This window comes from Equus przewalskii, chromosome 1, assembly GCF_037783145.1.
Source record: "Equus przewalskii isolate Varuska chromosome 1, EquPr2, whole genome shotgun sequence".
In the NCBI taxonomy this organism is placed as follows: Eukaryota; Metazoa; Chordata; class Mammalia; order Perissodactyla; family Equidae; genus Equus; species Equus przewalskii.
This window is the reverse complement of record NC_091831.1, coordinates 81,697,568-81,841,746: the sequence shown is the minus strand read 5'-3', so window position 1 is coordinate 81,841,746 and position 144,179 is coordinate 81,697,568. Positions and strand designations below refer to the sequence as shown.

The 144,179-nt window shown below is 47.6% G+C and overlaps 2 protein-coding genes and 1 long non-coding RNA gene across 10 annotated transcripts; 1 reads left to right on the top strand and 2 right to left on the bottom strand.

Moving 5' to 3' along the window:
• Positions 1-3,077: 3,077 nt before the first annotated feature.
• Positions 3,078-10,945, bottom strand: FAM170B (family with sequence similarity 170 member B). Its single transcript, XM_008521971.2, has 2 exons — positions 5,609-10,945; positions 3,078-4,276 (listed from the first exon to the last, which is right to left on the bottom strand). The coding sequence occupies exons 1-2, from the start codon at positions 5,949-5,951 to the stop codon at positions 3,522-3,524; spliced, it is 1,098 nt and encodes a 365-aa protein (XP_008520193.2). The 5' UTR covers positions 5,952-10,945; the 3' UTR covers positions 3,078-3,521.
• Positions 10,946-24,753: 13,808 nt separating this feature from the next.
• TMEM273 (transmembrane protein 273) lies at positions 24,754-107,261 on the bottom strand. 8 transcript variants are annotated; one of them, XM_008521972.2, is made up of 7 exons: positions 106,923-107,261; positions 67,858-68,050; positions 37,331-37,384; positions 36,293-36,433; positions 35,020-35,050; positions 31,360-31,383; positions 24,754-25,953 (listed from the first exon to the last, which is right to left on the bottom strand). In XM_008521972.2, the coding sequence occupies exons 2-7, from the start codon at positions 67,976-67,978 to the stop codon at positions 25,929-25,931; spliced, it is 396 nt and encodes a 131-aa protein (XP_008520194.1). In that variant the 5' UTR covers positions 67,979-68,050; positions 106,923-107,261; the 3' UTR covers positions 24,754-25,928. The 8 variants fall into 8 exon arrangements, with proteins under 8 accessions (XP_008520194.1, XP_008520195.1, XP_070471447.1 ...); XM_008521973.2 differs by lacking the exon at positions 31,360-31,383 and having other exon boundaries at positions 106,923-107,251; XM_070615346.1 differs by lacking the exon at positions 35,020-35,050 and having other exon boundaries at positions 106,923-107,218.
• Positions 51,840-57,760, top strand: LOC139082740 (uncharacterized). The gene is made up of 2 exons (XR_011538929.1): positions 51,840-51,963; positions 55,162-57,760. It is a non-coding gene; the product is annotated as an uncharacterized lncRNA (long non-coding RNA).
• Positions 107,262-144,179: the final 36,918 nt, after the last annotated feature.

The window sequence follows — 144,179 nt, the reverse complement described above, 5'->3', positions numbered from 1 at the left end:
CATGGGCCAAAGTTATCCGCTACATTAAGTTTGTTTACCCAAGGTCCTTCTCATCTTTCATCTGTCCCGAACGCCCAGCATCTTTCCCCTGATCTCCAGCTGCTTGTACTTAATCTAAAGAAAACACAGCCTGCAGACTTGACATGGTCGCTTTTCTGAATACCTCGCATCTGTCCTTATGTTCAAATTTGGCCTCTCGGCGTGATGGTGAGGGCGCAGGCTCTGGAGCCAGGCTGCCTGGGTGTGAGGGCCAACTCCACTGCACACCAGCTGTAGGACCTCGGCTCACTCAGTCAGCAAGATCTTAGCTTCCTCGCTTACAAAACAGGGCTAACTGGGGGAGCCACCTCCCTGGACTGTGCAGACTTAATATTCATTAATATTAATATTCATTAATATTAATATTAATATTAAACACTTAATATTCATTAAGTGTTTAGAACAATGCTTGGCCCTTAGACTGTCAGAGTTTCACATTTAAACACGCTGCCTGAGAGGGAAGGAGGTGGGGACCCTGTTCTCCTCCTCCTTCAGGGCCCCATGCCCAGGCAGTGCCCACCTGCTGGCTGCTGCTCCTCTTTTCTAGAACCCCACACAGACATCTCCGACAGACACACACACAACATACTGACCACAGCTGTTCAGGATCCAGCCCTCTCTCGCCTGCTTGACCCCCTCCTCAGACCTCCCTGCTTTCTCTTGCATTCTTCGTCTCCCCCTCCCTAAGGGATCATTGCCATTAGCACATAAACTTGCTCTCTCCCCCATCTTTGTGGGTTTTTTTAGTTTCCTTTTGTCTAGCTACAACCATGGTTGCTCTGCTCTTTAACCAAACCCACCAGCAGAGTTGTCTCTGCTTGTCTTATGTGCATGATCTTGTGCCCACTACTGATCCATGCCCGTCGGCTCCTTCAGCCCGAGACTGCTCTCCCCAGAGCCATCAGCAACCTCCATGCCTCAAATGAAACGAAAAACGTTTCGTCCTCACTCCCTCCCGCTCTCTCCCACATTTGACACTGCTCACCCCTCCTCGAAACACTCTTAGTTTTGTTGACTTTGAAGAAAACTCCTAAGAAATGCGTTCCACCTAGTTTCTCCTTCCTTCACTGCCACACTCTTTCGTCTAACTCAACTCCAGGGCCCTGGTGAGGCTTGTCCACCCACTATTGTGGTTTTGAATAGGGCACCATCCATGTGCTGTTAGCTTCCTCATTTCCGTCTCCAGTCCAGACTTGTCCTCTGAGTTCTAAATCCTAAACCACTTCTTATGCAACATCTCTATCTGGGAGTCCACCATTGGCATTTAGAGTCAGACATGTCCTGACTGACTTCTGTCACCCCCACTCCCAGCCCTTAGGCCTGTACGTCCAAACACAGACCCATGCACACATATACATGTGTGCGCACGCACTCACACATGCATGTTCACACACACAAACAACACATGTGCACACACACACATGACTGATCTTCCTCCAAAGTTCCCCATATTGGTTCCTGTGCAACTACCCACCATTGGCTCCTGCTAGGATCCTGAGGGTCCACCTTGTTGAGCCCCTTTCCCCAACCCCACATTCACTCATCCCCAAACCCTCCAGGGTGTTCCCCAAGTTTGTCCTGAATTCACCCAGGAAATACTCTCTTGGCTTGTGATCAGCCTTATCCAGGCCACAGCATCCCTTGCCTGGACTTCTGCAACAGCTTCTTAAGTGATCTCCATTTCTTCTTTTGCTACTGTGCAAGGCCATATTCCACACACGACCAGAGTGAGCTTTTTAAAACCTGAATCTGATCACGTCTCTTCTCTTCTTAAAACCATCTGCAGTTAGAAGGAGGCATACGCTAAGGTAGTGTGATGGGGGAAAGCCCCTTCGAAAAAGTGACAAAGCCAAACCCTCAAAGATGAGCAAAGGGTCAGTCACAAGAGCGACAGAGAAGGGTTGTGTTCCACTTACAGGGGAGAGCAAGTGCAAGGGCTCTGAGGTATGAAAGCTTGGAGTCTTTAAGGAAAGAAGGAAGGCCAACAGGACAGGAGCATAGTGACTGAAGCAGTGAATACTAAGAAATGGTGATGGAGAAGCTAGCAAAGGCTGGGCCACAGAGGGCCCTGTAGGTTATGAAATGGGTACTCTCATAATTATTTCTAATTTTACATACATACATATATATAGGCCCACTGGCCATAAGCTCTACAGAGCAGCATCCATGCCTGTTTTGTTCATGGTTTATTTCCCGTGCCCAGTACAGAGCCTGGCACATAGGCACTTAAATCCTCTGGATGATATGAAAGGATAAACGTCTCCAGCATTCCATCCAGGCCAAGTGGCTGGCAATTTCCCAAACATACTGTGTCATTCACCCTTCTAAGATCCTCATTTTTGTCTGATTCAGTGATTCTCAACTGAAGGGCGATTTTCTCCCAGGGGACATTTGCTAATGTCTGGAGACATTTTTGATGGTCACAATTGTGGCCGAGTGGATGCTCCGGGCATCTGGTGGATGAAGGCCAGAGATGCTGCTAGACACCCTACAGTGGACAGGACAACCCCCAAGACAAACAACCATTCAGCCTAAAATGTCAACAGTGCCCAAGTAAACCTGGCCGAGTTAATGCCACCTGTCTTCCGAGTTTCTGTGAGCATCGCCTCTTTTGGAAAGTTTTCCTTCCCCATCAACCGGCATGAGTTTGGGGCCCTCCTCTGGGCTCCCCAAACTTCCTTCGTGTGATTCGTCCCCTTGCTTTGCAATTGCCTGCTCTAACTGCCTCTCCCTGGCAGGTTAGGGTATGTTTCATCAGCGTACCTAACACACAGTGACCCATCCATGGATTTTCCTGCGTGAATGCAGCCCCCTGAGCTGGGAATGGATAGAAGGGTGAAGATGAATTTTGTAGCGACATTTTTAAAGGTTTAGTGGACGTGTGAACTCATAGGTCAGCAAGACTCACCCAGCACCCATCTCTGCCTCTGCCGGTCCCCAGGTGTCTGTGCTAGTATGCAACCTGCAGAGATGGGAATTTCCTGTGTGTCCAACTGTGGACCCGCGGCATGGTTCACGCAATGAGTCGTTGTCTTAAATTTTGAGTTTTTCAAGTTTAATCCCACTAAAATAAGACATAGAAGTAGGGCATAGGATGGGTTCCTGACAATGAAAAAAATAGGGCTGAAGCTTCGTTTGCAGTTGGCTCTCCTGCCAGTCATGACCTGCTCGATCCACCAGCAAAAATAGAAATCAATGTGGCCACACGCTTGGGGCCTTCCGATCTCGCGGCCGCTGCCAGAAACGCTCGAAGATCTCCTCCTCGGATTCAGGTTTGAAATGGACTCTGGTTGAAGTGCTGTGCCCTTTGGAAGGGTTCCTTCCCCTTCACTTCTCACGGCCCTCCCAGCTCTACGTTCCTCTGCTTCCTTCCCCCGGCCCTCGTCCTCGCTCCCTGCCCTGGTGACTTTGGTCCTGCTGGCTGGGGAAGGAGCAACAGAGATGACAGAAGTGAGGGCAGGGCTGGGCTCATCACCTGCAGCTCACTGCTTCTGCTGCTGCGACGGAAGGGACTCGACCTCGACGTGGTACCTCGGATATTCACTGCTGTCCGAAGGGCTCTGTTCCTCCTCCTCCAGCTGTTGCTCCTGCGCTTGGTCCCGGGCCCGCCTTCTCTCCAGCATCTCCTCAAAAAAGATCTGGCAGCTGAAACCCTCTTGGATGCCGTACTGGGCGTGCTGCAGCAGCGCCTCCAGCGTGGGGAACACCCGGCAGCAGGCCACACAGCGCAGCCCGTAGTTGGTGGTGACCAGCCAGTCGGGAGTGTCCCGCAGCTCCTGCACGCAGCACTCCAGGGGCACCAGCAGCTCTGCCTCCTCCGGCTCCGGGCAGCAGCCGTTCTTGCTGGCTTCCAGGTCCCAGTGCAGGTCGGTGTTGGAAGCCATCTCAAAGGAGGAGCCTTTCCTTCTCTGCCTCTTGGTGAACTCGGCTTCGTGGATGCGGGGCTTCCTGCTGACCGGCTCGAAGCCGGTGTCGGTCTCCCAGGCCACAGCCACGCCCTGCACCGTCTGCACATGGGTGTAGAAGGCACACACGCTCTGCTGGGCAGCATCCTCCTGGTACGCGCAGGAACAGCAGGACTGGTACTGAGAGTAGGACTGGTACTCGGAGGAGGACTGAGACGACGGGGAGCTGCTCCAGCTCAGCATCCTCCGTGCCCTGGAGACGAAGCAGATGTCCTCCTCATGGAGACAGGGTGACCTGGGCCTCGGAGATGCCTCCTCCCTCTTTACGGTCCCTGAGAGGAGGAGAGACATTTTCATCAGTGCCCCACAAGGGGACAGTGCCACAACTCACCTTCAGGGCTCTGAAAGGGGGCAGGCTCCTGGGGCCCTTGGGCAGGTGCCATCACCTCCCTGTATCTGTTTCCCCATAAAAGGGGGATGACAATAACGGCTACCTCATGCGGCAGTGACAAAGATCAAATAATGTGTAGATAGGCAGATGCATCTATGAGTTATGGATATGAAAACAAGGATCAAATAGCTTATGAATGTACTATCTGAAAACTTGACTAAACCCAAAAGGCCATCAGCTAGTGAATAAACAGATTGTGGTACATCCATACAATGCCACCCTATCCATTGATAAAAAGGAATGAACTGCTGATCCACACAAAATATCAGTGAATCCTTAATGCATTCTACTCAATGAAAGCAACCAGAGACAAAAGGCCACATCGTATGTAATTCCATTTAGATGACGTTCTAGAAAAGGCAAAACTATAGGGCGGGAGGACAGATCAGGGGTTACCAGGAGCTGGGGCAGTGGGCAAGGTTCAAAGGGTCACAAGGGAACTTTTGGAGGATGAAAATGTTTTGCATCAGGATGACGGTGGTGGACACAAAGCACATGTGTCAAAATTCTTCAAATTGTACACTTAAAATTGGTGACATTTGTGTATGTAAATCACAGCTCAAGAGAGACAATTTAAAAAGCAACGCAAGGAGAGTGCTGTGGCCAGGCCCTCCAGCCCCACCTTCCCCTTCAGCGTTTGTCTTGTGCCTCTGTCTTACCCCACTCATTGTATCCGCATCACCCTACAAGCACTCCACGTGCTTTAACTCCTTGAATATTCAAACAAATAAAACCCTAAGAAATTGCATTGCTATGATTCCCATTTGACAGATTAGGAAACAGAGGCACAGAGCATTTAAATGACTGATGGATCCAGAGATGATGCCAGGCACTCGGCCCCAAGAGCCAGCGTCACCATAGGTGCTGCCCACAGTGACTTCATAGTGGTCTTCAAATTGGCGTTCTAGATGAACTTTAATCAATTTACTATAAAGGAATTTTTTATGTCATTCTGAAATCACAGGGTTGACATATCAATGCTGTTTTTTCCAATGCATATTAAAATATATTATGATATACATTTTACACTTTCATCCTCATGCCTCCCGAGAGCACCTCATGTACTCACAAGGGCCTTCGTCACACCCACCATCCATTTTTGTGGCCAGCACAACACTTTGGTAAAAGCACCAAGGGGTGACCCGATGCTCCCCCACCTCCCGTGCCTTCCTCCCAGGAAACACACCTGGCCGCACTCTTTCTCCTGACCTACCTGGCCAGCACACTTCCGTGCTCTCCTCCGTGGACCCTGGGCTGGTCAAGCTGAGGGTGGTCCCATCCGTCGCTGACTGTTCTCCCCTGTAGTCTGTGAAGTGGCGTTTCATGTTTCGACACCAGCGCCCAGGGGCCTCGGTGCTCCAGCTCTTTGGTGAGAGTTGGCTCGGGCTGTGCTGAAGCCCTCCACTGGCCTGGCCCGAGCGGCCGCTGGCTGCCCGGGGGTCACTAGGAGCTTGGCATTCTGTGACCTCATCAGTGACAATGGTCTGTTCTATGACCCATGGCAAGGACAGAGACTCAGCCAGGACTCCAGGAGAGGCTTTCCACTGGGATCTCATCTCCTCTCAGGACCTTTTCTGCCTTGTGTACTGTCAGGGACACACACAAACACAAAACACGGACACACAAAGACACAAACACCTAAACACACCCACATAGACACTTACAAACGTATAAACACAGCTATACTCACACAGACATACACATACCTAATCACTCAGACACCCGTACACTCAAACATACATATGCACACACACTTACACAATATACACTCACACATACAACACACAAATTCACACCATATTCACTTAACCACACATACCACATTCACACTTTCACGGCTAGACAGCAAATGAGCCCACTTCGTACCGGGGAAATAGCGGGTGACCGAAAATCTTGCCTCCTTCCCACTGGTCCACAGTTCCCCTCTCCTGCCTCACTTAGGCCTCCAGCCCTCCACGGCCTGGAGCCCCAGGCCCTCTCTCACCTCTTGTCCCGCTAGCTGCCCCTTCCTCAGCTCAGACTCACATACCCCAGGATGCTCCACCCCAGGGATTTTGCACCTGCCCTTCCTTCTGCTGGGAGCGCCTTTCTTCATCCCATGTGCTCACTCATCACTCTCGCTTCAGTCTTTGCTGAAATAGCACCTTGTCAGGGCAGCTGCCCCGACTCCCTAACAGAAACAGCATGCTCCAGCCCTCCATCTCTCCGTCGCCTTGCCCTGCTTTATTTTCAGTGTAGAGTTTATCACGCTCAGACCCTATAAGGTGTGTGTACATAATGGGCTTCTCCATGTTCACCTCCTCCTTCAGTGTAAGCTCCGTGAGGAGAGTTTGTTCATTTTCCCTAGTACCTAGGATGATGTTTGACTCTTTAACAAGCACTCGAGAAATAATTGACAAATTAAGGAATAAATAAACGATGAAGACCTGGAGCTGCTGACAAGGGCGCGCCTTCCTTGCCTTCCTAGTGGAGCCGCCTTCTCTCTGCAGCTCGGCCTCTGTGGCCCCGACACGGGCTGGTTCTCACCCCACGACTCTGAATCCCCACCCACTTCTCCCCCAGCACAAACCTCCCTCTAGACGCGATTCCTCTGGCATGGCTTCCTACCTGCGTCTGTCTCTGCTCCGGGGTGTCCTGGCTTTTGAACACACTTCCTCCAACACACTTCTCACCTTTTCCCTCCAACACTTGCTCAGCCTCACCAACTCCTCCAGATCCTAAATTCTAGACAGTTCCAAAAGGTGATGGATTGAAAATAATCCCAATATTCCAGCAGTAACCTCACCACCACCCACCCAGCCAGCACCCGAGAACATATTCCTCTCCAGAAGGAGAGGCCCCTACGTGAAAGAAAACACCACAGAGCTGTACAGGGTGATGAAAAGTCACACTTGCATCAATGAAGAGGCAGCGTTCCCTGGGGGAAAGAGGAAATACTGTAAATGTGTCCTTTCTTACCAAATAAATCCAGAGACTTGCCTTATAAAAACAAGGGGGTACCAGCAAAAAGTAAGTAGAAAAATGGAAGATAAAAGCTAGCCCAGAAAAAGATCACATTATATATTCATATTTTTAAGGGATAAAGTAAATAACAAAAGGCTGAGAGGAAAAGACTCAGTTATTAAATGATGCTGGAAAATTTTATTCACTTTAAAAAAATCAACTTTGGTCTCCCCTCATATAAAACAACTAGGAATATTTTCCTGTGGTCCAGGGTTGTGTTTTAACAAAAAATCTTTAGAAAGAAAACAGAAGTTAATATTTGTAAATATAGAGTGGCTTTTCTAAACTTAAATAATATCAATCTTGGCAAGCATTGAGAAGCTTTGTCATCTTTTCTTTTACTCCATTGCTTAGAAAAATCTCACTGTTTCAATTTGCATGTCTCTACTCTTTAGTGAAACTGAAATGAACTGTTCAGTAAAGGAAATGAACAAGCGATTCCCGGGAGAATAAATGCAGATGGCTGATAAACATATAAGATGTTCAACTTAATGGAATAAGGAAACTACAAATTAAAAATACATGATATACAGTATATCATTCTCACTCATAAGGTAAGTGAGAGTTAGAAAGATTGACAGAACTAAGTGCTGATGAGGACACAAGGAAATGAGCCCTATTACCCTCTACGGGCAACAATGTGACTCGCATTCCTCAAAGGAAATTTGATGGAAACCACTAAAGTTCCAAGTGGGTGTATGGTCTTCCACTCAGCAGTTTACTTATCATTTCTTCCCTGGGAAACATTCATACTTTAGGCTGTGTGCACAAAATAGCACAGAGAGAAATATTTATTGCAGTATTGTTTACAATAGAAAAAAGAAGAGGAAACATTTCAAAGGTCCACGAAAACAAAGAAATGGTTAAATAAATCACAGCATAAGCAAACTGTGGAATACTGTACTGCAACACAGAGAAAGAGTTCTACATAACTAATAAATGAACTCGTGTTAAGCAAAAAAAGATGCAAGGGAATCCCACTGATATAAAAATTAAACATGCTGACCGCCCCCAACAAAAGCCCCACAAGTTCTGTGTGTCTATGTCCGTAAAGGCACAGAAGAGGTCTGAAGACAACAATCCCCGACTGGGAGTCCTGGTGATCTCGGGGAAGAGGAGGAGGACTGGGTGGGGCTCTGGGAGATGGTATTTTCCAAAGATGGCCACACCAGTATGTCCCTCATCCCACACACTCTTCTTACAACGTGAAGCTGACACTCCTCCGTCAAGAGACGTGGTTTCTCTCGGCAGATTTGGGAAGTGCCTCCTCCCACAGAATGCAGAGGAGTGATGCTCCGAGGCTTCTGATGCTAGACCATAAAAGACAATATGATTTCCTCCTGCCTCCCTCTCTCCACTCTCCTGTGAACTTGGCAGCCATGATGTGAGGAAGCCCAAGCCACATGGAGAGGCCACACGGAGGTGTTCCAGCTGACAGCCCCAGCAAGGGTCCCAGCCAACTGTCAAATGTGCAAGTGAACAAGCCTTCAGATGATCTGCCTTCTGACCTCTGAGTCTTGGAGCTGGGGCCACAGAGGTCTTCGAGCAGAGACTAGCCATCCCCTCTGAATTCAACCATCTGCCCTGCCTGAATTCCTGACCCCCAGAAACTACATAAGTAAAACATCCATCTTTTACTAGGTTTGGGGGCACTTTGTTACACAGCCATAGTAGTTCAACAGACTTGCTTTTCCCTTTACTGTTTAAAGATGTTCCATGAGACAGCTCACTGACCAGTGTCAGCACCATAGTGCTCCTTCCTGGTCCAGTTGAGCACTGTGGTTCCCCCAGGACAAGTTGGGAGGATGGCTCCCACCACCCACCATCCAGGTACTTATTTGTTCAGTCCCAGTATTCCTGTAGAGCTGTTTCAGAATTGTTAACCTGCACCCCCAGGGGAAACTAGTTTACCAACTATGTTACAAGGTTTATCTACACTTGTTTTGGCCCTTAGCCTTACAGTTTCTAGTCAAAACACCATTTTCCAAAAGTTACTTGGGTCAGCGCCTTTATTCTCCCAGAATCTACATATGTTCTTTCTAATCGTCTCGACAAGCCCGCCAGGTAGGCACAGTTAACCCTACTTTATGCAGGGAGGTGAGGCTCCCAGGGGTTGGGTGAGGCATGGGTGGGAGGGATGAGGGCCTGGAGTCAGGGGTGCTGTGCCAGGCTGCCCCAGGGCTGCCCTCATGGGCTGCTTCCCAGGGAGCGGCTTAGAGGAAAGCTCCAGCCAAGATGTGCAATTCTCCTTCACGCTCACGTGGCCTCTGGACTGCTTCTGTCCACGGGAAGGCCCTCTGACCCAGCCCCTCCTCTGGCTCTGTTCAGATACTTAGCTAAGGCCACCCAGACACGGTTGCTGCCCTCCCAGAGGAAGGGAGGGGAGGATGGATAGGGCCCAGGCCCGCCCAGGCCCCTGCGCCCCAGCCCCCGCAGTTTTCCAGCTGGTTCTCCAGCCTTGCCAAGAACTTCTGTGCTCCATCGCTGCAGCCAGCAGGGTCGGTGTGCAAAACCCCCAAAGGACCAGAGCAGCACTTTCCTGGATTTCTGACTGCTGGCCAACTCGTTTCACACGTTGCATGTGAGCCCTAAACCTCATCAAGAAGGCCTGGAGTCTTTTCCAGTCTTAATTTTTCCTCCAAACTCTGCTCTTCCCAGCCCCTGTTTTTCTCAGCCGGGAAGGGTTGACAGGAAGCAAACCAGCCAAAGGCCAGGCAGGAAGCAGAGACGCCACCTCTCGCTTCCCTTCCCTTCAAACGCCACAGCCTGGCTTGTGCCACCATCTAGGCAATCAGATCATTCATCCAGATCTGATGAGCATCCAGAAATAGCCCGTCCACTGGGCCCGGGAGCCTGACGCCACCTGGGGTGGTGCATTGGTCACGGCTTTTCTGTGGCTCGGCCACTGTGTGAAGAGTTTCAAGTGGGCAATACTCCTTTCTTCACAATAGAAAATAGGGCCCCTCCAGGGGCTGCCAATCACCCTGCCACTGCCCTCCAAAGAACCCCTATCATTAGACTTGGCATCCGAGGGAGGGGAAGAAGTGGGGACCTGCTCAGATGCTGCTGGCCTGGTGTCCAGTGGGCTCCAGGGTACAGAGTCTCCCCCAGTGCAGGTCAGCCCCCAGGAATCATCGATGGCCTCAGCCCTATGCTAACTCTGAAGGGAAAGTGCCAGAAGATGTCAGACAAGTTGAGGATCAGAGTAGGGAAGTATTGTCTTTTGGGCTCGTTTTCTGTTGCTTCATGTGACTATTTAAAAAGACGTGAGTCAGTGGACCACGGAAGGAAAAACTCAGCCACAGAGAAATGTAAGACGAAGAGAGCTTCCTCAGGCTCCCCAGACGAATGGAGAAGGGAGCTGTGCTTTTGTTTTCCTTCAGGCTAATAACAGGCTGCTGCTTCTCCGTGGTTTGCTTGGAGCTGTCTCGGGGTTTTGACCTCAACCTCAGGACGCCCACACAAATAGCCTAGGCCTTCTCTGTCATCGGGGAACCGCCTGGGCCCTCGGGCATGTCGGTGGCTGCGCCCCAGGCCTCAGAGCCCCAGCCTGGCCCAGCGCCTGCCTCCCTCCTGCCCAGCTCTGGCTCCATGGGACCACGAATGTTCAACCAGATTTGCAGGATGCAAAAGAATCTTTTTCCAACGTATGCTTCCTCCGAAGGGTGATCTCACTTGGGAGGAAGAACATCTCAGCTGGAGGCCACACAATGTGACCCAGGAGCTCCAAGATCCTAGCAGCTGGTCACTCCCCTCTCACTTTCTTAGAGACCCAGGCTCGCAGTCCTGGGGAAAAGGCTGGGTGTTCCCTTTTTCTGTGTCCAAAATGTGCTGGCCACAGGCCACCCCGGACACAGCTCTCAGGCCACTAGTTGCTAACTCATCCTGAGGGAACCTTCTGGAAGCATAGCTCCAATTTGGAGGTTGAGATCTCAGAACCCCAAAGATCAACAGTGAGTTCCCACGGTTTCTAAGTGTGCTGGCCGTACTCCCATGCAGCTTTCAGCTCACATCCAGGGCATTTGCAACAACCGCTGGAAAGCCGCACATGCGCTCACAGATAACCAGAGCAAGCAGAAACAAGATGACCTGCTTCCATCCCCACAACTAGAAGAGCTATTACAGGGCCTTGTCTTAAGATTAGCTCCTTCCCCTCCAAGTCCCTCAGAGAAAGTCTCTCTTTTGTGAGATGATGCTGTAGCTCAACGGATGGCAGAGGTGGCCCTGGGAAGGACAGCCACTGTCCGTCCTCCAGCACACCTCCCAAAGCCTTGTGGCTGATCCCAGAACCTCCGAGAATGAAGTAGGGGTAAGGTGCGGGACTTCTGGGCAGGCTGGATCAGGTTGTGCAAAATTCCCACAGGAAAGTTCCCAAGAAAGGAACCCAAGGCCAAGAATTAGGGGTTGGAACTTGAAAACGACCCAGGGAATTTATTATTACTTTATGGAATACAACACAGGATAGCTTATTTACATAGCACAAATTCACAGACTGTGGTACATGACAGTGAAATACCACTGAACAGGCCAAAAAATAATGCTTATATTATTTACCTGCCTAGTGAAAGAGGTATGAAGGCTCTTATTTGAACCGCAAGATAGACACAAATTCAAGTCGGCTTATTGGGAAATTACAGGCCACAGACATTAGTAATGCTATAAGGAGCGGTCACACTGTAGGATTTACCACACAACCCACAACAAATTAAACTGATCACAATAAAACCACACTAAGATAGTTAAAAGGCAGGAACAGCAGCCACTGAAAACTGATCTCTCAAGATCTCCCTGATGAGGTTCTGGAAACAAAGCCCACTTCCCCCAGATCACCGGGTTTCTTTCTGCACGAGACGCACAGGGGGAGCCTGGCCACACGCATGAGAGCCAGGCGTCTTAGCAGGACCCCAAATTTCAGTTCTGGCGAAGCCTAGTACTGGATTATTTTAATATACAAATGCCAAACATTTGGAACCAAAATAATTCGGATTGATGGTGTGCAGCCCTCAGCCAAATGTGAAAAATTAAGTCAGGCGCCAGCCCAGTGGCGCAGCGGTTAAGTTCGCACGCTCTGCTTTGGTGGCCCAGGGTTCGCCAGTTGGGATCCAAGGCGCAGACCTACACACCGCTTATCAAGCCATGCTGTGGGAGACATCCCACATGTAAAGTAGAGGAAGATGGGCATAGATGTTAGCTCAGAGTCAATCGTCCCCAGCAAAAAGAGGAGGACTGGCAGCTTGGGGCTAATCGGCCTCGGGAAAAAAAAAAAAATGAAGTCAATGTGGATAGAAAAGTAACTTGCATTTTCAATGAGTTCATGGCCCAGAGGGGCGTCCAGCGGTGTGCTGGGGCCAGCTAGTACTGGCTATGAGAGCCCGTTGTTAAATCTTTCAATAATTTTTTGCAAGTCAGTGGTTAAACACAGTCATTATCAAAATTAAAATCATGTACACTTACAATTAAATCAATTATATTAGACACAAAAGTAATAAATACTTAGAACTCATCAATTCCCAATTATTTTCCTACGTTTTATGACAACATTGGCAACTTCTAAGAGGGCATGGAGGGAGTATTTACACCATGGTGATGATCAAAGTCTAAAGTCACGCCTTTCCTACACCCCCCACCATGGCCCCCACGCCAGATCCATTGTTAAATATTTACCATCACACCACCGCAGGTTCCTATGGGCGATTACCAGAGCCCACAGTTCCGGCTGTGAAGACAATCCCTTTAGGCAAGTTCCCCCCCGTAACTCCAACTTCCCAGAAGTTTCCACAATGCAGGCTGTATTTTAATCCATCAGAGACGTGCTCAGGACCCTCCCACCTGCATGAGGGTCGCAATTTAGAAAGGGCACCCCCACCCCATCCATCAACTTATGATCCTCACAGCAATCTAGAACTGTGGCCAAAGGGATATTCTTTCCCCTTTAAAAGACAAGGACACTGAGCCTCAGCAGTGAGGGCGGTGTTCTGGGGTCACACAGCCTGTAGGATGGGAATCCAGCTTTCTGGACAAAATTAGCTAGGTCAGGTGGGCACGTTTTATTTAAAAAAAGAAGAAGAATTAAATAAACACAAGATCCACAACTGGTCTACTCTGGTGGGAAAATTAAATGGAAGCAAACTTTCTGGCAATATGTCACAACAACTTTAAACAGGTGACACTTTCTTGCAGTCCCACTTCTACAGATTTATCCTGAAAGAAATTCAGGGTGTGCCAAGATTTCGCTGGCCCATTTTCAAGACAGCATTATCTATACTCCTGAACTCAGAAGCAAGTTGTGTCCCAGGCAAGGGGTTGAGCTAAATTGACCTGGTTGCACCAGGCTCACCTGGGAATTTGTCAGAAATGCGAATTCTTGGGTCCCACCCCAGTGCAGACAGCAATCTGTGTTGAAATACGTCCTCCCGATGATAGATTGGATGCCTGCTAGACTTTGAGAAGCCCTGGGTTAAATAAATCATGGGACAACTAAAACAAAGGAATATAATGCAGTTCATGAAGAACGCGGAAAAACGTGTTCACAATATAGTAAGTAAAAACATATACCAAATGTACGATTCCAATTATGTAAACCTAGTGTATGTATATATACACACTCACACACGTCAGGTCTGGGAAGATACATACCAAAACGTGGACAACATTTATCTTCAGAACAGGGGTTCCCTCAACCTTACAATAAACATGGAAGAAAATAAGCACTAATTTACTTCTGGTTTTATTCGAATACTAATGAAACTAAAATAAAATACAGGCCCACAAGCAAGATTTTGCAAAGCCACATGCCTCCTGCCCACTCACCCCTAGGATGCTCCACAGCAGGTCCAGTGGGCACGTCCCTCAGCCCAGGGCGTCAGGACTGGTGTCAGCTTCTGGGTCAGCGGATGGCATGTGGCTCAGTGGGTACAGAAAACGGCGCTGGGGGGAAGAGCAGAAACCTGCTCCTGTCCACACGGGGTTAAAAGAAACTGACTAGAGAGAAGCCCTATGGGAAAGACATGACATTTGCTTGCAGGGAAACATAAACAAGGACAAACGGAGAGGGAGAACTGGCTCAATGAGGGTCTGATCAAAGCCAGCTGGGAAGGGAGACACAGGGAGGGAGGCGCCCAGCGCGGGATGGGGTGGGCCTGGGGGCAGGCAGGGCGGCCTCTCCAGCTCTGGGGGCTGCCCAGGGGAGTGTGGCCCAGAACACAAACACAGCCCTGGGAAGTTGGGGATGATTGGGCTTCGGGCACTTTGGGACCTGAATTAGCTGTTCCGGTCATCCCGATGGGAAGAAGACCCACTCTGATTCTGTCTTCTCAGCCCCAAGATTAGAACAGAAAAGAATCAGCATTTATCTAGTGCCAACCATGTGCCGGGCACAGAGTAGGGCATTCCATTACATCATTTAATCCTTAAGATGGTCCTAGAGGAGACCGTCCTCCCCCGACCCAGTTTTCTAGTCTAACTTCATCAAGGTCAGGTAGCTGCTGTGCTGTGCAGCAGGCGTCCGAACCAGGGCCCCTGTCCATCGACAGAGCACAGGCTTCCTCATCTCAGCAAGTGAGACTGTCGTCAGTGCCCACCAGAGTCCTCCCGGTGCCCTCCCCATGTCCCTTCCTGCCCCGACCCACAGCTCCTCCACCCACAGCCGTCCACCACTCCTTCTGAGCAACCAAGCGCCTGGAAGAGCTGGTGCGAGCCCCAGGCTTGGCACCATTTCCATCCTGTAAAGGCAGCTTTACAATGTTTATTTAAAATCGTGCCAGGCAAACGCTAAGCATGTACTGTAAATTCTCATTAACTTGAAGAGACGTTTCCCTTTGGGAGACAAAACGCCTCGCTGATTTCATGAGCAATAGCTGGAGCTTAAAAGTTACACCACCACTTAAGTTTTTTTCTTGGCCTTGGCCTAAGGACGACCTTCTGTTGCTTCCCCTCACTGCTTTTGGAGCCCAGACACAGGCTCCCCACTCAGAATGGGGGAGGCAGTGGGAGGGTTCCCTCTAGGACCCAGATGGCGCCTAAGAGAGTGACCACCCCCACAGGCAGGTTGCAGGTGTCCTCACCTCCTAGGATGTGCCCAGTTCCTCCTACCCCTTCCCACCTTCTCTTCCTTCATCTGGGTGAGTCATTAGCATCCTCATTTAGGAAGCCCATCAAAGGAGATGAAGTTAGCCTGACTGAGGCCAAGTCATGCCCATCCTGGCTGGCAGCCTTCCAGGGACGTCAAGGGTTTTACATGGCTAAACTTCCAAAAAATCCTCTTTAGATGTTATTTCCTTTCTAAAATGTTTCACTCACATGAAAAAAACTCTCTCTTTGAGGGCTAATTCCTGTCCTGCCATCTTGCTCTTCTGCCCCCCCCCCCCCACGACCCCAGAGAAGAGGAGTCGGCCCTCTCCACCTGGACCATCTTGGGAGGCGAGGCACCCCAGCAATTCAGGTGAGTACAAGCCTCCAGGTGGTCCCCTGCGCCTTCCATCCTTCTGTCGGGGTTGAGCTGGTAGTAGACGCACGGCCACCATGACGAGCTAAGTGTCTGGATTCCGTGCCGCCGTCACACCTAGAGCTTCCTATTCTGATTTAAGGCCAGTCTCATACCAGTTCACCAACTAACGGGAATAACGGCCACCTGTGAGCTCGCTACTCCCAGAGAAGAGAAACGAGCGTACTCCTTTTCCTCCTGCTCATCCCGCCTCTCCTGACACCCTCGTGTCCCCTGACTCAGCCTGTGCCTACAGCTCTCCTCACAGCATCCCCACCCTCTGCCTCACCCGGGCACTGGGCTGTCCTTGTCCCCTAATTTTGTTTCTACCATGTTGCTGCCCTTTCTGCCATAGTGGTATCATAATTCACTCTGTCTACTTCCCTACCTGGGGACTCTCTTGGCCAAGACGACCCGAGGCCACCCCCAGAAGCAGCTCTTTCCTCTCTCACTGTCTCCGAGGGCAGCCTGGCATTGGAGCCAAATCTGAGCTGCAAACTGGGATAAAGAAGCCAGAGAGGGATGGGCTTCCGTTCCAATATCAGGGGCCAGCGGCCTCGGAGACCAGGCTCGCCATAATACTAAGGGATAGTACTAATACCCACAATATTATTACTCAGACCATTCTCACGCTGGCCGTGCCACATGCACACTGTGGTTTTAGGAGAAAAACTCCTATCTTCTCTAGAGAAATTCTCATGTCTGTGTCAAAAGAACAGACACAAGAATTTTCATTAGGTGTGTTTTATAGTAACAAAAAATTAGAAATGGCACACATTAAAAAGTTGAGTAGAACACTGGAAACGATTTCAATCAATTAAAACAAAGGAAAATGTTTAAACAAACGAAAAGCATTGGTGAGCGTGTGGAGAAATGATACTGCCCATATCCTGTTAGTGGAGAGTGAATTGGTAGAGACGCGTTGAAGAAGATGTAACCTGTAACTACAACTTTAATTTTCAATTCTCCCTCCCCATGAAATTAGCTTGTTCAATTTTTCATTTTCTTCTTGAACAAGCATAGTCATTTAAATTTTTCTGGGAGAATTACCCTTTTCATCTAGATGTTCAAATTTACTTCCCTTAAAAAGTATTCTTTGCTATATACTCTTTTAATATTTTCAATGTCTGTAGGCCAATAACAATAAATGTTTATTATACTCTTACCTTCTGCCTGGCATTGTTCTAGGCCCTGGGGATACAGCAGTGGACGAGACAGACAAAATCCTTTTCCTCAAGAAGCTGGCACTTGGGGCCGGCCCTGTGGCCGAGTGGTTAAGTTCACGTGCTCCACTTCAGCAGCCCAGGGTTTCACTGGTTCGAATCCTGGGCGCGGACATAGCACTGCTCATCAGGCCATGCTGAGGCAGCATCCCACATGCCACAACTAGAAGGACCCACAACTGAAATATACAACTATGTACTGCGGGTCTTTGGGGAGAAGAGGAAGAAAAAAAGAAAAAGCATGGCAACAGATGGTAGCTCAGGTACCAATCTTTTTTCTTAAAAAAAAAAAAAAAGAAGAAGCTGGTATTCCCGTGGGGGAAAACTATAGATAAGAGGGTATCTTGGGTCCACTTCTATTGTCTCTTTGGTCCTAAGAGTCACATATTCCTGCTTCTTGGGTACCGGTGTTGTCCCACTGAATAATGGACACTGTGGATGCCACATTGTGGAGACTCTGGATTCCGTTACCTTCGGTTGAAGAGCATTGATTTTCAGTTGTTCTAACTGTGTTTCCTTAGGTTCTGTATTTGTCTATTTAGCATCCATTATTCACAGGGCCAAACAGCCGAAGTTGTTATGCCTCCCCATCATCCAGCTTTTGTGGGCAAGCGAAAATCACATTATAAACCCTCCAACCTATCCTGATCCCATAGCCCCAGCGCTTCCTTGATCAAACTCTCACACCAAGCCAAGGTTTCCCTAACACTAAGTTACCCGGACCCAGATAGGAGGCAACTGGAGACCACCCCTATGGTCTGGAGCCGCCAACGTTATTTAAACCAGCCAATCCCAAGCTGTTTGCCCTGTGCTGCCCTGCCGCTCCTGTGGGAAACTCTATAAGGCTCTGGGCCGTGCTTTTGACTCTCTCCTGTTTCCGGATCGAACTGATGCTCCTCGCTGTGGCTCTGTGCGGTGTGGGGTTTACATTCCCCCTTCTCTTGAGAAATGTAAATAATAAATTCATTTTAAATGGCACCGATCTCTCTGCGTCATCACTTAGTCACCTTTATAAATTAAGACCTGGGCACAAATCATTAGTCTGTCAAGTTAAATTGCTAGCCAGTCGCCTTGACTCTACAGAATCCTGGTCCTAGGGCTTACAGAGAGGGCCTCAGTTTGGCCTCTAGTCCTAGGGCGAAACCCCTAGTTCTGTTTTCTGTGGGAAGCTGGGCGTGTTTACCAAGTATGTTAGTCAAGCTTCTCCAGAGAACAGAACCAGTAGGAGGTGTATTTATAGAGAAACAGATTTACTGTACAGAATGGAGCTTGGCAAGTCCAGATGAGCAGAGCAGGCCAGCAGGCTGGAGACCAGGGAGGATCCAATGTCACAGCTGAAGTCCCAAGGCTGTGTGCCGGCAAAATCCCCTCTTGTTTAGAGGAGACGTGTCTTTCGTTCTATTCGGGCCTTCAACTGCTTGGACGAGGCCCACCCACATCGGCTTCATTCAAAGTCCACTGACTTCAGTGTTAATCACATCCAAAAACGCCCTCCCAGAAACATCCAGAATAACGTTTGCCCACATATCCAGACCCTGTGGCCCAGCCACCTTAACACATAAAATTAACCGTCACACCCCATGTCTCTAATCTAGCAGGATATGACCCACAAAGCGTCTCTCAGTTGCAGGGCAGCTGCTGAGGTCTCTGCTCAGCTCTCCTTTGCCTTCCAGCTGTTGTTTTCCATTGAGCCCCTTGGCAGTTTCACGCTGTGCACGCCTGCTTTAGAAGTCAGCCAAGCATTTAAGGGAAATTTCTAAGCAGCCTTTGGGTCTCCCCATCCACGGCTGCTTCCTGTCTGGAATTGCCCCCCTACATTTCTAGCCACCATGACACCTTCAAGTCCCAACCTTGGTTTTCTCGGCCCGGTAAGACGCCACTTTCCACTTAAACTCTGCTGCCCTGTGTGTGGTGTAAACTGGATGTGTCCCCGGGCACAGAGCCAGATAAACACGGAGCTCACCCACTTCTCTTCTTTCGAGGATCAATTTCCCTCTGGCCTTTGCCTGCTTTAGGTGGCTCTTCAGTGCCTTTAAACAGTTGTTATATTATATTTTGTACTGAATTTATAACTGTTACTGGGAGAAGGATGAAAAGGATACATTACTCTGTCACATCCAGCTTCAGAAAACCTCGAGTTTTTTTTTTTTAAGTATTTGAAGATGTCCAAACTAAGAAATAGTTTAGTACTAACATTTTTAAATTTTTCAGATTTTTATTTCACTGGGTCAGTAAAGGTCGACTGCATCATTTCAATCCTTTGCAATTTGTTGAGATCATTTTTGTTTCTTTGTGGCCTGATAGACATTCCAAACTTACTATGTGGATGTTTGGAGGGCTGCTTTAAAACCTTCTAATAATTCTCTTGTGAGTATATCAAGCTTCACTTGATTTCACAGCTATGTTGTCAGGTGTATAAAGCTTCATGATGCTTCTATTATCAATATCAAATATCCTTCTCTGGCTCTCGTCAAGCTTTTTACTTGAATTCATTTTTTTTTTCCTGATATTACTCTTTCTACATCTGTCATATTTTTTTGTTGGCATTTGCCTGGCATAATTTTTTCATCCCTTGATTTTCCATCTTACTTTAAGTTTTATTTTCGCTGTATCCCTTATAAATAGCATGTAGCTGAATTTTTTTAAATCAAAATAAATACTTGTTTTAAATGGGTGAATTAAATGAATTTAACCAATTCACATTTATTTTTTATGTATTTATACTTATTTTTGCCACACTAATTTATCTGTTTATGATGCTTTCTTATTTGTTCCTCCTCCTTCTTCTTCTCCTTCTCTTTCTCCTTTTTTTTTTTTTTTGAGGAAGATTAGCCCTGAGCTGACTGCTACAAATCCTCCTCTTTTTGCTGAGGAAGGCTGGCCCTGAGCTAACATCCGTGCCCATCTTCCTCTACTTTATATGTGAGACACCTACCACAGCATGGCATGCCAAGCAGTGCCATGTCCGTACCCAGGATCTGAACCGGTGAACCCCGGGCCTCTGAGAAGCGGAATGTGCAAACCTAACCGCTGTGCCACTGGGCTGGCCCCGTTCTCACTCTTGATATGTCTTATTTGTTCTGTCTGCTTTCTCCTTCTAGGACACTTATTAAATGAGTATTAGAACTTCTGGATCTTTCCTCTGTGTCTCTAAACTTCTTTTTCATATACAGTCACTTCAACGGGGACATGTTCTGAGAAATGCATCATTAGGCAATATCATCATTGTGTAAACATCACAGAGTGCACTTACACAAACCTACGTGGTACAGCCTGCTACACACCTAGGCTACACGGTACTCATCTTATGGGTTCAACCAAGTGGCTGAACCTGTTAACACCTTGCTTGCATCACAGAATTCCCGACCCTCCTCCTCGTGCTCCCTCATGCAGCCTGAGCCCCGGGCACAGAGATTCTCTTGCCATTCCTTAGCTTCACCGTGTTCTTTTATTCTCCTGGGTATTGGCCTATCAGGTTCCAGAGTGCCCTGCCCTCTTCTCGGACTCGTCCAGGCTGAGCCATCGCTCTCTACTAACAGCTGTGATTTTCCTTTCTTCTGGGCTCCAACAGCACTCTGTTCACATCCCTGATAGTACTTGCCTCCCCTGCTTGTCTGCAATTTCCTCTACTTAAGGACCACATCTCTGTCTCCTTGTGTTTTTCCCACAGAGTCTAGAGCCACATCTTATAACAGATAACATTTAGAGAAAATTTACAAGTTTTGGACACTGTTCAAAGTGTGTTACACGCAGTAACTCATTGGAAAATTGTAGCAACCCTCTGTGGTCATCATCCGCAGTTTCTGGAAAAGGAAACTAAGACAAAGTTATGGGACTTGTCAGATTCGCACACAGAGAGTGAGCGGCAGGCAGGCGGCATTTGAGGTCGGCCATCCGGGTTAGAGCCCATACGCTGAACCACACGGCTGAAGGATTCCATCAGTGAAGGAGCACGTCGGCTGTGATGGCCAGTGCACCCGTGCCTAAGGACGCTGGGCTTGAAGGCGCACACGCAGTTCCAACGATCGAAGTGTCCACAGGGTCTGGAGGAAGGTAGCAAATGCCCAAGAGAGTTTTCTCCTGTTCTGTTGAGTCTCATTTTCCCTCTGAGACCAGCCATTTCCTGATGGATGGCAGTCCCACTGATGCCCAACCTGAATGAACCCAGATCAAGGCCTGATGGGGAGGAGGAGGCATCAGCCCAACCTGATGGAGGTGAGAGGAGCATCACCTACAACAGTGGCAGGTAGACCTTCTGGACGATGTGGGCAGAGACCACAAACGTCTCTCCCTGCTGACAGAGCCCCTGCTGCTGTCTGCAAATGCCCCATCAGAACACATTTGGGGTAATTCTCGGACATGGTTTTCATGCCTTTTTGGCCCATCAGCAGTTGTGCTTGACTTACAGTTTGCTGCCCGCATGTAAGAACCGCCTCCTGATTTAAACTCAGGAAAGGATGAAAAATCAGGACCACATTGTAAGGCTTCCTTATGGGTCATTTTCTGCTAAGAAAAATAGTGCACAGCTCTGAGCCACCTGGAGAGCTCAGGCCACACTGCCAAGCACTTGTGCATGTCCAGTGACAGAGGCGGACTCATCTGACATTGGGTAGGGGAGGACGGCGGTGTCAAATCTACACTTGCCCTGAACAGGGGCCCGAGAGCTCTCTTGGTCTGGGCTGCTGATCTAACACACACAGTGGCTGCACGATGCTTACCTGAGGTGGGGGCGGTGGGGGGGGGGGCTCTCATTAATTAGAAACACCTGCTTTGGTTTATTTAAAAAAGAACACCTCCTTTTGACTGAGCCTTCCCGGTTCAAACTTAAGTGACATTTGTCAACTATCTGGCTCATTTTCTCTAGATGGACAATGGTAAAGGTCATTGACCACTTGGCTTATCGTGTGGTTATAATCAATTTTCTGTTAAACTTAGCTTAAAAGAAATTTATCTTCATGAGAAAAACATCAGACAAATCCCAGTTGAGGGACAGTCTGCAAAATGCCTGACTGGTGCTCCTTAAAGCTATCAAGGTCATGAAAAACAAGGAAAGTCTGAGAAGCCATCACAGCCAGAGCAACCTAGGGAGACCCAACAGCTAAATGCCATGTGGTGTCCTGGTCCTAGGACAGGAAAGGGACATTGGGTAAAAACTAGGGAAATCCAGATAAAGTGTGGACTTCAGTTGATAATAATGTGAGCATATTGGCTCATTAATTGTGACAAATGAACGACACAATGTCAGATGTTACATTAGTGTGGGGCATATGGGAACTCTCTGAACGCCTCTCACAACTTTTAGGAAAATCTAAAACTTCTGAAATAAAAGCTTTATTTAAAAAGTAACAGAGAAATTAATTACAGGAACGAAAACTTCCTGAATCTCACCTTCTCTGAATTTGGGTATGGGGTAAAAGTTGGCCAAAACTAAAGAAAAGTACCAGATCAGTTTGCTGAGTGCCGGCTACAGCCAGTGTTTGAAGAGCTTGACGTGCGTTACGTCACTTAAGGCTGACATAGATCCTCCAGGGTATGGACAATTATGAGCCCATTTTACAAATGAGGAAACTGAGGCACAGCAAGGTTGAGTAACTTGTCCAGCTCAGAAAGCAGTGTTCGGCTGTAGAGCCAACATACTCCATCACCGCCCTATTCTGCACAGAGAGGGCATTGTAAATGAAGAGAAAATTGCAAGTCAGTTGAAATTCCAGGACTTTGAACACTTGGACCCAAAATGTGCTGATAAGTGAGCTGGGATGTTTGAGGCCTGAGCGACTTCCCTGTCCTCTGCATACACAGCCTGGGAGACGTGCCACTCATTTGTCATCTGATGATAACGTACATGTGAAAAATCACATTCTTTGAAAGATGATTAATTCATCTGACAAGTCTGAGATGATGACAAATGACTCGGAAGGGAAAGAATAGTCAGCGGGATGGGCCCTGAGCACAGCCTGGACCTGCCCCTTTTAGACACATGTCACAGCCCCACTTGCTCTGCTTGAGTCTCAGGCTCTCCTCCGCTCGCCTCCCTCTGTCTAAGCAAGTCTCTGCGCGTTCCATCTTCCGGGAAAGGAGCCTTACAAATCCTCCAGGCTGACTCTCCCTGCTTTCTCTCGAGGATCCCGGACCGCATTCTGGAGCAACCTTTGACATGTGTGTTTTTCACCCCAGTTCCAGCTTGAACACCCGCAGAAACATGGGGTTCACTCTCTCTCCAAGTGCAGCCCATCCTTTGCCTCCCTAGCAGTCAATCGAGAGAGCAAGGCCGGCTGCAGACCCTTCCCCAGGCTGGTGCTCCCGGGTCTTCCGCACCCCAGTCAACGGCACCAAACCCCAGGGGCAATGATGCTGAGTGGCCCCTTCCCTCATCCCCAGAGCCATCTGTCAGCAAATCCTAGCATCTCCACCTCTAAACCCCGCCCTGAACCCATGCATCCTCTGCACCCTGGCTGCCAGCCCTCCAACCCAAGCTTGCCTCTGGCTTGGACTGGCGCCAGGATGCCGAGCAGGACGCTAGGGGCTGCAAAGGGCTATTGACATGTCGTGACTCATTTGAAAATCACAATAACTCTGATATTTTAGTCTCCAACTGCTTAACTTATTGTCTGCCTCTCAGCTATTGCCAAACTTGGGTGACGAAAGGGGTGTCATTTATTTACTTGCTCAAATCCCCATATAGTCTGTGATAGAATATGTAGAATCAATCAGAATTCTATGAGATGTATACTTTTAACACACATAGAAGAGTACACACAAGTATATTTATTTAATTGTATGTATTGATTGTAATTTATAGATTCAATGTAAATATATTTTTAATTTGTACATATAGAGATTGATATGTACTTTTTAATTTCTTGATCTTGCGAGATAGCCCTCTCCCCATCTTACCTTCTCCTTCTCCAGGTACTGAATCCTGGAGGCAGTAAGCCCCAGCTACACTGTCAGACCCTGGCTGGCTGCTGCTGTCTGCAGCCTGTCTGCCTGCCAAGGTGGGCTGTCTGGGATCTGCATGTATTCCGGTAACCCCAGGGCCTACTGGGCTGGGAGGGCAGGGTTTGTCCCAGGCCCTGGCCTCTGCTAACATACTCCAAACCACAGGGCAAGCCAGTCGCAATGGCCTTCACTCAAGACTTTGCACCCACAGACACAATGACTTCTTGTCACTGCCTCTAAACATGTCTTAGAGAGCCTGCCCCTTGGAGCTACTCCCAGGGGACAGGCTGTCAAAAGGGGCGTCAGAGAGCTTCCAGTAGGACTTCCACAGAGAGAAGTCACTGGGCTTGGATTTGGGGTGTAAGCCAAGGAGATCTGTAGCATAGCGCCCCCCCAGCCCGTTCCGCCTCACAGGGCATGTCAGTCTTTATAACCCACAGAGAGCACAAGGCTTCAGAGTACTTCTCTGGGTTCTTCACATAGGAGACCTTGTGTGGGGCTCATACGAAACCAGTGCCCAGGAGCGGAGCTGGGAGAAAGTGTCGTGACATGGGATGGGGGAGAGGACCCATGGTTCCGTTGAGTCTATAGGAAATAAAACGATGACTGAGATTCCGGAAGCATTCACCTTCAGTTCACAAGTGTCTCTGCCATTCACAACCCAGATGTCTTAATTAAAATGCTGCTAAAAGAAGCAAATCAATTAAAAGATACCTTACAAGATGGTTTATTCTATCTTACACACAGAAAATCGCTTATGAGTATTGTGTTACTGCTTTAGGTTATCAGTTAGCAAAGGCTGCTAATGAACTACGTTGTTATCAAGCCAGATAAAAGACGTCCTGGGAATCCAGGCAAATTATTATAACACAGCACTTTATTTTGAAATATAGCTCATCTTTCATCACACACAAGCAGAATAACCTAATCTGAGGAGAAGCAGTCCATACAACCACCCAGATTTCCGTTGAATGGAAACGCACAGAGCAGTCTGATGCAGCGCCAGAAATCCAGGGTTAATATTACAGGAGAGAGAGATGTTAATGGGCCTGATGCCACAGAACCTTAGGTTTATGGCAATAATAAAAAGACGTGGGTTTCCTAAGCTTCCACCAGTAGTGTCCTCCATGATAAGGCATGCACGTTGTAATAATAAACACAAAATCATTCTTTAATCACAACAAGAGTCGCTTACATTTGTATAGCTCTCTACAAGGCATGGCATCTGCTGTCTCATTTAATCCTTTGTGGGCTCCATCAATCGAAGAGCTGTAGGCTCATTCCATGGCTGTCAGACCTTTCCTCTCACTCCAGCCCAGCCTGCTATTCCTTCCTTTGGAAAGTCAGTCTTTCATTTATAGGAATGGAGACTGTCTCACGGCGTCCATGTTTCAGGGCCCTGAATGTTCACAGGGGGATTCTTCTGGCAGCTAAGAAAGCGAGGCCAACAGCTCTAGAAAATGCTGCTTACCATTGCTAAGATGGTGGTGCTAAAGAGGCTATGTCTTGAGTTGTTTCTCATTCCATGAGCCATTGGCTGTGTGTAGGTTCCATTGACATGGACACAATGCCATCGCGGAAGCATGAACAGCTCCAACATGGTGGACCGGGATAGGCAGTGAGGATTTACTGGCTTCCATCCTTTCTTACTGCTGGATCAAGTCCGCATGCCTTCCTCTATACACTCAGCTTCTTGAAGAGAGAAGCAATAGTTTCCTTCAGGACAGAGGTACCATAGCTTCTGTTCATTCTGTTACTTGCCCTGGACACTGAGTTCCGTATGAAGGTCTATCGCCAGCTTTGGACACTCAAATTCAAGACGTCCCCAAGGCCGCAAATGTGGACAGTTGTCCAGACTGCCAACCCCTCCTGAAGAAGCCGCTCACTTACAGCTCAATCACTTGTGCATCTCTGGAAAGGAAGAGAACCATCTGGAAGACTTATTGACAGAATGACTACGATCTAACTAATCACGTCATATGCTTGCAGGACACACACGATTAAACAGGTATGAAAGAGTTCATCGGCAAATCTTAGCAAGGCGGGGCATTTCCTCATGAAACACAGAGAGGCACCTGAAGACCAGTGGCTTCTAAGTAAAGGGGAGAGTTTTTCAGATAGAAGTCAACCTTGAGGTTGTTTTCTGCCTGCCAAACCGAGGCCACAAAACCCTATCCACTGTGGTGACAAAAAGGAAAGAAGTCATTCCCCAAAGTTAATAGGCTCATCTAGGGGAAAGTGCCACCTCCCATACTGGAGAAGTTTGCACAGATCTGGGCAGATGCTATGAGGAATGACAGAGCTATGGGAATGGAACTGGAAACTGACATCCTCGAGTCTGAACTACACACTGTTATGGAGGGTCACTTAGCGTATCAGTCTTGATGGGAGGGAGGGGCAGTATAGACATATATTAAAGACTAGGAACACAGCAGGAAGGACGAGATCACTGAACCAGACCCCGGTACAGTAGAGCTTGAGCTGAAGGTAGGACAGAGATGCTGCTGTGGCCATTCTCAGCTAAGGGCCTCACCAACACCTCCACCAACACTTCACCGTAGTTTCATATCAACATTATCTGTGGTTATAACAGAATGACATATTTATGCTTGCATTGCGTACTTGTTTATGTCATTCCTTCAGGCATGTTCAGTCCTAATATCTTGATCTCTAACTAACATCTCCACTCGGGAGAAGGGGCAGCAGAAAGACAGGACAGAGTGAAGCATCAATGGGATAAGCCAAGTTAACAACCATAAAAGGGAAAGCATGTACCTACCTATGCCATGTGTGGAGGACCAAGGGCATGGGTCAAGGTCAGGGGTACAGAGCTTGATGGCAGCAGAGCCAACATGGAAGACAAGTAAGCTGGAAACAAGCAAGGATGCCGAGAGAGAGAGAAGTGGAGGAAGGGATTCCAAGAGAGGGCCTCAAATGCTGTCAGGTGTTTGTGCTTCTCCTTTAAAGGATGGTGGGTCCAGCAGAACATAGAGTTTGAGCTGGTTGGTCTGGGAGTCCAGGAGCTCAACAGAAAGTGCATCCGTCCTGTTATCTCTAACAAGTCTTGAGTTAAAAGGCCCCCTTCAGGTCTTCTTAAGGAGAGGATCTAAAATGGCTGGACCTCTCCAGGATTTGCACTTGAGACACTGATGCCCAGAGAAGACAGGCAGACCAGGAGAGCAGCTGCTTCTCACCCCTGATGTCCCTGAGTTGCAAAGGGGCACCTGTGATTCCCCAAGGACAAAGCTGTTCTCTGACAGGGCAGCGATTCCTCTGTAGGTGGGTGTGTTATCAGCCCCTGGAAAGCCAGACACAAGCTTCAGGAAAAGATAAGCTGGGCAGAGACTGAGATAGCATCTGCTGGCTAGACTAGTAAGTGAATCAGGCTGCACACTTGGGCTGGGTATCAAGAGAAAGAGAAAGAGACTTTTGGAGACCCAAGGATTACAGTGGCTGCCTAAACCCAAATCTTCCACCACATCCTCCCCAAACCACACAGACCAACAAGGAGAGAAGGGAAAAGCAAACCTGAGCTAAAGTAATCACCAGGGTACCTATATGTCCTGGTTTGCCTAGGCCTATCCCAGCGTATATCTGCGGAGGATGAGTTAATGCCCACTAATGCTGAAAAGTCTTTTGACCAAGTCCAACACAGATTTCATATTTTAAAAACTCAATAAAATAGGAATGAATGGATACTTCCTTAACATGGTACGGTATGTACTTTAGCCCCAAAGTTGGCAACTCACTTATTGAAAACCACTGGTGGTTTCCCCACCAAGGTCAGGCACAAGACTAGCGTACTTACTGCTTCCACTATTATTTAACGTTGGTGGTTTTAGCCAATGCAATCAGAGAGGAGAAAATAATTAGAGGCTTAAGAACTGGGAAAGACAATCTACAATTTGGTAGATGACACAATATGATGACAACTCAAGGAGGCCAAAAAGAAAACAAACAGAAACAATAAATAATAACAATAAAATAATATACAGTAAAATTCAATAAGGCAGCTGCCATAATGTTAACTTCCCCCAAAAAAATCTTTAAGCGATCAATGGCCAAGTAAGAGACATAATAGGAAACTCCATTTACAGAAGCAACAAAAACATAAACTATTTAGGAATAAATTTAACAAAAAATCATGAAGGACTGCTTAACATCATAGAGAAGTCAATCGTCTTCAATTTAATACATGAACGTAACACAGCCCCAATAAAAATACCAAGATGTCTGTCTCCAGAGATAGGTTCTGAAGTTGTTCTAAAGTTTGTATGGAAAAACAAACATGCAAGAATTTCTAGAATAGAATAGCAAGAGTGTGCCCCTGCAAAGGAAGCCTGATGGGGAGTGCAGAGGGACCAGCCGTGCCAGATGAGAGTCCGTACCATGAAGCTTCCACAAGAAAGAATATGGACTAGCACACGACCAACCACAGATATCACTGGGGAATGATAGAAAGCGTAGAAACAGTCTGACTTCACATGGAAATTTAGGACATGACAAAGGTCACAGATACCATTGAAGAATAATATAAAATCTAGAAATAGTCCGAGTACATATGGAAATTTAGAACATCATAAAGATGGCAAATAAAACACTGGGGAAAATAGGGTGGTTTTTAAAAAGGATGTTGAAATAACTGGACTGTCATTTGGGAAAAAGATAAAACTGGATCTCTGTCTCATACCTCACACCACAATAAAAACCAAATGGATCAGAGATCCAAATAAAAAAATAAACCCATACAAGACTTCTTTAAAAATTTATATTTATGTACATGTATAAACATTTCTTTAATTTAATAAAAAAAGTATATATATAAAAATGTTTTAATTAAATATATTTTTGTAAAAGGAACACAGGAAGGATAAAGCAGGAGCTGTTAAAAAAGTCAGCTCAAGTCAGTGTAGGGGCGCAGGGCGGAGCAGACAGATGAGGGAACAAGACTTCTCTGAGTTTCCTTGCTTATGTATCTTCAGCTTTGAACCACATACATGTTTTATAAACTCAAAAAATAAAATTAAACTAAAAGGATTAAGAAAGGAAGGATTAACACAGCATATACACTGAAACAAATGTTTCTAACGCTATGTCAAATTGATAGCATAACCACACAGAGAAAATAACTAATTCAATCTGAACATATAGTCTGCACACATAGAGCGTAAATTTTAAGAACAAAAAAAAAACTGCAAAGAAATCTTCAAGTTGCTAAGCAAGTTTGCAGTTGTATAGTGTCGTAATTCTGGAAGTATTTTGTCTGTATTACAGAATAGAGCAAACGGGTAAAATATCCAGATGGTTGAGAAACAGTGTTTTCACTTTGGATGAGGAAGAGAGAAATACGGAATAAAGACAGCTTAAGAAGAACCTATGGTATTGAGTTTTTGATCCAAATATACATTTGCTGACTGTCCATTGAGAGGGGCTGGAAGCAATGAGGCCTCAATAGTCATGAGCATACAGTGTGCTCAGATCTTGGCTTCTGAAAACTATTCCACATCAAAGAAGGAGGAGGAGGAGGAGGAGGAGAAAAAGGAGAAGAAGAAGAAAAACAGGGATCCTAGGGAAAATGGGCAATTCCAGGTCTGAACAGGGACAGAAAAAGGTGAGCCTGGGATACTGTGTGGTGTCGGAAATCTAGGAAACATTCAATGATTAACAGGCTTTTGTCCAAAACCACCAAGAAGTGACTTGTACTGGACAAACTTGAGACAATCTGAGCGCCAAAAAGCTCCATGATGGTGATGGATTAGAATGCACTGAAGGCCATAGGAACAATGTCCAACAAGTAAGAGAAAGAGAAAAGGGGGAGGAAGGAAAAAGTCTTTTTTCTAGAAGAATGTCAGCTATTAAATGTAGAGGGAATGCTGGAATTAGAAACTCAGTATTTCGTAAACCCCAGTGCAATCACTGATTCAAAAATGGATCATGAATAAACGTCAAGTCACTAGGTGAAGAATTGTTGGGAGTGAGGATGCTCATGTGGTCTCAAAGTGCCACCCATCAGATGATTTACTAATTGCAAAGGGGAAATTTTATCTCTACAGGGCAGAGACCTAGACGTTGGTCTCTTAACCAAGGGTTCAAGAGCAGCATCACCAACAGAGAGAGAGCCTGGCGCCATGTGGCTCCCGAAGACACAATAACACATAGGCACTGTCACCTCTGTGGTCTTGTTGACAAAATTCTTAATCTGAATCTGCTAAGGAGGAAGCAATCAGACAAATCCAGAAATGAGACATCATACAAGACAACTGGCTTAGGTATTTCAAGATTGACAACGCTGTGGATGAACAGGCAAAGGGGTTGTCCAACTGTGAAAAAGACAAGAAAGAGACAAAATCAAGGACAATGGATCCAGGCTTGGAAAAATAGAGCTATAAAAGATGACTTTGAAGCAACAGCAGAAATTTGAATATGTGCTGTGTAATATTATTGAAATATGATTAATCTTCTTAGGGGTGGTCATTGTATTATGATTATGTGGGAGACAAATTGTCCTGTATTTAGGGATGAAATATGATGTCTCCAGTAATTTTTAAGTGGATCACAAAACATATATGTATACAGAGAGAAAGCAAATGGGATAAAATGTTGATTTGTGAATCTGGGTGAAAGGTGTATATGTTTTTATTGCACTGTTCTTTCAACTTCTCTATGGATTTGAAGACTTTTCTAAAGAAGGAAGGTAAGAGCCTGTGGGCAGTGCTTAAGGTGGGGCAAAGCGGGCCTCGGGAAGGTGAGGTGTGATAGAACGATTCGGATAAACCAGGGTGGGGGGGAGGCGCCTCCTTTCCTGGGAGCAGGGCTCCTTCAGCCGGGTGGCCCAGGTCCTGTCCCCGTCCTGCACACTCTGGCCTTGTCTGCTCTGAGACCCCAAAGCAGCCTGGAAAAGCAGACACTTCCACCAAACTGATAGCTTGATGACACAAAGAAAAGGGTTTTTTTTCATCAAATGAGCTAAATTGGCTGATGATTTGATTGGCCTCTGTCAAACTGAAGGTCTTGGTAAATGAAAAAATAAATGAACTATCTTGCTGTTAAAACCCAATTTTCTCAGCTCTAATTGGACAAATGCCCCACAGCTTCATTTTCAATCTTGCCAAAGTACTACCACATGAGGACTTCCTGCAGCTGTCCCAAAGAGATGCTGATTGCTGGTCTCACGGCCATCCTGGCACAGGGACTTCTGGCCCACGGCTAGCAGTCCCCCTGCGGTCCTGTGTGGGGCACGCAGAGGAGGCGCCAGCCAACGTGGGAGACCACCAGCCCTTCCTCCTTTCAGTAGCAGTGATGACTCTTCCAACTCACCTTTCAGAAAAATGGAGGTTCGACCTGCAAAACAGGAGAACCAGATGTTCTCGAAATCATTCCTAGATATCAGAAAGCACATGCAGACTTTTGCTCCAGGAGAGTGGCTTGCTCATCCTCAGCTTTTTCTTTCCGGTCTAACTTCTTCCTGACCCAGCCTGACTCCATCTAGTGTTAGTTTTGGAAACTTGAATTGTAACTCCCTTCTCTTGGAAAATCCCTCTATTTGTAGAGGAGCTCTGGCATGACGTGTGCCACAAGCAATTCCACGCACATGGTGTGGGAATGCACCCCTGCTGTGGCGGGGGACTCTCATTCAGCCAGTGACTCCCAGTCACCCATCTCTACCCCACCCTTCTTTTCCTCCTTCCCTTCCTCCACCCTCCTGTCTTCCTCCTGCACCCCTCACGTTCCTTTTCCTGTCCTTCACTTTCATAGTGCTCATTGCTGAATGACGATTGCAGCCACCTCGCCTGGATTATGGAAATTGCCTCCTATAGCCTCGATGTATCAAAATAATCCAGGACTTCCAAACACCCACAAAACTGAGCAACTCCTCTGAAACGAACATACACAGTGACCGTTCGTTCAGCAATGCTTTTAAATTGGCTTGTGTTGTACTATTTACAGCAGCATCTTCACACACACATACGTATGTCAGTCAGTCATCATGAATCGTCACAGCCTCTCACATCCCCTCATCCCCCAGCAGGTGCACATGCATGCGCACACACGCACACACTGGGATTAAGAATTGGGCTTTGTGAATTCCATAACTAAGATGTCCCTGACATCCTAGAGTCTGCAACAAGCTCTGGAGACGTCCAGGGGCGCTGCAGTTTCCAAGAAAAGTGCCTTCACTCAAAGCGCCCCTCCACACATCCGGGCGGTTTGGATGGCCGGGGTAGCATCCCTCACTTCGAGGTGGTGAGAAGATGACTATGCTAGAATCTCCGCCTGACCACTCCGTCGTCCTGACACAGGGCCAGAGCTGGCCGCAGGAGCTGCAGCCACAAGTCTGGGTGCCTCAGCCACCCAGCAGAGGGCCCCTGAGGCCATGCTGTGGGCAGAGTCTTCGCCATTGCAGACAGCCCATCCCTCCAAAACCCACTCGCATCCTGCACGCCCCACCACAGAAGCCCGCTGGACCCCCAAAGGCGATGTGGGTTCTGGGCCTGGGGGTTGTCTACTCATTTGCTGGTCCCCTCACCCCCACCATCAAGACCTAAGCCTTCTCACGCTTCCAGGCCCAATGCATGGCCTCCCGCGCCCCTGTCTGCCCAAAGCCCTCCTTGAACCCCTGATGAAGTTCAGCCTGCCCTAATTCTGCAGGGCCTCAGGAGGGCCTGAGTCAGCGCCCAGCCCAGCCCAGCCATTGTGCTGCCCCTCCCGGCCGGGGCCACAGCTGCACACTCAGGGAGCCCGGCATGGTGCCAATCCCCAGGGCTGGGAGAAGACAGCGCTGACCCAGGGGCATGGCCCCTTAGGGTGGGGGAAGGGAGGGGCCTTCAGAGCCTTGACTTGCAATTCTCCTTTCCTGCACGAGTGGCCTCAGGGACTTGGTGGCCCTTGAGAGCTGTTTATCCTGGGACAGTCCAGCTTTACGCCAACTGGCCTGACACAATTATTAGTGGTGCCTCATCTCCACTCTCCAGAAATCCTGATTTAGAAGAAAATGTAAATGGTCACCCTAATCACACCTGTCTCCCCCCAAAAAGCATGGTGTTTCTTGTAAGCTGGCCACAAAGGAGATGGAGGGGCAGCCAGGGGCCAGGACAGAGCAACAGTGAGTCAGAAACAGAGACAGGCAATGCCTAGAGATGGGGTTGATGACCTATGCTTTAGGGCCTAAATCAATCAGAACCCATTGCCGGAAACCAGACCAGCTGGCCCCCAGGGCATCACCCTGAGGACGGGGCGCCATACATCGCCTCTCCTTCATTCTCGAATCCACTCATTCCTTCCATAGGCACTACGTAGCACTTACCGGGCCCCAGGTCCCAGGGAAGAACTGGAGGGGGGACATTGTGCCACCGGCCCCGTCCAAAAGCCACCACCCAACTCAGCCCAGACCTCTGCCTGGATTACCAGCTGACTGGGCATCTTCTCTACTTGGAACTCTCCAGAAGCATCAGACTCACTGTGTCCAAAAAGTAGTCAGCATCTCACCCCACAGCCCACTGCCCAACCCTGTCCAACCATCTGCTTCTCAAAGGGCACCACGCAGCCAGGATCCTCCGACCCACCACCAACGCTACACTGTTCCGGAGTCCTCCGTGGCTGCACCTCCGCTCAGCCCCCAGGCCCTGGCCGGCTGCCTCCTTAGTGTCGCCCAGATCCTTGCTCCCCAACAGGTCTCCCATCTCCAGCTGGGCCCCCCCCCCCCGACGCTACTGTAACATAAAGATACTCCATCCTTCTCCTACTTCAGTCCTTCAGTGGTGACCAGAAGTTTCAGGCTGGGGTGCAGACTGTTCACACAGCATACCAGCCCCTCCAACCCTCCACAAGTAGAAACCCCTCTCTCTCTAGCCTCTTCTCTCCACAGCGTCACATGAACAGCGGCTCCTGCCACACTGGACGGTGCTCCCCGAATGTTCGCACGGTTATCCCATGAGCGCCTGCACGTGTCAGGGTGACCTCTGCCTGGGTGCACTTCTCTCCGCCCCCAGTGAACTCCTCCTTGTCCTTCCATACACAGACCCAGGCTTCCCTGCCCTCCTGGACACCCTGCCTCCCGGCTGGAATTTGCACCCCTCTGCACCACAAGGCACTAGGGGGGACACGCTTAGCCCTGTCACAGCAGCCCCCGACCGCAGCACCATGCACGAGCCCCTGTGATGTGCCTCTCTGCCCTGGGGACTCTAAAGGAGCTTGTCTTACTTGTCTTAATCCTCAGCATCTAGCCATGCCTAATGCCCATTCATTCATTCATTCATTCAACACATATATGAGTACCCACTCTGTCCCAGGCTCCGTGCTAAGTGTGGGGGCTACAGAGATGAAAAGGAACACCCCACCCTCAAGGACCCTACATTTTAAGGGGAAAACCATCAAGAAAAATTAACAAATCAAGATATCATATAAGATCAGTGAGTGGAAAGTACTATGAAGAGAAATAAGTCCAGCTAAGGGGAAGAGAATGATTGGCAGGGGGTCGGGGGGGGGGTTCTCTTTTAAACAGACCATCCAAAATGAAATGGTGGCACTGAAGCAGAAGTGTGAAGGAAATGAAGGGCAAAGCTTGCAGCTACCTGGGCAAAGAGTCCATATCAGAGAAAACAGCAAGTGCAAAGATCCTGAGGCAGGATTGTCCTTGGAGGACATGAGCTCTATAAAGAAGAGCAGTGTGGCTGGGTGCCAGCAGGGAAGCCAGGTACCTGGAGCAGGCCACGTGTGGCCTCCCAAGTGGGTCATGGCAGGGACTGGGGGCCTTATTCTGAATAGAGGGGTAAGGCAAAATCTAACCCAGGGAGCACAGAAGCAAACCCAAGCCCCCTTTGGCTACTGCACCCTGTGGGAGAGGGGGTGGTGGGGTGCATTCTAGTCCCCTAGGAAGCATTTTGGAGTGGAGAAAAGGACTGGGATAACAGGTCAAGGAGCAGGATGGATAAAACAGGAGGGAGGATGACACCCGTCCCTTCTTGGCTGCGACCATACCTTGGGGCTCTCTTCTTTCGCACGGTGGTGTCTAAACAGAGAAAGCAGGGTGTTAGGAAGGAGGCACAGTGACGGGTGTGAAGCTTGCTCAGTGCCAGGCGAGCGGGCAGGGGTCAGAGCCCACCTGCCTCGGTTGGGGCCACTGGGGGTGGTCTTGGGCTGAGTGCTCTGCCCCCCTCCCCTTTGGTGCTGTGGGAGCTTCTCTCTCCAGGTCCCACCCCTGAGCCCCCTAGCCCAGCACACAGACCAGACTGAGTCTTTCCTAGACACCCCCATCCCTCCTCCCCTCCCCCCTCCACTTGCAGACCCTGGGCCCTCGGTCCTCAGGAGATCCAGCATTTCTCCCGCTGTGTGATGAAGAGGCTGTTTACTCTCCCCCCTTATTCATAGGGATCCAAAATCAATGGTAAGCAAACTCCTGTGATGAATCCAGCCTCTCGCGTAATTGGACACACTGGCTTCAGGAAGCCCCCAGCGCTGAGGCCCCTCCTCTCCCTGGCCCAGACCCCCTTCTGCATGTCATCCCAGAGAATAACTGCGTTTTCCAGAGATATAGTGAGGCTCCCTCCTCCTCGTCCTCTGGAAAATCTCATGGAAAACAGCATTATCCCCTTGAGCATTCTTACATGACCGGGGAGCAGTTTTGTGAGTCCCGCCTTGAGAGAAAGGGGGTGCCAATCCATGTTGCATTTTGCTGTCAAAACTCACAAATGGACTGCTGGGCATCTGTGCGTGACGTGCAGGACACGGAGAACTCCCGGGGTTCGCGGAAGCCCAGCTCCGCTCGGATCATGAGGACACACCCAGCGCTGCTCCAAAGAGGACTTGCCCAATTTACCAAAAAAATGCAGCTTGGCCCACACAACCAGTGCCGGCAGCAGCACCTCCCACCACCGGCCCAGCCTCCACACCTCCTGGGATCCATCTTAGCTGATCCCATTATTTGGATAAGAGAATAGACACTTCTGTCTGATCTTAGCTCAGCTCCCTTCCACACGTTTCTCCAGGAAACTGATTCTTAGGAACATCAAGACAGAAAAACAGAGAGAGAGAGAAAGAGACAGAGAGAGACAGAGAGAGAAGGGGGGAGGGAGAGAGACAGACAGACACACACACAGAGCTCACTGCATCTTTTTCGGCCCACAGATTTGTATTCTTTCTCCATCCCGGGTTACAGAGTGGCCCTCAGCGCCTTGCACCGGGGGGGCCGCCCAGACCACATCCTTGTCCCAAGCAGAAGTAGAACTGAGAGTGAGGGTCGCCCTTCCCTTACCATTGGGGTCTGGGTTTGTGCTCCTCTGGTCTGTGGATTCATTATCCCACAAGTGCTTCTTGATCAGGCAGATCTTCAGCACCAGGAAGCCGGCCGATATGGCGACGCCCAGAGCCGTCCCGATGAGGGCGTATTTGATATCTGAAGGGTAGGGAGGAATTGAACAGCGGTCTTCACTGCATCACCACCCTGCAAAGGTCTTCCACAGCTCTCTTTACATGTGAGATGAAGTCTAAAGTCACACATGTGGACCTTAAAGTTCCACACTCCGACCCGCTGAAGCCAGCCAGTTCTCCGCTCTCCTGGGAGCACGTCGCTCCCTGCCCCTCCGCCCATATCCCATCCCCTCCTCCTGCAACTCCATCCCTGGTCCCTTCTGCTGTGGAGATCGCTTCAAAGTGGCTGATGGCTCATTCTCTGGCCTCCTGTAGCCCTCCTTCCTCATTTAGCCCTTCATTAATTCATTTACTGTGTCTGTGTCGACTGCCTGCACGTTGGTGAGCATTGAAGGCAGAGGAATGAGACCTGACTCCGTGCTGGGGAGCCCGCAGTTGGGGTGGAAGAGTAGAGCTCACTCTAATGCCAGGTCACAGGGGTGGGCTGGGCTGGCGTGGGAGGCGGGAGCCTTCCCAAGGAGGTGACATGCAAACTGCACCCTGCCCACGAGCCGAGCCCCTGAGGTGCAGAGGAGCTGGACCGCGCAGCAGAGGGAAGGCACCAGCGAAGGCGCAGGAGCACGGCAGACCCTGCTCTCCAGCCCTCATGCCTGCAGAACAGGGCACCATACATGCTGGAACTGCTCATCTCGCAGAGAGCGGACAGAGGCCGCCCTGATGGCTCACATCGCGCAGGACCCCCACCCCGCCCTGGGATGAAGCTGTGTCAGCCACTCAGGCAGGCCTGGAGGTGAGCGCTGCCTTGTTCTGAGATGAGTGGTGGGAGGCCAATGCCTGCACGCCCCGACCTGCCCACGTCTTTTGAGTGTCCCCTCCCCACCCGCTCCATCCCACACACAGAAAAAGTTGCCTAGTGACCTACCAGTTTCGGCCCCAGCGGACTTGCCCGTGGCCAGCACTTGAGCTCCTCCAGCATCTGCGGAGAAAGACCCAGAGCGTGGTTAGAACAGAACTGCTGGCTGCCATCTGGCCAGGGGTCCAGGGCCAAAGCCCTGTCCCCAGCCACCCGCTCCCACGCATCTGAGAAAGCCTGGCGCAGGCTCCACTCCTGCTTGGCCGCCACCTTCAGGAGCACAGAGGTGGGCTCCTGGTTGCCACGGAGTGACTCGGAGCCTTTCTGGGTGGGACTCAGAGCCTCATTGGCATCCAGACCAGGAGCCAGGTTCTGTCGAGTCAGGTACCCCAGCTCTTTAACCCGACTTCCAAGACTCAGGCTCTGACCGCTGCCTGCTTCTCTAGCCTCCTCCATCTCTCCCACAGACCCTCAATTTCAGCCAGACCGCACTGCTCCCAGTTCCCCACACAGGCCGGGGCTCTGCTGCCTCTGGGCCATTCCCTCTGCCTGGCCCATCTTCTACCCTCTCCTCCTTCCCCTAGTCTTGATTCCATGTGACTTCCTGCTGACTCCCTACTCCTGGCTTGGCTGCCCCCTCCTCACCCCGTGTGCTCCACAGCGGCTGGACTCACCCATCATAACTGACCTCTCCTGTTTATTTAACAGCACACAGTGCTGCCGTGTGCCCAGGCGCTCCCCTAAGAGCCTCTCGGCTATTATCCCATTGAATGTGTCTTCTTGCCGGTCTCCCCACTGGGCTGTTCCATTCCTTGTGGAGTGTTCTAACCCCAGCGTTTGACCTGGCACCTGGCACATAGGAGGCATTAATAGATGTTTGCTGAATGAATGAATGAGTGAAAGATGGTGATAGAGGACGCTTCAGGGGTGTCTCACTCTTCTAGCTAGGACTTGAAACCTCAAGACAGGAAATGTAGCTCACAAGCCGGGGCCGTGGGCCCAGCAGACAGGCCCTGCGAGAGCCAAGGCAGAGCCGTGGGCCTTGGAAAGGAAGGCACACATTAATTGACCACTTACTTCGAGGCAGATGTTGGGTGCAGCGTCTGTGTTAATACACTTAATACTCACTCCAACATCTTGGTGAGACAGGCGCTGCCATCACGACCACTCGATGAAGGAGGAATTGGAGGCAGGGAGGACCTGATAATGTGCCCAGGAACCAAGAGGAGTGGCAAGTGGCAGGGCCAGGGGCTTAGCCCCACTGTCTACACTGAGAGCCCCACAAAGTCCTGCGAACTTGGACCCCAGAGAGCTAACTAGCAGAATGATGCCAAAACCATTAAGGCTACAGGCTGGAGGGGCTCGGGCAGGAGGTGGGTGGGTGGTGAGGCCCAAGTCTGACTCTCAAGTTCAAGCTTTCAGGCAAAGGCAGAAGCAGGAAGTGCCACAACCCTTAAAAGGAGCAGGTGACTTTGTTGGGAGGGACCAGATCTTCCCCAGCTTTGTTCCAAGAGAAGTCCACCTTGGGAGTCCGGACCTCCTGGAGGCTGAATAGCGGCTGAGGGACTCACTCGCTGTCAAAGCAGCAAAGACGTTCTCCACGCAGCCATGTCTGCTGGCCATGCTCAGGGCCACCCGGGGACACGCTGGTTTGATGCTCTGCAGGGGACGTCATCGTCGTTTGGTGGGTAAGGCATCGTCGTAGCATGGTGGAAGATTTTCTGGAGCCTTCACTTGGTAGACGGATAAAGCCAGGACATTCTTAAGCAAAGTACACAGGCTTGGGCTAATCACAGGTCCTCTTGGACACTGGGTGACTTCTCTCATGCGTGTGCCCACGTGTGGCCCCCACTGAGCAACATTGCTTCTTTATATCAATTGTCTGCATTCCTCCTGCTGCTCCGGCTTTGTTGCAAACCGATCCAGGGATGGACAAAGCCTTGTATTGTGCATTTGGTGGGGCTGGGCTGTTAGGTCCGCCAAATGGAGTGGATGTGTCTGTGAGCTGTATGTGCTGCGTGCTCACCCGGGGTCCTTTCCTGACACCAGTCTGGCCTCTCTCTGCCTTTACTGAGCAGAAGGCAGGGGACAGGGCAGGCCATCAGTGAGTGGGCCAGGCCCACTGAGGGACAGCTTCCCCCCTGCCCCTTCGTACACTGACATCCTTCCCGGCTTCCACCTCGGGGGGCCTCCCCTGCTGACCATCCCTCTCCATGTGGAGCCTGTGGCATAGAAACTTTATAAGAGCCCTAGATGAGAGTTGAATGGAGAAAGAGGAGGATGGAAAGAGATACAGAGAGACACACACAGGAACACGAGGAGACGTGCACACAGGGACACCCCCGGGGGCTAGGCCACAGAATCAGACTGTTGGCAGGAGGGCCGAAAAGGAGAGGAGAAAGCACGCATGTCTAGGGTCAGAGCAGCCTGGCCCTGCGCTCCCCACAGAACCAGACCCCAGTGCTTACCAGTCTGCCCAACATCCTTCATCAACCTCGCACACCAAAGGCGCCATCCTGAGAGCTCAGCTCTTTCTGCACCTCCCCAGCAGGGAGCCCAGAGCTGGGGCTCAGCTCAGTCCCGACTCCTTACCTCCCCCTCCCCACAGTGTCTGGCCCTTAGACACCACTCTCCAAGCCCCATCCTGTGTCTGCCCCAAGCCCTGAGGCTGCCCCCGGTCCCTGGCCTCCAACAGGCTTTCTGGGCCTCAGGCTGTCCTGCCTCAGGTCCCAGGTCAGGGACTGGGTGAATGACCTCCGTGGGGCCGCTGCTGTTACAGCTACAGGCAGACGAGCCTGGGCGGTGGAGCATGCTGTGCACTCCAGCAGGCCACATCCGGTGCCGCTAATTCCTGCCAGCCAGCCCCAGGGCCACTTGGCGGCAGCCTTTCGCCTCCTCAGGGAGGGTAGTGGCTCTAAGGAGGCCCTGGGCAAGGATTGGTCATGAGCACACCAGACACTCTGACCCCATCCTGGCCTCCCGCGAGGGTCACAAGCTGGGGGCGGCCCTCCTGGGCCATAGAGCCCCCGCAAGCCCCCAGCCTGATTTCCCCTGGCTCTGCAAAGTAGCTGGAGGAGGGATGGCCCTGGCAGGGCCGGTCTGTGAGCACAGAGGCCTCCAGACAGCTCCTGCGTTCAGGTCTGTGAGAGACCCAGGAGGGAGCTGCTTTGCCCTTCTTCTGCTGGAATTCTCTGGGTTCGCTGGCAAACAGGAGGAGGGGGCTCAGCATCCAGAGGACAGGCTCTCAGACCCAGAGGAGAGGCCAAGGCGGCCAAGCAGGGCTGGCTGTCCCACGGCCGGTCTTTGGGGCAGTGGTAGGCACAAGGTTGGCCAAATCGGACTGGAAGGCTGGCACTCCTCAGACTGTCCGAACTGGGACGGGGGCACAGGGCAGGAGCAAAGATCTCAGAGCACAGCCCTGGAACCCAGAGCAGGCGGACTGCCTCCAGACGGGCCTGCCGAGGTTCCAGGGTGGCTTCCAACCGCACAGTCTCCGTGTGGCGTGCACCAGGAGCTGTCACCAAGCCACACACCGGAGCCTACACCTAGGAGACTGGAAGACGGTGCCTTTTTCTAAGGTGTGCAAAGGCACTTACGAGCTCTGAGTCTAGAGTCTCTGCTCCCTCCCCCGGCCCCATCTGGACCCGCTGCTGCCAGAGGACCAGATGCTCCACCCCTCCCTGCCAGCCCCTCTCTCTGCAGCCCCTCCCACCGCAGTCCTGCAGAGCACAGCCTGCTCTCTGCAAGTGGCCTCCCAACAGGAAGGAGCCTCCTGCAAGAGTAAATGGCTCTGAGGCCTCAAGGCTCCCTGGGTCCCCTCCCCCAGGACATGAGAGGGCAGCCTTCAGAGGAAGGCAGCAGCAGCCCGCTGTCTAAGACAGGGAGCTGAAGGCCTTGCCCCATCTCAGTTGGAATCTGGCCAGCCCAGAGCCGGTCCCTGACATTCAGACCCCCAGACCCCCGTGCCGTCCACGACACCTGTTGGGCCCACCCTCAACGGGGGCTGGCAGGCTTCAGCACCCTTATTTGGGCAGATTCAGGCTGTGTGGTTCCAGTTGTGGGGCAGTGGGCGTGCATGCATTCAGATGTCTTTCTATAAGTATCGGAACTAAAAATAGGGAGAGGCCGCCCTAAGTGTTTGTCAACTGATGCCCGGCCATTTCCATCTTGGAACTTAAATATTGCAGAATGGCTCCTAACTTTAGATCTCTTGAATTCCTCCATTCTCAGCTAGAGGAGGGGGTTTTGTATGTCTAGAACAGGTTTCCGTCATCTCCTAACAGAGCCCACACATCGGAATGAAGTACCTGCAGTGTGCTCCCACGGCCCTGGTACCCAGGAGCGTCCAAGAGCAATGAAAGACAGGAGACAAGGTTTATACTGAAGAAAAGATCAGGGTGTCATGGGTGATGTCCAGCACCTTCCTGCAAAGCTCAGTCTCCACGAGCTGGAGGAAGTCTGACCTGGGGGGTGTGGCCTGGACATCTACTGTGTGTCCTGTCCACCTCCCCAGACCCCTTGGCTGTTGGCAACACTTCGGTTTTCCTTTGGGGAGCCACCACCACTGGGTTCCCTCGGGCTGACTCTAGGATGGATGTGTGAACCATACCTGATTAATTAGCATATTCCTTCTTCCTGTCAGCAGTGATTGGTTGAGGGATGGGGCAGGTGATCCGCCTGAGGCTGGTAAGACTCAACTCTGAGACTTTGGAGAAAATATTGAGAAACAGGAGTGTCTTCTGGAATTGGTAACTGTGGCACTGGGGGAGGCCCACTGGGTGGAGGGAACTTGATGAGACTGAAGACCCCACAGAAGAGGGTCAAGCTCACACCAAGTCCTAAAGATAGCTTTGGAGCCCCTGAATCCAGCTGTACCTGAAGCACCTCTTCTCAATTTTTCAGTTGCCTTGATAAGGAAATACCTTCTTTATCTTAATCTTAGCTAAGTAACTGTCATCTGCAGTCTGGAGAGTCCTGATGACTCAGGTGGCAGGTCCTCCATACAGCATCACTGGAAATCAGGTTGGCGAGGTGGGGATGGGAGCAGAGAATGCTGCCTGCAAATGAGCTCACAGCACAGCCTCAAAATAAACCCTGCTAGGCTCTGCAAGCTAAGCAACCTGTGCACCTCTGGGCCTTTGCACGTGCTTCTCTCTTTGATGTAATGCCTTCCTTGTCTTTATGGGAAGCCCTTAGTTATCCTTCAAGGCTTCGCACAAAGCCACCTCCTCTGGAAGTCCCTTGCCTCTTTGCTGGTCCAGGACCACCTCTGCCGCTTGTCATGCTTCTGCCTGTCCTGTTGGCACTGCTCGCATGTTGTTCTGTGGCATGAAGGACACACTTCAGCTAGCCCAGGGTGAGCTGTTTCTCTCCAGGACCAGGAGGGTATGTGAGACTCCTTGGAACTTAATTTCACCCCGTGGGAGAGGCAAGAAGGTGGAAGGGGGGAATCCTGAACCAACTGGGAAGTTACCCCAAAACTACTGAGCGTTGAACCAGAAGTGGCCTAGAGTGATAAGATCGAGTTTCTAGTACTGAGTGATAACCGGGTCTGGAGAGGGAAGTAAAGCTCAGCCACAGAGAAACAAGCGAGTGACAGCACAGCTCCTGTAGCTCTGAGACCGGGACACGCGTGGAACACACATACAACACACGTGGCTGCCGCTGCTGTGATGTCTCTGGCTTCCTGCCTGAGGCCCGGGGCCGAGTAAAGCCGAGCTGGGGTCCCCCTGGGAGAGGATGGCAAAGGGAGCTGGTGGTGCAGAGAGAAAGGGGGCCATCCCGTGGGGCCTCACACCAGGTGCTGGGAACTAAGGGCGTGGAGCCCAAAGGCAGACTCCGGGTTCTGTCGTCTCTGAGCAACACATGGGAGCACCACTGAGTTGGCCTGGGTTGAGCCGAGCTCAGATCTCGAGGCTTCCTCCGACACGGCTGCGACTTGCTGAAACCTCAGCCTCTTTCCTCACAAGCCTAGAAACCGGCTGAAGCTGCTCTTCCTCCATCCCCTCTTCCAGACTCACAGAAGAGACAGCAGCTGCCAAACTTTGAGTAAACAGGATGTCGCCACCCCTCTCCCACGGCTGTTGGGGCCGTGACAGCACCGAGACTGAGGGCAGAACCCAAACCTGCCAGAGCCACGCAGGCTCCAGAGATGACAAGCAAAAGGGAAACAGGAGAAGGAGAGCAAAGCAGAGACGGCTCCAAGGGGGCGTGGGGGCCTTGGGACACCTCCTTGGTTTCCATGGATCCCCTTCCACAGCAAGAGAACATGGTCAGAGACGCCCCAAAAACCTAGCTGGGTACCTCCCAGCCCCTGGCCAGCAGTGGCCCTAAGGCCGGGTAGATGGGCAGTGAGTCAGGAATTCCGTGCATGGGGTCCCTGTGAACACGCAGAAGTACACAGCCATTAGCCATCCAGGGCACCAAGGGGACCTAATCCAGCCTGGGGAAGTCAGAGAAAGTTCCCGGGAGCGAGTGTTATTTAAATTAAAACCAAAAGGACAAGTGGGAGCTAATGGGGACAGTGGTGGGCAGGGGTAGGAAGGGGCAGGCAGAGGAAGAGGTGCCAGGAGAGGCCAGGCGGCCTGAGGGGGCATGAGGGCTTGGGAATAAAGAAGGCAGCTCGGCAGGTCAGAGCAGCGCGGGGACACAGGTAAACTGAGGCTCTTGGGGTTTTCCAGATTATGGAGACTGGACAGCCGGCCAGGACACGGCCACCCTGGGCAGGATCTAGAAGCAGGAGGCCATGGAAGGCCACCAGCAAGATGGAGAGGGCGGCCCGAGGCTATGAAACACAAGGGAAAAGGCCTCTAGCTTCCAGAAATAGCATCGTAATTAAGAGGAAAACAATAATGGTGGGTGACCAGACGGTATCGAAATATGTGCCCGCTTTGTTTTTCCCGAGCAATCTTTGCTAATTAATTCTTAAAGATTCACACACTGGGATTAAAACACTCAGCTGCAGAAGCCAAGCTGATCAATACCCTCCACGCTAATGGAGGAGCTGGAGGCTGGGAGCCGGCTTTGGCCCGAGGTGGAGCTGAGGGAGCTCCAGGCACGAGAGCGCTCCCAATGGGGCGGGGCCCCACAGGGTGTCCCAGGTCCATGCTGGCCAGGAGGGGTGACATGCAAGTACTTTTATACCTGGCAGGGGAGCTGATGTGTCACCCGGCAGAGATGTTGCTGCAGCCTCGAGGGAGCTAGAGGTGCTGGAAGCCAGGAAGGGCTTGAGGCTGCCCTAGAGAGGTGGACGCTGGTGTCCAGGGAGGTCCTGGTGGGCAACTCATAGACGGTACACCCAGACAACCTACACTCACTGGTGGGGGGATTGCTCCATCTTCGAGCATCTCTGTGGGGGCAGGAAACCTTTCCACGACCCCGTGGTGGAAGGAATGAGACTTGGAACCAGAACATCTGAGTCCTCATTCTACCACTGCTCATCGAGTGGCCTCAGGCCAGATGTGACATGGCTCCCAGCTCAGTGGCCTCTTTTCAATGGGACTGGCCATGGCTGGAAGGATCCTCAAGGGCCGTGGGCACTGATGGAGGTATCGGAGGGACCCGACCTCCACCAGCACTCCATCACCCGCTTGAGACGGGTCCTCAGCTTTCCTGGGGGTCACAGGAGATGTGGGGAGCAGAGCACACCAGGAGGTGGCTCTAGGGTGGCACTCAGATCAGAAAGGAAACTGTGCTCCCCATCACAGGCTCAGGTCTCTGCTGTGACAAGAAGTCGCTGAGCCCCGCCGAGGCCCCCAGGAGGCTGCCTGATTCCAGGTGACGGACAGCCCACCCACTCAACACTGGGGCTTCAGCCCAGAGAAGGCCTGTGCTCAAGAGCAAGGCTTTGCAGAAAGAGCAGGGGAGGCGGGAAGCAGAATAACTAATTAATGATGGTAAAGGATTGTGGAAGAGGAAAGCGCTCCGTAACCGCTAAGTGGTGGGGTTATTATTATTCATGCAATATTCATACGATGCTCTTCAGTCTCTAGGAAGCTTCGCTCTGGACTCCTCTGGGGCTTGGCCGAGGGAAGCATGTGCCTGGGGGGGGCTGTGGGATGACAGCTGGCCTGGCCTGTGGGGAGGGGGCCATGATGTGACGCCGCAGAGGAAAGGGCAACACCCAGCCAACCCCAGAGCCCGCGGCCCGTGGCAACCCTGAGCCATCTGCCACCATCTACCAGGAGAGAGGCTCACTGAGCCCTACCATGTGCCAGGGTCTGTGCCAGGCATTTCCACCGTACATGTCCCTTTTAAGGCAGCTCCTAACATTTGCAGAGCCCAGGGAATGCCACACGGCTAAATATTTAAAAGTTAGAGATCAAGCCACACACAGGGCTGGCCCACTTCCCCCCAGGGCCCTGCAGTCCACTCCCCGGGGTCACCTCCCCCTGCGAAAGCTCAGCCCAGCCGACGTCCATGCTGGAGGGCTGGCAAGGTCTTCTGGGCAGAGCAGGAGGAAGCCGGGCATGGCCTGGGCCTCCTGGAGCACCCAGACCCTCCAAGATTCAGATGGGGCCTGGCCAGTCAGCTCCTGTGGGTCCTCCTACCCAACACCTCGCTTTCCCCACTGGACTTCTGGGCCAAACTAGGGGACAGCTCCCCAGCTAGACCTCCAAGTGGAGGGAGGAAGCGTGGTCATCTGGGAATTGGGTCTGCCTAGGAATGCCTGTTGGTCATTGAAATAAAAACAGTCTCCCCCTCACTGTCTAGTTCCCAGGCCCCCATGGCGCTGTGGTTTCCCCTCCTGGCCACACCGCCATCACTTTTAGCTGCCAGGTGCATGCATAAGTCCCTCTCCCTTATATCTGTGGGCTGACCCAGTCCCTGAAGTTTCAGAAGACTTCCTGGCAAGACCAAAACGAAACGGCATCTTTGCGTTTGGATGCATCCGTGTGTGTCATGTGTGGGCGCAGGGGCCTCTCCCCCAGGGACCGTGGTCCACATTTCACAAGGAAGTTCCAGCAGGTGTTGTGTCCTCTCAGGGTCACACACTGAACAGGAGAATTCTGGGGTTTGAAGCTGGGTTGGCCTGGCTGCAAGGGAGGGTCTCACACCAGCACACAGGGTAGACAGTAGCTCCCAGTTGACCCCAGTTGCATAATGTGTCGTGTGTGGTTCAATGACCAGGGCTTGTCTGCAGCTTGGGACGTCTCTGTACTTGGTACCCCAAGGTCAGCTCAGGGACCCCTCTGAGTGTCTCCAGAGCTTTCCTTGGGTCAGCTTAGCTGCTCTGTTCAACATTATCTTCCATGGAGCTGAGCATGAGCCCACCACAAGCTATGAGAGACACAGCACCACAGCTGCACCCCTGACCCCATGCCACATGCTGCTTCCAGTGGGGACACAGATGCGAGGGGTGCAGTGTGGCCTCAGAAGCCAGAATAGACCCTGCCGGTGTGGCCCTAGACCATCCAGCCTGTCCCATCTCTCCTGGGAGGTCTCCCTGCCGACAGCCCACCTGCTGTACCGCAGCTGGGGACTGATTCCTCCAAGGCTGCAGAAGATGCCCTGCGGGATGAAGCCCCCCTTCCTCGGCATGGCTCACCAAGGCCTCCCCGGCTGGCCTGAGCTCGCCTCTCAGCCGCATCTGGCTCGCCCCTCAGGTCCTGCTGCCCTCGCTCCCATACCTCCCGTCCCAGCCAGGTTCGTTCCTGCACATGGTTCCCACAGACTGGCTCCTGGAAGCAGAGGTTCCATTTCGTGCACTCATCAACTCACAAACAAGTGCACTGAACGACTCTTCCTCCAGGAAGCCCTCCTGGACACCCTGGTTCAGATCAGCCACTCCTCTGCTTCCCTCCATGTTTCCTGCATTTTGGCACTTAACACACCATATTGCAACTGCCCTCCGCATAGATCGTCACCTCCTTCAGGTGGGGGCCTAAGCTACTTATCTTTGTGTCCCAGCAGAGCCTGGTGAAAATCAAAATTTACTTAATGAAAGAGAAAGCCCAGATGCTCATTTGTCCCAGTCCCCTGGGCCTATGGAACCAGTTATGGGCCATTTGCCTCTTCACCTGGACAGTGACAACTTGACAATGTGGCCCGAGGGTTTGCGCAGGTTTGCACAAGTCTCTGAGGTGGGTGCAGCAGGTTCCAGGCGGAAAGGCTCCAGCTTCTCATCTGTTCCCTTCAGATGAGCAGGAGAGAGTAAGCCAGTTCGTCTTACTGAGAACCATTAGCTGGTTATTTAATGGAATCAAATCTAATAAAAGGAGCAGTTCAAGCAATTCTGGTGGATAAATGAGGGTCTGGGTGTGACAGAGATGCTTATGGTGACTTTAAAGAGGAAACACGAGTCGTTTAATTTGAGAGCGAGCGGAAGTCTGCTGATCTGTGTGTCAGCCAGGTCAGCTCACACCCAGGGTCCTGGCACCACGGGGATCTCCCGGCAGGCTCTCTGCCTTCACCTCAAGGGGCCTCTTCTCTCCTTTAGGAGCCTCTAGGATGAGGCGGGTGTGTCTGAGATGTTAGGTAGCCCAGACCCCTCCCCACAGAGCATTTCTCCAAATCATCCATTCCTCGGACCTTTAAAAACTCATCTCAGACTCCATATCTGGAAAAATGGAATAGACTTACTTTTTCCTATTCCTCTCAATAAGTATCGCTAAAAACCACAGCCACTATGTGAAAAACAAATGTAAGAAGATCCTGAAAGGTGGAGAGAGGAAGGCAAACTGGCTGAGGACTTGGCAACACCAGTAGAAGCAGCGTCTGGCCTGAGGTTGGGGTGTGGCTGAGTGGTCAGTGTCTGTCACAGCTCAGAAAAATAGGAATCGATGAAATAGACTTTCATTCTCCTCTTAAGGTTTCTAAGTTATGTTTGACAGTTGAAGCTAAAACATGGTAACATGTCTGATGTAGCTCTCAATATATTTAGAAGAAATTTAAGAGAGTAAAAGGATATAGAGGCACAATTTCCACATTTCACTTAAACTGTTAAAATGTTGACATCAGTAGACTGTGATATGTTATGTATACATAGCATGATACCAGAGCAACCACAAAAAAAAACTATGAAAAGCAATAGACTCAAAACCACTACAGATAAATTAAAATGGAATTTTAAAAACATGTTTCAATAACCCACAGAAAGATAGGAAAAAGAGAAATGAAAAACAGAAAACAAAATATAAAATGGCAGAGTGAAAGCTCTAACATGTCAATAACTACATTAAATATAAATTGCCTAAATTTGCCAATTAAAAAAGAGATTTGCAAAGTCGACTTAAAAAGTGACTGAGCTATATGCTGCCTACAACTCGCTCCAAGAATGATACAGCAGTCCCCCCCTTATCCAGTTTTGCTTTCCATGATTTCAGTTACCCACGGACATCATCTGCTCCTGACATCCAACCTTCAACACTGTCATGGCTTGAAGATCCTCCTTCTGTCGTCAGAAGGTCAACAGTAACCTAACGCTACATCACAATGCCTGTGTCACATCATTCACCTCACTTCGTCTCATCACGTATGCATTGTAGCATCTCACATCATCACATGAAGAAAAAGGATGAATACAGTACAATAAGATTTTGAGAGAGAGCAAGACCACATTCACATAACTTTTATTGCAATATAATATTCTTACAATTGTTCTATTTGATTATTAGTGATTGTCATTAATCTCTTACTGTGCCTACTTTATAACTTAAACTTTATCATAGGTATGTATGTTCAGGAAAAAATATAGTATATATAGGGTTCAGCACTATTTGCAGTTTCAGGCATCCGCTGGGGGTCTTGGAAAGTATCCCCTACAGATAAGGGAGGACTACTGTATAGGTCGGTTGAAAGTAAAAGGATTAAAAGAAAGATGTGCCATGCAAACATTAATAAAAACAAAGAAGGAGTGGCTATATTAATATCAGATAAATTTCAAAGCAAAGAAAACTGTCAGGTTGGAGACATTATATTATATTACACGATGATAAAAGAGTTAATCCACCCAATAGACACAGTAATCCTAAATGTCTCCATCTAAAACAACATAGCTGCAAAATATGTGAAGTAAAAACTGATAAAACTGAAAGGAACAACAGACAAATGCACAATCATAGTCGAAGGCTTCAACAAGCCTCTCTCAACAACTGATAGGACAACTAGACAGAAATTCAGGACTGATAGAGAAAAATTTAACCACACTATCAAGCAACAAGACCTAATCAACATTTATAGCACATTCCATTCAACGCCAGCAGAATATACATTGTCTTCAAGCATTCGTAAAACATGTAACAAGGTAGGCTATACTCTGGTTCAAATCTCAGCAAATTTAGAAGAACTGAAATAAAAAAATGTGCTCTCTGATCACAATGAAATCAACATATGAAATTAATAATAGAAAAATAACAGGGAAATTAACACCACTTCTAAATCATCCATGGGTCAAAGAAGAAGTCCCAAGGAAAATCAAACCTCTATTAACCTCATGAAAATGAAAACCCATATCAAAATTTGTGAGACATAGCTAAAGCGGTGCTGAAAGGGAAATTTATAGCATTAGATGCTTACTTTAGAAAACAGGAAAGTCTTAAATCAATAATCTAATATCCTGCTTGAAGAAACCAGAAGAAGAACAGAAAAATAAAGCCAGAACAGGTAGAATGGAATAAATAATAAAGATAAGAGCAGAAATTAATGAGATTGAAAACAGAAAAATAGAGAAATTCAGTGAAACAAAAAACTGGTTCTTTGGAAAGATCCATCAAATTGATGAATGTCTAGCAAGACTGACAAAGGAAAAAAGAGAGAAGACACCAATTACCAACATTAGAAATGAAATGGGATATTACTACAGACCCTACAGACATCAGAAGGATGGTAAGGGGATACTGTGAACAACTCTACACCTAAAAGCCTGATGAGTTGGATAAAATGGTGCAATTCCTCAAAAGTACAAACTATCACAACTCACCCAATATTAAAAAGATACTTTGAATAGCCCTATAACTACTAAGTAAATTTAATTCATAATCTACAAACTGCCAAAGAACAAATCTTGCACACCCAGATAGTTTCACAGGTGAATTTGGCAAATGTTTAAAGAAAAACTAACACCAATTCTACACAATCTCTTCCAGAAAATAGAAGGGGAGCACTTCTTAACTCATTTTTTGAATCCAGCATTACCCTGACATTAAAGCAAGACAAAGATAATGCAAAAAAAGAAAACTCCAGACCAGTGTCCCTCATGAATACAGATTCAAAAACCCTGACCTAGTGTTATCAAGAAGAATCCAGCAAGACAAAAGAATAATTATACATCCTGACCCTGTGGACCCCATTCAGGGATGCAAGCCTGGTTGCTGGGAGCCGTGGCTACATCATTTGATCGGCTGTTTGACAGGGTCCAGCCGATTAACGCTGAGGGGTGCAGGGTCGCCCCTTGGTGAAGAATAACCGGCCAGCCCCTCACATAGTTCTGAAACCTGTGCTGCTTTTAACTGCCCTTCATTCCTTTTCCTTTCTTAACCTCCAGTTTTCACTCCTTTGGGTGGCTGCTTGGGAGGCACTACCTCCCGGGAAAATTAGATACAGTAAGAGAATGTGACCACCTGCAGGTAACTTTCAAGATATTTTTCAGTTAATTAATGGAGGAGCACACAGTCCCATGTGAGACAATCAGAAAGGAATCCTGCCCAGATAAGATGTCGAATTAGGTTTATGGCCTCCATCTGGTTAATGTTTCCTTCTCCCTCCAGTTCTTTGTCTAAATATACATATGCATCGTCCTTCTAAGTTTGCTGGTTAATTGGATGATCAAGAAGTATCTATATATTATTCTTGACCTTCTGCTTTCTGTTAAAATGTTATAGAGGTTTTCTCCTAAAAGCAATAAACAATAAATAATTGGTGAGTAGAAGGGCCGAGGGGTGCAAGAATGCCCCTCGGTGAAGAATGGCCGGCCAACACCCCCGATATTTTCTGAATTATATGCATGCTTTCTATCAAGATTATGTGTATACTTATTTCTCTTTTTTATTCTTGAAGATTTATAGTTTAGCTTAGCTTTTCAGCCCTTTACTTTACTAACAATATGATACTTTCTCCGGCAGTGTACTTAAGGGACCGTTAGCTCTACAATCTAAAAGACAAAGGAATGCTTCCACCCCCTAAAGGGCGCGAAAAAGTAAAGATGTTTAACTGCCCGCTGAGAATGCAGATAGCCCTGGGGATAAGACACCCTGGAGTCACCTTTTGTTCCCCTTAACCATCTACACTAATGGCGTAAATGATTGAGGGAGGCAGGGATGGCTCCACCAGGATGTAACCAGACGGGCTGCTGCCCTGTCCGGAGGCCTGGACCTTCTCTCTTTGATTTAACTTTACCATGAATTACAACAGACGCCTAGGTACCTATCTCCTTTAGCTTAGAGACAACAAACACTAGTTAATTGCAGAGAAGACGATCATTAACCTTATGCTCTATAGAATGGAATGCTAATAAATATTCTTGTGCTCGTTTCTTACTTCCTTATCTCTCTGAGAATATTTGTAAAACTATTTCTGTACTAATCCTGAAAAATATATAAACGACACTTGTGCACAGTAAAGTCGGACTTGCTAACACCAACCCAAGTCTCACGTCCCCTTTATTTTCCCCCTCCCTCATCGCGCCGACGCCGTCCATCCCTCAGGAACCTGGACTCCGCCGGGGCGGGACCCCGGCAAGTGGCGCCCGAACAGGGACCTGAAGGGTAAGTTCCCCCCACTTCTCGGGACGGATAGGATCCTACCCAGGGCTGGAAAGAAGAGCCCCCTTTAGCCCCTCTCTGCCAAAGGGAGAGTGAGGAAAGGACAGAAGGGTAGTAGGTGTTAAGAACTTTGAGAAGTTTTTGCCCCTCTCTAGAAAGGGAGAGTGAAATAAAAATAATAATAATAATAATAATAATAATAATAATAATTGAGAAGTTTTTTGCCCCTCTCTAGAAAGGGAGAGTGAAATAAAAATAATAATAATAATAATAATAATAATAATAGAGAAGTTTTTGCCCCTCTCTAGAAAGGGAGAGTGAAATAAATAATAATAATAATAATAATAATAATTGAGAAGTTTTTGCCCCTCTCTAGAAAGGGAGAGTGAAATAAAAAAATAAAAATAATAATAATAATAATAATAATAGAGAAGTTTTAGTCCCTCTCCGGAAAGGGAGAGTGAAATAAGGTTAGGAAGAATAAGAAGTATTAAGAACTTTTGAGAAGTTTTGGGCCATACTGAGTCTAAAGAAAGAAGGCTCTGTATAGAAATAATAACATGTATGCTTGCAAAAAAGAGACATAAAAGCCTCTTTGGGACAGATTTCTACATTCCTACATTTTTACAAGAACAATGTCCCTGGTTCCCCGAAGAGGAAACTGTTAATTTGGAAACCTGGATGATAGTGGGAACACAACTTAGAAGCTGATTTTCTTTATAAAGAGGTTATATCAACTTTGCCTAAGTATGTTTTAAAATGTCTAACTGGGAATACTTCCTTGTGCAACATTATAAGAGCAAGACCTGTTAAGTTCTGGCCGTGGGTCCTGTCACCACGCAGCAGCTCTGCCTGCCCATGGGTCCTGTCCCCATGCTATTCCACGCTATTCTCTAAATAAAAGAGCACTGCCACCAAATCTTGAGAGCCCAGGAAATCTTTCTCTCGACTCCTCGGCTCACCAACCCTGCATCATTTCTGGTGGACTTGCTTCATCGGCTTGTGAGCTCAAGTTCTGGTAAGTGCCCTATTTTTTCCTTGTGACTTTCTCTTTTTCAAGGATGGATCTAAATTCACTGCTCCATCGGGAACCTTCTCGGACAGCTGTATGAATCCACTTTTGCTGCCCATGGCTACTCTATGGGGCAAATTGTGGCATTCAGCCTGAAGAGAATCAGTACCTTAAGCCTGAGGGTGATGGAAAATGAATTAATCCATTCCTTCCTGACTCTATCTCTAATAGACAAATTTTAAATGGGCACGGGTCGGCCACTTAAGTCATTAGGACGGCCGCCAATCTCCAAGACTCCCGTGGAAGGTTTCTTTTCCTAAGGCTGGAATGGGACCCCTCCCTCTGGCACCTGACCATACTCTGAACTGCGGGAAAAGTCCCAATCGGGACTCCAGTTCAAGGAAAGTACCAAACTCTAACCTTTGGTTGAGTGTGGGAACCCCTTCTTGGGAGAATGGCTCCAGGCTGCAATTGGGTAGAATGTCCCCCAGACTGGCGGAAAGTTCCTCACTGTTTTTCTCTATCCTTTTATCCTGGGAATCATTCACCAGGCACTTATGACTGCCAGGCATAATAGGGAAGGTATACAAGAGATGCATGCAGGGGGACAAGAGATACATGCAGGGGGATGCCCCCATCACCCCTTGCTATAGGAATCCCACAGGCAGAACAAGTAGAACGCTGCCCTAGGCTCAGGAGATTTGCAAGGTAATGGACCCTTTTCTTTCCTCTCTCTTAAAGTTACAGTGACCATTTTTGGCTCCTTTTGAGCTTTGCAGTTGAGAGACAAAGAAATCTTTAAAATATCATAGGCTCCACCTCTGGGAGCGCCCCCCCTGGTTTCCGGGCCTGATCACCCTGGCAACCAAGTGGGGTGCCCTCTCTTGGAGATTGACTCATTACCTGATTGATGGCAGTGATTTTTAAAACAATAGGTGTGAAGGCTCTGTGTCTGTGTGTCTATATGTGTGTGATATTTTTACCTCCGGGTGATATGGCCAATACTAAGAGTTCTGTTTAATTGGCTTAAATTAAGCGCTCACATAAATTCTAAATACAATAGAAATTAACCCACTGTCTTTTAAGATGATATGGATTAACCTTTGGTTAATGAAAACTTAAGTTTGTTGGTTTGATTGAAATGTTTGGATATGTCCTCAGAGTTAGCACTGCATATGCAAATATGCAGCCTGGGTTTCCTAGTCAAATAAGTTCATGTTGTCTGTTAGAAATTTGTCAGCATAATAACTTTAAATGATAGCTGTTTGTCTAATGTCTCAAAGTTCTTGTGGGTAATCTAAACATCATTATTGGGAACAAATGGTTTCTAACTCTACCTAAAAGACAAATCTGTTTTGTTAATTCTAAACTAATCAGGCTTATTTGGTCTAAAGTTACATGGGAAACATTGTCAGATAAAGTGATAATAATCTTTCTTGGTTGGTAGTATGTGGGTAAATGTTACTGATATAAGTGTTTTAGAAATTATATACATGCCTAAATTCTGATGTATCCTGGCTATCAGCCATAATTCTAATTATTAGTTTAAGGTGTTGTATATCACAGAGATAACCAAGTTTCTCTGTCAATCATCATTTTTAAGTCTTTTATTGTTTACAGTCAGTTATTGTTTTACTCTACTTTTTGCTTTTGCAAATATGTCTCATCTTCAGGAAAATTCATGGAAAGGACTCTAACACTCTAGAATACAGGTTTCTAATAAACGCTCAGATTGTAAAACTAAACTGGGTAAAAATTACAGAACTCCAACAGAGAAACTGATGACCTCACAAACTGCTGACAGAAGATTAAGATCAAGAACCAATTACACAGGACAGAATAAACTGATAGGGATGATTATAATTTTTATGACTTTTTAATTGAGATATTACTGATTTTTAATATTTTGCTTTTTTCCAGAGTTAAGAAAATCTTTTTCTCTATTCTCTTAAAGAACTATGACTTACAGCAATTTATAAACAAAATTGAAACATTTGTCTTTTCCTCGCTATCTGAGCCCCCCAAAACAACAATTGGAAAAATTACAAGGAGGAGAGCTCAAATATAGCTCTCCCCGTCTTTTACTAAGTCATGCTCTGTTTGTGATAAATTTTCTCAATTTAGATTTTCATGGTGAGTCACCTATGATGAGACATTGGAATGATAATAAACAAAATATTTTACTACAGGTCAAATGGAAGGACCTGCTTACAGGACAGTGGAAAGGTCCTGATATTCTCTTAACTATCGGTCGAGGATATGCTTGCATATTTCCACAGGACACTTCATCTCCTTGGTGGATTCCTGATCATCTGATTCGACATGTACCGCAAGCAGCCTCTGCCCCCACCTCCACCAAGGCAGACGAGCCCCAGCTTCCGAGTCAAGATAGATGATGAATCTCCCCCAGTAGCCCAGATGAGACGACTTTCACTCCGCGAGAAACCTTCTAAACGTCTGGCTCCCCGTCCGCACTCGCCTCCGCCCTCCTATTCTTTCTACTGACTCTGGCAAAATTCAACCACACTTGTTGCAGGCCATAGCCGCTTTACACAATGTTGTACTGATTAGACCAACAGGATCACAGTTGTATAAGGTTAAGGCCTGTGTCCTGGCCCCTTATGTTTTCTTGGCCTTTCCTGTACACAGTTTTGCTATGTCTATCTCTTTTAATAATTCTCGTTATGATATCTCCTGTCCAGATTGTATTTTTAACTAATTGTTTGAGCCCTGATGTAGAGGTACAAGCTGTAATCGTATTACAACAACCCCCCTGCCTCATGCTGCCTGTTCACCTGTCTGGACCTTGGTATGATGATGTTGGATTGCTTACTTTGAAACAGGCTACTGATCTTTTACAGCGCCCCCGCCGGTTTATCTCTGCTTTAATATTGGGTATCTCAGCCTTGATTGCATTAGCAACCTCTCTCACTGTATCTGCTGTAGCGCTGACTAAACAAATACATACTGCCTCTTATGTAGACGATCTTTCTAAGAATACCACTCTTGCCCTAACTACCCAAGAAATAATAGACGAAAAACTGGAGGCAAAGGAAACGCTCTGGAAGAGGCAATATTACAGATAGGACAAGAACTTACAAATTTGAAGGTTAAACTGGCCTTGCGATGTTATGTGTCCTATAGATGGATCTGTGGGACTCCTCTTAAGGTAAATCAATCTCTACACTCCTGGGAGAAAATTAAAAATCATATCCAGGGAATATGGAACCATTCAGACTTTAGTCTAGACATTTGTGACTTACATAGACAAATTAATAATATTAATCAGGCTAAAGAATCCTTTTCTGCTTCTGAAGTGGCCACCAACTTTTTCACCTCTCTGACCTCTTTTGTAGGGGAGAAAAATTGGAGCTCCTTTATTGTTAATATTGCTGTCGCCATTGGTGCTCTAATGATTTGTCTTTGCCTTTTTCCAGTCTTTCTCAAGTTAATATTCAACTCTATAAGTCGGGTTTCAGCAGAATTACATCTGTTGGCCTTAAAAAGTAAAAAAGGGGGAGATGCTGGGAGCCGTGGCTACATCATTTGATCGGCTGTTTGACAGGGTCCAGCCGATTAACGCTGAGGGGTGCAGGGTCGCCCCTTGGTGAAGAATAACCGGCCAGCCCCTCACATAGTTCTGAAACCTGTGCTGCTTTTAACTGCCCTTCATTCCTTTTCCTTTCTTAACCTCCAGTTTTCACTCCTTTGGGTGGCTGCTTGGGAGGCACTACCTCCCGGGAAAATTAGATACAGTAAGAGAATGTGACCACCTGCAGGTAACTTTCAAGATATTTTTCAGTTAATTAATGGAGGAGCACACAGTCCCATGTGAGACAATCAGAAAGGAATCCTGCCCAGATAAGATGTCGAATTAGGTTTATGGCCTCCATCTGGTTAATGTTTCCTTCTCCCTCCAGTTCTTTGTCTAAATATACATATGCATCGTCCTTCTAAGTTTGCTGGTTAATTGGATGATCAAGAAGTATCTATATATTATTCTTGACCTTCTGCTTTCTGTTAAAATGTTATAGAGGTTTTCTCCTAAAAGCAATAAACAATAAATAATTGGTGAGTAGAAGGGCCGAGGGGTGCAAGAATGCCCCTCGGTGAAGAATGGCCGGCCAACACCCCCGATATTTTCTGAATTATATGCATGCTTTCTATCAAGGTTATGTGTATACTTATTTCTCTTTTTTATTCTTGAAGATTTATAGTTTAGCTTAGCTTTTCAGCCCTTTACTTTACTAACAATATGATACTTTCTCCGGCAGTGTACTTAAGGGACCGTTAGCTCTACAATCTAAAAGACAAAGGAATGCTTCCACCCCCTAAAGGGCGCGAAAAAGTAAAGATGTTTAACTGCCCGCTGAGAATGCAGATAGCCCTGGGGATAAGACACCCTGGAGTCACCTTTTGTTCCCATTAACCATCTACACTAATGGCGTAAATGATTGAGGGAGGCAGGGATGGCTCCACCAGGATGTAACCAGACGGGCTGCTGCCCTGTCCGGAGGCCTGGACCTTCTCTCTTTGATTTAACTTTACCATGAATTACAACAGACGCCTAGGTACCTATCTCCTTTAGCTTAGAGACAACAAACACTAGTTAATTGCAGAGAAGACGATCATTAACCTTATGCTCTATAGAATGGAATGCTAATAAATATTCTTGTGCTCGTTTCTTACTTCCTTATCTCTCTGAGAATATTTGTAAAACTATTTCTGTACTAATCCTGAAAAATATATAAACGACACTTGTGCACAGTAAAGTCGGACTTGCTAACACCAACCCAAGTCTCACGTCCCCTTTATTTTCCCCCTCCCTCATCGCGCCGACGCCGTCCATCCCTCAGGAACCTGGACTCCGCCGGGGCGGGACCCCGGCACCTGGTTTGATATCCAAAAATCAATCAATGTAATCCACCATATTGACAGGCTAAAGAAGAAAAAATCCATGTGATCATATCAACCGATGAAGAAAAAGCATTTGACAAAATTCTATACCAATTCCCGACAACATCTCTCAGTAACCTAGGAACGGAAGGAAACTTCTTCAACTTGATAAAGACTATCTACCAAAAACCCTACAACACACATCACACTTAATGGTGAGAAATGAGATAGTTTCTCATTAAGGTGGAGAGCAAGGCAAAGATATCTGCCATCACTATGCGTGCTCAACACAGGACTGGAAGTTCCTGCCAGTCCAATAGGGCAAGAAAAGGAATTTAAAAGTATACTGTTCATAAAGGAAGAAATAAAACGGTCCCTATATGCAGATGATATGATGGTCTGTGTAGAAAATCTGAAGGGATCTTAAAAATAACTCTGAGAACTAATAGGTGAGTTCAGCAAGGTGGCAGCATACGAGATCAGCATACACAAACCAATCGTACTTCTATATACTAACAATTACACACAGAAAGAGAAAGTTTAAATACAATACAATTTACAATCACTCAAAAAAATACTTAGTTGTACATCTAATCATACAGGAACAGGTCTCATTTGTTAAAAACTCTACACCACCGATAAGAGAAATCAAGAAGGATCTTAATAAATGGAAACACATACCCAGTTCATGGAAAACTCAACGTAATAAAGATGTCAAATTTTCCCAAATTGATCTCTATACTTAACGTAATTCTTATCAGAATCCCAGCAAGATTTTTTGTAGATATAGATAAGATTATTCTAAATTTTACGTGGAAATGTAAAGGAACTAGAATTGCTAAAAACTTTTTTTTTTAAAGTAAGGGGGATCACTCTACCATCATGAAACTTATATGCCTACAGAAGTCATGACTGTGTGGTATCGGCAGAGGGACAGACACTGACATCAATGGAAAAGAAAAGATAACCCAGAAATTATATGACTAACTGATTTTTGGCAAGGGAGCAAAATCAATTCAATAGAAGAAGGGTAATTTTTTCAACCAATTGTGCTGGAAAAATTGAACACCCATAGGCACAAAAAAAAAAGGACCTTGATCTAAATTCGTAAATGAACTCAAAATGGATCATAGATTTAAACGTAAAATATAAAAAGAGGCAACTTTTAGGAGAAAACATAAGACAAAATCTTGGAGACTCGGGGCTTGGTGAAACTTCCCAGACATGATATCAAAAGAAGTCTCCATAAATGAAAAAAAAACCCAGTAAATTAGACAATTAAAAATAAATACTTTTGTTCCACGAAAGACACTGTGAATAACATGAAAGGACAAGCTGGAGACTGGGAGAAAATATTTACAGATCACGTATTTGACAAAGGACTCATATCCAGAATATCTTAAAGACTCTTGAAATTCAATAGTAAAATTTAAAAAAGCAAACAATCCAGTTAGAAAAGTGGTGAAAGTCGCAAAGCAAATTCTTGCTGTCTCAGGAAATTTCTCCTAGCCTTCCTGGGGTCTTACCCTCTTCCTGTACCCTCTGTTTACTTTCTGAGAGACCCTGGTGTGTTTGTTTTCTTTTGCTACATTTGTGGTAATTTATTACACAGCAAAAGAAAACGGATACATCAAGAATTCTTTCTCACTGGAATCCACACACCACGTGACTCTGAACCATTGTGTTGGCAGCAATCCGGAACAGGGGAAAAGCTGTCAGGGAAGATTTTTACAAAGATCTCAGGGACCAAGAGCCAAGGAATAAAGTGATGAGTTTGACTTGTAAGATAAAAACGAATTTAATTCTCTTTACCCCGGCCTCTGCCATCTTTTCATTATAAATTAAGGAGAAAAGAAGCCTCTGCTGTCTTCGATAGCTCTGGCTCCTCCAATGAAGAATGGTTTAGGCACTGGAATGTAATTAAAGTGATATTGTATTTTTTTATTATCATGATTATAATAATACATAGATTTCAGCAGTGCTTTCCAAGAGAATTAAAATGGAGACAGATGGCTGACATTTTGGTTGGAATTAGAGTCCATAGGAATATTTTATATGGCAGCTTTTTAAAAAGGAATGTGCAAGCCTCTAATAAAATGCCTAGAAATTTCACCAGATGTTTTCAATAGCTATTCTTAGAGCAATATTTTAGCAAAATTTAAAAATATTGATCAGTTGGTAGTTAAGAGGCGAATAATACATTTAGAATTGTGACAACCGTAATCCAAAGCCTGGTTGAAAGTCTTTTATCATTATGTCAAAAGTACATCAGCCTTGGGGCTGGCCCAGTGGCATAGTGGTTAAGTTCGCGCCCTCCTCTTCAGCGGCCTGGAGTTCACAGGTTCGGATCCCAGGCGCAGACACAGCACCGCTTATCACGCCATGCTGTGGCAGGCGTCCCGCATATAAAATAGAGGAAGATGGGCAAGGATGTTAGCTCAGGGCCAATCTTCCTCAAAAAAACAAAAAGCAAAAAATGTACATCAGCCTTTCTCAGATGGATATCCTGCACCTCCAAATGCGGAACCCAGGGAAGGACACGAAATGAGTTATGTAGTTTTCTGGTGGGGAATGAATAACCAGAATCTAATCTTAGGATATCAGGCAAGCCCCCAAATGAGGAATGTTCTGTGAAAAAAAGGGGATGGAGGTTTCTACAGTATCAACGCCATAAAAGACAAACAGAGGTTGTGGGATGTTCCAGATTAAAGAAAGCTAAAGAGACACGGTTACCAAATACAATACCTGACCCTCCACTGGCTCCTTTGCTGGACTGCAAAGGGCAATGGCAGGTTACCTGAAAATACCAGACTACAATCAGTAGACTACGTGAAATCATTGTGTCAGTGACAAACTTCCTGAAGTTGATAACTGTGCTGTGGTCGTGTAAGAGATTATCTCTGTTTCTAAGAAATACAAACTAACATATCTAGGGGTTTAAAAAAAAACATGATGTCTACAACTTACTCTCAAGTGGCTCAGAAAAAAGACCTCTCTCTGGATAGATAGATAAATAAACAGATGGCTTATGATAAAACAAATGAGGTGATTTGTTTAAGAATTCGCTAACCCACATGGGTTTTCTTTGTGCTGTTCTTACTCTTGCAACTTTTCTTTAAGTTTGAAATTATTTTGAGAGGACAATTTAAAAAGTCTTAGCAGATTTTCCATGATGCCAGCACTTTGTATTCTCGACCGAGAGGCATTTTGGTGTTAGGGCTAAAAATGTAGCTTCGGGGCATCCAAATGCTTCCATCTGAATCCCAGCATTCCTATTTACCTGCTACGTGGCCTCTGGTAGCTACTTTATCACTCTGTGCCTCAGTTTGCTCATCTGTGAAATGGGCATGATGATAAGAGCATCTACCTCGTGGGCTGTTTGTGAGAAATGAATGAGGTCCACGTGGAAGAGCAAAGAGCGGCACCATGCCCAGAATCAGCTCTTGGGAAGCGGGCTTTTATGATGCTTTCAAGGAGCCAAGATGAGACTAAGACCGAAGAAGAAGGTGAAGGAAAAGGAATCTTACCTACAAGTTATGAAGAGGCGTGAACTATAATAAATAGAACAGTACAATATGACTCAAATATAGGTGATTCCAAAAAATGGCACAGAATAGGAAACCCATTAACAGTTCGAACATAGATGCAGTGGATACAGAATAGATGAAGCATTGCAAAGCAGGGGAGAAAGGAAAGATTATTAAATAAATGATATCAGGACAATTGATGTTCCATATGGAAAAAACTAAAGTTAGATCCTTTCTTTAGGTCATACACAAAAATAAATTGCAAATAAAAGACCTAATCATGAAAAATGCAGCCACTTTAAAGTAAAAAACAATTTTTTTAAGTTTCTTACACAAAACAGAAAAACCAAACACACAAAAAGGAAAAGACTGATAAATATGATTGTATCGCATTTAGAGACTTCTGCAGAACAAAGGAGGCCACAAAGATAAAAGATAAGCAACATACTGAGAGAAGATATTTGCAACGCTTGACACAGGCGAATAAGGAATACCCCGAAAAAATATATAAAAGACCAATAACCTAATAAAATTTGGACAAAAAGTAAATAACAGGAAATTTACAGCAAAAGAAAGCTGGTTGTCTGATAAACAGAGGGAAAATGGTTATTCTCACTAGTAACCAGGAACACAGAACCTAAAAACTTGGAGATGGTATTCTGCATCCCTGATTGGCAAAAAATGAGAAGCCTAACAATATTGAGCATTAGTGAACCTGTAGGGGGACATAAGTCCAGGCCTCGCTGATGGCGAACAGTTTGGCAATATCCAATAAGAGGAGAATCATGCATGCCTGTGACACAGCAACTCTTCCAGGTGTGTCTCCACCAAAACAGTTGCATGTGGGTGCCGGGAGACAGGACTGAGAAGGGTCATTGCAGCATCGGTGGTCATGCAAAAAGTTAGCAACAACCTAAATTCCATCAGTACAGGAATGGATAACTAAATCCTGATACAGCGTTTCAACAGAATCGTAGAGGTAGTTGGGATGAATTGGTCTGATTCATATGATCAGAATGGGTAGATAATGGAGCATTTTAAGTACGTTGTGGTGGCATGCACGTCAAGTTTTTAACACCTAGAAAGCAACACAGGAAGGAAGCCCAGTGAAAGCAGGAGTGCTGTTTCTTCTGGAGAGGAGGGGAGGAACACAGGACAGAGGAGGGGCGCCAAAGAGCTCTGTCTCCATCTCTCATGTTCTGTTTCTTCGATGGATATGTCGATTTATCCATCTACTTTGAAATAATATATCTAAAAACACCCACAAATTTTTCAAGTGTTAATTCAGGGTGTTGAGTCCATGAATGTTTGTTACATTAATCTCAGTTTTTAAAAGTATTCTTAAAATATTCAAAATCTTGTTTTTCAAAAACTTTCCAACTACTCTGTATATGGGAAATAGTGGACCTGGCCTTGCTTTCCGGGGTCCCATGTGAGCCTGGACATCACCTGGGGGACAAGGTGGCAATCTGCTCCCACCGTCTTCCCGAGAGCCCTTTCGCACACAGTTCTCGTATACACCCTGGGGTGACTGCTAACCTGGTCACCCACCCTCATAAGCCATCCATTAGTAAGTTATACTAGATATGTCCCCAGTCCCTTTTACCAGCCCATAAAGGAAAAGCCCAATTTTTTCCTACAGCTTTTAACAGGCTGTCATGTTATTTTCATTCATAGAAATTTATTTATTGGAATTAACAATATGTATGATTACCACGAAAAATTTCCATACACAGAAACTAAAAGATGCCTCACCATCCCATTTTCTGAAAAGAGTAAATGGATACTATTCATCATTTGCTGTATTGCCTTCCATCGATTTTTGGATAGGTCAGTGAACACATGCAAAATGTAACTATAACTATACAACGGTAACATTATAACCGTCACTTTGTCACTTCTCTTCTGTCCATGTCAGTTCTGAGAAAGTTTTGTCTTTCATTTAAACATATTGGATGTCATTGGAACAGAACATAACTGATTTAGCCAGATTCCACCTGATCATCACTTGTTTCTGGTTTCCACTGTGGTCAGCATTGGTCAATAACTTCCTCTTAAATATTTGGGGGGGGGGCTTTTACCTTATTATTGCATTAGGATAAGTTCCTGAAGGTGGGATTTCTGGGTAGAAGGTTGCAAACAGCTTACATTTTACTACCTATTGCCAAATGGCTTTTTGAGAAGATCAGATCAATTAGCACCTGAATATCCAAAGTGAGTCTCGCCTCATCTCAGATGCTGGCTCCATGCTGTAAATGTGATAACAGACTGAATTCTCTCAACAGCCCTGTGTAGTAGGTGCCACCATGATCCCCAAGTTACAGATGAGAAAACTGAGCGCAGCCAGAATGAATGACCTGCCCACGCTCTCGGGGCTGGTAAATAGCAGAGTAAGATTAGCATTCAGAGGGTTTAGAGCCAGACACCCACTCCTACCACTACTATCTGTACTACTAAAACCTGAAAGTGCTAACTAGCTGTGACACCTTGGCCAAGTAATTAAGATCTCATCCATAAGATGCAGATAATAATGGAACCTACGCCGTGGAATTATCGTGGGGACTGGAGGAGCAAATGCGATGTGTTCAGCAGAGTAGGCGGCACAGCAGAAGCACTCAAAAATGTTCGGTGTGATTATTTCTTTTACTTGTGAACCTGAGCATTTTCTAGGCTCGTTGTTTGTAATTCTTCAATGAATTGTGTGTTTGTATAATCTGCACGCTTTTCATTGGATTTCTTAAATGTAACTTCCTTTATCCCCCAGGACAGACTGGTTTGTATACCTAGACAGGTCAAGAGCAGAAACAAGGGTCAGAACTTCGGCCACCTTCTGCCACTTTGCTGGGCACGCTTTGCATTATCTGTCCTGCACATCCTGTTCTTACCATCCCCTCATTGTCACAGTCAGGCACCCATTTCCACGTGCAAACTGATAGGTGTTCAGGCTGTCCGTCTGTCTGACATGCTAACTCCCAGAGGCCAAGGTCTTTGTTCTCTCCTGGGTTTGGTGCAGGCTTCAGACAGAGTCTTGCCCGTGGGAATCACTTTACCCATGTATGGGATGCAAGCTTTTGCTCCGGAAACAGAAGATTAAACACAATGAGTGCCTTTGAGTCTTGACCCAGCGCAAGTCCTGGGAACAAGTATCTTTGCGTAGATGAGGGACGTCCATTGCCTTTTTAAGAAATAGCAATTGATGTCAAAGGAGATTTTGTGAAGTTCCATGGCTCTTTCCTTCTCTGTCTCTATCTACGCATATTTCTAACCCTCATTCTGGGCCTCCGTCTCTCTCTTTCTTCATTTCTTCCTCTCTGTCTGCTTCTCTAGACTTAGGTTTCTCCCTCTCTATCTGGCTCTACTTTATTAGTCTCTGCCTCTGTGTCTCTCCCTTCTTTTGATGCACAGGATTAAAGACGGCTTTAAAAAACAAAGATACCTCTGCCACACGATCCCTCCTGTTTTCCCCAGGCCCACAAGCATTTGTCAGTTGCAGCCAGAACGAAACAGACAAGAGCATTGCTCACTGTTCGGCCAAAGTGGGAAAAGCCGTCTGTCCAAAGGGACATATCTGCACTTTAGGGATCAAGCCCCGATGGGCTCACACTCCCCCAGTTTCCCCCGACTGCGACGCCCCTGCCACGGAACAGCAGCGTCTGCCCCATTTCTGCATCCCTGACTTACCCAGGAGAAGGAGGAAGGCTCTCAGCATCCTGGCCCCCAAGCTCATGCTGGCTCTCCACTCCTGGCTCCTTGCAGAGCAGGCACGGACGGCTGTGCGACCCAAGGTTCAGGGGACAGGAGCCAAGCTCCACGTGACGGGGAAGGAAGTCACTGTCACGGCCAGGAGGCTACTCCCTTCCTCTCAGCCCCGTCAGAGGGCAGGGCTGAGGGAAGTCTCTGTGGTCCAGGCCTCTGCCGGGCGGTGGAAGGGAGCTGGCCCCCAATGAGGGCTCACTGTGGTGTGCTGCGGTCCTAGTTACAACCCAGCAATATCTCCTGTAATCCTCCCCACACAGCACGGGACAAATTCTTGCCCAAAAACCCAGGCTCATAAGTCTCAGGGGGGAACGTGGTTGGCCTGGCCATCCGGCTCCTGCTGTAGCACCCATGGCCTTTAACCAGGGACAGGAAGCCCCCTCCCCAGCCCACAGAGCAGCTCAGTCACTCTTTTCGGCCCCGGATCCTTCAAGAGTGGGAGGCTTATGACTCTCTTTTCAGAATTACATGATTTTGGGGGAGGGGTTTTTTGTTTGGTCTTTGTGAGGAAGATTTGCCCTGAGCTAACACCCATTGCCAATCCTCCTCTTTTTTTTGCTTGAGGAAAATTGGCCCTGAGCTAACATCCATGCCAATCTTGCTCTATTCCGTATGTGGGATGCCTCCACTGCAAGGCTGACGAGGGGAGCAGGTCTGCAGCTGGGATCCAAACTCATGAACCCAGGCCACCACAGTAGAACACACAGAATTTTAACCACTTGGCCATGGAGCCAGCCCCCAGAATTATGCTTTTAAAGACCCAAAATAAAGTACATATGGATTATAAAGTAAATCAGTTATATTGAAATACAGTTATCAAAATATTTAGAAAACAGACATGACATAGAATATATGTGCTTCTTTATCCACACAGTAAAGAGCAAGATCTAATGGCAGGTGACATGACTGCCACAGTCTTGACGTGGTGATAAATGTGAAGGATATTGAGTGTGATCTGTAACAACTGGAATGTGGATGAAAACATCGTCAGTTCCTACTAGGAATAAAGTCACCTGTGTGGTGACACCACTGTGGTTTGTCGGCCGTACTCGCGGTAGAAGGAAATGCTAGGCTTCTATTACAGATCACAGGACAGAGATGTGATTTTTTCCCAGCCACATTCACAGACCCCAGGTCAAGTACCCTACGCTGGAGGACTCTTGGTTGTCAACACCGGGTCGACCAGCAGATATGGGGCCAGGTTTCTTTACTTCTCCTTGACATCTGCTTGACCATCAAGCCACCACCTCAAGTGTGCAAGAAATGTCACTTTTTAAAATGTAATCAACTTACTGACAACTGTTGAGCCCCACTGAACTGAGTTGGCAGAAATGCAACTTCATTCTTGGGCTCCTTTGGCCAAATCCCAAAGACACTAGCTCACTGAGCACTTCCCCTGGGCCCGGCACTCTCTTAGAATATGGCATGTATTTGACCCCCATCACAACCCTATGAGTTAGGTATTAGCACGGGCCTTCCCATGACAGAGGAAGAAACCAAGTCACTTGTGGCACCCCCAAATCCCCTCAGCTGGGCTTTGAACCCAGGCCATCAGCTGGCCACCCATGCCCCTCACACTGTGCTGTGACCTCCATGTGTGGGCGCCACCCACTGCTGAGGTCCAGCCGTCCGGACAGAGGTGGTGAGGTTGGCCTGGTGGCCACCGACACTTACTGGGCCCCTTCAGCCTGGCCACTTTTCTCCTTCTGAGTCTCATGTAAACGATGGACATGCATTGAGCAGGGTGTTCACGAGAAAAGCAGTTTTCTTCCTTTTGGTGCCTTAGGGTTCCATTCTTCCACCCAGATACACTTTATTTGGTATTAAACACTTTGAGTCAGTCTTTGCCTGCACCAGGAAACACACTCTCTCTTGCTTCCCCTGAAACATGTGGACTTCTAAAATTTTTATACCACTTAATAGCAACGTTTGTAGGAGAAATATTTCACTTTCCCCAAACAAACTGAGAAAACGCCCGGAAACACGCGATAATCCGTAGACAGCGGTTGGGGACCGCGGGGAAGTGCACCAGGGCAGAGCAAGCCATCCGGGTGCTCCAAGGTGAGCAAAGAGGTCCTGCGTTTACATGAAATCAACCGTCTTCAAATGTTGGCAACTGATTTTAAAATGTCTTCACATGCGGTGGGTCCAACCAAACACCAGTGTGTAACTTCTGCTCTAGAAGACCCCTCAAAACCGCTTCCAGGCCTTGACCTTTCGTATGTAAACCCAGGAAGGGAAGTTTATGCAGCAACTTCTGCTTTTCAGCCTGCCACAACCTCCTGAGACCGGAAAAGAATGCGTCTGCTACAGACTTGAATGGAGAAGGGGGAAATACGGAGGCTCAAAATTGTCCCAGAAGCTAAAATCTGAAAGGATGACCTGGCATCCAGCCAGTGCACCTGGGTGCGAACGGTCCTCTCACTGTGGTGTGAAGACACCCAGCAAGAAAGGGTGCCCCACCCCATGCTCCTATAATGAATGCCCAGGTCTTAACCTGAGGCTCTTCCTGTGACAGGCATTGGGATGGCTCCCACCAGACCAGGAGCCTGCGAGGGAGGGACTGGACCATCTAGTCCAGCTCCTGACACAGCACATGCTCTCAGTAGTGTTTGTTGAATAAGCAATCAACTGACTGACTTAGCTTACACCTAGGCTGAGCCAGCCCAGCCTCCAGCCTGGGAGCGAGAAGGCTGTGGACCTTACCTGTGGTTGGGAGATGACCTGCTCTGCTAGGCGGAAGACAATGAGCCCTGTAGCTCTGATATTCTGCAGGGTGCTGTCCCTCCTCCAGAGCCATTGCAGTCATGCTGGTCACGCAGGTCATGCTGAAGAAGCTTCTGATTCTCCCAGCACCTCAGCACCAGCCACAGAGCACACAGATTCACGTCTTAGGTGTCTGGAGTCCAAGTCAGGAGAAACCATCAAACCCACCACCATTACAGGAGATTTTTTAAAAAATTAGAGCTAGGGAAGATCTGAAACACACTTTGATTTATCAGACTTAACTAGAACTCTGCACCCAACAATTAAAAAATAGCCGTTCTTGAGGGTATTCTGCTAAGTGAAATAAGCCAGACAGAGAAAGACAAACGCCATATGATTTCTCTTATGTGTGGAATCTAAAAAACAAAACGAACGAACAAACAAAACAAAACAAGACCAGATTCATAGACTCAGAGAACAGATTGGGGGTTGCCAGAAGGGAGGGGGTTGAGGAGCCAGCGAAATGGGTGAAGAGGACCCAGAGACGCAAACTTCTAGTGATAAAATAAATAAGCCATGGGGTTACGACCATAGTCAATAATACGGTAATAACTTTGTGTGGCGACAGAGGGTAGCTAAACATTGTGGCGATCACTGTGCAATGTATACAAATGTCCAGTCATGATGTTGTACACCTGAAACCACTGTAATATTGTAGGTCAATTATTCTTGAATTAAAAAATCAAGAAAATAGCTATTCTTGTCAAGCAAACGTGATATTTACCAAAAAAAAAAAAAAAAAGACCACCTCTGGGCCGTGAAGTAACTCTCAAAAATTTCAAAGAATGGGTGACATAGAGACCATATTTCTTACCGCAGCGCAGCTGAGTCAGACAGCAACAAAAATAGATGACATTTCCATATGTTGGATATTTAGAACACTTCTAAGTAACTCGTAGGTCAAAGAAAAAATTACAGGGAAAATTAAAAATAGCTAGAACTGAATGATAATGAAACTGTTTCATATCAGATTTTATGAAATACGAGTAAAGTAATAATTAGGGGTAAACGTCCACGTGTAATTAATTATGAAGGAAGGACTGGTAACAATAAAAATCTTGGGTAATATGTTTGTGACAATGTGGAGGAAACTGGAAGACACTCTGCTAAGTGAAATAAGCCAGATACAAAAAGACAGATACCACGGAATCTCGCTTAAACGTAAAATCTAAAACAGTCGAACTCACAGAAGCAGAGAGTGGAATGGTGGTTGTCCCGGGCTGGAGAGAGGGGGAAATGCGGAGAGGATGGTCAAGGGGTACAAAGTTTTGTTACCAGCTCTTGGTTACCATCCGCCCTGATATTGGTTCCCCCACAGTGAACCTGGCATGTATGGGGTTAAAAGTAAAAACCTGCATTCCTAGTTCCCTGGGTCTTTGGTTCCACTCATAGGTAAATGCTTATTTCTTTAACCTCTGACTCCCTGATCTATGGAGCCAAGTAGAAGTTACAAATTATTAAAGCCGGATGGCCTCATGCTGGGCTCCCACTAAAGCTGTGGCTAATCACGGGACCTTGAAGTTCTTTCACAGAGAAACTAATGTCCAGAGAATATCAAGAAACTGAAGCTTCCCAGGCCCCACTCCTTGGCTTCCTGACGTCAGAGTCTACCTTCCACCATGGAGATACACAGCCAAGGACGCTCATCTGAGAAATCCTTTGTCTCCTCCACTGGAAGCAGCCCCAGACACAAGCCGATGGGAAAATGCTGACCAAGAAGGCTGCGGTCCCCCTCCCCTACCTAAAACCCCAAGTAAAAACCCCTAGCCATTTCTTAACAGGGAGCTAGCAATTTAGGGGGCACCAGCCCTTGCTTTGCTCCCTCTGCCTGGCTAAGTAAAGCCTTTCCTTTTCCTCCCAAGACTCTGTTCTCATTATTTGGATTGACATCAAGATCAGAGACCGAGCTTTCAGAAACAGTTTCAGTCATGCAAGATGAGTAAGTTTTAACGTAAGGCGGTGTGACTGTGGTTAACAATGCTGCATTGTATACTTAAAATTTGCTAAGAGGGTAAATCTTAAGGTTCTCATCATAAAAAAAAAAGAAAAGAAATGTAACTATGTGAGGTGATGGATACGTTCATAAGCTTGATTGTGGCAATTATTTCACAATGTATACGCATATCAAAACATCAAGTTGTACATCTTAAATGTATAAAATTTTTATGTCAATTATACCTCAAGAAGGATGGGGGGGAAAATCTTGGGTAATGCTAAAGTTAAGTCAAAAATGTGGGAAAATATGATGTAACATCTTTGAAAATAATCGTCCATTCTCTGGTACAGTTGAAGATTTGTTTACCGTGTGGTCCGCAATTCTACACTGCAGACATAACCAGCGCACTCTGAGGCCTGTGCATTCAGAGATGCAGAAAAGGATATTTCTAGAGCATGATTTGTAAGAGCAAAAAAGACCTTGAAAGAACAACAAAACTCATCAACAAGAGAAAGGATAAATAATGGATGATAAATTTTTACAATGGAATATTATATAGCTATAAAAATGAATAAACTACAGCAACACAGACAACTTGGATAAATCTTCGAGCTGGGATATTGTGTGAAAAATCAAATGGCAAAAGATTACAAACAGAATGATACCATTTTCAGGAAACGCAGAAACAAGGGAAAGTAAACAAGAAAGAGTCTGGGGAATACGTATATATTTTTCATTGAATAATATGTTTTTAAATCATTAGAATGAAAAACACAAAATTGAGGACAGGGAGGGGAAAGGAAAGGAATATGCAGGTAGGATGCAGAGGTCATGTTCTAGTTCTTTAATTGCAAGGTGGGTGCATGGGTATTTGTGTTATTACTATGCTTTATTAATAGGAAGAGCGTATGCAGAGTTTTCCCCAGGTAAGTCCTGGTTTGTGTCCGTTATCTCAGTGCAATTATAATAGCATCCCCTTTCACTCCCACAGGTTTGTCGAAGGCCTAAAGGTTCGGATGATAATTATATAGTCTCCTTATTCACGATCCACATACGTTACCGTGAATTTGATATTGATTAAAGATTGCAGAATTAACATGTAATTAAAACAAATATGAATACCAGCACAGTTGTGTTGATAGCAATTTAAATTGTTTCAACCATTCTAGTCATAAGTACCAACAGCTTTAAAACTTTACACAAGCTTTGACCCATTAGTTCCTCTTTAAGGAACATAGTTTAAGGAAATAATTGAACAAATGTATAAGGATGCTCGACAGACAATGAATGAAAATTAAAAATCAGAACGACACGTAAAAGACAGGAACCAATCTAAATTGGCACACGTCTATAATGAAATAGCAAGCAGACAGGAGAGTGTACACCAGTAAGTGCGTATTTTACCCTCGTTGCCTCGCCTGTATTTCAGTAAGCAAATTACTGTAGATACCTTTCCAGAGAAAGAAGAAAGATACAGTTTGTAGGCCAATGTGGTCAGTGGTGCAGCCCACTGGTCCAAAACCTTTTGCAACTAAAGTTTAAAGAAAGTGCAACCTTGGACTATGTAGAAGCAATAACGTGAAAGTGTATGTGTGCATTTGGGGGGGCCACAGGACAGCATATCTATAAATGTGATCTAACCTTACCAGAAATACGTATACATGTGTTGTTGTTTTAATATTTTTTCCTGATTACAAAACTTATATTTATGCTGTTACATACACACGGCTTAATTTCTTTCCCTGTCTCTGCATGGCTGTACACAGTTCTGTTACTGACCCAAGAATAGTATTGTGATTCTCAATTTTCTCAAATACAGCCAGGTCATGATAAAAAGTATAAAGTCCATCTAAGGTACTGATGCAAATGTCATTATTAAAGTAATCAATCTTGAAATAATGAATCGCCAAAACCCAAAAGCAATTTTCACTCTCAAGTGTTTTTCCAGTGCCCCCTAGGAGCTAAGGAACTGGGCATCCACTGATGTGACTTTGGGGAAGCCATGGACCAAAGCCATGTCCAGCAGCACAAAACCCCTTTGGCTCAGGGGCTCCTGGCCAAAGAAACCTGGGCTTGGTCTGCTAAGAGCCCAGTGCAAAGGCAGCTCAGGGAACAGGGCGTGTTTCTCAGGCTGGGCATCCAGTTTCATCCATACTTGGCCATCTGCAGGCTGTGTGAGAACTAGGAAATCTGGTGTATGCAGTATTTCCCTCACTACTGAAAAGGGGAACTTCATTCTCAGGCCATACCTTTTAGAAGGTTGCCAAAGTTAGCATGCATCAAATTCGAAAATGTGCAAAAACGCAAGCCAGCCAGATGACTTGTTTCTTGACTTCAACCTTGAGGAAGGATTGTCTGCTGTCGGGGCATCTCAGGGGATGCAGGAAGCTTCTTAGAGAACACTAGCAAATGTTGGGGGCCTCACACTCTGCCTCATTTTCTCAGGAGGAATTAAAATCTTTCCTGGCTTCTCTACCTGGGAAGTGAGCATCTACAAATTCTCAATTTGCAAATGGGTTTCTGCCCTGGAATCACAGGAGTTTAGTCCATACACCAATTTCCTTTGCATTAACAAATCTCATCATATGAATAAAGATTCTGAAGGTGGATCTCCGTGAAAAATCTCTTCTTACCTACACGAACCCACAGACCTACCTACTCGGGTAATATTCCCACCGGGATAACGCTTACTAAAGTAATGAGACGGGATGGGGAAGAAAGCAAAACTTCTGGAGAGAGAAACAGTGTTAGGATTGAGTCGGGCTTTTTAAAAAGAAATTTAGAGTCTATTTAGAGTCAATGATTAAGAGCATAGACTCAGAGATCAGAGTCTTGACCCTAAACTTAACCTTTCTGTGTCTTAGTTTCTTCATTTGTGAAAGAGAAATTAAAACGTCCTCATAGGGTTGTTATGAGGAGTAAGTGAATTAATACACGTGAGCCTACTAAACCAATGATTGGTGCACTGTCAATGTAAGTGTAAGTGGTTGATATAATTTTTGTGATGCTGATTGACAAAAAGTGAGCCCACTTGTGAGTGTCTTTTAAAATGAATACTACAAATCTATACTGGGAGATATAATGGTGACTTAAATAAATGGAGACATCACATGGTCACTCACAGCCTAGCACAAGGTCCCTTGTAGGCCAGCATAGGGCTTCTGGCAGAGGAGTGAGAAGACTAGAGAGCTCCTAGGATCTAAATTGAAAATTACGAGAAACCGCTGTGGAGAGAGAAGGCGGTGGGGTCATGTAGAAATGGCAGCCTGGAGCTGAAAGGCCCAAGCATCGCAGACCAGGTTTAGGCTCACGGGGAGCTCTCTGCTTGACTCACCCTCACCCAGATGGCCTGGATGAAGCAAAAGAACAGCAGAGCCAGTCCGGCGCCCGCTGCAGGTGGTGCATTATCAGCAGGGCAGCGCCAGAAGAGAGGGAACCAATGACGACAGGTGCGTATGGACTGGCCTGCCCCTGAGCACATGCTAATGCTCGCTACCTCCACCCTTCCCCACCCTCAGTACACGCACCCTAGAGCTCAGAGGACACTTGATACTTAGAACCAAGAGGAGGACCAAATTATCAAGCAGCCTACGAGGGCTGCTGAGCTTTATGGCTTTGGAGCAGAGGAAGTCGTGCAGACAGAGGTTCTTGAACCCAGATCACAAAGCCAGAGGAACCGCCACCGTCGCGGCCCAGCCTCTCAGTGAGGCACACACAGATCCTGGATATTCCTCCTCCTCATCCTTACCGCCAACCAGGGCAGCTGATCGTCCTACAGTCAGGAGTTCACAGGCGAACATAGTGAGATATCTGAGGAGCACACGTGCTGAGTAAGAAAAGGAGAAAAGCTAAACACACGGTGACAGAGGAATTACGGTTAATGGAGCGGAAAAAGACACAATCGTTTAACATAAACATAAAAAAATGTACCCAAAGAAGTAAGAGAGAATGTTGGAAACATTAAGCAGGAACAAGCGGTTATGAAAAAAGACTGAAAATGGAGTCACTGCGTATGAAAGCACGTAAATAAGAAACGCTACAGAGGAGATGAATGGAAGGAAAATACAGCAGAAAAATTAATTAGTGGGCTTTGAAAGCTCAGGTTTAGAAATTCTCTCTGACAACGTCAGAAATGAGAAACAGATTAATAAGATAAAGGTTAAGAAACTCAGAAGGTAGAGGGGAAAGTGTCAACATCAATATAATTGGAGTATTGGCAACAGAGGAAAAAATGAGAGAAGGACTGTTTGGAGAAACAACAAATTAAATTTCTCGGAAACAAAGATTAAAGATATGAGACTGAAATGACTCAAGGAATGTTGAAAAGGATATGTGAGAGGGAAAAAAGGCCTAAGTGTATTTTATTGACATTTAATAGCATCGCAAAAAAAGGAAAAATGCTAAGAGCTTCAAGAGAGAAAATGAACATCAAAGGAAAATGGCAAAGGAAAAAGCATCATAATATTCAATATCTCAACAGAAACAATGGATGCAACCACAAGGTGGAGTGTTGAAGGAAAAAGACTTTAAAACAAGCATTATACATCCAGCTAAGCTCTCATTTAAATGCAAAGTTGAAATAAAGATATTCTCAGTCATGCAAAATTTCAGAATCTCTTTCAAAACTCTCACAAGAAATATTGCAGCAAGAAAAAAAATTAAGAAGCCAATGAAAGATACTGAAAGTTAAGATTAAAAAAGAAAAATATAAAAGTCTGCTACTTAAATATGGAATTGTCAAAAGAATAGAGAGAAACGTATTTCTACATTTAAATCCTTCTTTTCTCCATTCTTCATTTTCCCTTTCTTTTGATTTTTGAAATAATTATGGATACACTCACACACACAGACATACTTTCAGAATTAAAATTCTAGGTGATACTAATAAGTGGTGGGGTGGGAGGGATGAAGATAAAGACTGGGAGGAGAGCAGATGGAGGAAAGCAAATGCTAAAGCAAATGCCTTATTGCAAGGAAGACATAGGTACTGATAAGCTCAAGAAATCGATGGGGAGAAAACCATAGGGATGGATCATGAGAGGTTAGGGATAAATATCAGAATACTAAAAATAGACTTTAAATTTGAAAAGAACAGAAGAAAAATCAGCTAGTCCAATGGAATGTAAGAAAGGAGAAAAAGAACAACAAAAAGTAGACTAAGGTAAAAGGTAAAAGAACACGACAGAAAAAAATTGAAATAAAAAGTAATTACAAAATAAGTAAAATAAATGGAAATGGAAAAATATTTTTCTAACTTTGGAGTAAACAAAGATTTCTCAAATCATGAAACAGAAAAAATTGGTAAGTTGTATTTCCTTAAAATTAAGAATTTCTATGCATCAAAAGAAGTCATTAACAGAATGAAAATGCAACTCATGGAATGGGAGAAGATGTTGATAATACGTGTATTTGACCCAGGCCCCATTTCTAGGCTTTCATGTTTCCATAAATCAATAAAAAAGACAAATATTCACTAGAAGAATGGGCAAAAGACTTGAGGAGGTACTTCCCTGCAAAAAGGACATACGAATGGCAAGGAACATATGAAAGGTGCGCAGTTACATTTGTTAGAGAAATACAAATTAAAATTTCAACATGATTCCACTACCTACCCACCAGAATAGAGTAGGTAAAATGATCAAAACGGAAAATGCCGAGTTGGAGAAAACGTGGAGCCACCGGCTGGCTCCTCTGGCGCTCGTGGGAGTGTACGTTGGTACAGGTGTAAAAAGCCCGGCGGTCTCTACTAAGGTTGAACATGCATACACTATGACCAGCAATTCCACTTCTAGGTATAGACCCGGGAGAAATGTACACGTGCGTACGCGTGTGTGCACCGGGAGAACTGCCCCAGAATGTTCCTTGCAGCCCAACTAGTGATAGCAAAAATCAGGAAGTCACCAAAATGCCAACAACTAAGTAGATAAATAAATTGTATATTTCCACAACAGAATTCTATACAGTGATAAACATGAACAGTCAACATCTTCACACAACAATATAGACTGATCTCGCAAACATGATGTAGCAAAAGATGTCAGATGCATTTATGTAAAGTACAAAAATCGGTCAAATTCATGTACACTCTTAAAAGTCAGGATGGTGGCCTCCCCTGGTGGGTAGTGACAGAGAGGGGGCACAGGGGACTTCAAGGGTGCTGGGAATGCACTGGGGGCTTCACCCAGGCTCTTTCTTTTAGTGAAAATTCCTTTAGCTCTATATTTGGATATACAAATTTTCTGTATGTATATTGAACTGCAAAAAAAATTTAAATATGTAAATAGGGATAACTCACTCATTATAACACAGAAACACTAGTATTGGGCTTTTTAAAATTCTGCATATGTTGTCCATATGTTGTCCAAGACATATTTTAAAAAGAAATTCATAAAAGTTTAAAATAAGAAAGAAAAAATATAGCAAATACCAAAAATGGTAGCAATTTTAATATCGAATAAAACAGAATTTAAGGGTGCAAAATACCGTGAGGAGAAAAGGTAGATATTATTATACTGGCAAAAAAAAAGAAAGAAAAAATATAATGATCATATGTACGTAGGTACCTAAAAATATAATTTCAAAATACATAATGCAACAACTAAAAGAATTACAGGGAGAAATAAAACAATAGTTCATTATAGTTGGAGAATGTCATACATCTATTTTGGAAACGGAGATATCAAGTAGACAAAAATAAGCAAGAAGTAGACAGTTTGAATAACATCATAAATAAGCTCATACCAGTATATTTATACTCAACAAAGAGAGAATACAGATTTTGTGACACATCATTTCCTCTCCTCTCAGGTGCCAATCTTTAAAAAAAAAAAAAAAAGTAAAATAAAATAAAATGAGAAGGACAGATTTTAGTCAATTTTTTCTGTATAAAAAGCCGAAATTAGCACAAGAAGAAATAGACACGTTAAAGACACCAATAGCCATCAAAAAAATTAAAAAGGTGATCAAAAACATTCTTCCTTTTGAAAGTCCATGTTTACATTGCCTAATAAGTCAGTTCTACCAAATTTTACAGGAATAAATAATTCTTATATATTTTTTACAGAAAAAAATAAACTAAAATCTGGCCTTCTGACTTTAATGAAAGCTTATATTACCTGGAAGCCCAAACTGGATAAGGGTAGTACAAAAAGACATTCACATGTGAATATACATATAAAATTCCTACATAAAATATTAACAGATCAAATTTAACTGCTTACTTAAAAAAAAAACTGATAAACTATGACCAAATAGGGTTTATTTAGGGGGATTCAAGAATGGTTTAAAATCAGAAGACTCTATCGATATAATTCACTATATTTGTGGATCAAAGGAGAAAAATTACATAGTCATCTGAATAGATAAAGAAAATGCATTTAATAAAGTCCAACATCTGGTATGCTTTTTAAAAAAGCGGTTGGTGTTAAAAAGGAAGAAACGAAATTATTATTTCTTCCAAATGAAATGATTATCTGAATAGAAACTTCCACAGAATATACAATTGTGCACATTAATAAAGCAGCTAAGCCACATATTTGAATACAAAGCAACTGTATAAACAATAGCTTTCTTCTACAGCAGCAAAAATATATTCAAATGTTAAACTACTCTTCACAATGGCAACATAAATTATAGATTAGCTAGAAATCTACTTAATGAAGAACGCACGAATCATTTTTGGAGACATAAATTTCTGGTAAAGGACATTAGACTGAATAAATGCAGAGAACATCGTGTCTATATATGGAACAAGTTAACGTTATAAAGATGACAATTGTCTGTAAATTAATGTATAGATTCAGCGTAATCACAAAAACTCCAGATGAATTTTCAGAAGCATCACACGCTGATGTTAGAACTTATCTGGTAAAATAGAAGACCAAGAACAGCTAGAAGATTTTGAGAAAGGAGAGCATGAGGGCAGGACAGAGAAGAGAGCTGCTGGGGGAGGGAACTTGCCCCAACAGATGTTAATGTGTACTTATGAAGTAACAGTGATAGTAATGAGAAGACGATGATGATGATGGTGGAGGTGATGCTGCTGATGACGGTGGTTTCCTTATACAACCAAACCTCCTTTTCACTGCCCTTCATTCCTTCCTGCATCTCTTAGCTTCCAGCTGGGATCATTTTCCTTCTTCTTGAAGAATACCCTCTGTGTACTTTTCAATGTGGATCCACTAGTGACAAATGCTCTCAGTTCTTTCTGAAAAAGCCTTTACTTCATTTTCATTTTGATAGGATATTTTTGCTGGATATTGCTGGATTTGAAGATAAGTAATAACTTTCTTTTACCATTTAAAAAATATCATTTCATTGACTTTTATTATTTTTGTTTAAAATTCCACTATAAGCAACAGAATATCCAGATTCTGTGTAGTCTGAAGCTTACAAAATTCAGAAGTGCTTATTTAAAAAGAGAATACAAAATTAGTTTCAATAGTGGATATTTATTTAGAATGAGAAGAAATCACAGAAAATTATAAATTTATAAAAAGCTAGAAATACCACAAACATCAAAAATCTAGAAAAACAGAATAATATTTTTATTAATTGCCTGACAAAATTCCATAATACTTTTTTCTCTGTTTTTTTTTGCTATGTATTCTTTCATGGCTTTTCATATGACAACTATTTTTTTTAAGAGAAGAGAAAGTTTCCCCCATGGCTGAATGGTTAAGTTCACGTGCTCCCACTTCGGCATCCCAGGGTTTTGCCCATTTGTATCCTGGGCACGGACATGGCACTGCGCATCAGGCCATGCTGAGGTGGCATCCCACATAGCATAACCGGAGGGACCTACAGCTAGAATATGCAACTATGTGCTGGGGGCGCTTTGGGGAGAAGAAGAAAAAGAAAAAAAAGAAGAAGGAGAAGATTGGCAACAGATGTTAGCTCAGGGCCAATCACAAAAAAAAAAAAAAGAAAATGAGAGAGTTTCCTCTAGCACGTTTGAAATTTATTTTTTGTTACTGATTGTTTATAAAAGTTTTTAGCATCATTCTTTATTAGTAATTCAGTAAAAAAAAAAAAGTGTTTGTTTGTTGTCAAAATTGGGAAAATCCATATCAAGTTTCCTTCATATGTGAGCTGTAAGATTTGGAAGAATTTCTTATAGACAGGCTTCTGGATTCTGTATGTTTCAAATGTTTTGTTTCTTTGCTTGCTTGCTTTTCTCTACTCCCCACATATTCCCAGGGCAGTCGCCATAAGCATGCCCACACTAAGATGCAACCTTTAACCCTACACCTTTGCGGCATGGCAAGTTATTATAATAGGGAGTAAAAAGGTGTTGCTGAAAACTGTGCCTATACCGTAACGATATATGTGAAAGTGGACCAAGAGCCACATAATTATATCCTATTAAACTAAGCTAGATGAGTTTCTAACTCAACTTCCCTTTGGTCTGATCCCCTCAAATCCTGGAACTACTCAAACATGATCCATCATCGTGGCTAGTGTGTCGAAGGAAATTGAAGTGAAAAAAAAAAATAAAGAGCAATCTTACTTAATTCGTTAAAATATCTTACTAGCATGTTTATAAAAACCTATGACCATGTAAACAGATGCCTCACAAGAGTTCCATTCAAGCAAGAAACCCCGAAGTTTAAGCTTCATTGGTGTCACAGAACTCCATCTCTGGCAGTCTATCTTACTGTTGCTTTTTTGAGATAATTTTTCTTGCTGCTTATAGCTTTTCTTTTGTCTTTCATTTCTACCAGTTTTACTCTGATGTGTCTAAGTGTGGTTTTCTTTTGATTTATCCTGCTTAGAGTTGTTAGGACTTCTTAAATATGTGGCTTGATGTTTTTCATTAGTTTTAGAAAATTCTCAGCCATCATCTCTTCAAATATTTCTGTTTTATTCTCTCTATCCTCTCCTTCTGGTACACCAATTACACATGTGTTAGACTGCATCACTGTACCCCCTGTGTCTGGTATAACATCTTTAGTGTCTTTATCCTTTTGCTATGCCATGCTTCAGTATAGTTTTCTTATAACCTATCTTCCAGTTCACTAATTCTTCAGCTGCATGTAATCTGATTTTTAACCGTCTGTTGAGTTAATTTTGGTTATTGTAATTCTCAGTTCTAAACTTTTCATTTGAATCTTGTTTATACTTTCCACTTCTCTGCCAAAATTCACAATCTTATCTTTTATCTCTTTGAACAGAATAAGTATAGTTCTTTCAAAGTCTATATTCCGATAGTTCAATCTCCTGGACACTATGGGTCTGTTTCTATTGTCTATCGCTCCTCTTGCTTTTTTCTTTCCAGTGTGTTTTATCATCTTTTCACATTCCTGTTTTTCATTGAATCTTTGATATTACATATGAAAACTTAAAGAAATAAAATAATTTTAAGCCAAGAATGATATTATCTTCCTCCAAATGGATTTATATTGCTTTTGATACCCAGGTTTCACTAGCAAAAACTGTATCGCTTAAATACAATGCAGAGATTAAGATGAACTAAAGCTGGACTTCAGTCCTTTGGAGGGCCGCTTTGTTTCTGGTTCATCATTTCTCCTAGAGACTGGACACAAAGTTGGGAGGGTTAGCAGGGTTTCTCTTCCTTAGCAGGTTCTGAGTTCTATCCTCTCAAAGCTATTGTCAGCTATCCACACTTCTTAGCATCTCGGCCACCTCTCTTGAGATTGAAAGATGACTCTGGGTGAAAAACTTTTCAAATTCCAGGCTCATTCAGAGTTTCTTCTCCCAGATCTTGTTCTTATGTTTCTTCAATGTCTCGTTAGCTCTCTGATAACTTTAAACAGACGTTTAAAATATTTTGTTGAGCTTTTCTATTCATTCTCAATGAGAGGAAAGATCCGCATTACTTAGTCCATATTCCTGGAAGTCCAAGGCTCCCACAACAAAAAGTGTTGTGTTGTGAGTATGGAGACACCTTCAAAGCTCTCTATTCACAGAAATTAAAGACTTCCAGCAGATGGATTTCATGAAACTGCTAACCAGCTGCTGAAGACTCAAAAGAGCCTGATTATTTTTGTTAGCATGGATTGATCAAGTTATTCAATTCTCTTAAAATAGAAATTCAAGCCACTATCCCTAAGCAAACTTCCGGCGGCAAGGTCTTCTCTTACCTACAGAAAAATAAGCTAAGATTCTCAAAGCCAAACAGAGCTTGGAATGAGCATCTCATGCCCTAAGCTCGCCATCTGAGGCTCTGCCCTCCTCTTCCAGGTGCAATGCTTCTGCTCCCAGAAGAGCTCAGACTCTGAGCATCTTCCCAGTTAGAAGGAGTCTACCGTCAGCCTTTACTCATCCAAACCCAGACTTCTCGCATGAGGGACTCTCAGCCCGCACGCTTTCTCCCTGTCCCTGACTCCCTCCCCATCTATCTGCTGGAGCTCAGGATATATACATTTAATTAATTCAGCTTTACCTCCAATGTGTAAATCTTGGGAGAAGTGTCAGATTTATATGGTGGATAAATAACAGGGGTTTTCCCGGGAGACTCCATCGTGGTGAAAGAGGCTAACTGTAATTTTCAGCTGTGAGTAATTGTACATAATATAATCCTAAATGATTTTTCTTCTGTAATTTCATTAGAGTTTAGAAATTTAATTAGATTTTGAATCACTCTGAAATAAAGTAGCAAAACACCAAGAGACTGAGAGTGGTGGTTATTTTGTCCTTCGAGGCCACATTCTTGGTCTCCAATTGGCATGTCTTCATTAGGAGGAAGTTTGCAGAACTTCTTGATATATTATTGTCTTTCAGAACGGACTCTGAATAGGTCTTTGGAGAGCATTAGAAGAGTACACAATTATTATGCACACTCTTCTTGAGGTTTAAGATCATCTGCCTTGCATATACTTAATAAAAATATGTCTCTAAAGTTGTTTAAGAAACTGTGGAGATAGGAAAGATGTTCCTTCAATGCCCCAATGCTGTTCCTGGATTATTAGCAACTACCTGTACATTATGATGCAGTGAGGGGCTGTTTGCTTAACTTTAATGATTATGTAAGGTTTATGGTTATTTTTATTGCTACAACATATGAACTGTCATGGTGGCTGTAATTAGAGGCAAGCTAAAGTGTTACTGTTGTAGTCCTCCGGGACTGGGGAGAAACTACTTCCTTCTTAGCAACTTTGCCTCTGTGCAAGAGTTGGCCAAGAAAAAAGGAATCCAACTGAATGAACAGTTTGTCCCTCAAAACGGGTGATGACACAGACAAAAATGAAAAGAACGTTAAAACTTCAGGCCAACAGCTTGCACCTAACGAAGCTGCAAGGAGACACTCTGCTGTTGCCCAAAAGAGCCACGTTTGTTAATTCTCTGAAGGGCCATCACCCGCGTCTTTTCCCAAAGGCCATGCAAGAAGCACGGTGGATGGCAGAAATGCTCTAAGGGGCTTCCAGACAGTTCTGTCACGCTCCTACTGCCTCTTCCCAAATATCCTTTTCTCATCTCAGGCTGGGGGCTGAGAAACTCAGGGCGGATTGAGAAGTATAGAGAAAATAACCCAGAGGCTCTGGATGGTGTCCCCAGGATACAGAGAGAGGAATGCAGAAGCACTAGGAGATAAAAAGGATGAGACAATCTGACTACACGGTCAATCTGAAGAAGATGGGTGACTTGGGTAGGAAGCTAAAGACACAGTTATGGACTCAGGAGAGCTGAGAGTTCCATGGCACGGATACAAAAGTCCAAGGGAGACTGCGAAGAAGGCGAGAAGAAAGGGACTCTGGGGAAAGGAGAAGTGTGAAGGAGCGCCCGGGGACACTGGGATCAGGAAATGGGATCCTGGGCCTGGTGGGAGCAGAGCTGCAGAAATCTCCACAAGGGCTGCCCTGTTCTGCGGCAGACACCGGAAAACATGGCTCCAGGCTCCACCTCACCCCTCACAAACATGCTGGTCTATCATCCGCCTCCTCTCCTAGACTGAGTTCTCGGAGCAGCAGGATGTGTAAGATTCATCTTTGTTTCCACTACACACAGAACAATTCCTGGTATACGGCAGAGGTTCAAAGACTGTTGAATGAATGAATGAATGAATGAACAAATGAACAGGATCAGAAGACAGCAAAGAGAAGCCCAAACGTCTGCCTTAAGTTGGGATCTGATGGAGGCTCAGCATTCGCAGGTGGATGGTAACGCTGTAATGGGCTCCCTCCTTGAGAAGGTAGGTTGGTAATTTTCAACAAAAGCTTTCAAAATCGGTATGCTCTTTGACATGTAAACTGTATTGCTCTTCTAAGAGAATAACCTCAAAGATGGAAAATAGCCTTATGCACAAATATGCGTATAATCATAAAAAGTTGGAAATAACCCAAATATTCAGAGAAACACACCAAATCAGGACACGCCCACTTGAAGGGATATAGTGCAATTAATAAGAAGGATTTTTACAAAGTAGTAACATAGGGAAGCCCATTTGAAGAGACAACAGTATAGAAAATTTGTTTACACAGCATGATCACAAAAATACATTTAAAAAAAAGACTATAATGGAACAAGAAAATGACAAGAATAGCTGGGTTTGGGCTAGAAGACCGTGGGAGAATCAATGTCTGCTTCTCCCAGATTTTCTGCATTTTCCAAACTTTTATTAATGCCACAGCAGTGGTCCCACTTCTAAAAGAGTCTTTAACCCCATTCATCTCAGTTGCCACCAAACACCAGCCAACCTGCAGGCCCTGTCACCCGACTAGCAAGCGGGCTTTGTGGTGAGACCTTCCCGGGAGATTTTCTGGTGGGGTTTTCACGGGAGAACTGTCTCCTGTGTTCAGCATCGCCATGACTTCTGCTCACAAAAACCTAATTCCAACCTTGTTGAAAATAGACAGCCACTCTAAGCGACGGAGCGGAACAAAGCTTTGTGTATCTTCCGCTTGTTTTCAAGATTTTGTTCCATTTTATTCTATGCAAGTCACCAAGGCTCCATTCGTGTCAAACTTCTGCCTTGGGTCCCAGTCGGGACCATTATGTACTGCCGATCTGCATCCTTCTGTCATTTCCACTGGAATTTAGTGTTCTCATCACATCCTCTTCTGAGCTTTGCCTGCTTCTGAGCAGTTGGGGAGAGCTTTCTCCAGCATCACACATCATCTTCTAGTGTGCCTTTTGTGGTTCCGGGAGCAGGCTTATCCCTTGCTCTCCTTGGAGGTTCATCTCAGCGATTACCTGAGCTTGAAGCCATGGGCCCGCTCCTCCGGCCACCCTCTCTGTGAGGAGACAAGAGACAAGCGCTGTCAGCGCCAGGGGAGCAGATGCAAGCAACGAGATCGCGAATGGCTTATGAGCACTAATTAAAATTGGGGGTTGGGAAGCTACTAGGGGAGGATGTAGAGCCCATGATCAGAAATAGACAGGCAGGAAGAAGTGAGCGGTGCTGGGTTAGAGAAACGGCTCTCTGAAAAAAAATAGAGGAAGCTGAGCTACTGAGACCTTAGGGGTCCAGGCCATTCTTAAGGCCCAAAGTAGGGTCCCAGGCTTTGGAGCCAGAAAGTGCTGGCTCTGAGTTCTGGTTCTGTCCTTACCAGCTGTACCTAGGAACGGAGCTCACAGAGAAGCAGAAGGAGACATCATGGTCAGCCCACAGGGTGGTCGTGAGACAGTGCCAGCTCAAGAAGGGAGGCAGGGCCGTGCATGGCTAGGAGCTCTGGCCTGGAACCAAGCTGCCTGAGTCCCAGTCTCTGCGTCCCCACTTAGACACAGTGTCACCTAAGGCAAGTCATATAATCTCCCTGCGCCTTAGTTTCTTCATCTGTAAGATCAAGGTGATGATCACCATAAGACCTGCCTGGCGTTGAGTGAGCTGACACACGAAGGCCATCAGGACCACTCCTGCCACAGCCAGATGGTCACTCATTAAGCCAGGACGGTGTCTGGCACGTGGTATGAACACGTCCCACTGATGCTCCAGGACCTCAGTCTTCACCGACTCCCCTCCCATCTCAGAAGCAGAGCACTTCTGTGCTTCTGTCCCCTGGTCCTTTCTGGACCCAAATCCAGCTGTGCCCTGTTTGGCCCACTCTTGCACTCCCACCTTCCCAAGCTGAGCAGTTCGAGCTCCATGGGGCCCACCTGCAGCTGCCTGACCTAGCCCTCACCTCCACCCCCCTACACCCCTCGATGGCCAGAAACAGGAGGTTTATGGACACCCTGCACCAGGCCTGGCTCAGCCTCGACACCAACAGCCTTCTCTCCAGAACCAGACAGCCAAATGCTGGTGACAAAGACACCCTGGGTCCCGGCTCCTCCACATCCTCCCTCAATTCGCCTCCCCCTGGGCCTGCAGTCACAGCAGCACGCAAGGCTTACCGTTGGCTCTTCATGGCCACCTCCCACCCCCAGGCTGCACAGGAGCAGACTTCCTCCTGGCCCTTCCCACCTCCCTCAGGAGAGCCAAAGGCAGGGCCCTGGTCTTGTTGCCTTTGCTCCTGGTGTCAGCACAGGACACACAGCGGGAAGCCGGCACACATTTGGACACTCCACCAAGTTCTGCACATGCAGGCTCTGAGCCCGCTAGAGAGGTGGAATTCCAGGATGATGGCAGACCCTGCTTTCAAAAAGGAGCCACAACGAAGCCATGGCCCTTCCTGTGAGAACAACCATGGCAGAAGCGAACACTCTAGAAAATTTTGCCTCTTGGGCCTCTGCCTTCTCCCCGAGGCTTTCACAGGCACAGAAAGAATTCTCCATCCCTCTGGGCCTGGGTGGCAGGAGCCCTTCCCTCTGGGACCCCACACTCCCGTTGTCTTTGCTGCTCCTCAAAACTACCATTTGCAATAGCAGCTGTTATAAACGTATTCAGCAAAGACCTTGGCGTGGCTACCCCTTTTCCAGATAAGGAAACTGACTCTCAGAGAGCTGAGCAGCTCACTCAGGGTCAACAAGACTGGAATTTGGTCTGCTAACTCCCAAGCCCATGCTCTTCTTGCTAGAAAACTCCCCATGCTGCTCACGGGAAGCTTGGAGCTCAGTCATGATGTTGGATCCAGGGACCATAAGAGCCTTTCAGCCCAGCGTGGAATAAGCATGGCATCTGGGGGCTGCTGTTGGGCCAGGAGTGGCCCTCAGACTCTGCCTGGCTGAGGCAGGGATGGCCAGCCTCGCCCCTAAGCTGAACAACTGAAGAGCAAAGTGGTTCCCTTCCCAACTTTGCAACCACAGCCATGAATGGGGTCTCTCCTCTGCCCAGAGAAGACCCTGGATTTCCCTAGTCCTGCCCTCCTTCCTGCTTCCACAGCAGAAAACCTAGGAACGATAGTCCTTTCCGGTGTTCTAGATTGCAAACGTCACCCACTGGCCATTGTGGGGTTGTTTTCTCCTAGGCAGCTTTGATGTAAATGCCCCCTGATGGGGCAATGAGACATTAGAAATACCTGCGGAGTCTAGAAAAGACATTGTCTGGCCACTGTCACCAACTGGTGCTGTTTTGGTGACAGGAAGCATTGTGGGAGCACATCCACGTGTCCCCTACACAGTTCTCATGGAAGAAAAGTCTCTTCTGGTCCTCAAGGCCTGAGCACAATGGCAGGCCCTCAACAATGGAAATCACCTGGAGGGGGCCATCCTGGGGGCCATAAGGCCTACAGCACTTCCTCTGATCACTTAAGCGCCCCTCAGGGCCTGAAGCCATTCACATGCAGTGTGAGTCTTGGCAGGCATTTCAGTGTGGACTTTGCCTTGCCTTTCTTCCTGGAAGAGGGGGTGGCACAGAAGCAATGGCCATGAGCCTGATTTGCTACTGGGGAGGGAGCGGTTGCTAGCTTAATTTAGCCCTATCATTGTCTGAGCTATCCCTTTACCCAGTGGCCTTTGAGTCAGGTCTGCAGAAACCACTTTCCAGTTCAATGCAGGAGACAGCCTGGGAGGGTGGGAGTCAGTCGTGTCAGACTAGGTAGAGGGTTGTCTGAGCAAGAAAACCAGAGACCTAGGCTCAGTTCTCTGCACGGAGAGCAGCTGTTGAGCGCAGGCTCACGCCCTTCCTGAGAATCAAGTGGTCCATTAGGAAGGAAATTGATATCAGTTCCAGGGCAGACTTAATACAGGACTCTCCTTAGAATGATTTTATTTGATTGTATTATTTTTCAGAATATACAAAATTATACAAAAGAAAAAAAAAGACGATGGAGGGGTCCCACTCCTTTCTGGTGGAGGCAACAAGATTCCATGACTGGGTGGGGCAAGCGAAAGCTCTGATTGTTCAAATGTGTTCCATCCTTGAAAGCATTTCCCGCTATGATTTGGTGTCCACCATGTCACCTCGCATTAACTGACTGCGTTCTTTGTGTCATATCGCCCATGGGCCGTCTAACCCCCAGGCGACTGATGTTCATAAAAACCCTCCCAGGTGAGGACGCACAGACTGATTAGGCGGGATGCAACCGTAGAGAATACCCAAGTCCACCTGCCTGGAGACGCAAGGCCTGGACACACGAAAGGACCTGCTCACGTCACACTGGTGGCAGGTGGCCTGGCTCAGGTCTCCCTTCTCTTAGCCCATGTCTAGGTGACTTCCCCCGCTTGTCTTCAAAGGAGGTAAATTCCAAAACTGAATTTGATTTGGGAAGAGAGCTAAGGTTCAGCCAGGGTCAGGTCTAGAATACTAGATGAGCAGTCACTGGCAAAAGGCCACGAGGTTAAATGAATCTTTCCCATGACCTCCTTATGACCAGCCCGTCCCCCCCTCCGCCTCATTCCATGGAGGCCACGCTCAGAAGCTTTGACGTGTCTGAAACGATCAGCACAAAATGGTCCCCAGCTTCGCCCCTCACCATCCTGCCTGTCCCTCAGGATCCTCCTTATTGTAAGGGGCTCTCTCTTCTTTCTCTCTTTGCATGCATAGTCCTGCCCCTAGCTTCTGTTTGTTTTCTCTCCTGAAACACTACAAGCTTAAAGAGAGGGAGAGATTTGATTTGGTATTGTCGTACAGACAGACAGACACGAGCTTGCCGGATCCGGGATCTCTTGTCTCCTTGCGCCAAAGTTGGCGAATATCTAATTCCCAGAGACACTAACCAACAATTTGAAAACTGAAACTGAACTTTGCATCAGCTCTTAAATAGATCAAATAGGAGCTGAGGTCATGGAAAGAGGGAGCTAAAATTAAGTCAGACAGCCCCGGCTGGAGTCCTGGCCCCGTCACCCTCTCATGGCGAGCCAGCAGCAGGAAGGGTCAGAGGATGCGAGGGAGAGAGGAGAGGGAGGTCTGTGGAGCTCTCGCCGAGCGCCAGGCACTGTGCTAGCACCTTCACATGCTCCACGATGTGACAGACGCCGTAAGTGTCTTGCTCCACATCGACTTGGCCACCACCACGTTCAGCCACAGCAAGTGGACAGTTCCAAGCGCGCATCCCGACTCCAGCCTGAGCCGCGGGTCTCTTCGCTTCTCTGCTTCTGAGCTTTGTTTGAAGATATGCATCCCACTCAGCTTGTAGGCAGCTTGTAGGCAGCCTGGAAATATGGGGGAATCGCTACTTTCTGGATAACTCAAATAATGGGAGACGAGAGCAAACGTAGTGCAACTTCCTGAGTCTTAAACAGACAGTTCTGGGCGACGCTTCTCAGAGGCTCCGCAGAGCTCAGTCTCCGCTGTCTGTAGAAAGCACTTGCCACTGCATACTCACTGGGCCCCCTCCTGTCTCGCTCACTCTGCTTCCTGGCCTCACCTCTCAAGAGGGTTCTTTACGCCCGGAGGATTTGTCTCAGGCTCCGCTTGGAGCAAACACAAACCAAAGCAACTCAAACAACAGAATGAACTTTGCCATTTATATTCTTAGCTGCCTTCTCAGGAGGTGAATGCTGTTTAATGAAAGGCCATTTTGCCTGTTGAGCCCCCAAAATGGCTTGGATATGAATCTAGGGAGGAGGGTTTGGAGTTCCTGTGTTATCTATGCCAAAAGGGAGGAGAAAGGTATAGAAGCACAAAAGGAGTGAGGAGCCAGTGGGGGCCATGGGGAGACAGGCCGAGAGATGGGAAGTGACTAGAAGGAAATTCTGACCAAGAGGAATCCATCAGTGATGTCCGCTGTTTGCACTATGGTGTTCTGTGTGGGTCCTCCCTGACCCATCTCCACAGAGTTTGTGCCAGTGGGTTGTCTGGAGCTCAGTGCAAGCATGAGTCTCACCCCGCGTCCGTGTTATGCACGGAGAGATGCCCACACCAAGGAGGTCAGTGACTCCAGGCAAAGTGGTCAAGAAAATGCAAGGCCCTGGGAAGCTGGCATCTGGAACTGCGTAAAGCTTTCTGGGCAGGTGGGATTGGGGGCTGAGCCACCCTGCTCAGAGCCTGGGGGTCAATGAGCCCCTCTTCCCCACACGGCCCAGCCGAGGTCCTTCTAACATCCTGGGTGGCACAAACTGAAGACGTTGGGGGTGGGCAGGGGAGGACTGGGGGATGCGTCCCAGCTAACCCAAGGGGGAACCGGAATCCAAATCTGGGCATGTCTGTCTCCAAAACCTGTGCCTTTCACAACACTGTGATGCTCCCAAGGAAAACTATTACCAACAAAGTCTGTCCCAGGGTTAGCCTGAGGATAGCATCTGTTTCCTAAGGGCTCAGGAAGGGCGGCTGCCCTGGAATGAAGCATTAGTTCTATGTCGTCTTTCCAAACACAGCTGCTAACAATTTGGCCACTTCGAGTGGCTCTTGACGTTCCCTGAAATAGCTCTAGATGTCTCCTCCATTAATTGGCCGAGGGGAAAATGAGAGTCGTAGTATGTGGTGAATGCAGAAATGAAGCCAAATGGCTGTTGTGGCTCCATTAGTGCTGAGACGGTGAGTGGCTCACACTTCTGGTCCCATGATCTTGTTTGCACAAAACAGAAGTCTCTCTTGTTGGAAGTGTGTCACCAACATGCCTGACAAGCTGACCTACGGGCCTGGCTTTCCACACATGCTACACACAGATGTGGTCTGGAGGGTGCAGACCGCTCTGCTGGACTCAGGGCACAGAGACCCTAGGGAGATTCCCATTTGACCCTCTGTCACTTTGGGGTCCCTGGATTGTGGCATTGTCTGCCACTCTAAGTGTTCACCAGCCTCGATGGCAGTGTGTACCCTGATGGCAGGGACAAATTCTTGCACGTAATAAACACAATAAGTAACAACTGTGAGAGCATTTGTTTCAGACACTGTTCTGGTACATTCTTGGTATTAACTAATTTGCTTCTTCAAGGGCAAAAAAAAACCCACTCTGAAGTAGCACCTTTGTGAGCTGGCACTATTAGTGCCTTCTCTCTTACAGAAGAGAAACTGAGGGATAGAAAGGTCACTTTCCTAAGGTCACACAGCTAGTGGGGGAAAGAGTGGCTGAGCTGGGTTGTAAACCAGGCGGTCTGATCTAGAAGCTGGATCTTAATTGCTATTCTAGACTCTCTCTAGAAAGGCTATCAATACATGGCTGGTACCATTGCGCCAGCCTGGGCACAGTGATGTTCTAGAAGAATATTTCTCAGCCCAAATTATTGCCAATCTGATAAACTGTTTACGTTCTCTACTAAAAACCCTTGGAGTAGCAGAGAAGATAGTGGAGGCATGTGAGGTTGAGGTTCATCAAGGGGCGTGGAGAAGGGGCGGATGCTGCCAGGTAGGGGTTGGTAAATACTGATCTGAAGGATCCAGAGGTCTAGGTTACCATCAGCCATCCTTCATCTTTGTCTTGGCTCAATTTCCCAATCTCTAAAGTGGAACAATAAGGATGGACTCAAAAGGGGAGTTAATTCAAACAAGATAAATACCAAGAAACCCACACCTACACACATCAAAGTAAACCTAATAAATCAAAGACAAATAGAAAATATTTAAAGAAACCAGAAGGGGGAGAAAAAGACACGTTACCTTCAGGGGTACAACAATAAGACCAAACATTGACTTCTCCAGAGAAATGATGGAAGCCAGAGGAAAACGGAATTATATCTTCCCAGTTCTGAAGGAAAATCAGCTGCCAACCTAGAATTCTATATCTAGCAAAAATATCCTTCAAAAATAGAAGCAAAGTAAAGATGTTTTCAGGCAAACAAAGACAGAGAATTTATCACCAGGAGACTGACCACTAAAGGAAATACTGAAAGGTTTTCTTTTGACAGAGGAAAATGAATCCAGATAGAAGCAGAGAGGTGCAAAAAAGAATGATGAGCAACAGAAAGAGAAAATACGTGAATAAGTATAAATGACTCTTGACTGCATAAAGCAATAATAATAATGCCTTGTGGGATTTAAAGAGGTATAGAACTGAAATGCAGACACATAAGGTGGGAAGAGTATATGGAATTAAAGAATAATATCCTTACATCGTATGGGAAGTGGTGAAGGTGTTCATCCATAGCAGACGTTAAGAAGTCAGCGGTGCATGTTGCAATCTCTAGGGTAACAAGCAAAATTAGTAACATTTTATGCAATAAACTTTCTAATGAAAGAGAAAGAACGGAATAATGACAAAATACTTAATTCAAAAGAAGGTGAGCGAGGAGAGGAAAAACGAACATGGAACAGGCAGAACAAGAAGAAACGAGTGGAAAAAAGATAGTTATAAACCTAAATACATTTGGGAATGCCGTAAGTATAAATATAAGAAATATTTCAATTAAAAGACATAGAACATCAGACTGGAGAAAAAGACTATACTACATATAAAATACACACTTCATATGGTAGAGAACAGTTAAAAGTAAAAGAATGGAAAATGATGTGTCATGCAAACACTAACCAAGAGAAAGCTGAACTGGCTATATTAATATCAGATTTTGAGGCAAGAAGTATTATTAGAAATAAAGAGGAACACTTTATAATAAGAAAAGTTTCACCAGGCAGATATGATAATCCTGAAACTTTATGTCTAACAACGTAGCTTCTAAGTATATACGAGAAGAATGGACAGAATTAAAATGTAAATAGGCAAATCCACAATCATAGTGGGAGATTTTAATACATCTCCCTGAGCAACTGACAAAAGCAGATAATAAAGTCAGTAAACAACAAGAAAGATTGAATGATGGATAAAAAATATGACCCAGTTGGCTCATATAGAGTATAGCATCCAGTATTTCAAGGCTGTTACCAACCCCAGGCTTAAAGGGAGGAGACAAGGGAGTGGCTACAAGAATCCAGGAGAGAGTCATGTGGAGAGGTCACCTTGAGAGAGGAGCTGTGACCTTCAGCCAGACACAAAGCACAGGGAGGTTCTAGAACGATAAACACCCATCCTCACTCTCTTCCCTCTGACCCCTCAGTCTCCTTCCAGGGTCCCCAGTGGCCAAGCGCAACTGAAAGCCATTGATACGGTCCCTACAGATTGGCCTCCCTGGGTGGAAAGCTGGATGGAGACGGGCGGGGGCAGGGTAGCTGGGAGTAGGGGCAAGAGAAAGACATCCAGCACAGATGTGCAAAAATGAAACTTTACTTTCTACAATTCAACTTAATTTTTGACTCCCTACCCCTGTTCTATCTTTTACAGTCAGTTAACCTATCGTATTTTCCTATAAACACAGAACATGTGTAATTTCTTATCCATTGAGGGTTAAAATTCATTCAAATCAGGATCTTTCCCTCTCCAGGATTTCCCCCCTTTTTCACAGTTTCCCATTGCTTCACAAGTTGATGCTGAACTTGGTGACTTACAAGGCAAAGGAGAAAAAGGAGGAAGCTCCCCTCTTCTTGGTGTCGATCTCTATTAGGTCCGAGGTGGCCTGCTACTTTCAACAGGACTCATCCCACTGGGTCCGTGGCACAGCCAGCGGATGGCGCTCCCCTCACTCATGGCTCGTCTGGTCTGGGGGCATGGACCCAATGCCCTTGCAGCTCCCTGGAGATGGCAGGCTGCTACACAGTAGAGATTGTCCCAGCTACATTGACCCAGGTGCATCCCCTCATCTCAGCTGCTGGACTCTGTATGGATCCACCATAGTCTGTCTAGGTCTCTGCTTAACGCCCACGTTCCACCAGGAACCCACTGAAAAGTTGAGATGCTATACCGAGCCTTGAGAAACTGGGGGATATATTGGGAAAAGGCGACTATGCTTGACCCTCTCATACCTAGATATGTTATACCCACACTTCTCCTCTGTTGCCCCAGAACATCACAAGTGATTTCACCAGCTCGCTCCTGGGCTACACTGCAGCAAGTATGGCTACTCCCGGGTCCCAAACTTTCTCAGGGGGATGCAGAGTGTGGAGCATCCCCAGCATGCTCTGCTTCCTTCCACTCCAAACTCTCTTCTTCATCTCAGTTCGGAGGGTGTTTGAATAGTCTTGGGGAGGGAACCGGGAGAGCAGGAGGCTGGATTACATCTCCCTGCAAAGGTTTTCTAGCTTACACTCAGAGCTAGACTTCCAACCTACAGTCCAAGCTAGAGCAACGACCTATGGCATCAACTTGACAAGCCCCACTGGGGCTCAGGGCAGCCCCATGTCTCACAGTTACAGAGCAGAAGAAAAAGATGGTGAGCATCTCATGATGGGTTCCTCACAAGTGAAGAAGAGTCCTGGCTCAGGTGGACAGTCAGTCCCTCCTCTTATGTTCTCAGTCTCATCCCCTCCCACCCCCTGAAGGTTTTCTTTCTTCTGCCATCCTTTTTCTCTCCTAGAGCATCAGCCTCTGCCTCTCTAGTGGACCATCCAACAGCTCACAGATGCTTTAGTATCTCACCTTAAAACCAACCCAAATTCCCCTGACTTTCCTCTTACTCTCCAGCTACTGCCCTATTTCTCCACTCCGCTTGTTAGCAAACCCTCTCATCAAGGTCGTCTACACTGGCTCTCTACTCTGTCTCATCTGCCCTGGACTCTTTGATTCACGCCAAGGAGGGAGCATCCATCTTCATTGCTTTATTGAAATTACTCTTGTCAAGGTTACCAAAGACCGGTCCAGAGTCGAATCCCAAGATCGTGTCTCCCTCCTGTTCTTATTGATCTCGCAACACCACCACCGTGGGCCACACCTCCTCCACACCACACGTGCCTCTCTCCTGTGTACCACACCATCCTTGCTTTCCTGCTCTCCCAGTTAGCTCTCCTGCTCAAGCTTGTTGTCTGCTGTGCATGTGTTGATTCCCTCCCTTTGACACACCGTGACACACCACAGCAAATCCCAGAGCCATCGCTGCTCTCCTCTCTTGCGACCAACCTGGTCCAAGTCACCCCCACCTCTTGCTGGGACTCTTTCAACACCCTAAATTGGTCTCCTGGCTCCTGCTCCTCTCTACCCAGCAACCACAGTGATGCATAAACACATCAAAAACACAAAACATCTCATGTTACTTCCCACATAAAACCCTTTAACAGTGTCCACTCAGCATAAAGTTCAAGCTCAATTTTTCCCCCGCTTTATTGAGATATAATTGACATACGACATTATCTAAGTTTAAGGCACACAACATGATGATTTGTGTATGTTGGGAAATGATTCCCACAACTCTGTGCCAGATCATCTTTATGATCCTTCTTTTTCCATGACAGTCAAACCTGAAGTGCCTATTTTATTCCATACTTAGGAACCAAAAATAGACAAATAAATAAATCTCAACATACTCATAATGAATTCGAATTTTAAAAGCTTCATGGATGAGCTTGAATGAATATTTCCAAATACATGTGGCAAATGTGGTTAATTTAGCATTTGATTTTAATCAGCCAAACCTTACCTAATATTAACATCGGCATTGTTTCACAAAATTAAAGATAAAAGGGGTGTTTTAAACTATGTATTCACATCAATCCTCAAAATTTCTCCTAAGTAGCAGGATGCCTGAAGTAGACAAGGTATTTATAGGTCAACTACATCAGCTGACCTATATGTTGGGAAACTGAGGCTGAGGGGGAAGGTGGCTTGCCCAGGGACACACAGCTACTGCGTGTTGGCAGAGCTGGGACATGTCCTCAGATCTTCTGGACTCCAAAGCTTCTTTGCCCTCCTCTGCACGACTGCCCATGAGCGTCTGCAGCCGATAGCGGAAGTCGCTGCAGCCACGGAGCTCTGTATTCTGTAGCGGGCACAGTGCCACGAGCTGCACATTCATCATCCCACTTAGTCCCCGTGACAGCGCCATGTGGTATGGACTGTAATTATCACCATGCGCACTCAGGGGAAGCACGGATTAGGGCTTTTATTGACTGCCCGAGTCAAACAGCGGTACGCAGTCAGGCCAGGATTTGAACCCAGGTCCGTGTGACACTATCACACACACTCAGAGTCATGCCACTGTCCTGCCCCCTAACACACAGCTCTGAGACCTGAAAAGCAGCGAGCTTTGCTCCCTGGGAGTAAGAGAGGGTGTCAGGCAGGCAGAGGGACTGGTGCCCGGGACAGACTCTGGCCAGTATGACAGGGGGTGCAGCTAGCCCAATGATGGGGTGCATCTCGCACGGGCTCACCCACCCTCGTGAGAGCGGCTACAGGGAGACCCAGGCGGGAAGGCAGGACTGGAACCCCGGTGGATCAGGGTTTCCCATCCCATGGCTTCTAGACTCTGGGAGTCTTCCGAAGCATCTTGTCTGGGGTGAAGCGTTAGGTCATCGTTCTCAGCCCTCCCCCGAGGTAGACGGTCATCTGTTCTCACCTCTGCCTGCCTTCGTGGAGCTGGCGCGGAGCCTCCTGTCACTTGGTGCAGGTGACTTCCTTTGATGACGCCCGCATCATGATACAAAATCTCTTTTGGATCCAGCGCTCCATGCCCTTTCGACAGCACGTCTGTCTGCTCTCTCACAGGATACCCACGCCCGGGGGGCTGAGTGTGAGCCTCAGAGGGGACAGTGAGGGCGGAGCATGAGGGTCAGCCCAGCATGGTCAAGGTCAAGCAGAGGCCCAGGGGAGTGCAGACTTGGAGAGGTGGAGGAGATGAGAGGGGACAACTCAGGACAGCCCAGCCCGGTGCAGACAGGCAGGCTTTCATCATCTCCCCAGCCTTGGTACCTGCCCCACCCCCAGGGTGCTATTTGTCACAAGAAGAATGTCCTCTGCTCACAGCCTCAATACCATGACTCCCTGACATGCTGTATGCCCCTCCTGGAAACTGCTTCCTGGTTTGTAAAATGAGGCTGGTGGCCAGCTCTCCTCTCCAGATCTTCCAGCCACATCTGACAAAATGTCCGCTCCTAAAGCAGTGTCGCTTCCCTCTTGGACAGAAGGAATAACACCAGACACGTGAACTGCTAGGTGAGCAGTGGACTGGAGCCACAGGACCCGGGACTCGGATCAGAATCCTCACTGCCTGCTGAGTGGCTCCAGGCGGGCCAGTCTCCCTCTCTGAGCCCCATTGCCATTAGGTGATTTCTAAAAGAAGGCCCTTCCTCTTAAGACTAAGTGACCAACGAAATATTACCTTGAAAACATAATACTTCTATTCTTCTACTCAAAGAGCTTTGAGCTTCAAACCTAAAAGCCGTTGCCTGCTTATTTGTCATCCTTCCTGCCTAGGGGCTGCAACCGACGACGTCCCAGGGAGGCAGCTCGCTGGAATGCCCCCTAGGTCAGCTCCCAGACAGACAGCGGGGAAGAATTCCAGGCAGCCCACTTTGTTATGGTTGCTTTCTGATAACACCACTTGGCTCTTAAAATAGCTGTCAAGTTGATGCTGTGACTCTCGAACGTGTCAAAGCAAAGGGTAAAGAGGGGGACGGGATGGGACCCTGGGTGGCTCCTTGGGAAAGGATCAGCACTGGGAGGGGAGGCAAGACAGCAGATGGCCTTGTGGTTGCAGGAGCCCCAAGGAAAGCAGTGCCGCCAGCTCCCGCCCAGTGCTCCTTCTATGCAGCGAATGCAGTGTGTGCTCATGGTGTTTGCTGACTGACACACGCAGTGGCCAAGATGCAGCCAGTACCCCACTCAGGGCCAGCTCCAGCTGGGGGGCTCAGGGTCACCTCAGGGCCCGCCTGAGCCCCCTTCTACCCCAGGAGAGTCCGTCTCCCTCTCCTACACAGCTTCTCACCCACCCCGTCCAGGCCCACCTCTCTCCGGGTTGGGAGAGCATCGGCTCTGTGGAGGCCCTCCCTCTTTATCAGCCCTGCATCTCCTGCTGTGTTGCTGACCCAGACACGTTCTTCCTGCTGACTGCGTGTTTTCGGAAATCCACGGATTTCTGCTGTTTCGTTACATTCTATTTCTTCCAACCCAACCTGGCACGCAAAATGTTTCCAAACACGCGTGACCGTATACAGAACGTCTTACAAGGTTTTTTTTCTGGGCATATTCCTTAACCTCGCAAGGCCATGCTGGTTCTCTGTTAGTACTGGACATTGCCCTCTTAGTGGCTCTCTGCCTGTCACCCCTGGGCTGCAGAAGAAAGTTGGACGTGGCAGCCAGCAGGCCCAGTGTGACCTGCTCCTGTGGATGGGTTAGATTAACAATAGAGCTCGTGATGCTCTGTGGGTCGGGGAGATACACAGAGCCCCCTCTACTGTAGCTAAGCAGGGGCTCAGCGACTGGCTCAGGGCAGCAGTGGGCCAGCTCCTGAGACCCGGCCTCCAGGCCAATCCCAATCCTTTTCCTACGTGAGAACGTCCCAGACTCTTATTCCTAGAAGAAACCTTGCAGTGTCTAGAGTGAAGAGATTAGCAATTAAGTACTTATTTTCAAGTCATAGAGCAGGGGAAATACACATACTGATATCTCTCGGAATCTGAGAAAGACATGAACAGCCACGACTCAGAAGACAGGAAACTCGGCAGTAACCACATCCGCGACCCCGGCAGGACCTCACTGGCCCCCCCTCCAGAGCCCAGCTGTGGACCAGCGCCAGCTCTGCCCTTCTCTGACTTCCTAGGAAGAACGTGATCAGGTGCACTTGGTCAGGTGAGGGAGGCAGGGCGGCCCCAGGGTGTCAGCCCTGTGTTCCTAGAGCAAGGGGATTGCAGTGAGCTTGGTCACCCACAAGAACGTCTGCAATAGTCAGAGGAAATAATCTCTAAAGGGAAACAGCAGGTGGAAGGCAAGAAGGTAGCTCAGGGAGGGACTTTCGGGGCATGCTAAGCAAAGGCATTTGGGCTTTTCCTGTTTGCAGTAGGGAGCCATAGTGGGTTTTGGCAGGGGAGAGACTGGACATGCTAATGTGCTCATGGCTGTTCCCCTGACAGCTCAGAGGCACTCGCAGCAGTGCCCCGGAGGGTCTGGCGTCCGCCTCACCCCAACATCTGTATTGCTGTACCCCGACACTTGGCCCATGATAGCTGGCATGCTAATCTGTGTCACCAGCCTCCACCGAGCTTCTATTACTTGAATGAAAGAAACTTAACTAATTTAGCCGAAACCCAGCATTGTCCAAGCACCCCTCGCTTCCCACCTTCTCCCCTTGCCGCCCACAGCTCCCTCTGGTTGGAATGTCAGCCCTGGAAGCCAGCTCCCCATGGCGAGATTGGATCTACCCTTCGAGGCCTCAGATTCTGCCTCCTTCCTGGAGCTTTTCCTGATCTTCCCGAGACAATGTGATTTCTCCCACGTTGGGTGCCTTCCTCAGACCGCCTTCTACCTACAATGCGGTGCTCACCTTACTCAGCCTGGCGGTCTCAGGGAATTCCCTTGTACCAGCTTTTTCAACTAGAATTGCAGGTTCTGTGTGGGCAGAACTTGGGCCTCGTTCTTCTCTGAACCTGCCGCCGGGCCTTGCCAGGCCTGATCCATGGAGAATGCCCAGTGTTTGTGCGATGGAACGGAGAACACAGAGAGAGGATGGGACCTGGGAGGGGAAATGAATCTGAAGTTCTCATAGACATTCTCACGGCCTGGGCCAGCCCTGGCCTGTGCTGGGCAGAGGCGAGGACGTGGAACCAGGGTCCCACGGGAGATGCTGCAAAGCCCGGCTTGCACTCGGATGCTCAGCTCTTCATGTGGCCCCCAAGTGCCTGCCAGCACAGAGGTTGGGGCCATCCCTCCGTTGGAGAGAAAAAGCCCATGGGTGGGACCACAGAGTCAGAGCAGCTGCCCCTGCCAGAAGGACATGGCGCTGTCTGTCCAGAACGACTAGAGCTCTGGCCGAGGGACAGGGTGCAGTCCTCCTGGAGCCCCACACGCTCTCACGTGGGCATCTTGGGGTGCTCAGACTACAAGAGCATATCAACAAGGCACAGGGAGAGTCCTGGGTGTGGGCAGCTTTAGCAATCTGAGAAAGTTCTTGGCAAACAAGCCTGGGCTAAGGAGCTTCTGCCTTGGGAGAATGTTCTAGAAGCCCAGCTGTTAAAGTCTGAGGTAAAGCAGGAGTGTGTGAAGACACTAGCTGCCAGGGAAGACCGCACTGCGGAAAGGAAGGGAAGGCATTTGCCCGCAAACTGCCACCTGGAGAGCCAGCCAGGTCCTCTGCAGGGGGGCTGAGCTCTGGGACCCGTCCCTAGTTGCCCTGCGGGCCTCCCCTCTTCTCTCTCAGGAAGGACCTCTCCAGGAGGCCGAGGAGCCATTTTCCAGGTAGCACGGAGTGGTCTGCTGGGCTCCTGAGGGAGCAGCTCCTCGGGCACAGGAGCAAAGCCATGTGGTTTAAAATCCCCATAAAAGCAACCATACTCATTTCCTATATTGGCTTGTATTTCCTAATTACTGTCCCACAGGAAAACCTAGCAAGAAGGAGGAGGAGAATCCAGCCCCCCGGCCTTCCTTTGTACATTTAAAGAAAGTGTGGTTAAAAAGCAGGCACCTTCGCTGGACATTGCTGATCAACACGAAATGGAATCACTTGAAAAAATTATTGGTTCAGCTCAAAAGTAATTGCCACTTATTTTGTTTATAAGGGCAAGCTCTGCTGGTGACATCAGATCAGACGTTACTGCCTCCTGGTCTGATGCTAACTAATATTTGCCCTAATACTGAGCATAAATAAGTAGGAATTTCTCCTGAGACATCACAATATTACATCTTTAATGGGACCTAATAGTCGGAGGCACGCCAATTGCCCTGCTGTGGGATTATAATTACGCGTGTTCCTTTTCCCCCTTTTAAATTTCATGAACAGAGAGGAGCACTCGAAGCCATTAAGCTTTCTCCAGAAACGTGGAGTAAAAATAAAACCACCCGTGTGCAAACTCCACCTCATCCATTCCAGAAGGTGACGGCATTCTGAATGCTCCCTCCACTGCACTGCCTCTCCCAAGGCTCCTGGTGCGTGGCTGATGCCACCGGCTGCTGGCAGGAGGCTGGGCACTTGTAAACAGCCACATCCACACTGAGGCCAGGAGCCTGATCTCCAGGTGGCCCTCTGCTCTCCTAGAGATGCTCCTGCAGCCTCCTTGGGTGTCCGTCTTTGGCTCTCTGGTCTAGCCGGGAGCATGTCCTCTGGCTTTATCTGGGAATTCTGTTCTTGCTTTATTCTGTGAGGATGTTTGGTGATTAGAACTCAGAGCCCAGCCTTGAGGGCCACCTGGACAGATAGGCAGAGCCGGAAAGAAAAGAGCTTGTTCAGGCCTCTAGCCCAGGGCCTGAGCTCCCGCCTGCCCTACCAAGCTGCTGAGTATCTGGGGCCCGGAGACAACTAACATAGTGAAGATTTTGAGAAAAGGACTCAAGATCCCCTCGTGATGGTGGAAACAGAGGATGTCTCTGTAGACTGTTTAGAAGGAGAACAGTGGAACCTGGGCTGATGGGGGCTTCACCCACACAAGCTTGGAGCAACAGGCTAGGAAGCTACAGGGCCAGGCAGAACCCAAGCTGGATGCAGGAGGGGGCCAGAGCAAAGCAGCCAGGTTCCAGGGCTCGTTGCTTTTCAGAGCCTGCCGCCCACAAGCAGGGAAGTGGGGCCAGAGGGAGAGAGTCAGGCATGAGGCTGGCATCTGCTCCCTTCTCCTTTTTGCTATCCTGGTTTTCAAAGGACCATTTTTACAGCCACTGGGCACATCTCCTCCCCAACATCTGCAAATGACCTCTTCTCCTGCTCCCCACCTTGGCTCCCCAAACGGTCTCAAATAGACCCTCTTCTGTTTGGCTCTCTTGGGCCCAAAGAATTCTCCAGGCAAGGAAGCCCGTCTCCAGCCATGACCCAATGGCTGGGACCCTGCCAACCCTTTCCTGGCTTCTCATCTCTCTGGCCCTCCATCAAACTAATGGCTTTGGTTAATAACTCCGTGTGCACCTGACATCAAGGGACTCAGTAAGCAGCAGCTATCACTTTATTATTATTTTATAGTGGGCATGGAAGAAATGCATAGGCCGTGGGTAATACATGGTGCAGGAACTCAGAGAGGAGATAGATTACTGAGAGCCAGAGGGGGCTCACAGAGGAGCTGATGAGAGCCAAGAGGGTGGGGAGGGCATTCCAGGCCAGGGATTGCCACAAACAAAGACCAAGAGACCGGCAGTGTGCCCTAGGTTTGAGAAACACTGTGTGGACTATTTGGCTCTGGCAAGAAGTTTTTTTCAGGAGAATGGAGTTGGGGGGCGGAGGGAGGAGCAGGGGCTGTGCGAGAAAAGGAAGGACAGGGATGAGGAGGGAAAGAGGGCCTAGGCTCTGATTCAAGAGAGACGACCAAGATGTTAGGCTGAACCCCCCCCCCCACGCCCCCCCCATAAGTGACTATGGAGAATCTTTATACCCGGGAGCAACTGCCTGTGGGGAGGGAGGGAGGAGGAAAGAAAGAGGCCAGAGCGTCTGGGGTTTTGCCCCAGGGAGAATGGCAGACAGGTTTGTATGAGGAGCCGGCTGTGGCCTCGAGATGGCCTCAGACTGCAGGTGCCTGTGAGCGCCCCCCCCCCCCGCCCCCCGCGGAGACGCCACCTTCCCAGGGTTGGTGCCCACCGTGTCCCCCGCAGCGAGAGCTGCCGGTCCAGACAGAGCCTTCACGCTCCACCGTCCCTCCAGAGACTGCGGCACAGGTCTTTTCCTCTCCATCTTTTTCTGTGCTTAAATACTTTTTAGATAGTTGCACAAGTACTATATTAACTCTTTTTTTTAGCCAGTGTTAGAACACATCAGCTAAAATGAAAACTCTTTACCCTCACCTCAACCCAGTGGCTGCCTCTATCGTGAGTTTCCCGTTGCCTTCAACTCAGTGTTATAGTTTTACATAGACTGTTACATATATATCCATAAAAAATAAATAATATTGTTTGGCACGTTTCTATTTTCATACTCGGCATGCAAATGGATTTTTCTGTACCTTGGGTTTTTTCACTCAACTTTAGCTTTTTGAGATTTGCCCACGTTGATTCCGGGAGCTTAAATCTGCACCTTTCGGCTGCTGTATGGTGTTCTTATGTTTGCGTGGTTACGTTTAACTTGTCCTTCCCCCGTCACACGACCTTCAGGTTGTTGCAGTTCTCTTTCATTGCAAACATCGATCAGTGAACACCCTTGTGCATCTCTCCTGGTCCCTGCCTCTAACCTGACCCACCAAATCACTCCTGTCTTCAAGGCTTTGGAAGCCGTTACCGTGAGAAGATCATTATTTCACTGGAGCTGATACCAAAGAGAAACTGCTGAGTGATAGGGTACATGCATTTTAATTCCTTCTTTTCTGTGAAGGGATTTAACTGGCCACATACGTTCCCAAAATAAACCCCTCAGCCCTTGGAGACTCCAGTGCGTGCTCAAGAGGAATAGTGGAGAGACGATCTGAGAAACTAGATTAAAAATCTTTCAAGTGGATAATGCCATTTGGCCTCGGCTTACTACTGATATTGATATAAACTTTCATTCTTAGATATTTATATTTTTAATTACAAGTATAGTATAACATTACATAAAGTGTGGGAGGAGATTAAGTGCCATTCATATTAGACTTAGAAGTCACCGTTTTGTCATTTCAAGACCATGAATCTAGGCAATAACTCATCAATGGCAGCGAGTCCATTGGGTGAAAGATTGTTGGAGAACTTCGTAAGTGTAGAAGCTGACATCACTTGTCAGCGAGGACTGATCAGTCATCACTCACAGTGGTTCCACCAGACACCATGCTCCTTATGGCGTGACGCAATAGGAAAAACACAGCACCATCTAGCAACGGTTCCTTCCAAAACAAAACAAAACTGAACCTGAACATGAGCAAGTATCTAGGTCTAACTGCTAATCCAAGGGAATCTGGGGGTTTGAGAAACAGGTTAAATGACACCTTTAGGATAAAATCTGCCAAATCCAGAATGTGGAAGATTCACAGGACAGCTGATCAGTTCTTCCACAAATAAATGGCATGAACAAGGGGTGCTTTCCATAATAAATTATGGATGATTGAAATAGCCTTAAGAGACTTATCGCCAAACAAAAATTATGAAATTTGTTTGGGTCCTGATTAGAACAAGTCAACAGTAAAAAGATGCTTTACAGAAAATCAGGGAAAATTGAACACAGACAGCATATTAGAAAATGTTAAGAAATTATTGTCAATGGCCAAGATGATAATAATGACTACATTGAAATCTCCCAGCGTAACCTCCAAAAGGAAGGAAGGAAGAAAAGGAGAGAGGGAGGGAGGGAGGGAAAATAAAACTACATAAAACCGGTACTTCTCCACTTAATTAAAAGACAGAAAATGTCCAAACTTCAAATTACTTGATTGAACAAATAAACAGATATATTGTAGCTAACAGGAGCTAAATCTATTATTATTATAATCAGAGAGAGGAATTGCAAATATGGAAAGTGAAGATAAATGAAATCTGTGGTGTTGGATTGGAATTAGAGGCATGGGTATAAACTTATGTAAATTTATGCATACTTGCATGTGTACATGTGTATAATAGCTAGGTAGATATAAAGACATGCATGCATGTGGGTGTATGTGCAGATGTGGGAGTGTGTACATACATATATTTCCTAGCATGGCCCACAGGGAGACCCCGGAAGCAATGATACCCCAAAAACAATGAGCACACCTAGCACCCAGATCTTGGTGTCTAAACACCATCTCTAATAAAAGGAGCCAATTTTCCTTGGTTAATGGCTAATTCCAGGGCTGGAGTGTGGAGCGTACAAGATAAAAGTGGGACATCTTGTTGTGTTAGAAAGTTAGAAAGGCTCAAAATATTATAGGGACATGTCAAAAGGACACAGGATTCAGCATGAAGGGCTCTCAGTGGCCAAATCTGGGACAATTAGAACATCAAAAAAACTAATGGCATAATGGAAAATAACCCATTGAATAAATTAAGAATCTGCGAGTTTATGCTGATGTCAATCAATGAATCAATAGGAAGAAAAAGCTCTTCCTTAGTAGAAAGCCAACTAATAAATGTAGAAGGAACTTTGAAATTAGAAAAGTCATCATTGGCAATCATTGCAGAGGATTGTAAGTCAATTTTCTGGTTGTAACCATTAGACTACAGTTATGCAAGAGAATGTCTTTGTTTTTAGAAATACAGACTGTTGTACTTAGGGATAAAGGGGCATCATGTCTGCACCTTATTCTCAAAGGATGCTATAGACTGAATGTTTGTGCCCCAAAGTCATATGTTGGAACCTAACCCCCAATGTGATCGTGTTTGGAAGTGGGGTCTTTGGGAAGTGATTAGGTTATGAGGGTGGAGTACTCATGAATTGGATTAGTGTCCTTACAAAAGAGACCCCAGCAAGCTCCCTCTCCCCTTCTGCCATGAGGACACAGCAAGATCACGACCATCTATAAACCAGGAAGCAGGCTCTCACCAGACGCTGAGTGTGTCAGCGCCTTGATCTTGGACTTCCCAGCTTCCAGAACTGTGACAAATAATTATTGTTTAAGCCACTCAGTCTATGGTCTTTTTGTCACAGCAACCTAGACAGACTCAAAAGAATGATTTAGAAAAAAATAATGTGTGTGTATATAGCAGGGAGGATGAAGAGAGCAAATGAGGCATAACGTTAACATCTGAAGACACTAGCTCAAGGGTATACAGAAATTCCTTGTATTATTCTTGCAACTTTTCTCTAAGTGTAAAATTACATCAAAATTTTTCAAAAGACACATCCATGAAAGAAATTATTTACTTTGCTGGTTGTGATGATGGCGTTTGGTTATGCTGCTTTCAAAAACTTATCGTCTGTTAGAGATTTTTAAGTATATATGAAGCAAATATTGCAAAAAGTTGGTAATTGTGAAATCTAGGTGGTGCCTTTATGAGAGTTTATTACCTTCTCTGCCTCCATGGATGTTTGAAATTTAAAATTATTGAAAATACTATTTTTGTGTATTCCTTTCTAGTCCTTGGAGCGATGCATATAGTTTGTTGTACACACAGTTTAAATCCTGCCCATTTTGGTTTTCATGTTACTGAAGTCTTCATCATTGGCTCTTTGATGGCTACGTGTTAATTCATTAGCCAGATAATTTACTAGGTCATTCCTCTATTGCTGAGCTTGTAGCTTGCTAATACAGTGCACTCAACTAAATAGTGCTTTTTCCCTATTTGGAATCTTTTCTTAGGAAAGATTTCCAGAAATGGGATTTCTGGATCACAGACATGATCACGTTTATGAATCTTGAAGCATTTTCCCAAATTCCTTTCCAAAAAGTAGCACCAATTTACACCATATGAGATTGAGAGTTAGCATTAATTTTTTCACTGGTGCTGGCGTTGTGTTACTCACATCTTCTTGCTTCCTCTTTTGTGAGTTATTCTGTCTCGATGCCTCTGTTGGGATCTTAACGTTCTTCAAAAACTGCATGAACCCTTTGAGTAATAAAGATATTAGCTTTCATATCATGTATGCTTCAAATGTTTTTCCTGAAAAACTCACTTTAAATGGAGGGAGAATGTGTAACTATGTCTTAGTAACTCGACAGCCATTACGCCTGCCACCTCTCACATTCTCTCCGAGAAGAGCTCCATATCCTGGTGAGGCAATCATTTGTTTAGAAAACAAAATAGTTATATTTATCTAGAACATAAAATATTATGAAAGCACTTTCTCTTGAGATAATTTGCCAAAAACGACAAAACAGACCAAAGGTCCTGGCTATGTCTTCATGATCAAAATAACTAGCTTTAAAAATGGCTGATGTGCTCTTTGTACTGTTTTCTTAACAACCACGTCAACAGTCCCATGACTAGTAAAAGTAGGACATCATGGTAGCCAAATAAAGCTATCCATAGAAAAAAGGTGACACGTCTTCTATTTCTACAGGAAAAAAAATATAGATCTATTTCTCTAGCAACAGATTTCTAAATAAATCAACCTGAAAGTATGATAGGAAAGAGCACCAGGGTCTGACACCCATAAGGTCCCGTAAGCAGCCCATGTTCGTCAAGTAGATGATGTATGCTTGGGCCACACTACCAACCAGGGTGGCCCTCCCTCCCCTGATAACCAAGATCTCCTGCTCCAGGGCCCACCTGCCTCAGTCTTGCCTCTTCTTCCATTTCTCATCTCTCCAATCTTACTAGGCAACCGTGTACCAACGTGCGACAAAGTTAGTGTTGATGGGGAAGCAAAGCTTTCATCTGAACGGGTGTCTCCACTGGAGTTCTGAGATGGGCAGATGAGGCAGGCTTCACAAGTCAAGCTTGTCTGCCAACAACAGGGCCTTCCAGACACGGAGGGCAACTTCTGCCATCTGGATCACAGTGCTGATCCGGTCACAGTCAGATGAACGTACGGTCAGAGTTTCCTGGGCCCCAAGAGCTGGGCTGGGCACCACTTTGCTAGAAGTCCGTATGTTGGCTGCCCCGGGTGCAGCTCCTGCGCCTCTGTCTCTGTCTCTGTCTCTCTCCATCCTATCCCTTCCATCCTCCCAGCGGTCAGTGACCTACAGCCATCTGCTTTATTGGAATACAACCAGTGCATCTCATCTGGGACTGTTGCGCTACAATGGCAGAACTGAGTAGCCAGGACAGACCAGAGGAGCCACAAAACCTAAAATATTTACTGTCTGGCCCTTAGGAGAAAGGGTACCAACTTCTGCTCTAAATCTCCTCTATGACTCCCTCCTGCTCCTAGATGGTCCCCGGCACCACTCAACTTGCCACTCCTTTCTCATTAAGGAGAGCAATTTACCATTTTCTGGTTTCTGCCTGTAAACTACACACCCAAATCAATATCGTATTCAAGCCTATGGAAGCCATTACACAGAGCACAATCACTGTTTACACACAGCACACAAAAGACCTTCCAATTAGCACCCCCATGCTTCTCAGGAGGCGGCAAGAAGGAACATATAAGCAAAGGAAAACACATTATCACGTGCAATCTGTTCACAGGCATGCTCAGCCCTTACCGGAATAACCTGCGTGGTCCAATGCAACAGAACCGGATCCCTGAACTCGATCAGCCCTCTGGCATTAGCCAACAGGCTCTGGCTGTCCTGAGGTATAACAGAAGGACGTCTGGGGAGGCCAGGCTGCGGTGCAGGAGAAGAAAACGTCTAAAGCAGGTGGAGGAGAGGACCAGAGCAGAGAGCTGGACTACAGGCCCACTGCAAATTCAGGGGGTTCCAGCTCTACCCAGCCAGGTGAGTTGAGGTTCTAGAAAAATTATCTCTATGGGAAGGACAATGAGAGAAATGTTTGATCTGACAGTTAAGCCTGCCCTTCAACCCCAGGCGTTACCTGTACTCTGGACTTTTCTAGCAAAGCTAAGGAGAATTTGGCTGCAGCCAAATAGTCTAACCCAGATTTTAGCAGCAACAAACATGAAACTGTGCTTGACATCATTAGTCATCGTGGAAATGCAAATCAAAACCACAATGAGAGACCACTTCATTTCCACCAGGATGGCCAGAAACAAAAGGTTGGATGATAACAATTGTTGAGGATGTGGAGAAATTGGAACCCTCATGCACTGCTGGTGGGAATGTAAAATGATGCAGCCACATCACCATGCAGACAAAGCTGTTTCTCAAATGTTAAACATAGAGTTGCCGCATGGCTCAACAACTCCCCTCCTTGTTACACACCCAAGAGAACTGAAAACGTCTGTCCACACAAAATCGTGTACATGAATGTTCATAGCAGCATTACTCATAATAGCCAAGAAGTAGAAACAACCTAAATATCCATGAAGCGATGAATGAATAGTAAATATGATGTACCCATATGCCATAAAAATGAATGAAATACTTCCATATGTTACAACATGGAGGAACCTCGGAACCATTATGTTGACTGAAAGAAGCCAGTCACAAAAGACCACATATTACATGATCCCATTCATATAAAGTCCAGAATGGGGGAATTTATCAAGATAGAAGGTAGATTAGTGGTTGCTTAGAGTGGAGAATAGAGATGGGGGATAGTGGAGTGAGAGCTAAAGAGTATGGGGTTCTGTTGGATGAAGAAAACGTTCTAAAACTGACTGTGGTGACGGCTACACGTATCCATGAAAATACACTTTAAATAGGTCAATTGCTATTGTATGTGAAATATGTCCAATAAAGCTGTTTAAATGAAAAGTAGATAGAGATTGATGCTCATATAGATGCAATCGAGAGGGAGAGAGAGAGGGAATATGTGTTATTTACAAGTTTAAAAGTCTGTAAGTCATCTGTAATTGTCATCTCTGGAAATTATACAGGGAGGGTGTTTCATTTTTACTGTAACTTGTTCCGTTGCCCCCAAATTTGTATCTGTGGACAAAAGCTAAGGATGAGAGGTGTTAAGGGTCCAACATTCTGAAGAATCACCAAGGACTTGCAAGGGAGCGGCCAGCAATTGGGAGCAGACTGCTCCTTCAGAGGTTATTAAGTGAGAAAAATCACTCCATTATCCAAACTGTGATGATTAATTTTGTGTGTCAACTTGGCTGCGGGACAGTGCCCAGATATTTGGTCAAACACTATTCTGGATGCTCCTGTGAGGATGTTTCTCAGCAAGATGGATGTTTAAATCAGCAGACTGTGAGTAAAGAAGATTGCCCTCCATAATGTGGGTGGGCCTCCTCCAATCAGTGGAAGGCCAGAATAGAACAGAAGACTGACTTCCTACCCACAAGAGGGACATCTTCCAACAAACAACCTTCAGCCTTGAACTGCAGCCTCAGCTCTTCCCTGGGTGTCTAGCCTGGAGGCTCTCCCTTGCAGACTTTGGACTTCCCAACCTCCATAATCATATGAGCCAATCTCTTGTAATAAATGAGTGTGTATATATATTGATGTATATATGCACGCACACATTCTGTTGCTTCTGTTTCTCTGGAGAACCCTGACTAATACACTAACCCTCATTCTAACCTACCTTAACCCCATTAAAGTCCATATAAGCAGAAGATCAGGACTAGAGAGGAGGAAGACATGTGCCCTTGGCCTCAGGAAGAATCTCCCCACCCCCAACCCATCCTGGGGAAAGGTTCCATCCTCCACCCCACAAGCCAAGTAAGTGAGGGGGGACCACAAAAAGATATTGGCCCTTCATCCTCCGGTTGGATCCTGCTTGGGGTTGTTCATCTTCCCTACACCTACCCTACCTAGAGAAAATGGCATGGAAAGAAGATATGATGGCCAAGAAGAGGGTGACAGCCAAGCAGACCGCAGCCCTGTCGTCTGAGTAGCAAGAGTGCATAAGTTTCTGTGGGTCAAGCAATGCCCCAAAAGACGGCTAGGCTTGAGCTGTCTTGCTGATGCTCCACCCAAGAGCTTGGCCCACCCCAAGATGGGATGCCAGCAGCAAGAGGCTGTTGGGATCCGTGGAGGAAACCAAAGTTGCGGGAACTGGGGGAGAGAGGTGAAGGAGGTTGTGCCAGGGCTGGTGTCCCACCTCAGAAAAGGTCCTGCAGAGAGGTCCCCGAAGAGCTCACACTCACCAGAGTGTGGACACCAATCATGCCAAATCCATCAACAGCAATTCAACACCCACCAGAGAAGCAAGAGCAACGCCCAACAGAAAAGACACTGCCTGTCGCTTAGGTTAAAAGGCTTTGCCATTTTCCTCAGCCATCCTCCTTGCTCCAATCCTAAAGGAAGCAGACCCAACAGGGGGTGCAAAAAGAGAGGTGAGAGATGGCAGACCGTGCCCTCACACCAACATGGAATCTGGACCTGTGATGGGCTCACGTGACCTCACAGCAGCAGGGGAGAGGGGATGTCGGACCCCAGCTGAATCCTCACTGACCTCTGCTGCAGCCTGGCTGGTCAGGTCTGTACCTGGGCCTGTGGTCCACACGGCAGCCACGCACCCCACTTGGCCCTGGGGCATCCTATGGCACTCAGTGCTGAGCTCCAGATTCCACCGTTTTCACTTGGCCATGCAGGCCCTGCATATGACATCTTTTAGAGCCCCTCCAACCTTGTGCTGCCTGCTGGACCTTCAGAACTTATGTCTTCTCACCAAGGCACACAACACTTCTGCCTCCCTAGCATGGGACAGAGACCCTGCTATGCATTCTTCTCCTCCAAGATACACAGCCAAACGACATGGTCCAGCCTCCCCAGCAATTAGGGGAGTCATGTGATTAAGTTCTGGTCCAGATGCAGGTGGAAGTGGTGCATAGCACTGGCCGGCCAGACCCTTGAAATCTCTTGTGCCATCCTCCAGGGGCTTTCCTTCCTCTTTTTCCTTGCAGGTAGAGAGGATACAGCAGAGAACTCAGAGCTGAGTGGGCACCAGAGCCACTAGAGGAAAGAGTTTGGTCCCTGAAGGGCTGCGTGGCACCCTTTGGCAGGGTGTCCTGCCTCTGGCGCACCCACCCAGCTACCTCTTCTGCCAGTGGCACACGATTGCTCCCTCCGCAGGTTAACTATGGTGATGAATTGACACCTATCTTCTCCCAAGTCCCGTAGCCTCCTAGGATCACTGCAGGAAAGTGAGCTGGGAACTCCCAATATTTTGGAGGTTGGGAAATGTTTTGAAGCTCCGATACCCCTGCCAAGTTGCAGGCCCAAGAGAGGGAAGATGAAGACCCTGCCTTTGATGGATTTGTCCTATCCTTTTTCTCCCTTCTCCTTCTGTAGCCCACTGGATTGGGAGAGGCAAGCTTTCTTCCTCATCCTGTGTAGCAGGGTCTAGGACTAGCTTACATCATGAGTTTCTCTACCCCATATGTTACTGTCACCTTGATTTCATGTTCATTTCCTGTTGGCTGGACCTGGCTGCTAACACGTCAATGGGAGCTTCCAGAATTTATACGAAGCTTTCTCTCTGTAGAAATCCTGGCCTTGAAGACTAGTGTCCCGTTAGAGGCTCAGAAAAGCATTTAATTTGAAAAGTTAGAGCTGAGCGATGGCGTGGTGTTCTAACTACTATCTGCCTCCTGCCTCAAGCATTGAAACTTATTGCTGCAATGGGGATCCTGTAAGTTGGCCGCTCTGCCAGCTCCCTTCCCCCTGGACTTCCCGTTCCGTAGACACCTAGGGCTAGACACCACATTTCCAGCTAGAGCTCCACGTACGACCCAGCGTCCGCCAAGCCGCCACGCCCACTCAAGACTTGGGAAATGAAGCAAACAACTGAAAGCTCTGGCCACACAACAGGACATAGTATCTTCCAGAAAGGTTGATTGCAGAGCAGCTGGCTCTTCTCAACTGCTGAAATGGGATTTTGAGTGCCTGGTGTCATAGGTGGCAAGCAGTGGGTGGTGGCAGCGGTGGTATTTTGCGAGAACCGTCCTGTGTGTGCCCGGGCAATTTTCCCGGCTGTGTGGCAGTTGAGTTCGTTCCCTGGTTTCCTGGGAGATCCTGTAAGCAAACTAATAGGATTTTTTAATTCCCCGTCTGATGAAACTGACTAGTATGGATTTTGTTGTCTGCCGGTAAGAACTCTGTCCAACACAGGTGGGGAGCCCAGTGCATGAAGGGCCACGGGATATGATAATATCTCAAAAATATTATCCCCTTACACGTGTTCTCTGAACGCAAGCCAAGTGAACTTATAAGCATCTTGCTGAAACTGTGAGGAAGAGATTTCAAAAGTTTCTGGAGTGGAGGGATGGTAAATGGAAATTAATTATAAACTTCCTGCTATTACAAATTTATGATGCGTAAGAGGCCAGCGATCTTGTCTTTATTTAGTATGCTGCCTTTGTTTCATTGTATTTAAGGAAAAAAATATATATATGTGTATAAGGGCCTCATGGGTTCACTTATGAGCTTAGGCCTCAGCCCTATTTTTCTCAAAAGCATCTCAACAATGGTTTCCCCTATTACCGAGGTTTCAAGGAAACTCACCCACAGGCTGGGCACCCATTCTCAGCCACCCGTGGTCAGGATGAGGCATCCAGTAATTAATTAAGTATGACCTGGTGATTACAATCGTTATCTTGAGCAATCTGAAGACGTTAAGATTCTCTCCAGCCACAGTATTTTACAGCTTCATAAATACGATTTCTGAAGCATTGAAGTCTTGTTTCTCCAACCAGACCGCAAGATGTTAGCTGGCCAGGATCCCCTTCTTAGAAAGTTCTGTGGCTCCCACACAGATTGCCCTATGTGCAGGGTGTCTGCCAGCGCCCCAGGGAGGGGATCTGGGACACACAGGCATTGGTCTGAGCTCTGAGATGAGCGGGGACCTTGGCAGGTAGCACGGTTTCCCCAGACCCCAGGAAGAGAAGGAAGCTGGACTAGGCCTCCACAACCAGCCCGTGGGCAAATCCCCCAGAGGGAGGCAGGAGGGGACTGGCGCGTGCGGCGAGGTGGAGCCCACAGGTCTTGGACGCAGGGTCAGCCCTGGCCCAGCGCTCGGGAACTGCGGGGCCCACGGAAGTTGCTTCCTTCCCCTGAGCCTGCTGGGTATTTGTGAGAATTCACAGGGATCATGGACATGAGGGCTTTGCAGGGGACATCCCCAAAGTGGTGATTTAGCTCGGTGGCCGAAGGCTTGGGTGAGGAGCAGCCCGATGCAGGGCTTTCCAACCTGGACTCAGTGTTTCAGACGCATTCCGAGGGGCCTAGTGCGTTCGAACTACCACACATGGCCCGGCTTATAAACAACCAATGTTTATTTCTCACACTCTGGAGCTGCGAAGTCCAAGATCAAGGCACCAGCAGACTCAGCATCTGGGCAGGTCCACTCCCTCCTTCATAGACAGTTGTGTTCTTGCTTTGTCCACAGACGGCAGAGGGCCAAGGGAACTCTCGGGGGTCTCCTTCTTAAGGGCACTGATCTCATCACGAGAGCTCCACCCTCGTGACCTCATCACCTCCCAGCGGCCTCACTCCCCATACCATCACATTGAGCATTAGGCTTCAGATGTGAATTTGGGGGGGCACAAACATTGGGCTATATCACTAAGAAAACACACTTTGGACTTCTCGGAGCTGAGAAATTAACGATCTAACAGAGCTGGTTCCTGAGATTCTTGTCTGCTGAAGGTGTGATGATGCACATGGCAACCTGAAGGATCGCGTCACTCCCTTGCTCACGGCCCCTCAGAGGTGTTACATGGGGAATAAAATCCCAACCTCTCACCTGGGATTCAGGGCTCTGTGTGAGCTGCTCCTGTTGTCCTCACCCAGCTCATCTCCTCACCATTTTCTCCCGGACTCCAGCCACAGTCGTCTTCTCTCAGTTCCTCAGGCATTCTGAAGTCTGCTCTTCCCCAGGGCTTTTGCACATACCATTCCATCCCTCTAATACACACTCCCCCCTACTCATTGCCTGATAGGTGTTCCTTCTTTCTTTGTCTCTCTTGTTCATTGCCAATCCTTCTCTCCTAAAATCATGCCTGGCTCATAGTAGGTGCTTAGTAAACATTTGTTAATTAATGAAAAAACTTATTGAAGAGCAGTAGATAAGGTGTAACAGGAATAGCAGTAGTTCCAGCTTTTTCCTTTCTCCACCCAGTCTCCCAAGCGAAAGGCAGGAACCGCGTAGAGTTCCAGTGAGTCTCTTTGACCCAAAGCTCTCCTCTATGTTATTTCCCACGGGCTTGCTTGAGTCGTCTTTGAGGCTGAATTCTGTGTGTGCTGTGACAGTGATCAGAGGCTTAGAGCTCACAAGCACTAAGGCTTCATCTCATGCCGAGTCCACTAATGCTTCAGATCCTCAGAAATGGCTCACCGGCTTTTCTATCCCTCACTGATAATCAAGGGCCCTGAGCTTCAGAAGCATTAAGAAACGTGCTCACCCTCACACGTCTTGTAAGTTGCACAGCCAGATTTTTGACTCCAAAGCCAGTGCTCATTCCTTCACGATACAGTAGGTCGTAAATTGAGAGCATTCCGGGGAGTGTCGCCGAGGTCACAAATTACAGCAATCCCCTGCAGGGCTCCCGACTGGTGGATGGGGGTGGGTTGATGACAAGATTGTCAGAAATGAAAGCTGCGGCTAGCTCGCAGCGCTCAAAGGCAGAGCCAGCGAGTCCAGCCCCCACAGGGTGTGGCCTGAGCTCCGAGCCACCCGTGTCGGGTAACCCTGGGCAAGGCCACTGGCCTCTCTTGACCTCAGCAACCCCATTTCCAGGCGGAAGAAGATGGCGACCGACGGCCGCTGACAGCCCCGGAGTGCTGGGAGAATTAACTAATAAATGAGTGGGCAGCGCTTGCAAATGCAAAGTGCTATATAAATGCTTAATAGTAACAACCTCCCTGTCACGCTTCCAGGACCGCCTCGGAGCCTTGTGGTCCCTGTGTAATGACACTGAACCCTACAGAGTGCTTTGCAAATAGTAAATAATTCATCCTCAGGGCACCCCGGGGAAGCGAGAAAGTACTCCTCTTCCTTTAGAGGAATCGAGAGCCAACATTTGCTGGGGATGCTCAGCCAGGAGTCCTCGCGGAGCCAAGTTGGGATGGCCGTGGCCCTCCACGGGGGGCCGGGCTTGGCCCAGCTGCTGGGGGCTGAGAGTGAGCCTGTGCCCACGGCCCTGGCCAGGCGTTTGTCTGTCCAGCTCTGGAGCTGAAGGCCATGGCTCCAAAGAGTGAGAAGCATGGGAAAATGAACAGACACAGCTGGCAGTGGAAAACACACAATGACCTCTTGTCCTCAAGGCACGTGGCCTTTGAGTACGGTGGACACTTCCAGAGCCTTGACGGGGGAGAGGCCAAGGAGCGAGGTACCGTGCAGGGTGGCTGGAGGGAGAGGACACTGAATTCAGCCACCTCCACGTAGGCCCAGGGACTCCCGCACCTCATGGATGCTCCTGAGTCCACGGGACCTTGTCTCAGGGGCCCTCCTGAGACAGGGCTGGTAACATGACCTTGGCCAGGAAGGCAGAGCTTGGCGAAACAGGAGAGGCCTAACTTTCCAGGTGTCAGGGCACGAACCCACCCTTCAGAGAGGCTGCTGCATGGGGCTCAGGTGCAGCTGCCGGAGGTCGGGGTGTCCAGGACAGGGGTGGTCAGCCCGGAGAGGCTGGGCATTAGAACACTCCTAATGGAGGGGGCCTGACTGGGGGACCCCAGGCACTGAGACTCTGGGTCTCTTGACGTCAGTTCTGACACTGCTCCTCGGAGAGCCCAGAGAGGTCAAGGCCCCTGCCTGGGTTTCTTCACCATGAGCAGGGGCGGCAAAAGTCCTGTCCACAGACCGTCTTCCCAAGAAGCGTGAGTGTCAGACGTGACCCAAGGTCCCTTCAGCATTCGCAATGCTGCAGATGCAAGTAAGAAACCTTAGCCCAGATGAGAGGACTCAGCTTCTCCGAAGCAGGGCCCTGAGTTAATTGAAAATGTTAATAACGGCAGCTCCCCCCCACCTCGTTGTGTGATGCAGGACGAACCTCTTAACCCCATTCCCAACGATAAACTGGGGATAACCATCGCTGTCACTTTGCCACCGTGTGGAAGGCAGATGCCCGACAAGCTAATGGGCTCATGGCTCATGTTACTCCAGGATTGGGTCACTCCTTGATGCTGTGACAGCACTTATGTCTGTCTTCCCAGGCCCAGGAGTGGCACCTGGCACATCTAACAGCCAACAGTCCCAAGATGTCAGGCCCTCCCACAGGTCAGCAAGCAGCCTCCTGGCAGGTGGTGTTTACCATTTTCCCCTAAAGGGTGGGATTGGAAGGACCACGGAGGGTCCGCTTTGAGCAGCGTCGTGCCTTCCACACAGCATCTTGCTTATCCTCACACAAATGAGGCCTGAGGTCCAGAGGGGTTAAATAGTGTCCTCAAGGTCACTCAGCAGGCCCAGCCAGGTTTGTGACCTGGTCACCTACTGCAAGCCAGTGCTCCTTCCGTTCTGCCTTCTGCCTGCAGGGAAGAGAGAGGCGATGGCAGGCAGACATGCGGGGAGGAAAACGGGAGGAGAAAGTGGGGCTCCTCACAGGGGACAGCTGCAGTACCCCAAGCAAGGGGCAGCCCGATGAACCCCCCTCTCCTGCTGGGAACCACGGGAGGGATAGGGAAGAACGAGCAGGGGTGATCAGGTTATTTCCAGATAAGATTAAATGTGAGGTTAAAACATAAAACAATTTCACGTGTCAAAGACTGTCATTTGTTGTCCATTGCTCGACTATATGTTTATCGGGGGTACCAAACGTGCCGAGGGCCAAGTGGGCACAGGGAGAAAGTGAACGGCAGGCAGGCTCTGCTCTCAGGACCCGTGAGGAATCAAGGGGGAGATGGCCAGTGAGGAACTCAGTGAGGGATGGATCATAAATGGTGGAGAGCGTTCTAAAGAAAACAGAGTGCCAGCTTAGAAAAAGCCGCTTTGGAAGAAAACACTGGAGCCGACGAAAGAAACTGTTCCGGGTAAATACGTAACTCCCATGAAATTTCATCAGCAGGATAACATAGCACAGCGGAGATAAAGCGCTGGAAGGAACATGGAAATAGGGACTGGAAGGGAAAATGATTGCAATGGATTTTAACAAACATCTTTTAACCGTCGACAAACCAAGCAGTTAAAAATCAGTGACATGGAAATAAGGATTGTATTTAATAAGATTGGATTAACAGGTAGAGTTTAGATTTTGTGCCCTACAGTGAATACTGCTACTTTTCAAGCATCCTAGGACATTTATAAATGAAGACAAAAAAACATAAAAAGCAGAAATTATGCATGCAAAAGTCTGCTTTAAAAACAGAGTACAGCAAACCTGGAAGCTGATAACAAAGTTTAAACAAACCAACGAAATTTAGCCCATGGAAATGTTTTTAAAAATGTGAAAATTTAAGAAAGAGAAGGAGGCTCTTAATTAATTCGGATCATAGAGGTAACATTTGCAATTGCAGAATCTTGGGGAAAAAAACAGCAAAACCGGAGACACTGAATTTCAAAGGATATGGAATGTAGCCCAAAGTGGAAGCAGAAACAAGTTTATAATCTTAAGTTCTTTCATTATGTATATGTAAAAATGAAGATTAGTCAAGAGAGTGAGAAGTTAGCAGAAAACAAAAGCCCAAGGAGAACAGGTAGATGGAAACAATAGAGATAAAAGCAGAAATCAATACAGCAAATAAGACAAAAAAGCAGAAAAGGCTCCCATCCTAAGAGGAACTAATTAATAAATCCTCTTCAAGGGGGCTCTTTGTGTGTAGGGGTGGGGGTGGGTGAAAATCACAGTGAAATAGAGAAATTTCTGGTAAATCTACTCAAGGAAAGAGAGCGACAAATAAATATAATTAGTTACGTGAAATGAGATATAGCAAAAGCAAGGAAATTTCATAATCACTTATAAATGATTATGAAATCTTACATTGAAATTTACTCCAAAAAGTACAAAGATCCATCCAGATAAAGTTAACCAATTTTCTGGAGAAAAACCAAATGATTAAAATTGGCTTTAGAAAATTAGGAAACCTTGGGGGGGACAATATTCATGCTGAATTTTCAGTATCAACAGATACTGAAAAGACATTTGATGAAACTGAGCATAAAGATGACTCTTAGGATTTTAAAAATGGAATGATCCGTTCTTGAACGGTAAAAACCAACCTTAAGCCAAAATAATACTTAATTCGCTAATACACAGCTTCATTACCTTTGGAACGAAGCTGGCGACCACCAGGACTGGCGAACTCAGGCTGGGAAATTCTGGCTGTGCCAGAAGCATGAAGAATGAAAGGCGGAAGGACTCCAGGAAAGAAACGTGCAGTCTTATGTTATTTACAGACAATATGATTATAAACTAAGAAGACTCAAGAGGATGGACCAAAAAAAAAAATAGTTTAAATCAATAAGATTGTCAGGCGCAAGATAAATAGACATAAATCAAGAAAATTGCTAAATACCAGTGACAACTACTAAAAAGGAATAATAAGAAAATGAGTTCTTCATAAGATATTTTTAAAGCGTAAAATAACCACAAATAACTATTATAATCCATGCGTAGTCAACATGACAGTTTACTGAAATGTGTAAAGTAATAATTTAACAAACGGAGGAAAAAATGCAATGATATTGCAAAGTTGCCGTTGGGTCCCATAAATAGGCCCAAAAATAAATAAATAAATGTTAACTGCTTTCCGATTAAATAGTTAATACAATTGCTATCGATATGCCAGAGGAATTTCTTAATGAAAGAAATATTTATAAAATAATTCTAAACATTATCTAAAAAATAAACAAGTGAGAAAGGTTGGAAGAGTTTTTAAAAAGCAAGGGGAACTGTTGTGCCAAATTTTAAAGTGTATTTGAAAGTTCCAACAATTAAGTGTTTTATTGGCAGAAGAATTTCAAACGGATCAATGGAACAGATGAAGTAAGAACAGAAAGAAATCTCAAAAATATATAGAATTGAGAAGACAAAGGGAACATCACACCCAAGGGGAAAAGAATGGATTAGTCAACAAATGGGATTTTTATTTATAATGAAACTTTAGAAAAAAAGAAGTAAATACATGCCGATAATTACTGAGACGGGGATGGTGGAGGCATTTCTGAGATGAGCTCTTAAAAATATCACAAAGGAAAATATTGGTAGATTAAACTGCAAAGTCTATGTATGAATATCCTATATAGGTTATATAAAAAATGCCACATTTAAAAATTAAAAGGCCAAGACAAACTAAAAGAGAATATTGTCAACGAATATGATAAAGGAGTTAATAGTCTCATAATTTAAAGAACTCTTACAAATCGGAAAGTAAAAACTTATCAAGATCCCAATAGAAATATGAGCTAAGTCTGAAGGCAAATGGCCAATAAACCATAAAAAGATGAAAAAAAGGTACAGCCTCACTAATAATCAATGGGATGAGAATTAAAACAATGAGATGCTTCCTAGTGAATATGGAATTGGCAACAAGGAAGGGAGTTATTTTTGTTCGTGTTTTTAATGTTGAGAGAGATGATTAACACTGCTGTGGGCACAAACTCTGGTGGGTCCATAAACTGCAAATTTTCTGGAAACGAATTTGATAATATATTTTAGGAGCTTTAAAGAAATTACACCATTTGATTCGATAATTCCATTTCTACAAATCTATCCTAAGAAAAAACAAGCCGAGAAACACCAAAAGATACAAGTACAGGAACCATCAATACAGTGTTTTCCTTTTTCCAAATACTTTTACTTTTAATTACTTAATACATTCTTCACATCGATTTACATTTTTCAGTTAGAAGATTTTATTTTTTTAACTTTCTATTTTGAGGTAATGGAGCTTCACATGCGGTTATAAGAAGATACAATAGAGAGATTCAGTGTTGCTTTCACCTCGTTTCCCGCAATAGCAACATCTTGTGTAACTGTAGTACAATGTCACAACCAGGAAATTGACACTGAAACCCCACTGTTATCCGCATTTCCCCCGCTTTACTTGCTTATTTGCATGGATGTATAAGGCTATGCAACGTCATCACACATAGACCAGTGGCACCAGCAGTGAAAAGTTGTGCACCGTTCTATCACCACAAGGATCCCTTGTGTTTTTAGAACCATGTTCACTTCCCTCCCCTCACGGCCCTGACCCCTGGCATTCACGGCTCTGTCCTCCATCTCTATCATTTTGTCATTGCAAGAACATTATGTAAATGGAATCAGACAGTATGTAACCCTCTAGGACTGGCTTTTTTCACTCACCATAATTCCCTTGAGATAATCCAAGTTGCCGCAAGTGTTAGTATTTCGTTCCTTCTTATTGCTGAGTAGGATTCCACGGTATGATGGACCACCATTTTGTTTAACTGTTCACCCGCTGAAGGTCATTTGGGTTGTTTCCAGTTTTTGGCTGCTATGAACATTTACGTACAGGTTTTGCAGTATTATTCCTAAAAGGAAAAAAAATTAAAACACCTTACAATTCAAATGTCCAACAATAGGGAAATAATTAAATAAATTTTAGCTAACTGAACGTTTCAATGTCATTAAAAATCATATGTAATTGGCACACTCAATGAGCTAGACTCAAAGGTACAGACAGAAAATGATTTTTTCCCTTCAACCACTGCCTTCAGGAAGGGAAGGTCAGGTTTCCCTTGCTTGCCCCAAACAACAGTGAGCACGTCCCTTAGCATTTCAATCACTTTCAGGCATTCCATCATCTGTGTTTTGGGTATTAAAAAGTTTTGTCCAATGGAAATCAAACTCCATCTCTCATCCGTTTAAAATCTTCTCCCTTTTGCTCAGTGAGAGGAGGGGCCTGGTGCATCTTTTCTTGCTCAGGCTCTGCTTCTTCTGCATCCTCCAGGGCTGGGGGTAGGAAGAAGGAACAGCGTTCCCACTGCTGTGGGGTTCCATGCTGTCTCTTGATGCCCTCCCCTCCTGTCAGCTGTGCTGTGGGCATGCATGGACTCTCTGTCTCTCTCTGTCTCTGTCTCTCTCTCTTCCCTTTCCCTCCCTATTCCCCTCTCTCCCCCTCCCTCTCCTCTTGCTGTTCTCTGTGTGCCTTATCCCCAGGCCCTCAAGGATGCTCAGGACAAGCTCTCCTAAAACCTCTTCTCTCTCCCCACCTTTGGTCTGTTCCTATAGCAGGGAGGGGGCCTAGGAGTTTCTAAGCTTAGGAAGCACCCAGATAGGTGGGAGAGGGGAGATGTCAATTTTTTTTTTTTTTTGCTGAGCAAGATTGGCCCTAAGCTAACATCTGTGCCAATCTTCCTCTATGTTGTATCTGGGATGCCACCACAGCATGGTTGACAAGTGGTGTAGGTCCCTGCCCAGGATCCAAACCCTGGAACCCAGGCCGCCAAAGAGGAGCATGCCAAATTTAACCATTACATCACGGGCTGGCCCCTAATTTCCCTTCTTGCACACACTCCCCACATGAGGGAGTATGCCCGAGTACCCTTCAGTTGTCTTGAGCCAGGAAAGTACCCTACTCTGGGAGGGCCAACCCCACAACCTCCGAATTCAAAGAATCCTTACTCTGAGCCATTCCCAGCCTGAACATGCACTAGAGGTTGGAGATTTGGTAAAGGGACCGGGACCCATTGTGAGTGGTCATGGCAAGTCTGTATGGACAGGTCTAGACCCTCGCGGTAGAATATGTGTGCACTTCACACCTTTGTTTTTGGTTTTGTGGTTTTGGGTGAGACCCAGACAGAAAAGCATGTTTAACTTCCCACCGTGGACAGGTCGGTGCCCCGCCCAGAGCCCCTCGGATCTCTTTGACCAGATCTCTGCTTCACCTCCCAACTCAGTTGCGCCTTTGAAGGAAGACTGCCCTCAGGCTGCTGGAGCTCCTGTGCCAGCACAGGGAGCACCCAAAGTGCCCTTAGCAGGAGCTATGGGGTACAAAGACTGGAAGTCCAGCCCCTTGGCCTTAGGCTGGAACAACTCTGAGATGGAACCCTCCAGAGCCCCTTGGAATCAGGCTGAGATTACCCCCACCTGACTTGGCAGGACTTGGCCTGAAGTCACTCCCTGGCTGGCCTCCTCCCTTACCCTGCCCTCTCCCAACTCCCTTACCAGTTTCGCCTGGGAGCACTTCCATAACAAAACCTCATCTCAGGGGCTGCCCCTGGATTCCCTGACCTAAGAAGGTTTTAAACAGAGGATGCAAGCCCTCGCTCTGGAATGTCAAAGAAAGCATCCTTGCATCAGGCAGGAGCTTCGAATAGGGGGCCATGTATGGATCACCTGTTGTATGAGGGTGCTCTTCACACATCTTCTCATTCGATCTGCAAACAGCCTCAAATGTAGGAATTGTGTTCCCCTTTGACAGAAGAGGAAATCTGTTATAAAGGTAAGCACTTTCCCTAAATCAGGGGTTCTCAGAGTGGCCCTGCCAGGTATAACAGCAGCAAAATCTTAACAAGAAGAGCTGGGCTGGGCACTATTTGCGTGATGGTCCTGCCAGGTAAGGGTCATTATCCCCATGTGGCAGACCAGGAACCTGAGGTTGGCCACACTGAGGGCCAGCATCAGCATCATTGTAGGATTTGAACAAGGACTCTCTGGCTCGCAACCTGTACCATTCCCACCAAACTATGCCGCCCGACACGAGCAGCCTCTGTCAGCAGCTCCGAAAACTTTCTTATGGCAAAAGGACCTGGCAGACCACAGGGACCCTCAAAACACTGGCTGACTGGCTCTGCAGCCTCCTGCTTTGGAAATCACAAAGGTGCCATCGACGGGAAGCAGATCCATCAGAGGCTTTGTCCACTTAGAGAATGTCCGTGCCTCCATGTGCTGGCTGAGCGCTAGATAAGAATTCCCCGAGAACAGGGACGGCCTTCTCTCTGCGGCTCTGCCCTCCCAGGTGGAGGCGCTCCGTTAATAACGGCTAAATAAACAAGGACCTAAACTCATGCTGGGCACTGTGCTAAAGGCTTGACATGTGTTACCTCGTGAGGGAGGCGGTAATCATCTACACCAACCATTAACCCCCTTTCTTCCATAGTTATAGAATCCTGGAGGAAAATACACCTGCTAAATCGTTGTCTACCTCCCTCTCTTGCAGTTACAGGTCGTCTGTGACTGATTCTGGCCAATGAAATGGAAACGAATTGTTCCGTGGGAAAGCTGGAAAATCTATTCAACCGGGAAGAGCAACCTTCAGTCTCCCTCTGGCCCCCACCTTCCTTCCTGCTGCCAGCCTGGAATGCTGACATGATGGCTGGAACTTTTCAACCAACTTGGACCATGAGGTGACCCTGAGGATGAAAGCTACACACCAGGGTGCAAAGAAGAAAGAGGGGAGCCCGCACCAGCATGACATCGTGGAACTGCATTTCTGCCGCTGGGCTGCCTGGATCCAGACTTTTGTAAGCTACTGAGATTTTAGATTTCTCTATTCTATTGCCATTGAACTTAATCCAAAACATTATAAATTATGTCAATAATCCTGAAAGGTGGACAAGGAAGCTTCAGAACTGATTGTCGAATTCTCCGCTCCTCTGACATGGTGGCATTTGGGGGCCTACAGTGAAGTCAGGTTGAGTCTCCAGGAGCTGTGGAGCATCCTGAAGTGTCCCAGAGATGTGTTCCTCCCCCGAAGGCGGGAAATGATGGCTGACCATCAAGAATTGGGGTCTGCGAGTGATGTCCCGAAAACGTGTTCTTTGTGCCCTCTCTCTGCTTCCTGTGGTTAAACTAAAAGCAAAAGGATGCCTAGGCTTAACCCTGAAGTGGAAAAGAAAAGATATTTAAACACCCCCTTCAGCAGACCGCTTTCAGCTACGGAAGAATTAACCACCATTAATTATGGTGGCATAATTATACAGTGCGGAAAATATACCGTGTAGGTAAAGTGTGCAATGAAATAATTACCATTTTTCATGAGCTCTTATGGGATCACTCCAGGATAATGAGCAGGGTTAATAATGATGTCAAGTTAATTCTCCCTCGTCTCTATGACCATTGCCCAGAGGTTTGTCTTCCTGGACCTCGGCGTCCTCATCTGTAAGATGACGGGCTTGAGCCAGATGCTCCCAGGAGCCTTTGGATCTTGTGGATCTGGCAGCTGAAGCATGACCCTGGGAGAAGAAGGCCATCTCCTTTGGGACGTGAGATTTGACTTGGAAAACTGAGAAAGATTTTTACCACAATGTGAAAGTGGTTTTATCTCCTTCTCAGAGATGCCCAGCACTTTTTGCTTCCAATGTTCAAAATATGCTCCCTCCAGCAAAGGGATTCACTTGGGTCATCCCAACCTTTCTAGATTATGGCAAGTGAACCACATGGGAATAGACAGAAGAGGCTGCCAGTGGTTGGAGGTGACCAGCCGCCCCTCTCTGTGCCTGCCTGCTGTTCCCAGGGCCAAGGGGAACAACATATTGGCACCTCCGTAACCCACTCATGGCACGCTGAGAGGTGCCGAATTCAACGACCACAAAATCAAGAAATGTAAACATTTTTGCCTTATTTGTCTGGTTATCAGATTGACTTGCTTGTTTTGGTTTTTCCTAAAATTCAAGCACGGGGGCTGAGACCTGGTGACAGACTATCCACAGGCATCTCAGGGCAACTTCCCTGCAACCCTGGGCCTTATGTCCACAGGCTCTGGCCCCTTTTCCCAGACCCTGGCCCCAGGCGGCCCCTTGGGTTGGCCAAAGCTGCCCAGCCATAGTGTGGACAGCAGGGCCTGCCCTTCATTCTGGGGGTCCTCGAACTCAAGGCCGAGTTTGTTCAACCTGATGGACAAGCCCCTGTCCTTCCTCTTGAGACCTGCAAAGGCTGGCCTAGGCTGGAGACTCAGGGAACAGCCTTGAAAGAGAGAAAACCTAGCTATCTTCTTTGGGCATTGAAAGGTGAACTTGATTTTGTTCTCACCAGAGGCCAGATGACCATCACCCCCTTCCTGTACTTCATCACTCATGAGAGGGGTAAGAGACAGTGGCCGGGGCTGGGATTCTGGAGTCAGGGACCTTCCTTCTAACTCTCGTTCCCCCTTTTTCTTCGCTTTCCTAAGACTTGGTTTTCTCTGTGTGAAATGCAAATATTCTATCTACATTAACAAATATCTGGTAAAAACCTACTATGTGCCAGGTACTATGCTCGGGTCAAGGGAGATCATGATGAACAAAACTGCAAAGGATGTTGCCATGTGCTGCCTAGAACCCCCTTCAAGGAAGGACTTGCTGCCCCAGCTGCTGGGGATGCTGTGGGCGGGGGCCTCTAGCTGTCGGCACCTTCATGGGTCACATCAGCCCAGAGCCACCTGGTCCATGGTCCCATTTTCCCAGGGCGAACCCTATCTACAGACCCATCAAAACTCAAGTATGTAAAACCTGCCATCTCAACCCAACTCGGAGGTCCAATGAAGGGCCACTCCAGCTCTGAAGCTTCCCAAGGTTGGGTGGAATCACAGCTTGACTTCTCCCTCCACTCACACCTGCTTCTGGACACTCCTTTCTACAGGGGTAGGTCCCAAGGGCCCCCCTTCATAGACCTCCTGCCCGCCAAGCCCCATCTCAGAATCTGCTGCCTGGGGACCCCGACCCACAACAACACAGTCCTCTGTCTCTCAGACAACCACCTCAGGGGGAAAATGATAAAGCAATGTTATGAGGACCATCGAGAAGAGCCACCGAGACGTGTATGTAAGTACTTTGGTCGCACAGATCTACTGCCAAAGCTTTGGGTTACTTTTATTTCTGGTGGTTCAAAGGGAGTCAATGCAACGTGAAAACGTCTCTCATTGCTTGCAAAGAAAACCTGCCGATTCCACCCTTCCCCAATCTTCAAAAGCCCATTTTTAGTAGCCTGCAAGGGGCAGCCCACCCAGACACAGGTGTGGCATTGCCCAGGTCCCCTCCAGGGACAGGAGCTGAGGGTACTTGGGGTACTTCAGGGAAATCTCTGGGCTCACATCTGCCAGGTGCCTACGGTTAGAGCCACGCCAATTCCAGAGGCCAGAGAAAGGAGAGAGCGACCCTCAGCCCAGCTGACAGCCTCCCCAGTTCCCCAGTGCTGCAACCCACGCTGCAGAAGCAGAATCCTCGCCTCCAAACCACTAATGAACTCCTTCTAGTTCCAGGTTTAATTAGTTTTCATTGCAATATTAATGATCCTAACAAACCATTTCAACTTTCCTGTTGCACAGCTGGAATTCTTTTATTTGGCATTTGGTCCCTTTATAAGAATATCCCACACGCGTCCTCCTCCCCACCCACCCCACCGAGAGGGAATAAGATCACATTGTTACTTTGCTTATCACTTTGGCCAGCCCAGGGACAGTAGCTTTAATAATTTCGAAACTGGGAGCATTAAACACATCACAAACTGCCATACAAATAACATATAATATAACTCCAGGATTTTAATTACAGTGACTAATATATGTACCAATCCTAAAATCTCGATAGTACCATTAGGCCGCATGCACGGACATTACTGGGAGGTTTAAAATTTGCACAAGGTGTGTCATTAGTTGATCCAAGACCTTCCAGATCTAGGGTTCTCGCCTGGGACTCAAAATTCATTTGTCGGGCACTTTGCACTGCCTGGCCAGACGGAGCGCTATTTTCATTAGAGGCTATGAAAAATGATTAAACATTGCTACCTGTTTGGGTATGGTGGGTTGAGAGCAGCTTTGGTTGCATGGCAGACCAATTAGGCACTTGCTAGTGGATTCCACCAGCTCTGTATTTTCTCTGCTTCTCCAATGGAAAAGGGAAGCAACAGAAAACTGTCATGCGATGAAACTGCATCGTGCCTGCTTCTGGAAAGTCTCCAGCCCAGCTTCAATGGAAAGTGATCTGGGTTTATATGAGAATCTGCTGTATCTTAGGTACATTGTTCTTCCAGGCCGAGACTTGGATTTGAGTGGAACTGCTGGGTGACGACTGACAGACGCTGAGTTAAGTTCCCCAGTGGGCCTCTCCCAAGCTCAGAGTCCAAGGACAGGTGATGACCTCAAGCTCGGCACCGCCAGCATCAGCGGCCACCAGCCATGCCATGTGGGGCAGCAGTGCCGAGCTGGTGGTGAAGGGCCAAGCTCAGAGATACAGCCGATGTGACTGGGTCCGATGTGACAAGGGAGGCAAACGTGCCACACAGAGGGGGCAAGGAAAGGAGAGAGTCATGGAGGTTCACACTGGGGATGGAGAGCAAACCATCCCAGTGGGGAATGGAGTTTTCTAGTGGGGAAGGAGCTCTGCCCGTTCTTCCAGCACTTAGAAAGGGTCCACAGCTCGGGGAGCAGCCATAGTCAGGATCGCTGAACTGACCTCCTTAGGGAGAGGCCCCTCCTCCCACTACAAGGTAATCTAGGCAGGGCCACTGCTCTGACAATGGTCTCCAGACTAATGTCCTTGCCTCTGGCATGGTCCCTTCCCCTACAGCCCTGAACACACACACTTTAGTCAGAAGACTCTTCCTTCAACTTAGATTGGGCCATGCCCCTTTCCTGCTTGCAGCATCTTGAAAGTCATAGTGCCAAGTCAAGTTGCCCTGATGAAGGGGAGCCCGGGTCGAGAGGTCCTCATGAGACACGTCTATTTCACTGCCCAGGACTTCAGAAGGGCCCAGAGTTCCCAGGGCCCTGGCAAGATCTCAATAATCAGTCAGAAAATGCAAAAAGGTCAAGAGCTCCACACAAAACCACAACTATAAGATATTTATCAATTAACAAAGTGAAATGTATGAGACCTATATTTTTTAAAAACTCTTAAATATTAGTGAAGGAAATAAAAGACAACCTGAGAAATAAAGGCATATGCCTTGTTACTGGAGGGATAGTCTCAATCTTTGTAACATATCAATTCTCTCCAAATTGAGTCGTACATTTACTTTGATCCCAAGTAAAATCTCAGGAGGTTTTATTTTTGTGGGAATTGACAAATGATTCTAAATTTACATAGAAATGCAAAGACCTAGAGTAGTTGGTTAATCTTGGAAAAAAAAAAAGAACAGAGTTTAAGGGCTTACACTATCAGATTTCAAGACTTACTATGAAGCTATAGTAATCAATGCTGTGTGGTTTGGTCATAACAATAAACAAGGGTACCTTAAACTTTTCAGAAAGGAGAAGTAAAATTGAGTCGCCGACAAAGGAAGGAAAACCATCCATGCTTTTGACCACACATCAGCCACACTGGGTGCTAAAAGATTATGAAGCAATGCCTTAAAAATCCTGATAGAAAAATTTATTTTCAACCTGAAATTCCTTACTCATACGAACAGTGAAATATGAGAGAAGAATAAAGACATTTTTTATGGATGCCACGATTTAGAAATTGTGCTTGCCTCACACTCTATTTTATGTGTTGCCTGAGAATGCACTCCAGCCAAACAAAGGAATCAAGCAATGTATCTCAGGCACCTGCTGGACAATAACAAAAGATCCCACATTTGCATCATTGGAGTCTCAGAAGAAGAAGAGAAAGAGTGTGGGGCTGAAAAGTTTTCAAAGAAATAGTGGCTGAAAACTTCCCAGACTTAGTGAAAAACATAAACTGACAGACTCAAAAACTGAGCAAATCCCAAATAGGACAAACCAAAAGAAATCCACACCAAGATACACTATAAGTAAATTTCAGAAAATTAAAAATAGAAAAACTGTAACAAAACCAGAGAGGAATGATGCTTTTATTATAGGGAAACACCAACTTGAATGACAGCAGAGTTCTCGTGTGAAAATATGGAGCCCAGGAGGAAGTGGCACAGCATTTTTCAGGTGCAGAAAGAAAATCCTATACCCAATGAAACTATTCCACAGAAAAACTTATAGCACTAAAGGATTACATCGGAAAGGAGGAAAAGTCTCAAATCAATAATCTAAGTCTTACCTCAAGAAGCTAGAAAAAGAAAAACAAAATAAACCCAAAGCTAGTAGAAGGAAGGAAATGATAAAACCAAGAGCAGAGGGGCCAGCCCAGTGGTGTAGTGGTTAAGTTCACATGCTCCACTTCAGCAGCCCAGGGTTTATGGGTTTGGATCCTGGGTGCAGACCTACACACTGCTCATCAAGCCATGATGTGGCAGTGTCCCACATACAAGATAGAGGAAGACTGGCACAGACGTTAGCTCAGTGACAATCTTCCTCACCAAAAAAAAAAAAAAGAAAGAAAGAAACAAGAGCAGAAATCAATGAAACTGAAACAGGACAACAATAAAGAAAGTCAATGAAACCAAAAATCTACCTCTTAAAAAAATCAATAAAATTGATAAGCCTCTGGTAGACCAATAAAGATAAAAAGAGACAAGACACAAATCACCAACGCAGGAAGGAAACAGGAGATTCCACTACAGATTCTGCAGCCACTAAAAAGATAATAAGGGAAGGCTACGAACAACTTCACACTCACGAACTCAACAACTTGGAAGAAATGGACCAAGTTCTCAAAAAACACAACTATAGAAGTCAACCAAGATAAGATAGATTACCTGAATAGTCCTACAACCATTAAAGAAGTCAAATTTGCAATTAAAAATTCAAAAAAAAACCAAATCTCCAGGCCCAATGGCTTCAGCAGAGAATTTTGCCAAATATTTAAAGAATTACTTCAATTTTATGCAATCTTGGCAAAAAAGTAAAAGAGAGAACAATCCCCAACTTATTTTGTGAGACCAGTATTACCTTGATACCAAAACCGGCAAAGATATCACAAGAAAAGAGAACTACAGACCAATACTTTTCATGTACATAGAGGCAAACACCCTCAATAAAGCATTAGCAAATCTATTTCAATAATGTATAAAAAGAATTACACCATGACCAAGAAGGATTTATTCTAGGTATGCAAGGCTTATTCAACATTTAAAAGTCAGTCAATGTAATCCACCATATCAACAGGCTAAAGAAGAAAAATCATACGATCATATCAATTCACACAGGAAAAACATTTGTCAAATGCCAACACCCTTCTATCATGATGGTAGTATTAATAACAACAATGAAAAAAGCTCCCAATAAGTTAGGAATAGAGGGGAACCACCTCAACATGACAAAGAGCATTTACAAAAGTTCAACAGTTATTACCATACTTAATAGCAAAAGTCGAATATTTCCCTACCCCTAAGGCTGAGAAAAAGGCAAGGATATCTATTCTCAGCACTCCTCTTCAATAGTACCAGAAGTTCCAGCCATTGCAACAAGGCAAGAAAAAGAAACAAAAAGCATACAGACCGGAAACAAAGAAATAAAACTGTCCCCATTTGCAGACGATATGGTTACTTACACACAAGAAACTTCCAGAACTAATAAGTGAGTTTGGCAAGGCTGCCGAATACAAGACCAACACACAAAAATAAGTTGCATTTTTACATTCACAAATAAAGATTTTGAAACCAAAATTTAAAACACAACACCATTGACAATTGCTCCAAAGAAAATGAAACACTGGCTCTAGACTTGACGACGCATGCGTGGGACGTGTATGCCGAGGCGAGAAATCAAAGACCTACGGAAGGGAGGTATACCATGCTCATGGATCGGAGGACTCAACATATTGAAGATGTCAATCCTTCCCAAGTTAATTTACAGGTTTAATGGAATGCCTATCAAAATTCCAGCAACGTTTTTTTGTAGACATAGACAAGGTTGTTCTAAAATTTATGTTGAAAGACACAAACCCACAAATAAACAATAAAGAAAAGCAAGAATAAAATGAAAGCAATCACTCTACTTGATATGAAGGCTTACTGCAGAGCTACAGTAATGCAGTCAGAGTGGCATTTGTGGAGGAACAGACACATAAAACAGTGGAACAGAATGGACAACCCAGAAGTGGCCCCACACAGATATACCTGTATTAACTTGCTCAGGCTGCCATTCAAGATACCGCAGAGTGAGTGGCTTAAACAGCAGAAATTTATCATCTCACAGTTCTGGAGGCTGGAAGTCTGAGAGAAAGGTGTCTCCAGGTTTGGTTTCCCCTGAGGCCTCTCTCCTTGGCTTGTAGATGGCTGCCCTCTCCCTCTGTTTTCACATGGTCTTCCCTTTGTATTTGTCTGTGTCCACATTTCCTCAGAATTCCTCGCCTTCCTCATCCAACGTCAGTTTCCAGCCCTTGGGATCAGGAGGGCTGTCCCTCCCACAGCCCTGACCTCGTGAGGGGTCCACTGACCCTGCAGTGACAGTGACCCTGGTAACTCAGAACACTCAGGCCACTTCACAGCCTTATCTATGAGGCCAGCTGGTCACCTCCCAGAAGGCACTCCTTCTTTCAAAGCCAGGTCCTTCGGCAAGATGAAAATGCCACCTGCTTTCTTAAGACCTCACTTCTTACCCGGGTCATGAGAGATCCTGGATGCCAGATGCTGGGATCTGTCCGATACCAGCCCTTACCTGTCACCCACGTGCTGGCTCTGGCCTTGGACTGGCCCCTTGGAGGTGGTCTCTCACACTTCACCGTGTCTAAACTGGATGTCTCCAGTCGTTGACCTGGATTCTGGTCTCAGCCAGATCCGCCGTGGCTGGACCCAGTGCCCAGTGTCTCTCTCCTTGCCTGAACTGCTCCCTCCTTACTTCTTCACTTTGGCACCAATGGCATGTTCAGACCCACTTACTAAGAGGCACTGGGGGAGGTGGCCACCTTCTCTGGCTGTGGCAGCCAGTCAGCCCTTTTTAAATCCTTGTTGGGAATCTTGTCTTGGGTGGTCCCAGCAGAGGGCAAGTCAAAGGGTTGATGCGGGTAGTGTATTTGGGGAGGACCCTAGGGATGTGGCGTGTAGGACCACGGGGTAGGCAGATAAAACATGAGATGCAATTCAAGGAAGCGTTACGGGTCACCCGCTGCTGAGGACGACTGCTACTCCACCTGACTGGAACCTCCCTGAGAGCTTTTTGAAATGCCTTCAGAATCGTCCTCCTGGGGTGTGGGTGGGGAACAGCTCGTCTCTTGGCTGTCCTCTTGCCATAGGTCAATGGCGACCCAGGTACACACACCCCTGTGCTTTGGGACCGCACCTGTGTGAAAGCTCAGTGGGCTCCCACAGCTGCCCCCACACGCCCTGGCCTCAGGAAGGGCCTGAGACAGGAAGTGAGAGGCAGTGGTGTGGGGTCCAGGAGGGGACGGGTCATCCCCCCTGGGGCTTGTTTGTCACAGGTCGAGGCAGCCACGGCTACAGTCAAAGGTGTGGACGGACAGATAGGCATGGTGCTCAAAACGCGACCAACAGCACAGAAGCAGGGGGCGCCAGGCCGTGAAAGGTATCAATGACCGAGACATAGTCCTCTTCCTTGAGCAGTGTGTGGCCCCTCCAGGAAGGCAGTTGCCACACGCAGTGTCCCTGGCTAGTGAGGCGCCCCTCCTCATCCTCTCATTGTGCCCACGCTCCCCTTATCAAACAGCATCGTGATTGCTCGACTTGTCCGATGTCCCCCAAGCTGTAAACTCCACAATGGAAAGAGCTCACACTTACACGGGCTCACACACACAACTGTCCTCGGCGCTCTGTGTGGACCATCTCTCGGCAACCCCAAGATGCAGAAACTCACAGCTAAAGCAAGCAAGGCCCAGAGAAGTGAAGTGATTTGTCCAAGGTCACACAGCAGTTCAATCCCAGACACTCTGGACCAGGACCCTCAGCATCTCGTAGGAGAGCAGGCTGGCAGTGCTGTGTTCACAGCAAAGTCCCAGAACCTAGCACAGCACTCAGTCGGTCAAGAGGCTCAGCACAGTGTGGGTATAGGAAATGCAAGGTGCCCACGGCAATGGGGACAATGGGCAGGGGAGCAGAGGGGAGGGGAGAAGGGGAAGGGGAGATAGGGGACTAAAGAAGAGAGGAGGGGAGGGAGAAAAAAAGAGAAGAGAGAGGAGAGAGAAAAGAGGGATGGGAGAGAGAGAAGCGGTGGGGAGGAGACAGCCTCTCTGGGATGTGTGGTGTGAAAGAGGAGCAGTGACACCGGAGGCTGCCACGTGGGCAGGGCTGATTCTGAGGGACTCAGATCCAGCAGGGGTGAGAAATCATCAACACCCTTAGGCAGGGAACATGACCAAACCAGAGCTGTGACCAGCCTTGACCGCTGCGTGAAGGGGACCCAGAGCGGGAGCCTGAGGCAGAGAGCGATCAGGAAGCTGCTGCAGGGCCCCAGGGGAGTGGAGACACGGCCCAAACCAGGAGACCCAAGGGAGAGGTCAAGACAGGACTTGGAGAGAGGGAGAAGGGAGTGGACAGGTCAGGCTTCTGTGGATGGTGGAGCCCCCACCCTGAAATCAAAACAACCATTCAGTGAGCGCCTACTACGTGCCAGGCACTGGATGAGGCCCTCCGGTTAGAATCCGGCCTCGTGACTACAATGCCTCAGAGTGGGTTTGCCCCTCCCCATTATACCCAGGAGAAAACCATGGAGGCTCGAGATGTTCCCACAGGCAGCGTGAAGCGAGGGACGGACCCAGGGGGTCTGTGTGACTGCAGCGTCCCATCCTTTCCATGCACCGTGAAATTACACTCAGGTCATTTGCCTCAGCAAAGAGCGTGACACGGCGACAGCTGACCGGGCTTCGCGAGTTGGCCGTGGCCGAGGGCCAAGCTACAAATCACGTCACCGCGAAAGCCAAAATAACAAGCGTCTGTGTGGTCTGCTTGCTCCAGCTGTCTCCACGCCACCGGATCTATTGACGATGCCCTAAGCCAGCCGATCGTGGGGTGGCTGACCCACAAACTCGTCGCCGCCCAGCCCGAGACGACACCCAGCCTGCTCCGGAGCCCTCGGCTTAGCCGGTGTTAGTCCCGAGCCGCCTTCGGAATCAGCAGGATTTAGGTGGCCCCGCAGGCCCCCCTGCGTGTTAGCATCGCTCTGTTGCTAACCCCTTTTCTCAGGCTTCCTCCTTTGCCCCACCTGTCAATGGCCATCTCTGTAAATTTCCTCTGCCACAAGCTGGGCCGAATGATACGTCCACGTTCTAGCCCCTGGAACCTGTGAATTGACCTTATTTAGACAAAAAGGTCTCAACAGATAGAATTAAGGACTTGGGATGAGCAGATCACCCTGGAGAATCCTGGGGGGCCCTAAATCCCATGACAAGTGTCCTTTTCTAAGAGAAAGGTGGAGGGACATTTGAGACAGACAGAGAGGAGGCAATGTGACCACAGAGGCAGAGATTGGAGTGACGTGTCCACAAGTCAGGGGACGGATGGGGACACTAGAAGCTGGAAGAGGCAGGAAGGATTCTCCCCCAGAGCCTTCAGAAGGAGAGGGCCCTGCCAACACCTTGAGTTCGGACCGGGAGAAGGGTAACTTCTGTCGTTTTAAGCAGCCCAGCGTGTGTCCTCTGTCAGGGCGGCCGCAGAAAGTAGCACACAAGCCGACGTGAGTTTCTGACTGTCCGCAGCGAGCAGCAGTTTACAGGAGAACGTGTGACCTCATCGCTCAGGCCCACGCGTCCAGCGCTCCAGCTCTGCCCTTGGCTGGACAGGGCATCCCGAGGTTGCGTCTGCCTCTGGGGTGTGGGGCCAGAGCAGGATGAGAAATGGGCCTATTTATAAATGAACAGAGCCGGAGGACGGGGGCAGGGTCCGCCGAGGGCTTGGCCAAGGTCGAGACAGGGGGCATCTGGGAGAAGAGCGCTGTGCTCCACCAGGAAGAAGGGGCACCCAGGGCCTCTCTGAGCAGGGGGCCGTGGTGCAGGCCTGAACAGCCTAAGGCAGGAATGTCCAGCTGGCTTCCAAGTCATATCTGGTGTCTGGGGTGAAGGGCAGGCCCGGCTGGGTGGGAGTGGATTGTCTCCCACTGCCTGCTTGCCGCTCCCAGAGAGGGAGTGTGAGGGCCCAGGGCGGGCACCCCACGTCCTGTCTGTGGCCACTGTGCCCACCACGCTGCAGCCACCTCGAAGGGGACACTGTCATGGTGAGTGGGCCTCTGTGCTCCCCTGTGTTTCTCACTGTAAAGGCCACTCTCTGGGCAGGGCCACATTGGAGGGATGCACTGGGAGGTGTCTCGGCCCCGGGCTGTCCCACGGACGGCAGGAAGCTGTGCAGCAGTGCCAGGGCTGTGGGTGGACAGAGACTCTGCTGATGAGTGGCTGAGCTGGACAGGGTCCACTCTCAGCCCATCTGATGCTGCACACAGCTGTCCACAGGAAGTCACAGCACACAGGCTGCCTTACCCAGCCCCTCCCACAGGCCTGCGTCTGGGTGCGCCCTGCTCTCCCGCACCAGGGGTGCTAGGAGCTAGCAGCAGGGTTTCCTCCCCTGCAGGGGAAGCCTCTGACCCACCTAGGAGGTCTACCTCATTCACATGTGTGACCACATCACTGAGTCTTGTACTTGTTTTTTGGGGTTTTTTTTTTTTTTTTTGCTTTTTGGTGAGGAAGATTGGCCCTTAGCTGACATCTGTTGCCAACCTTCCTCTTTTTTTTCTTCTCCCCAAAGCCCTAGCACATAGTTGTATATCCTAATTGTAAGTCTTTCTAGTTCTTCTATCTGGGACGCCACCACAGCATGGCTTGATGAGTGGTGTGTAGTTCCGTACCAAGGATCCAAACCAGCGACCCCTGGGCTGCCAAAGCAGAGCATGTGAACTTAACCACTCAGCCATGAAGCCAGCCCCCAGCCTTGTGCTTCTTTACACACATATCCCTGTAGGAGTAAATTTCTGACTGAGCAGCTGTAGCAGGAAGAAGAATGGGGGCACCCTTTCACCTGCTTGGGTTCAGAAGGCATGAATTTCAATAAGCCTCAATTCCCAGCTCCATCCCCTTCTTGCTGTGTGACCCTGGGTGTGTCACTCAACCTCTCTGAGCCTCATTTCCTCCTCTGTAAAATGGAAATAATAAGTCCCACTTCACCAAGCAGCTGAGGAGGTTAGATGGGACAGCAGGTGTGACGGAAGCACCAATCCCCATCCACAGAACCTGGGCTCCCTTTCCAGCTCTTCAGATACCTTCTTTTCTGTTGAAACTTATCCTCGAGAAAGTCTGCTGGAGCTGCTGGGGCCCAGTCCACCCCAGCTGTGCGCCCGGTGATGTGGGACGCTCAGCGCAGCGCTGGGCACTCAGGGCTGGCCTCTGTCTTCTGGGGACGCTCATGGGGACACTCATGCAGCCACGTGGGACTTCCAGGGCCGGGGCACCTGCAGCCCACAGACGCCCCTCCACCCTCTCCTCCTGACTCTGGGCTCTGGCCCAGCTGGTCGTGGCCAGGGGGCCTGGACTCCAAGCCTGAAACCAGACCTGTGTCTTTCTCCCTCCCTCGTCAGGCCCTCTTTTCTGCAGAGGTCCGGCTGTGACCTTCTCAGGGTCAAGCTCACGTAGACGTAGACGCAGGATAGCATCTATCAGGCGTTGTCTGTGGGAGAGGACCCAGCATGTCCATGACGAACCACACTGCTTATGTGCCCTTGGACAAGTCGTTTTCCCCTTTCGGTTTCTTCATCTTTAACATGGGTGTAATTATCTCTAAGACTCAGAGTGACAGGGCATCGATCATTAATCCTCTGTCCGGGCCCCCGTCATATAGTAGGTGCTGGGTTAGCAGGAGGCCCCCTTCTGCACTTGCCCTGAGCCCCCACCTTGCGTGAGTTCAGGGATGTGGCTCAGGGTGGACCCAAGACCCAGGAGACCTGAGGAAGCTGATGTTCCCAGAAGGGAGAGGAGAGAGGGCAGCGAATACCGACACGGTCTCTCCAGGGCCTGAGGAGATGCCATCACTCCTCCGCCCAGGGAGCACCATCCCACCAAGGCAGAACTAAACTCAATCCTCCTCCTGACCCCCCACCACATACACCGTCCCCACCATGTCCCTGACTCTCCAGAGCACCCAGGTGGGAGGTCAGCCAGTCATCTCCCACCCCGACGTCCACTTGGCTGTCAGGACCTACTCCTGGACCTCTGGCTGCTTCCCTCTAAGACCCCCGCATCCCGCCGCCGCTGCTTTGGGTCAGGCCCTCGGTGCACCTGCCAGGCTGTTTCACTGCCTCCTAGAGGTCCCTCCGGCTCCTGCCCCTCCCAGGCTACCATGGGGCGGGCACTCAGTCTCCTTGCCAGGCAGCCTGGAGAGTTTCTGCTGGTGACCTCATGGCAGGGCAGTTGTGCGTGTGTGGACACTGCCCTCAGCCTGCGGGGGGCGCAGGGGGCTCCAAAAATGGGTAGATTTGGAGCCTGGATTTTTCTTACAACCTCGAGACTGGAGAAACAGACGCCATGTCCTCATGTTCAAGCACCCCAGAGAAGAGCTCCATCGCCCCCTTGGGTGCCCATCCCAGCACCCACTCTCTCGAAGCCCCAGGAGCCGGCCCCTCACCCGCCCTGCACCAACACTGAGCCGACAGCAGGACCCCCCCGACACACACACACACACTCACGTGCACACACACGCACGCATGTACATCTCCAGAGCAGGTCGAGAGGAAGGCGGAGGGCGGGGCTGTGCCCCTAGGTGTCCAGCTGGATCTGCAAACCTCCACCTTCACGAACAGCTGGACGCAGGGCTCCCCACGCACGTGTGGGTGTCTGTCAGCTTCATCTGCATCCGCTCTCCCAGGGGGGGGTCTTTGGAAATGCTCTTCCCAGGCCCTTCGCAGGCATGGCCCTGCCAGGCTGCCGGGCAGAGCAGAGGTGGGATGACAGCTTGCGGGAGGCCCGGCCTGACTGTGAGGGCGCGGCGGGGGCTGCAGCGAGCCAGGCAAGGTGCATACTGCATGCTGCAGCTAGCCTCTGGCCCAGAGACCCTGGCCCATCCTCCAGCCAGCCCCCAGGCCCTGGATGCTGAAGGAGCTTGTCAACCTGGGCTGGGAATATGCACCAGGTCACCCCTGATGTCCACGGAGGCTCCAGAACCCCACCAGCCCCAGGGACTCAAGAAAGGAAGAGAATGCACTTCTGGAGCACCCACTCTGAGCAGCCCTGATGCCCTCCAGCAGTTCCCATGGCGTCAGACTGGCAGCACCTGGCACCTTGCTGGAGGGGCACTTTCTCAGGCCCCCCCCAGATCGGATTGAAAGAAGCCCCATCCCCACGACTCTGATGCTGCTCAGGGTTGAGAGCTTCCCCTGCACCACTCATCTGTGTGCTGGGCCACCTTCTGTGGGCGCTAGGCCCCCGCAGGCCACCACCGGGGAGCAGAAACCCAGGCAGCGAGCTCCTGGGATCCAGCCGTCTTCCTTGTGACCTACCCCTTGTTACTGACCACAGCACAGGCCCCGTCAGGAAGGGTAGAGGCGGGATTCGAACCCAGAGCTGGTCACAGGCATGGACAGCCATAAAGCAACGTGATCTGGGAACGCCCTGGAGGATTACGAAGCTGGACCCTCAGGCCCACAGGAGAAAGGGGACGAGCCAGCTGGCCATGCCCTCTCAGAGGCACCTCCCCTGATTCCACATCCATCCCCAGGCAACCCCACAAACTTTTCTCGTGTATTAGTCAGGTTTGCAAAGCAGTGGAAGGGCAACGCCACTCAGGAAACTCTGGCCACGTGGGGAGGTCAAAGTGCCTGGGGAGGGCGCTATCGGGGGCGGTGCCCCATAGACCTGAGCAAGAAGGCAGCGTGGACCTCTCACGGGTCTCCTTGGGACGGGAGAGAAGCCCACAAGTAGTCAGGACAAGGCTGGGGAACATGGTCTGGATCCAGGTGGTGCTGCCAATACCTGAGGCATCTGATGGGGTGGATGGTGGGTGGGGACAGCAGGAATCCCACCCGGGGGGTGGGGAGGAGCGAGGAAGGCTCATGCCAGCCATACTATGAGTGTTGGCTCCCAATAGAACCGATGCGAAAATCCAGGCACCCACAGGAGGGTGGGGAGACAGCAGCTGGGTGTCCAGGTGTCCAGGCAGGCCCCGCCCAGGGATGGGGACAGATCTGAGGCTGAGGTCTCCAGCGCCTGCCTTCAAGGGTGACCAGGCCTGGGAAGGACAGACAGGAGAGACCAAGTGTCAGGCGACGAGAGTTCATTAAAGCGAAAATTGTAAAAGATGACTCTCAGGTATATAAGAAGATGTTCCGACAAAGTAAAGGGGCTTAGGCCAAAGGCCTGGGTTAGAATGCCAGCTCCACTACCCAAGGCCTTGTGACCCTACACAAGGGGCTGGACTTCTTTAAGCCCTTTGGTTTCCTGGCTGCCGTGGGCTGAATGGTGGCCCCCAAGAAGATACGTTTCTATCCTCACCCCCAGAACTTGTAAATGGGACCTTATTTGGAGAGTGTCTGCAGACATAAGTAAGTCAAGGATCTAGAGACGAGGAGCTCCTCCTAATTATCCAGGTGGGCCCTAAATCTGCTGACAAAGTGTCCCTACAAGGGGCACTCCGAGGAGAAGGCCTGCAGAGAAGAGAAGGCCGTGAAGATGGAAGCAGAGAGTAGAGTGATCTGGCCACAACTCAAGAAACACCTAGAGCCCCCAGAAGCTGGAAGAGGCAAAGAGCTTCCCCCAATAGAGCCTTTGAAGGCAGCTCACCTCTGTCGACACCTTGAACTTGGACTTCTGGCCTCCAGAACGTGAGAGAAAAAACTTCTGTCAGTTTAAACCCCTTACTTAGAAGCAATTTGTTCCAGCAGCCACAGGAAACCCGTTCAGTGGCCTATGAAACAGGCTAATAATATCTACCTTTGACAGTTATAAGTTACAGAAGACTAAAAAAAGAAGCATTCATAAAGGAAAGAATGTAAAGATTCAGCAAGATGGGATCAGGGTAGGTCCTGAGCATTTATCCAAAGGAATAGCATGCAGCCAGGAAAAGGAGTTTGTGGGCAATCGTTAATGATGAGGGAGATGTTCACATTATAATATAGAGCCGGAAATCCGAGTACCAGAATATTAAATTGTAAATGTATATGAATCTCATTTTGTTTTTAAAAGTATGCAAAAAAAGGAAAGAATAACATTGACCATCTCCAGGCCATAAGATAATAGGTTCTCTATTTTCTTCTTTGTTATTTTCTGTATTTTCCAAATTCTTCTCAGCGAGTATTACTTTTATGATCAGGGAGTAAAAGAGCTGTTCTAAACATTTCTGCCTGCAAATGTCACATAATTGTGCAAGAGTCATTGGAGGCCCACTTTCTTTCCTCCTGTGATCTCATGAGATCCTGACAACAGCCCCACGAGGAACTCTGTTGTTATTCCTTTTTTTTTTTTGAGGAAGATTGGCCCTGAGCTAACATCTGTGCCCATCTTCCTCCACTTTGTATGTGAGACGCCTGCCATAGCATGGCTTGATGAGTGTTGTGTCGGTCGGCGCCCGGGATCCAGTCCGGCGAACAACAGTCTGCCCAAGGAGAGAGTGAACTTAACCACTAGGCCACCGGGCCGGCCCCAACTGCCATTATTCCACTTTGTAGATGAGAAAACCAGGCTCCAAGAGGCGGTTGCCCCACCACACAGCCAGCCTGTGGCCAAGCCTGGGAGGAACGCACCTGCCTGCCTCCTGAACCTCTCTCTGAAGCCCCGCTCTCCCAACCCACAGAGACAGCCACCCACCACTCCATCCTACCTCCCTTTCCTGACCACACCCAGGGCTTGGCCGTGTCCTTCAAGCCAGAATGGCGGATTACAACTTCAAGTGCCCTCCAGGCAGAGATAAATAACAGAGAGCGAGATCCTGGGTTTCCGGTTCCCTATTTTTGAATGGAACAAAGGATAAATCATTTCTGCTAACTGTTTTTACCTGGCTGCAGGAAATGATGCATTGCCATCTTTTAAAAGAAAATTAAGCCTTTAATTCCGTGGCACAAGTAATAAAATGGCACTTCAGCTCTCTGCCCTGAATATACGGCCCGTCGTGTCCTAATTTACTATATCGACACTGCCTGAAATGTTCTGAAGTTATTAATGTGGCAATATATTCAAGCACAAAACCCAGCCTTCAAACGTTGTTGAAACACTCAATTAACACAATGGATGGCTGCATGGGAGGCAAGGGGTGACGGCAAGAGGCAAGCCAGGGGAGCGGGGTGCACGGCTAGCCCTGCTGTGGGTGCTGCTGGCAGCCGGAGCCTCAGTTTCTTCCTCTGGAAGGCGGAGATGATGGCACCTAACTCATAGGTGCATGGTGCCCCGTTCCGCCCTGAGAAAACACCCTTTTGCTCCCTGACCTGGATCTCAGCATCACCACCATCTGATTCTCTGCCAAGAATGCCCCAGATGCCAGCCTCTTTATTCCCACTCTCACCGTCCCCAGGGGAGCCGTGGGTGCTTCCACACATGCACCAATGCTTAGCGTGTGTGGGCACACGCACACGTGCGAAGTTCATCCTGAGGCTCTGAGCGGGCACGTCCCTCTGTACTTTGAAGAGCAGGCCTTTGTGACCGGGTACCTGGCCCAATGATCCATGCAAAGACATTCTGGGGCGAAGCTTCAATGTAAGATAAAGGAGGGGGCCTGGGGGCTTGGAGGCCAGCGTTCATCACCTGGTGCCCCTCTCTCCTCTGCTGCCTGTGTGTGACACTACCAGTGTGGCAGTGTGTGACTGTGAGCTGACCCCGTCAGCGAGCCCTCCCTGCTGGGTAGCAAAGAAATTGGAGCAGCCTCTGCACCTGTGCATCTGGACGGGGCCACTTGAAGGAGAACCCTCCTGTTCTGCAGAAACTTCCAGACTCAAAGAGACTGCTGGGGTCTCCAGGGTCAGGGAATCCAGATCGTTTAGTGGGCCCTTCAGCAGGGGAGCCCCAACCCCTGGGAGGTCCCAGGCAGCCCTGCCACCCTGAGCCCTCTGCGGGGTAAGTCTCCTCTCCTGCTTAAGAGACAGGCAGTTGGAGTGGTTCCTTTAGCTTTCAGCAAGCTCATAAAGGAATTGCAAACCCATATTGGAGCGGAGGGCACATGTCACACTCTCCACTGTGGACCTGATCCCTTAGCTCTGGGCACGAGCAAAGCTCCTTCTGAGCTGGGGGCCGGAGGAAAGGGCCACAGCCACTGTGGAGACTCGTCTTCTGGAGGAGCCAGGATCCCTGGGCAACTAGTTGAGTGACTTGAGCAAATTATTTAGATAATGATAGCTCCTCTCTTGAGGATTGCCGTGATTATTAAACTGCGTCGATCCGTGGCCATCACTCTGTCACACGGAAAGGGTCACTCTGTGTAGCAGTGGATACGAGCCTATTGCCTAGGGGCTTCTCCAAACTGAAGCAGACCGTACGTGCACACGGTGAGCGAGTGTTGGACGCTAGGAGTCCTGCTGGGACCTCCTCTTCCTCGTCCCTCACATCCAAACCTTCAGAGCCAAATTCTACCCCAGACGACCTCCTTCCTCCCCTCCCTGAGCCCCTGGGCCACCATCCCTCTCACCAGGACCCCTACAATGTCCTTCTGACTGGCCACCTGCCCGTCACGTCCTACAACATTCTGTTTCTCATTCAGCAGCGAGAGGTCTTTTTAAGATGTTCATCAGATCCTCCTGGCCCCCTGATTAAACCCACCACTGGCTTCCTATAACACCAAATAAAATGCAAATCCTATTCCCCCAGCCTTCAAGGTTCCACCAGGCCTGGCCCTGCCTACTCTCTGCTCTCACCTTGAACCCCCCGCTGCACGCCCCAAATGTAAGTTCCGTGAAAGCGGAGAGCCCCTCTGGTTCATTCACTGCTGTGACCCCACTGCCTGGCCTACGGTGGTTACAAAACAAATGCTTCTAGGACTAATGAAGAATTCAAATGGACGCAAACTAACTACCATCACACATCACTTAAAGTCAGGGACGCGTCCTGAGAAATGCATTATTAGCTGTTTCGTCGTGGTGTGAACATCACAGAGTGCACTTACACAAACCTAGATGGTACAGCCTGCTGCACACCTAGGCCATATGGTACTCATCTTATGGGACTGACATCATACATGCGACCGGTCTGTCACTGACCGAAAAGTCGTTATGAGGCACGTGACTGTGTACTCCGTCACAGCATCAGACAGGGAAACAGACACCATTAAAAATAAATCACTTCAGCTAAGCTAATACCAGTCCTTCCTCCCAACCTGGCAGCCTGTGGGGCTCAGACGGATGAGAAAAGGGTTTGTGCACGCCCAGCCTGTATCTCCAAGGGGCCAAGGTGGCCTTTCAGGGAGATGGCCCTAGAGGGACCACTGCATTCAGCTGTGCAGGCTGTGGGCTGCGCAGTCCAGGGGTGCCACTGATATAGGACGGGGCTCCTAGAGTTTCAGACAGGGTGGGGCAGCGGTCCTAGACACCCCAACCTCCCCATCAGGAGTGAGGCCCCTCCCTTAGCTCTGCCCAGACCCAGCTGTGCCCCTCTGCCCTCCAATTTCCTCCTTCAGAATTCTCAGACCAACAAACCAGAGAACAGTAGAAATGATCATCACTTGGGAAGGAGGGAGCATGGCGGGTCAGGCGAGGGCCGTGGCAATTTCAGCACCATCAGGCACAGCTGTCTGTCCTGTATCTGCTGCTTACTGTCTGCCTGCCCCTGCGCTCACCATTTTTCTGAGCCTCCAGCTCCCAGCACACAGAGACACTCAGAACATGTTGGCTGGGCTGGACGGGACACTGCAGGGCAGGGCTGATGGAGAGGTGGTAGATTCCACACACACCGGTTCCACCAGCGGTTGGAGCTCTGCTTAACAGAGTCGTGGGCACATCCTTGCTTTCCTTTATCTGTCGTAACAGTGAGCGTGAAATTACCATTACTCCTTCTTGCGCATGAGGCCACAGTGGCTTAAAGAGGTTCAGTGGCTGCTCAAGTTCCCTGCCTGCTAGTAGTGAGATGGTGACTTACCCCGGCCCTACGGATGGGCCCTACAGCTCCTGTGAGGCCACAATGTTCCCAAGACCATAAGGCATAGGCGTCAGAGACTTTGATCTTGAGGGGCGGCTTGCTCAGGTCTGCAGGGCCAGGCTCTCTCCAGCCCCTACTCCCCACCTGCCTCCCGCTCAGCTCTGTGGGGTCTGTTCCTGCGCCTAAAACCGGAGTAGAAAGGAGAGTGGTACTCCTGAAAACAGAATCCTTACCCCATATCTGAGCCTGGCTGCCAACTTGCAGCCTGACACGAAGTCCGGAGACCTGGGACAGCACTGCTGACAGCCCCGATGACAGCCCAGCTAGGGGAGCAGCTATATTTAGCCACATACTTGACCTGAGATGTTATCGGGAACAGAACCACAAGGTTGGGAACAGGGAGGCAGGTGGCAGAGGGAACCCCACCCCGTGCCAGCTGTGCAGCCTTGACGAACAGCTCGGGAAAGTATCCGCTTTCTGAACGCATCTTCCCAGGGTTAGGGGGCGTTTGTCATTTGCCAAGTGCCGTCAGCCTGGAGGTCGAGGCTGAAACCCATCAGTTCCATTTGCAGGAGGAGGAATTTCTGCACAAGGGAGTGAAGAAGCGTGTTGGCCCTGGGTCACAAGGCCAGGTTTCACTTCCATGTCCCTGGGTGCTCACACAGGAGAAGGGAGTCTCTGTGCCGTGCACGGGCACTGGGAAGGGGACCTGGGCTGCGTGGCGGGCAGATCCAAATCCCAGATAATGATGCTCCCCGCCTCATGGAGATTTGAAGAGATCGAATGAAAGATAATGAGAAAAGTTCAAGGCACAATAAACTCTGTGCCTCTCTCTCTCTCCCCTTCCGTCCATCTGTCCCCATTCCTCAGATGAAGAACTGAGCACAGCACTCAGAGAAGGTGATCAGCCTAGGCTCTCAACCGGGTCTCAGCCGTATTTGTGTTGCTGACACGTCAGTCTTTCCCATCTCTGTTTCTGACCTGTGTTAAATGGTGCAAGACAATCGGGGTTGGGGGTGCTAACTTCCCAGAAGCGATCTTACCTCTGCTCTTGGAAGGGTCGCAAAATGGGCTGGAGATGCGGGCTGTCAGTAGCACCTCTGGAGGCTGCGGAAAACGCTCTTAGCACCTGATTAAAAAGATACCGTATTTTCCTGAGCACTTATCAGCTGGCATCTCATGATCTCATCCCAAAGACAGAAAGAAGAGTGATGGAAGGCTGATCTCCAGAT

What these genes read in the sequence shown, in the direction of transcription:
- FAM170B (XM_008521971.2), bottom strand. Translation starts at nt 5,951, where the DNA reads ATGAGATCCCAGTGGAAAGCCTCTCCTGGAGTCCTGGCTGAGTCTCTG. An exon ending in CACGGAAGTGTGCTGGCCAG is followed by an intron (nt 4,277 to 5,608) that starts GTAGGTCAGGAG and finishes TCCTCCTCTCAG; the next exon opens with GGACCGTAAAGAGGGAGGAG.
- TMEM273 (XM_008521972.2), bottom strand. Translation starts at nt 67,978, where the DNA reads ATGACCTGCGTGACCAGCATGACTGCAATGGCTCTGGAGGAGGGACAG. An exon ending in GTCCGCTGGGGCCGAAACTG is followed by an intron (nt 36,434 to 37,330) that starts GTAGGTCACTAG and finishes CCTACCCTTCAG; the next exon opens with ATATCAAATACGCCCTCATC. An exon ending in CGAAAGAAGAGAGCCCCAAG is followed by an intron (nt 31,384 to 35,019) that starts GTATGGTCGCAG and finishes CCTGTTTTGCAG; the next exon opens with GTCGAACCTCCATTTTTCTG.